The following is a 144,179-nucleotide window of genomic DNA, read 5'->3' as shown; positions in this document are numbered from 1 at the left end:
TCAGCAGCGCATACAGCAAGGTCCAGAAGCAGAGGCAGCCCAGGAGAGCCGGTGAACATCAGGAGAGCCCAAACTCCTCCCACATGGGATCTCTTGCAGGTAAGAGATGGACTGCTGCGAGGAGCAAACGCTCTAAATCTCAGCTCTGCACCCCTGAAAACGAAGGAGATCATTACAGATTTTGAAAATCAAATTGTTTTAACCGCTTAATTCACCTTTCACATCAAATTGATTGAATAGACCTAATGAAATGATGTGTAAGAGTTGCATCTCTGATTGGTGGAAGTTCTGACTGATTCCTGTCGGTCTTCATCTCTTACAAAAATGTCTGGAAGTAACTTCCTAATGTTTTTGCAGTGCAGGAACTTTTTCCCCTTAGAGTAACTTGTCCTTACTCCTCTACTAAAGCCTAAAACATCCGGTAGTTCAGAAGTATTACAGAGAGGAGGGGCATCATCAGAGCAGCTGAAACAAACCCACTGAGCGACCTGGTCGGTGAGGGTCTACACACATGTGGCGACCCGCTAGAACAGTTCTGCTGTGATTGCAGTCAGCAAGGCGGAGCTGCAGAGTTTGAGACGGCACGCTCAGGAGCTGGTGGACGAAAACGACGCCCTGAAACTGACAGTTCACCGCCTGAAAGTAGAGCTCAGCCGCCACCAAGCTGCCGCCAGACCGCCGTCCAAAGACGAGGTACGACAAAACCAACGCTGCAGTGGCTGCAATGCTTAATTGAAGCTTTAAATGATCAATCTTCTGCAGAATCCATTGTTTGCATTTCATATAATCTATTACCCGACTTTGATGCTGAACCACATACATCCATCTCTTTGTTCCTGCTTCCTTCTGACTGATGTCCTGTCGCAGCTCGTCCTCTCCAGTCCGCACAAGAAAGTCAACCTGTGGTTTTCATCATGGCCTTCTGATCACTCCAGGAGATTTTTCATGTCCTTGCTCTGGCATCTGACTTTCTCTGCCTCGGCGTGTGTCGGCTCACACTCATTACTGATAGTTGAGACGGCAAAGAAGAGGCGTTATGGCTGAATAGTGCTGCAACCCGACCATGCAGAGGGAGGTTATAGAGCACAAAGTTAGAAAATATTTAGTGACAGTTGTTCTAAATTCTTAATCCCAAATCCTGCAGATTACCATTAAAGTTTAAAGACCCACTCAGGGGTCTTTAAACCTTTTAGATGCAGAAACCAGGTTTGTGATTTACAAGCTGGACTGCCTCAACTTAAGGACCCATTCGGATAAAAATGTTGCTTTTGGGATTTTAACATGTTCTTGTGGCTTTTTTCCAATGATGGAAGACGTAAATGAAGAAAAATAAGATTAAAATTGTATTTTTTCTAGTATTTCTTGATTCAAATGACTGTGAATCAGGAACAGGAAAAATGCTGTTTGAATAAGAGTTCATTTGTGACATGGGAAATATGCTGGGCGGGCCACAAGCTCAGCTCCATTCTGATCCAAACCTGTAGATAAATAGATCCACGTTCGTCTTGGTTTTCCCTTATCTGAGCTGGCATCTGGCTTAAAAACTGTCCGGCTGGATGACTCCAATCCTGCTCACCGTTTCTGTCCTTGTCTGCAGCTCGACGTGAATCATTTCTGCGCTTCGCTGCCGGCTGAAGAAGACGGGATGAAGGTGACCAGTTTCTTTCAGTTAAAACTCCTGCTTCAAAACTAAACTCTACAAGAACTCTGCAAAGTTTAACAAACAAAGGAGGCCGAAGACTTAAAAAAAACACAGGAGACGGTCCAATGTTGGATGCTTAAAACACTTTAAGAGACATTTTTTATGTGAAAAAAAACTTAGCAGAGGAGAGATTTATACTAAACTTTATTCTTGGCTTCCCACATTTAAATAAATGGACTTATCACTCTTTAGGGATATATATTAAAAGGTTTGTTCTATTTACTAATAACCATAAATTATTAATAAAAAATATTTATATTAACAGTTGCATTTTGGATTTGCTACATTTCTAATAAACATTTTCTGACCTTGTAAAAAAAAGCATTTTATGACTCTAAATATGCAAATGAGTCTGCAGATTGAAAGGAATCGTTCCAAGGCAACAGTAAGAATTGTTCAGACCTTCCACAAAGATAACTGTGATTCAATGTGGCCCGAAATAGAACATTTACCTCAAAAGGGTGGAAACAGACGTCAATGTAGGAGATAATAAAGGAAGGGAATTGGATTAACGTCCGGAAATGTTAAATGTGATCTTTCTTTAAGAAAATAAGATTACAGTAGGAAGAAGAAAAGCAGAAAATGACAATTAAAGTGATGCACTGCCAGTTTGAATGAAAGAGTGAAGGAGCCGCCATTACCTCTATTACCTCTACAGCAGGTGAACAATAACATTCTAGGCTTTCTTTAGTCCTTTGGTCGGAAGATCCCAAGAGAAAATACATTACTTTATGATCGAAATCATAGGTAAATGTAAAAAAAAATCAATTAAAGCTTGTATTTTATATTAAATCCTTTAAGTATTTAATATTAGCTGTAAGTTTGGTGAATATGAATTACAGGTTAAAAACGCATAATATGATGTTTTTCGGATAACTTTAAAAAAGAAGGTGTCACAAACAAATCAGCTAAGTACTTTCAAATACCTGTAAAGGTTTTTTGAGCATTGAAATCCCCTGCGTCTGCTGCCTCAACTGCTGCCCGGAAGGCCGTCATCCACACCCTTCACAGGGAAGACGAGACCCAGAGTGTCCTGATTGTCCACAGGACGTGGAACCTGCACACACATGATCTTCCCAGGCTTGATTGAGCTACAAACTGAGCAGAACCCGATAGAAATTCTCTGATTTGTTGTCGAGAAGAAGAGTTTAGAACAATTAAGATGACCTGAAGGCAGATGTCACAGCAACCTGGGTTTTCTGTTACACCTGTGCAGTCTCACAGGCTGGTCACCTCCATGCCACAAAGCATGGATGCAGGAATACGTGCAGAAGAAGATCCATCCAAATAACCAGTGCCAAAAATGAACGCCGGAGACTTGTGATGAAAACATCCTGTTTAGAATCATTTGATGGGATATTCTAGTTTTCTGAGAAGCTGAATTTTGTGTCTTTTGAAGAAAAAAAAAAGGCCCCAAAAAATTAAGACTTGAAATATTTAAATAATAGTGCAATAAAACAAACCAGTTTCACTTTTTGAATGCTTTAAATTTTGGGATGTGCCTGTTTGTTACAGAACAAAAGCAAATAAAAAAGTTCCATAGTGATTAATACTACTGTATCTGTAAATGTACAGTAGAAATCAGTATAAAAAAAAGCTTACAAGAAGGATTTATTTTTTATTTATAGTGTAGTTTTATGTAGCTTTTATTCATTCTGGTTCACATATTTGGCTTAAACCCAACAAAATGGAGCAGCAAACCAAAACTGCAATGATCCAGAAGGTGATGTTTTGTTTGCTGCAGGAGGAGCTGAAGAAACTACGTCTTCGCGTTGAAGAATTGATCAGAGAAAACCAAAGACTTCACGCCGAAAGCGCCAGGATGAGCGAGCACAGCCAGGAGGACAGGTGAGAGGGTCAGACAAATGACCCAAACTTTATTTATAAAGCACTTTCAGACAACAACAGCTGTGTAGAAAAGAAAAATACAAGACAAAACAGGAGGAAACGCAACAAAATGTAACAAATAAAAGGCATAAACACTCAGTAGTAGTAAAGTCATATTTTAGGTTTGGATTTTAAACCGAGAAACTTTAAAGATGTGAGATTTTTATGCAGTTTTCTCTCTGAGCTTTTGTGAGTTTTTTTGTAGACGCAGTCATTAAGATCAAAACCTTTATGACCGAGGAGGAAAAAAATGGGTGCAGAAGTTTATAGGTATAACAGGGTTCGGCCATTCAAACATCTTCAAAGTAACAAATCAATTGTTTTATCATTCTCCGTGCCCTACCTATTTCTGACCTGTCCACAAATCTAAAACAACAAAACCAAAGTCGTAAAAGCTTTCTTCAGAGTCGGGCTTTTATTCTGGCGGGTGCATTTGCACACATTTACATTTAGAGTGTTTTGCGAGGGCTCTTATCAACAGCTGATCACCGAACAGCGAGCGGTAAATTACTGGCTGGTATTTGACAACTCCACCTCTCGAACCGAAGGCCGGCATTTACTGTTGATTATGAGAGCAAAGAGGAGGACATGTCGTCAGCTCCAGAACAGATATCGGATAAACAAGAGGGCCGTTCAGAATGTTAAACGCCTTTTTCCTTAAACCGCTTTGCAGTCAAGCTCTCGGTTAAGTGACTGTTTGTCCCACGCACGGACTAAAACCATAACATCTGTTATTTATCAGAATATCTGTTTGTTGGTGTGAAGTACCCAGACTTTTACCAATACTGGTGGACATTTCAAATACTAATATGATGCTTAAACACTCATTCGTGCAGTAAAACTATAAGCTACCTGTGAATTTCTGAATTCAGTTTGACATCATCCTTGTCACTCTGTTCCCAAAGAGTTTAAACTTTTCTCCTGCAGAAAATGCTGTTTTAAATGCTAACACCAACTGCTTTTCGTAGTCTCTTTGAAACAAAGGATAAAAAAGTAAGTACCGGTACACAGAAGCATTTCGAAGAGTAGAAAACCAAGAGAACGTTCAACATTTTTGTCAGTCATTTAAGAAAAGGGACATTTTACATAGAATCATCAACATTTTAGGCTTTTATAATTTGAAAACAGGCTAAAAGAAAAATAAAACCTGTTTTTTTTTGTGTCTCAGAAAATTAGAGCCCAAGCAGAAAGAAGAAAAAAAAGTCATCACTAAAGCAGCTTTTGTGGCCAGGTACCAAGTACAAAATAAAAGCAGCACCTGCTCATGACTTATGAGCAGAGGGGAACATGAAGTGCTCTAGAATTTCCTCATCGACTGTTGACCTCAGAAAACTAAGTGGACCAACAGCAGCAGACGACACAACCCAGAGTCACCCCAAAACATGGAGTCGTTTTACAAAAATTCTGGGATCCTTCTCAGGATCACGTGACTTTTGATTTTCTGGCTGCCCTGAACAAAATACATGGCTGACATTCGCTAATTCTTTGGTGGAAAATCCCACAAAATAACCTATTTTGTGGACTAATCTTTATTTTAATAACATACAGGGTTGGATGACATGGATCCTCCAACCATCACCAACTGTAGAAACTCTTTACTCTGAACTTCAAACATTCTCTTACCTCTGCACTCTTCCTCCAGACATCTTGAATGTTTGCATGAAATGCAAAATTTGGTTCCATCTGAACAATCTGGACCTTTGGTGGTGGAAGTCATATATTTTTAATCTTCTGTTTATATGTTTGGAAACAGTACTCTGTGTTCAGGAATGACCCTTTTGGGGCTCGTCCTCCTTGTGAAGGGTGTGGACGACTGTCTTTTGGACATCAGTCCTCCTCTTTCTTTTCTGACTTACCAAACTAAACTCAGAGCTCATTTAAAGGCTCCGGAAACCTCTGCAGGTGTTTTGACATTTTTAAATGTTTATTAAACTCCAAAAGTTTCTAACAATTCATTTTTTCACATTACTCTAAATTTCGGAGACACAGAAATTGTTGGGGTTTTTTTATTACCCAAAGGCTACAATTATCACAATTACTATAAATAAAACCTTGAACTAATTCACCCCATGCCTAATGGTTAAATATAAGTTTGTATAAGTCTTTACTTTTTGTGAAATACCTGTACTTTTCATTAATACTGATTGCTGAAAAATCACAGCCTTTCTCATTTATGAAACAGTTTAATACAAATTATAACAAATATTATTATTATTTTTTATTTTACATTGCCTGTTTTACATAGATTTTAGTATTTTTGTTTAAAAAAACGTTTCAATAAAATTAAAAGATGAGGTGAACAATAATGAAAAATGTGTTGATGATCTCTGTATATTTATATTTTCAATAATTAATTTAAGTTTCCTTTTTCTGAAAAATTTTCTGAAAAATAAATAATATTTACCTTTTTTAGGAAAGACTCCTGATAAATTGTGTCAGTGGAACAAACGGTTACATGTATCCATTTGAACCCACTCACCTGTTTGTCATTTTTAGAGTTTCTTATTTTGAAAGTCAATGAAATAATTTTCCCACCACGCTTTTGATTTTGCCAAACCTTGTAGTCAACCTTTTTTTTTCCTTCTGTTAAATTCTTGTCTTATAGCATTCAGCTGTTGCAATAAACCCTTTTTTTCCACAGTCAGCAAATCCAACAGCAGGCCCTCCTGGTCCTGCGGGAGAACCAGGATCTTCTCAATCAGATCGAAGCTCTGCATGTCGGGGCCAAAGCAAACCGAAGCAAACACCAGTCAGAAGGTGGCATAAAATAAAAGATTCAATCGGTTGAAAAAAAGGGTCTTTATGAGCTTTTCCTGGCTCGATTTGACTCTCTCGTCTCTGCAGTGACGAAGCTATCGAAGCAGCTGATGCTGCTGGAGGCGGAGAAGCAGAGCGTGGAGGAGGAGCTACAGGAGAGCAGGAGGGAGGCCGAGAAACGTGCAAAGGAGGTTCAGGTTCTGCAGAAATGCCTGAAGGACGCAGTTACCTGGGACGAACACTGCCACATGTCAGAGAAACTCAGAAGGTGGAAAACATTTCCATGTTTGTCATTTCCTCATTATTTACTTAAATACCGTAAATACATTTCTGACTGTCTCTTAGATTGTTGATGGGTTGTAACAAAGAAATTGTAGGAAAATGAAGTCAAAACCATTGGGAATCACTCGACAACCCACTTTTCTGCACATATCAAAGTTGCTTTTACCTCAAGTCCAAACAAGACCAAAACTCAGTTAAATATTTGCTTCTTAAAAACCGCTCCAATCATCTTTTGATGTTTCCACTGGTCTTTCAATTATGATTATGCTGTTTTTTTAGCCAAAATCAGACAACCTGTGCATTTTTTTGAATATGGTTCACTAGAAATTCGTCTCTGAATTGTGGGCGGGACCGTTGGTGCAGAGCAACCCCCCACTTCCCATCACCCACCTGTTTGCACTCTCCTCTGCTAGCTTACAGCCCCCCCCCTTAAACCTAACGCCGGCCTGCGTCCAAATTGGAGGCCTGCATCCTTCAATGGCTGCGACCTTCCCGGGCGACGTTGGTCGGGTCCTTCGGCGAGCTGCTTGGCCGGATATTAACGGCTGTGAAATTGGACGATTCTGGCCTTTGGATAATTCCAGTCGTTACATGAGCGCATGTCATGTTGCCTAGCAACCGTGAGTCCCGAACAGAGAGGAGTAGTGAACCAGGCATGGAGCTCAACATTTTCCTGGCTTACTTGATCCAACTTTTAATCTGGGAGATGTAAATATAAAAAGGTTTGATTGTTTCCAACTCCGGGTCCCGCTTCACCTTCAGCCATTGTTGTCAGAAAATCTCGGCTGCAATGCATGTTGTGATGTGGACAGCATGAAGGATACACCAGACCAATCCTTGAAATCGGGAAAAGGAAGGCCGTGTTCGTCGGCCGCATTTGAAGGAGTCCTTAAATTAGGACAGCTCGTGTCGCGGCGCCGTGACGTAAGCAGCCTACAAACGCAGCCCAGGAGGAACGCAGCCCTCCAATTTGGACACACCCATTACTGGTGCAACCGAAATGGCGAGCAATTTCGTAGCTATCCGGTCGTGGATTTTAGATCCAAACTCCTGCTCAGACGAGCAAAACAAAGACGTTAACGGATGCAGGAAGCCTCTATCATCAGTGAAGATCCCATAAGAACCTGTTAAAAACACCAACAGCACCGTTTTCATGGAAGTTGGGTCTTTAAGCTTCTTTTCTTTTGTCCAATAGCAGTAATTATAGCTCTAGACATTAAGGCCTCTGGGGCTTTGCTTTAAGGAATGTGCACTTTTCTCTGAGAGCTGTACACCATGTGACGCTCGGTAAACTTTGCTCTCGACCTGCAGACAGCTGGAGCAGCAGGAGAGCAGGAGCACGGAGGAGCTGCAGGAGTTGTTTCAGAGAGTCTCCAGGCTGCAGGAGGAGAAGAGGCGACTGGCGCAGGACAACCTCAGCTTGGCTGCCGACGTCAAGACGATGAGGGCTGAGCTGGATCTCTGCAGACAAGCTAATAGGTACAGAATCGGGAGGGTCCTCTCACTTCAGACAGGAAGCCAGGACAGGAGACCACATGGACTGTTCAACCGTCGCTTTAGAACAGTCCAATGAAAAGAATCCGATTGAATAGGATAGAAGAACCAGCAGTTTCCAGCACGCTCCTGCCCAACATGAACACAAACATCCAGGATTAATCCACGCCAGTTATTTATGTGCAACTTCAAAGTCTCTTCTTTTTTATCACACCTTCAGATTTAGGTTAATGACTTCTTCCCTGGGTTGGAAGGCTGAAATAATCACCCCTCTTCAGTATGTCAACCCAACCTTCCAGATATATTCTACGTTATCTTGGTGATTTTATTAAAAGAGGATCCTAAAACGTCCCTGTGGCTGACAGCGGACTCATTCTCACCGTAGAGCCTAAAAGCTGCTATGGCCTGGGACGTGGATCTGCTCCCAGTGGGCGTCTTCGGAGAATAAAAGCAAGTTTTTCATTTCAAAGTGTGAAGACTGTCAGGAGGTGTTGGGTTAGACAATGATGGCAGTCTCAAGATGACTCGCTCTGTTCTGTTCTCTCTCTTTCTTCCGCCTTCTCTTCCTTTTCTCTACGTATTTTCCTCCCTTGTTCTTTTCGAGATCATCCTTTCTTTCTTTTTCCTCCCCAGGAAGGCAGAAAGAAAGATGAGCGTCCTGAAAAAGCAGAAAGAAGAGTCCCTGTTAAAGGAGGAAAAGGTGCGGCTTCACCTGGAGGCTCTCATGTCTGTAGCAGAGCACATCTCCACGCAAAGAGACCAGCTGTTACACACGGTAAACCTGACATTACTAACAAGTTTCCACGATTATTGTCTGCTCTCAGAAAACCCCCCCTCACAGTTTTTGGCACTTCAAAATACTCAGCCCATTGTTTTATGGTGATACAGTTGAAGAAAAGAGACCCCTGAGCTAAAATGCTGGAGAAGATGCTCATCTTCATCAGCTTCTGTTTGCATTGATCGAAGCAGACAGGCGATTGGAGCACAGAGTGAGGGGTGGGTGTGGTTTAGGAGTTGCACCAGCAAAAACAACTTGTCACGCCGCGCTGTACCTCTTATCCCGAGGCACTAATAATAATAAAGAGCAGCTGTACCATTTGTTTGGCATAAAGAGAAATTGTTTTTTTTTCAGTTTTCTCCTGTGAACGATAAACGTTCTTCATGTCAGGAGCAGCAGCCATGGACTGAAGTCCTAAAGTGCAGGAGAGGTTTTTAACCGCGTACGTCTTAACAAAAAGGATATCATTAAATGAGAAAAAGGGTTTTGTTGATGAGACAAAAATGGTGGAAAGGTCAGTTTTTATACTAGAGAAACCATAATCGAAAGTTAATTTAAACACTTTTTGTCTAAATTAAAAAAAAACATTGTGAGCAGTTTGCATTTGTTGTTAAATATGGATTTTAATCATTATTGTTTGCAGAATTTCTGCAGAATATGAAACTGAAGTAAAAAAATTAAACTGTGGACAGACAGACAAATATTGATCCCTTATCCTTAAATTACCCCACTGAAAGTATCTTGAACATGGATCAGTTTGAAACGGAGTACGAGTGATTTATATTTACCAGGTTTGTAAGATTTCCTTCTTTGCTGCATCTTTTTGGGATTTCTCCCCTGAAAAAAACAAAGCAATAATGACTGAGCTTCAAACTCCTCCAATTAATCACTTAGTGCCCCCCCCACCCCCTCGTGTGTTATCCTCTGTTAGCTCAGTAACCCCCCGTCCTCCCTGTCTGCCCCTCCAGGCTTCAGCTCTTCACCAGGAAAAGCAGGGATTCATCGGCAGCCTCCTGAACAGCACGCTCCGATTTGGAAAGTTGCAAGACGACGCCAAAGTAAGTTCCTTAGTTTAGCACAGTTGTGGCTTCGCGTTAAAGACGCAGGTCATAAGAGGTTTGGTCTGGAAAACAGAATTGAGTTAAAACCCTCCTTCATCAGACTGAATGCACAGAGCCAACATTTCCACTCAGAGGCTTCCTGCAGTGCGTGCCGGCTAATTCAGTCCCACCAGCCAAGTCGCACATTTGGCTCAGCGGCGGCCATTGATCCGACTTGAGCACATTCCAGTTAATTTTGTTCGATATCACCCCCAAGTGTAGTCCCCATCGATCAGCACACTTTGTGTCCGTCGATAAACCGTCTGCTGTCGGCCTTTCATCGCCCGGAAGACCTCAGCGCGCGAGCGGTTGTGTTTGAGGGGGAGGCCTGCCAAGCTGAGTCTGCTGGACCCACCATGTCTTTAAAAGATGCACTGTTGACCGCGGGCCCTTCCAGCAGGTTATCTGTGGCTTTAACACCATCGGCACCACTATGGTGAGACGATGAGAGAGCTGGAATAGTCCCGGTATGGGTAAATAAGCAGCATCTGAATGAGCTTAACGTGAGACGTCTCTAAATGTAATTACAGCTGATTGGTAGAAGGCAGTCCTTCTGCTCATCCACTCTTTGACAAACTATTGTGTTGATAACACTATTAGGACACTACTAGGCTATTCTAAGTGAATCACCATGGCAACCTTTACTTTCCTGCAGGGCCGTTTTCCTTTGAATCTTACCTCTGACAGATGCTTGACGCTACAGCTTGATTCAGCTTTTGCTTTCCGGTTCCCTTGTTTATTTTGTGCTGCACACTGAAAGGCCCTGCAGCCTTCCTGCCCGGCCGCCCGCCTAACCCCGCTTTGGGGTTGTCGGCGCCTCTCGCCCTTCAAGCAACAGCAACATATAAGGATAAAGAAATTTCCGGAGTTCTGTTATTGGTGTAGCCATAGCAACAGCAAAGACTGAAGAGATCTTAAGTCACATGCTTTCGTTTACAAGCTCTGGTTCGTAACAGAATAGTCCGATTGACGGCAGACTGAATGCAGACCAAGCGCAAGGTTCAGGACTTGATCCGGACCAGATAAAGCAGACTTGGTTTGGACAAACAGACTTTTCCAGTCGGGAAACACCCAAAGAAACAGCTGAGAGCAAATGCTTCCATACACACTGCCTTTAAATCCTGAACAATTCCGTTTTTTATTTAATTTAGATAAAAAGGCAAGAAAGAAGGCTTTACTAAAGTCCACCAGTCAGCTGGGTCCTTCAGAAACCAGATGGTACCATCAAGTGAAGTAGACTTCAGCAGATATGTCTTTTTATTTTGACAAATCTTAGATTTTGATCATTTTTTATCACATTTGAACAATATTCTAGGCAAAGTTTTTTTTATGATTTTTTTCTATACTAATCCTTAAAAACAAATATGTCTAATATGTGATCAATATTTGTAAAAATAAAAAAAATGTTTTGCAACTGGACTGATGTAAAGCCCAAAGTAAGAAGGTCCAGAGAAAATATTGTGTCTTTAACCAGGAGGACATTCTGCTGAGAGCTTTAGTCCTACAGTAAAAAACAGGCAGTTTCAAAAGCATGGCACATTTTTTTTTACAAAAAGGGTTCCAGTGTGTTTGTATTGATTTTTGAAGTACAACACCCAGTCACCTCAAGCTTGATGCAACATGTCAGGTTAACCTGCGATGACGGCTGTTTCTGAGCCCCCTCCTTGCTGACATCGAATCATCACAAGCTGTGGACAGTAACGCTTGATAAAATGAAGACAAACGCGTAGTACAGAAAACATTTCTCCATTTATTTCATGTTCAGTAGCGTTGCTTTCCGTGATAATAAGCTGAGAGGTGCAGCTGGTGTCTGACAGTAGAACAAAGGGGGGGAACGTAGCTGGAAGAAAAAGCAACACTGCTGAAACGACGGACAGATGAGCGGAATAGCACTCCTCTTTATGTTTCAATGGAGTATTCAGGTGTTACAATGCCAGTCGAAAATGTTCAATTGCTGCAATCATCAGAAAATCTTCACAAAAATCTGAGCAAAGTGCATCGATCCCACAGGAAGTGGATCCTCAGGACCCCCCCACCCAAGGGATCCACATCAGGTTGGAGCCAGACTCTGCAGAACCCCTGAAAAACCTGTTTGCTGAGCTTCAGTTTGCAATAACAAACAGGAGTTTCATTTCATCATTCATGAAAGACTTCATCTCCATTTGTTCCAACATTTGCATTTTTTTAGCATTCAACTCATGAAATGCAATTCCACAACCCATGTTATCATGACTGCCCTAAAGGAACCTGCTTTGACTGGTGATTGGCTGTGTCTTCAGCAGGGACAACACGAATTTCTAAGTTCCAGGTTTTGACCATTGACTGTATATGAGAACAGGACCCAGTGAGTGTGATGTCACCCATCGAAAATGACCAAATGCAGTCCATTCGGTCGCCGTTTTTGACGCTGTTATGTTGGAGCCAGACATCGTCCGTAAGCAGGGATTCGTCCGAGTTTTGTGTAAGTCAACGTCTCTATGACAACCACTCTCACAGATCAGGAGTGAGCTTGAAGCAGCTTACAAGAAAACTGGCAATCAAACGATTTGATTGTTGGATGTGGGGGGCCAGCGGGCGCCACCTACTTTTATTGATTCATCTGATTGGCCAGTTAATAACTTAAATAACTTAAATAACTACAGAAAACGGAAAAAAAAGAGGATTATCAAGAACATGATAAAAAAAGCTACCTGAGCAAGAATGGTTATTCTGACCAATAGAATGACTTGGTAATAGCTGTTTATTTCTCTATATTAGCTTATGGGATTTTGGCTTTTGGATGCAGCAGCTACTTCTTGTTTGGAACGCCAGGGGGGGTCCAGCTCTAATATACAGTCAATGGCTTTGACTCTTGAGAGCACTAAATGATAGAAATCTGCTCAGTTTATCCGACATTAAGCAGATAAAGCTAAGACCCAGTTCATTGTGCTGTCACACAATGTCCTAAAGACACGTTTCTCAGGACTAAAGCTCTGCAGAAGCTGTACGAAATGCAGCTTTTGAGACAGAAGTTCAACCCCGAAGGAAACTGAACGAAAAGTGTCTCATAACAACCTGAGCTGCAAGGCTGCTGGTTTTCTCACACTTACAGTGAATTGCCTGTAAAACGACAAAACAACAATTGCCCCTTCTCCGCCTGCTGTGGCAGATTCAAGGTTTTGGCCAAATTCCAGTTCATATCTGTTCTCTATCATGAGAAAAATGCCACAAACATGTTAAAAACACCACTATTTATCGGATTAGGTCTTTAACGAACAGTGATTATTTTCTGTATGGACGTCAGATCAGTTTGTTACAGAAACATTTTTTTGCCAAATTGCAGATTAAAAAATGAGTGGATGAGGTTTTTTTGAGAGGTCAGGAAGGGTGGTAACGTAACTTGTCAGCTCTTTGCTTTGGTGAAATTCTAAGAGTCTTTGCTCAAAGACTACGATGGACCAGGTTATAGTCAAGACACACGACAAAAGTCACACATCACAGTATTGCAGAGATGCCGTGGAGGCCTCTGTCACTTCCCGGCCAAGCTGGTGCCACAGATGCTGCAGAGGCTGTAAAAAAAAAAAAAAGACAGAAAGCACACCGCTCTCGCTGCTCCTTCATTTTGCATGAGGACGGCTCGCCGCCAGGACTCTAAATGTGCCGTGGAGGAAATCACGGTTTATCTCTTCTCAAACCGTCAGCCTGTTTTCTGCAGCGGCTTGGTCCGTGTCACAGGAACAGCCGGTTGGCGCCGGTCAACCCCTGGAGGAGCAGTCGCACATGCCCTGACACAGGCACTGGCAGAAACCGTACACCAGGCAGACCGTTAGGCTGGACGGCACCAGGCTCACGCACACAATGCCCAGAGTCACTCTCTGGATCACCAGTAGGTAGATTCCTAGAGGCAGTGAACCAAAGTATAGGAAGCCCAGCAGCCAGACCAGGATTCGCGGCACGTGGTTGCAGAGCTTGGTCAGGGCGTCGTGATCAGCAGGTCCATTGGATCCAATGGAAACAGAGTCCAAACTCTGCTCAGCGTAGATATCGGAGCTACCGTTTTGGCTAGGGGAGTGCCCCGAGTCCCTCTGCACCTCCATTATGGTGATGACCAGGCAGTTGGAGGAGTCACGAGACGGACTGGAGGAGGAGAAACTTTGTGGAGTCAGGAGGACCTCCCTGTTCTGGTCTGAGCTGCTGGACTTCTCCAGGTGGGACATTATGTTGACATCATCGGGCAGGGCCGACACCTGGTACTCTGAGATCTCAGTCTGGTGTCTGCAGAAGGGGCAGGGAATGCTGCCCCCGCCGTCTGCCACATCCAGGATCTTCAGGAGGCAGCGGGCACAGACCCGATGCAGGCAGTCCAGGATTTTGGGCTTCCTGTTGTGTGCATTGTAGCGCTGGTAGCAGATCTTACACTCCAGTTCCTCAGGAGATGGACAGTCTTTGTCCCCCACCTCCTCCAACTGAGGACCAATCATCTTCAAGTCATGTTCTGGGGAAGCACACAGAGGCAAAAAGCGAGTCAGACATTGAACCAGCAGTCTTTCAGCCGGTATCACATGTAACTTCTAGAGATGAGAGTCAGACGGAGCTGGAGGATGTTCCTCATGTTTCTCTGCTGAGCAGGGAAAGGTCAGTGCTCTGCTTTCATGACAGCTCAGAGTCTGTGTACCTGCAGGTGATGAATGATTTATGGGTTGGGAGTTGGAACAGGGTGTCATCCCAGTGCCCTTTGTGGCAAAGCAAAAGCCAGTGGTATTGATTTTTTTTTTTTTTTGGGGAAGAATATGGGGAGAGCTGCTCCTTCAGTGTTTCTGTGTTTTTGTGTCGAGTACGGCATTGAAGTGGCTGTTTATGAAGTTAGCGCTGAGCTAAAGGCTTTAGGATCTAGCTTGTTTATTGCGTTTTTCCTGGACTATATAAAGTCTTTCATTTAGTTTAAGCATTAGACTTTTGTGAGTCTGACCAAACTGAATTTCAACTGATCTATTTATTTTAAGCGTGTTTTCAGAAATCAGAGTGAACGCCTGAATTTTAGGCAAGTTTCATTCAGTACATGGTGATAAAGTGAGTTCACAAATGTGTCTTGAAGATGATGGCAGTTTGAGCTCAGGATGATTCATGATTTTATACCAGATTGTTTGAACTTCAGTCATTTGAACACACGATACAAAGAAGCATTGACAAGCATTGACACGCAAATAAGAAGCATTGACTTTTTCCTTCTTGGATACTGTCAATCATCACTATTTGGTACAGGTGTGTATTTTTTCCTCTCACAATTCGATGCGCATGACCCACAAATCGATACATAAAAGATTCAACTAACTTTGAGGTGATACAATCCAGTCCCATTCTTTTACTTAAATGGGTACAGTGTGGACATGTATTAGTTAATAAAAATAGTAAATGAAAATGAAATCAAAAAAAAGAAATGAAATCACAAATACTCTTTATTTTTGACTGGCAAAAACAAAATGTCTTTGATAAAACCTGGCATTTTGGCTTGTTTGGTCGTTTTTGTTCTTTGAGGTTAAAATACGCGTGTCCTATTAATTGATTGAGGCATTGTTGGAGTGCTGTAAAAACAGGGTTATCATATGTTTAGTGAACACAACACGCATCCCTCACTGTGGTTCTAATTATTTGACCTGACCCAGTAGAAGCCAGCTTGTGACTGGATGTCTTTTTATTTGCCTCACATGCTCATAAAGCGGTGGAATTCACTAGATCAGTGTTTTTCAACCTTTTTTTGAGCCAAGGCACACTTTATCCTTGACAGAAATCCTGTGGCAAGCAATTATATGATCAGAAGATGTTTGATAAATTTTACACAAAAAGACTAACATTATTTTTGTTTTTTCTGTAGTTACACAAAAAGTGAACATGTTGAAGTTTATTAGTTGTTCTCGTCTTGATCAAAGATAAAGTCTTTGAAAACGTTAACAAAAACGTTTTTTTTTTTTTAGATGATTACATTGTTTTAATTTACTTTAATTGTGTCTGTTGGCCACTTCACCTTAATCCTGTCTCTTCAATGTTGTTATTACTTCTTCTTAAGTTTAACATATAAAATAATCCAGACGTTATTAGAAAAGTGTTTCAGTTAGAAAGATGACTTGGACCAAACTCTGGGATGTTTGGCTGTTAATAAACACAAACCTTGAAGGAGAACTAAACTGTTGACCTTTGATTTCATCAAGAAAATTTAAAAACTGTTTGATGAGTGTTCGTTGTGGTTTCAATACATTTAACTAGACTCATTTTACGCTAAGACGCTGTCACTTTGTCCCTATGCATCATGGGAGATGTTGTGCGAAAACTGCCGCAGATGGCAGACAGACTAGCGTCTCTGAGGTTCATTGTTTTGTTCACTTGTTCCACGGTCTGACACCGGATCCTGCGGAAAGCTACACCATTAAAGACGAGCTTTAGCTGGTATTTTGTTAGAACTGAGCGACTTTATGAGCAGAATCAGAACAAGGAAGTGAAGACTTTAACCACTTCTGATTGGTCAGACTGATGACATGTGATTACGCCTCCAAGACTGATTGTTGGAGACAGTTAAAGGGGCGGGACTTTTCCGAAAACAGAGCTGAAGCTACGGCTAAATCACTGTACCGCCATTCTTATCAAAGTGTCTTTAATAGAATCCAATATAATTTATTTTAGACTGACAACTGATTTTATTTTCTTGTCATTTTTCTTTTACTTGTGTTTGTTTTTGTTTATTTTGTTATGAGGGACTTATTTCATTTCATTTATTGCATGAGTTGGGAATGAATTTGCATGAATTTGAATTTGACTGATGAAGCCACTTGAATGACTGATTGCCAGCAACTGAGTCCAGTTGCTATGACTCCACTTCAAGACATTTGAGCCGTTCTAGACCAGCACCAACAGTCTGCCATTGGAATACAAATACTTAAAAGGCAAGAAATACATATTAACAGTAAATTTACTATCAGGCACAAATGACAATTCATAACAAGAAATCAAAACCATCAAAAAGAACAATTACAGCTACAGATTTAGTGAACAAGTCTGTTAGAATTGGTACCACGCATCATTGTTTAATCTAAAACAGCTTCCATAGCTATGCTGATGATACCCAGCTGTACATAGCTATGTCTCCTGATGATACAAGGCCAGTAGAAGCCTTTTTTAAACTGTATGTTAGATGTGAAATCATGGATAGCAAAGAATTTTATGCAGCTCAACCAGGAAAAAACTGAAATTGTAGTTATCGGTCCTGAAGCTAAAAGACCTTCCATTAAGCCATTCAGCAGCACCTTTTTAACCTGGCTTTTAGCTAATCTTACTACTAGCTGATGCTGAAATACCTTCTTAACTTTTGAAATATTGTGATAAAGGTGGAATCATAAATGAAATGTTATCATAGCAGTAATTTTTTGTTTGACTTTAGATGCAACAATGAATTTTTTCTGAAGTTTTGCTCATAAAGTGATTTGTATTTCTTTCTAAAGCAACAGTGACCCTTCTCTAATCTTCACATTCATCTTTTGTTTGAAAAAGTAATTTTGTTGGTTTGCAGGCTGAGCCTCCATTCACCTGAAAATCCGTCAACACATAAGTTTGAAGTTTGATTTGTTCAAGTTCAAAACATGATGGGAAATGTTCTCTGTGTGGTGAAGGCTGTGAACTATATTTGTTGCTGTCTGTGGGGGTTTGGATGGGTTTGCCGACGTTTTTAGGAAGATGGTGAACATCAAAGAATCCTTCACATGAAAGCTCAGTTCCCTCCAGGCTTCTCCTCCCAGTATTCCTGTGTCAGTAGATGATAAACACTTGATTCTCAGTAACCGTTTTGTTGGAGGTAATGAATGTTTGCACAAATATAAGGTTCATTTATTTTTCCACTTCCCACAACCAGAGTTCTACCATCCATTACTTAAGGTAATTTCTTCAGCAGGTTTTGTAAAGTGGTATAAAAACAGTCGCTGTTTTGGCGGCGGCGCCTTCCATTTGCGTCTGTCTAATAGTCATTACTCTGCTGGTGATGGACCCGCTTTCACATCTGTGACCAGCCGCTCCAGCTCTCAGAGGCAAAAACTGAGAATCAGGTCAGCAATATTCTCATTCAACAGAAACGTTTAAGGCTTAACTGACACTAAGGTGCTCAGTGCGCGACACATTCTGTCTCTTCATATTTTGCATTTTACAAATTTTACCAAAGAAGCTGTTTATAACATTCTCCTATAGACAATAGCTGCGTTTCCATTAAACGTATGCACAAAACTTGATTGAAATTCTTGAAATGTCGAGAAAACACAATTTTGCTGTGACACTGTTTCCATTAAATCCTAATTATGTGAATAAACATAAAACGCGATAAGTTGAGAAACAAAGCATTGATTTCCAGCAGAAACATTTCATTTCTGCCACGGCACCAGCGCTCATCATCATCTATCAAAGGACACGTCGGTGTCTTCTTCAGGCCGTGGAGGGCGAGCGGGCGAGCTCCTGACGCGTGGGAGTGGCTACGGATGAAGCCATTCTGGGAAATGGTGGTTGGTGATTAAAAACGTACTAGGGATAATTATTTTTCATCTTTGCTGTTGTTTATAGGAGCTTTAAGTCTAAAAAAGTTATGTTTTACAATAATATTGTATATTTTTTAGAATGTTTTTGTGCTCAGAGTAACTTTTTGTCATCCAATCGTGTGTGTGTGTTTTTTTTATATATTTGAATTTAAGCCAATATTTAAAAAAAGGAGAAGAAAAACATGTTTATGAACAAGAAAAACAAGCTTTAATATTTTTCAATAAATAACCAAAATCAGTAAATAAATAGTAACTAAAAGTGTTCTGTCAACTCTAACTCCTGGAGGGGAAATCTGCATCAAAATTGTTCTAAAATCAAATTTTAGAAAAAACAAAAATTGCAGCTTCTTGACTCTTAGGAAATTTATAAACCTTTTTCACATATTTTTGCACTTTGTTTATTGCTACCAGAAAGTGTGTAAATGGATTTCTAGCGTCACTTTCTCTTCTGTGTTTTTCTTTCCTTTAATAGTCAATCATAACTTGAATTAAAAAAGATGAGAAATTGTGTTTTTCAGAAGCAGAAGCAGCAGAAAGAGCTCCTCCTGCCTCCCATTTCACATCCATCCTTGAAAATTAAAGCCCTCCATCATCAAATATATATCAGATAGGTGGGTGTTGCTTTGGCAAATGCCCAGCAGGCCTCTCAGTGACTTGCTGACTGTTGAATATTTCAGCAACAGGTCTGCAGTCAAAATCTCTTCAAAAGATGACAGGGAAGTGTCGCAAAGAGGATCAGCCTCAGTCAAAGGGACACAGGGAAAAAAAAATAAAGCAATCATTAATAAAGATGTAAAATAGATTAAAAGATAAAGGTCATGGTCCTGTGACTGAGCACGGAGGAAGAACTGAAGCTCTTTCAGGAAGATGTTGCCTCCGAAGTTTTTCATTAACATCAGTTTAAATACAAATAACAGACTTTCAGAATTTCTTTAAGCACTCAAAACATTTGATTCTTTAATTTAAAAAAAACAACAAATTCTGCACACAGAATGTGTACAGAAAAGTTTAAGAAGTAAAAATAGATTACAAAAAACCCATAGGAAGTAAAAGTTAAAGTAATTGAAATGCTCAAAAAAGTGAAAAGACAGACGGTTTACATTTGGAAATCATGGACAGCCACTGCAGGTTTGCAAAAATAAGAAAACATTTTTGAGTTCATTCAATTATTCAAGGATTTCTCCAGAAATTAGATCCACAAAAACAAAGATAACAAGAATAAGAAAAGCAGGAATGAAACTGCAAAAGATGAGATAAATGGGAGAAAATACAAAGTTTTAGTTTTGAATGAATCTTTTGTTTAAAGAAGAAATATATGTGAGATAATGCTATAGAATAAACAGTTGTTTTAATCAAATCTCATCCTATCACACAACATTTACATCGACAATTTATCACTTCATTTTTTCAATGTATGGGTTAGCACTCTGTTCTATGAACTTAGTTCTAAAAATAACCCTTTTGTGACTTTCACTCCTTAAACAGTAGATGCAATAAAACCCATTTACAATTGATGAAACCTGTTTGAGACATGGCACTCCCTTTTAGATGAAATAGCAGCTCCTTCCTCTGGACTGATTTGAAAATCCACTTGTCATTTATTTCCTCTCCACTGGGCCTTCAAATCCTAAAAAAAAAAAAAAAAAAAAAAAAAAAAAAAGGGGGCGGAGCTTTTAACACAAACACGACAGGTGGGGGAAAAATTCAGTCAAGGATAACGCTGACTTTAAATCAAAGAATAAATTCACAAAGGAAGAAGAAAATGTCAAAACAAAATATCAGTAATGTGAATTTGAATTTGACCTGGAGGCCAAAACTGTGGTCCAAGATGGTAGTTCTCATCAAACTACCAAAAGTCGGCTGTTTGTCAAGTATTTTATTCTTTAAAAAGCAAAAGAAATAGACAAACAAAGAGAGCCACAGCTAATGCTAGTTATCAGATATCTACTTTCACGGGTTTTGTGTTGTTTTCTTTGTGAATAAGTACAACTTAAATCCAATTTTGTCAAAATGTCGGGTTATTTTAATGTAACACACTTTTCTTTGTTTTTCTATGAAAATCTTATCATCATAAAAACTTCTTTTTTTTTGGGGGGGTAAAATAAGAATAAATGAATATTCCCTCAAAAATCTTTTTAAAATACAAAACGACCCATGGGGCATTCCACTTCTCATGTGAGGTGATGTTTGATTTAATGGAAGTTGTTCTGCAGAGGAGAAGGTATTGATCAAACCGGCGGCCCTTCGATCGTTGGACGACCTTCACAACCGTCCGAGCTGTGCAAAGGCGCATCGCAAAAATCAGCAAATATTCGGATAAATGGCTACTTTAAATGTGCATTTCTGCATTTGACCAATGGGATGGAGCCCTTTTATGTTAGATGCTCGCCTCCTATGTAGATGAGGGTCATTTTCAGGGGCATTTAAGGTACTCTTATTTCAATTAAACTGTTGCAGTGAGATGTAAATGATTTTTTTGGTTGTTTTGCTATTTGTTCATGTCATCTCGTCATCGCAATATTGATGAAAAATATCACAAATGGCGAGTTTTCTTCATATAGCACATCCCTGGTAAACATCAAACCGGGTGTATACTAGTGCTGTGGATTTTGGGGGAACTCTGTTTTCCAGCGACATCTTCCAGAATTGAACAGATTTTATAGTCAAGGTTTTGGAAGACACACTTACGTTCAGGTTCGTCTGTCGAGAAGACGTGTCCGTGTCTTTTTCATTCCAACATTGAAGTCTCTTCCATCGAAAAATATCACGCCGAAGCTCCTGTTTCCCACATCAGAGCCAGTCACAGTTATGCGTCTTGAGGTAAACACTGTTTTAATCTGCAAGATTTAAGCGATTCCTGCGGTTCATCGTCACGAACAGAATCAAACGGGTCAATGCTCCTGACAGATTCTGGCAGCATTTAGCAGATTGACCCGCATTTACTGTGTTGGGCTGAGGTGAAGCCTCTGATCGATCAGTTTGACTGACTGCCATGTTTTTAACCGACTGACGTGATCATAAACGCGGCGTTTTCAGTGTGAGAAAGGCTTTGGCAGTTTGAGAGCGCCGCTGTTCTCTCTCTGTGAGGACCGTTAATGACGGCGTTGAACTTTGCTGTTAGAGCGTCGGCTCCGTGTGTCTTCTCTAAATTGATCCAAAAGGTTAAGCTTGTTCTGCCTTTGTCAGCCCCCAGACTCATTTTTAATGGTTTAAAGGTCCGCTATTTAGAAGTGTTTCAAAATGTGAAAAAGCAGATTTACTGCATGCTATAATGTTGTGCATCATTGGGTTTTTATTATATTCATATTTTGCATTTCCACTTACATTCTTGCAACCACTTTTCCTTAATATTTGGCCTTTTTTTACAATAAAAATAGGATTTAATTATTTGCATTTAAGGTTAGGTTACCAAACTAAAGATATTTGGTTTAAAATGGTGTTTTTGCCTTTTTTTGAAATGTTAATTTCACATTTTTCTGATGATGGAGGTCATACGACAAGACAATTAAGTTCAAAATTGCAGTTGTGTTGAGTGTTTTATTTATTCTAATGTTGAGAATCAGGTGCAGATGAAAAATTGACGTTTGAAATGGAGTTTATTTGGGACGTAGAAAATACGCTGGGGGGGGCACAACGTCCTTGCTGTGAGCTCTCAGGAATGGGGAAGGCAAGGTTCCCGTCCACAACTCTGAGGTGAATTTTTAATGAACTCCTGCCGCTTTGCAGAAACTATGTCCTAGAAAATCCCACAGGGTGTTTGAGTTTAGCTTAAAACGGCTTAATCGTCATGAAAAGACCACCAATTGATCAAAATATGATCAGAGTAAAACACATTTTTGCAAGTTCCCAGTAATCTGGACTGATATAAATTTTGAACAACTGTTTGAAATAACTTTGTGGCAAACGTTTTTTTGTGGTTTTGTGATCTTAACGGCCTCGCGCCTTCTTATTTATCCGATGTTTTAGTTAGGTATGAACCTTCACGGACCCTGAGATCCTCTGGCACTAGTCTGTTAACCATTCCGACTGTAAAAACCAAAACATACGGAGAAGTATCTTTTCGGCACTGTGGCCCCCGCATTTGGAACAGTCTGAGTACCTGAGGACCTGAGAGCCGCAGAGAGCGTTGAAGTTTTAAGGAAAAGGCTAAAGACCCATCTGTTTAACCTGGCTTTCAGCTAATTTTTTACTGCCTTTATTTATTTATTTTGATTTATTTATCCATTTTATCTTGTTTTATGAACTTACACTAGATTTTTAATGTGGTATTTTAATTTTAATTTACCTTATTTCAATGTTTTATTGCTTATTGCTTTTATCAAAATGTTTACTTTTTCATTTTCATTTTTATTTCCGGTGCTTCCTCAGTTGGGACCTCTCCCTCTGGGTTGGATGCTGTTCAGCCACTGCGGCTCTGGATGGGAACCTGCATCACCGCGTAGCTGTGGTGGAGCGGTCCCCGCCTGTGATGCTGCATTTGGCTGGTTATGCGGCTGTTCACAGAGAGGGAAGTTCCAATTAACAGCGTTTCCAACATCTTGTTTTTGTGCTCAGACAATTTCTCATTGTCTTTCCCCATCAGTTAGGGGGGTGGGAGGTGTGAAAGAAGTGGGTGTGTGTGTGGGGGGTGGGGGTTGTGTAGGTACGGGGAGGGGGCCCCCATTTTTAAATTTTTTTATTTTTGTGCTTGTTTATTTGAATTTTCCTGCTTGTTTTTATATTATTTATTTTGTTTTAATGTAAAGCACTTTGTGTTATACTTTTATATGAAAAGTGCTTCATAAATAAAGTTTGATTTGATTATGATCTTTGATACACAAATAATCCATGGATTAGGAATCATTCCGATTATTTTAATAAAAAGGAAACAATATTCCCATTGTAAATATTCCTAAAGGTAATAAAAAAAACTTCAGGAAAAAATTCTGCAGCGGCAGGATCTCTTGAAAACACAAAGCCAAAAACAGATCCTGTTTTAACTAAAGTTAGAAGGAAACGTAGACAGGAAGACAGGAGCTGAGCACCGCCTCCATAACTAAAGACAGTAAACCCAAAGAGCGCTGAGCTGCATTAACACACAGCCAAATGAAGACCTGAAAATGGCTTTGGTGGACATTATTATATACAATCACTTTGGAGTTAGGACAGCCAAACTACTGACCAAAATCCTAAAACTGTCCGATTTTCATTTTTTGTATTTTTCGTCAACAATTTGACTGATTTCCACCCCGTCACAAAGCTCTCAAAAACCTTTCACTGTGGGTTGATGACAAATGGCAGGAAACAAGGGAGAGTGATTCATTAGACTTTCAAAATAAAACAAATAACGAAAAAATATTGTGTGAAAAAAAGAATATATTAAGAAGAGTAAAAAAATTAAAGAAGCTAAAAAGAATGCCAACAAATCAATGGGAATTTATAAAAAAAAATTAAGACTTAAATGTTCTTTTAAATATTTTTAAAAATGCTTTCCTACTTTTACTTCTTTAAACCTCATAAGTTTAATTATTAAACCACTTTTACAAGAACCTTTTTCAGGTTGTTTTAATGAAACATTAGACTTCCACTTTCGGCTTCTCCCATCAGGGGTCGCCACAGCGAACAAGTCGCATGGTAAATTTGGCAATGTTTTACGCCGGATGCCCTTCCTGACGCAACCTTCTCAAACCGGGCTTGGAACCGGCAGAGGTAGAGAAGGGAACAGGGAGCAGCCCGGAGTCGAACCCGGGTTTCACGGACGGAAGGCGCCGCAAACCAGCACGAGCTAAACTGGCTCTAATGAAACATCTAATGAAACATTAGAAACAGTCTTATTTAAAAGACTTGAGTTCAGCCTCTCATGAAAACATTTGTGAATTCAAATAACCAAATGCTTTAAAAAAAGTAGGAATTCTCTAAAAGTTACTATTACTTCATTATTTTTACCCTTTTATAAATTCAAACACCAAATGTTTAACATGTTAAATTAAAACCCTTGCCTTAATATGATTGAAAAATATTTATCTACTATATAAAAACATATTTTAGTGTCCATGTTTTATTTAAATAACGTTTGTCAGAATGTGACCTATTTTAATGAAGGGGCAAAATCTACTGAATGTCATAGAAATCTCAATTCACCTTCGTTTAAGTCATCGGAGTATTGATTTAGTTGTTTGGCGTCCCAGCGGTTCTGAAAACCTGAACTTCTCTGCGGAAAGAATTTCAAGGACGCATTGACCTGCTATAAACTCTCCTACTTTTACCTGAAGCTCATCACTTTTTTTCTCCCCTTCGGTCTCTAAAGATGCCGCACAGTTCTCACAGTTCTGCATGTTTAGTGAGTCATTGTTGATGTTTGAAACATCGGTCATTTCTAGATCAAAACGTCACATTTGTGATGCAACTAACCCATTGGACGGCCTGCAGCTCCCGGCTAAAACAAATAGAAGTATTGACTCTTTTGAAGCTGCTGTGATGAAGACGCCGTTCTACAGGAATAGAGAGGTTGCTGTCAGTCATGCTGTTGTTTAAACAGCGACACAGGATTCTGTCTGCATTTTAAGGGTCTTCTAGCTTCTGGTGAAACTCATGGACACACCAAGCTGTTAATGAGACCCGGACAGCACACAGGCTGTTTGACCTTTTTCCACTCTGAGGCTTACCGCTCTGCAGATTTAAGCAGGAATCCTGATGATTCCTACAATGAACCTTGTTTTTAAAACCTCAAGTGTGTTCTCCAGTTCACAAGATGAGTAATGAAGAACTCCCGGGGGAGGTTTTTTGCTCCTCAATTTGTCTGAAAATGGGTGAAACAAATGCATTTGTGTGACATTCAGAACTTTTGTTCTGCATGGACGCGCCTGTTGTTGGGTGATTTATGCTTTCTGGAGGACGGCGTTCAGACAAAGGACAAGGCAACCTTGTTTTTGGGAAAGCAATGTTAAGATTCTGGAAGTGAAGCTCAGGCAGATGCAATAAATATGTATTCCTTAAAAAAGGTTAAATGTCATTTTAGGTTTTAAATCAAGTATTTTTTTCTCTTAACCCTGAAGTTGCTTTCAAGTATTTGCTAAATTAAGTTTGGAACAGAAGCGGTTTTTAATCAATTAATAAATTGATTTATACAGCAGCACATCTCATCAACATGCTTAAAACAGAAGGGGCTTGACATAAAAGACATAAACATAGTCTTAGTCACATGCACCCATACTGTGACCTGTACGGGTGCTGATGGTTTTTGGACTTGTCCGGGCCAAGGACAGTCGTAGAGAAGAGCGGCTGTAAATGCAGTCCCTTTGATGCTCGTACAACCACCTCAAGGGACGTCATAAAAATGGATTATTGTGTGTGTGGTCCGTGTATCGTAAAGTTTTTTTTAAGGAAGTTACATCCACTTATGCCGTACGGGAATGCTGTAGCCCGGCGCCCTTATGCTGCGCTAGTCGTTGGCATGGTCGGTACTGGTCCCTTACTGACCGTGCACAAGTGCTGCACCCACGGGTGTGCAGGCGACAGGTGCCACACAAACTACACTCTCGTTGTCTAATTTCCTCATTTCTAGCAGCCAGGCTTGAAAGGAAAATGCACTTATCTATTGAACAGCACTAACTGCATAGTGCACAGAGTTCAGGAGTTTCAGTGTTTGCTACGACCTGTCCAAAGCATGCCCACAGAAAAAATGAGCGTGAACATTTTCACTCTTCGGGCTCACCGACCCGGTCTACAACCTCCATATTTCCTGCGGACTGCCTGCATGTCTACCCGAAAGGGGAAGTAGTGACTAAGGCTAAACAAAAAGAAGTCTTAAAGCACAATAGACTAAAAACAACAACAGTCAGAGGAGAGGAACACAAGATGGTAGGAAACGTTTTGGCTAATGATAAATCATAAAGTAAAAAAATGATCTGAATGCTAAGTTAAAAAGATGCATTTAAAAATCCCAACAGATGCAGAGATTGTCAGATCCTCAGGTAGGTTTTTCCACTGATGTACTGAAAAGAGGCTTGCTCCCATAGTGGGTTTAGATAAGAGAACAGAACCTGAGGATCTAAGAGGCCTAGAGGATTTGTCAGGACTGAGGAGATCTGATGAAAAAGAAACGTTTAAAAAACTAGGAGAATCTTAAAATCAATGCTGAAGCAGACGGGTTTGATGCGTCTTTTGCATCAGCCTGCATCAAGGGGTTAAAAACAAGCTCATCCTCCCAGCTACCTCTTATTTTCCGAAGAGCTACGCTGTCCTTAAAGTTGATAATACCTTTCTTTTCCCAAATTGTGAATGCGAAGTCTGTCTGACCAGGGAGAAAAAGGTGATTTTTGCGTATAGGACTAGTGGTAAGCACTTGAGTGAGTCCGTACGTCTGTCTGAATTGAAATATAATTTTAAAGGTATTTGTAACGATTGGATTGTGTGTAATATAGTGTGAAATGACACAGGGAAGACTAGATCCAGTAAGGGCTGTCAGAGTTGTTGTTTTACAGGAGGAGGCTTCGAGTCGACACCAGTTAATATCAGAAGCCTGGAGCCAATGCATAATTTTTTGAATATTAGAGGCCCAGTAGTAGTGGCACAGGTTTGGTAGGCCTAAGCCACCTTGATGTTTAGGTCTTTGTAATAATTTTAAACAGACCCTTGGGTTCTTGCCGCTCCAGATGAATGAAGAAAAGCTTTTGTCGACTGATTTAAAGAAAGATTTAGGGATGTAGAGGGGGGTGCACTGGAACAGGTAAAGGAATCTGGGAAGTATATTCATTATTATACTGTTTACTTTCCCTGCAAGAGACAGGTTAAGAACTTCCCAGTTCTTCAGGTCTGTCTTAATCTTCTCCAGTAAGGCAAGGAAATTTTCTTGATACAGACTTTGCAAGTTTCTTATGATATTAATTCCCAAGTACTTAAAACCGTTTCTGGATAGCTGAAAAGGTAAGGCAGTGTCTTTTAATTGAAGCGCTAAGTTGTTGAGAGGAAAACACTGACTTTTACTGAAGTTTAATTTATATCCAGATATAGCCCCAAACTTCTGTAGGACATCAATGATGTGGGGAACAGTTGGGACAGGGTCAGAAATATACACCAAAAGGTCATCTGCGTAAGGGGTTAAAAACAGTCTATTTTGTAATCAAACTCTGCTTCCTAGGTTTATTTTTTTGGTTCACCTTGAAGTTGGTCTCTGAAATCAACTCGCATCCTTTGGGAGATGCAGAACGTGTTGTCACATTAAACCAACCAATACAAGCAGACAAAAGCGGTACCAGCCTCTGATAACAGCACAAATGGGACTGGAGTCATTCATAGTCTATTACTGGAAATGACCTACTACACCAATATCACCTTCTCCGCCTGTCTGCAGAGGATGAAACCGTTTTTCCTGCTGCTTAATTCCTGTTCTGGGTCTGATGTGGCCGTTAAACCGGAAAAAAACCCATTCTCTATCGACCCACTAATGTTCACAGCCTGTTGCGCACAATTATTGCTGCAGAGAATTTAAGAAGAATTTGATTTGGTAAATGAATTGCGGTTAAGGGACAAGATGTTGCTGCTGAGCTTGCAAGCTTGGTAAATTCAGCAGCAGCAGCAGCAGCGAGCTGACAGGCTAGAGGAGAGAGGAAGATGTTTACACTGCAGCCTCCAACTTCAGCTGCAGCTTTGCTCTGCTTTCAAAGACGAAGGAAGTTGCTGCTCGCAGCACAAATTATGTTAAGAAAAGGAAGAGAGCACCCGCAAACTGGCTGAAAAACCATACTTTTGTTGGGATTTAGAGCAAAGATTTAGGAAAAAAAAGAGGAAATTAAAGTTCAGTTGATGCTGTGAACAAGTTTTTTAGGCCCTTCTAACCCTTTTGTCGATATTCAATATCACAAAAATAGGAATAAATACAAAATACAGTTTCTGTTTGATCTATTTATTAAAGAGAAAAGGCTGCGCGGTCCTGTGTGACGTGCGATTCCTTCTTGGCTAAATAATAAAGGATTTATAACCACATTTAACCGCTGAGGTCAACATCCTCTGATCTGCCTGCTTTCAGAGCTTTTCAACTGAGGAATCACTTGCCTGTCAAAATAAAAGCGCCCTGAAAGATTTCAATCAGAAAGACACCACGCTGCCACATAAAAAAATCCAAGAACAGATGAGGAAATAAAGGCACGTGTCAGTCTAAACCAGTTAAAAAGACATTTCTAGGACTGTCAGACTCCAGAGAACCACAGTGAGACACAAAACAGGAGAGCTCAAGGACAAAGACTCTGTTGAGCAGAAGCAAAAGTCATCTCACATTTGACAGAAACATCCAGATTATCCACCCGTAAAGATATTCAGTATAAAAAGGAGAAAGAACATATATATTTTTTTCTGTGGAAAGTGTGCGTCGCATTACAATTGCAATGAATCACTAATAAAAGGCACATCATGGCAGCGGTGGTGGTAGTGTGATGGTCTGGTGCTGATTTGGAACTTTCAAGCCCGGATTGTTTACAGTTTGTAAAACTGTCGGGGCCTTGAATTCCAAGTTCTACCAAACAACCTTAAAGAAGGACGTCCTCCATCAGTTGGGTTTTGTCCCCCTCCAAACAGATCGGATATGTTTTTAGAAATATGACCAAGATGCTGTTTCATGACTTGAAACCATCGTTCATCCTGGAAAAACCTCCAATGGGGCAGAAATTCTAACAATTCTGCACAAAGACTGAAAATCTCACTGAGAAACTATTGCGGGCAAATAAAGGTACACAAATGTTGTGGCCATTCGATTAGGTCATTTAATTTCTTTTACTCATGTTTCTTTTCTAAAGTAAATGATGTATCTGTCAAAATACACAAAAAAGGCTACAAAAATCCTCACTACACACTTTATACACTTTTTTCAGACCGACATGAACATTTTCACACTTTTCTCTCTTATTAAAATCTCAAAGTTCAAATCTTAGAAATTAAGTCCAATATCATAGAATGATAACAAAGCCATAAAAATGTATGTAGATTTGGTTTTTTTCTATTCCACCTATTCTATTTATCTATTAATTTTGATTAACCCCGTCTGTGTTTCTCAATCTGCTGTGATCTGCTCTCTGTTTTCCTTTCTTTGTTGATTGAAATCGTCTTTTTGATTAGGGACCATCAACCTTTTTATAAGGACTAAAGTTGGAAATGGGCCTAAAAGGCTATAGAATCTTGTATCTTTGCATTTTTAAACGTCACATTAGTATTCGCTGTCCCTGTCTTAAAATATTCAAACAAATATGAGACATGACACAGAGGAGATTGATTGACAATGTCTATCAGCGCAGCCAATCAGGATGCAGAACATGGAGCTAAAAAAAAAACATCTGCAAAACAGTGAAAGGTGAACTGCAAAATAAGGATTGCAAACATACTTTTTTTTTAATCCCACCAGAAACTGCAGTACTTTACCATCTTCCCTACCAAACTACAGGAACAGAGAACAGTAACCTCTGGTGGCCCCTACTGCTGAGCAGAAACAGAACGGTCCCTCAAACAATCCAATCGCAAACTGAAAAAAATATATATATATTTCAGCAACTCATTCATTGTTTTAACCTGCATGATCCCGTTTGGGGGTTGTTGGAGTCCATCCCAGCCACTGTTGGTCAACCTTGGATGGTTTGCCAGTCCATCGCAGGGTCCTACATTAGTCCTTAAAAATTTGATTCTATCTGAAAACAAACGTTTTGTCTATTTGTACTTTGCCTATAAAAACATACAGCAGACCTGCTGGGGTCAGTCGGGTCAGTTTGTCAAGATGATCTGAGGAAATTCCACTCTTTGCCTTCTGAGACTTTTACCACTGGATTGACTGGTTCCTCGTGTCCTTTTTGTCCCCATCAGGAGACTGTAAACTCATCTATCTTTTGTCCTTTTCTGTCGTTTATTTTTATCTTTGACATGGTGGAGGTTCCTCTTGTCGGGGTGTTCCACAGGTCTGCACACACTCCTATGTTTGTCCTCCTGCACAGCTCTGGATTTCCATTTTCTGTTCGTGTTAGAACTGAAGTCTGCAGCTCTCTGAGTTACGTTTGTGTTGAGAGACATTAGGTTTCCTGTCAGTTTCCCGGACTAAATTGGCTCCGATCCGAATTCATTCTGTCCTTTTTTGAGCCTAAACTTGTGGAAAGACCACACTTCTTGATTATACTCACCTTCTAACAGCTCTCGCAAATATAAAACTGAGATTATTCTTTAAAAAAAAAATCTGAATATAAAAAATGTCATAGAAAATGCAAAGCTCAAGCCTTTCAGAGTCGCACAGAAACTATAATCAACATAGTCTGCATTTTAGGCAGCAGCCTCTCTGATGTCTGACAGCAGCAGTGCTGGAGCTGAACATGCCTTCTTCATGTCAGAGAATCACCAGACCTGCTGGTAATGAATCGTGCTCCTCGCACGCTGCAGCTACAGCACCCAGCTTTTGTCAAACTTCACGCCAGAGCTGTCAACAATCATTTGGTTTGTGTTTCTCTTGCTCTCAGCTGCTTTTGTCACGTTTTGAAAATGTATTTTAAAGATTTGTTTTTCAGTTTCTTGTTCGAGATTGAGATGTTAGCTTTGCAGACATTCTGCAGTCTTTAACAACTGAAGTTACATAATGATAGAAAAGAGTAGAGATTAATGCAGACGGTGTGTTCTATAGGCTTCCAGCCAAATGGCCAAAAGTGTTGGTCTTTGCTTTTGATGCTGTGAGGAGAAGGTCAACAGTCACTGGGCTGCAGCTGCAAAGGGGGAAGTAGGTGGTGGTGTGTGTATGTGTGGTGGTGGTGGTGGTGGTGGGGGGGGGGGGGGGGGGGGGGGGTGCGGCACTCAGCACAACTTGTTGTAAAAGCTAAATGTCACAGTTTCAGCTGGGATGATGGCGACCCTCTCCCGATTCCCTGGAAAGCATTTGGGACTCTTGAGTCTTTCTTGATGCGACTGCGCTCGCCAACCGAAATGTGACAGAGACGCAGGTTTTTCTCAATGCGCGACCATCGACGGTACATGAGAACTGGACCGAGGGAGTGTGATGTCACCCATAGAAAATGGTTTGGAAACTGAAGTCAATTCAGGCTCCATTTTTTCGCAATGCAGACACCGCCATGTTGGAGCCAAATGGCATCACTAAGCAGTGATTGGTCCAAATTCCCACCCTAATCCCTAACTACAAAAACACTATATAGTGCGGGACTATGTGAGGCCTTGGATTTTAAACGTTATTCAGAAACCACATGCTCACCACTTTTTAAAAAAATTTTTTTATGACGTCGTCGTTTTCACCAAGATAAAATCTAATTGATATGAGTGTTTTGGGACGATCATTTATGAATCCACTGTGTTCTGAAGATGAAAACGTTAATGGTTTATTTAAAAAATACATTTGAATACATTTTTTTGGCAAAACTTGTTCTGGCGCAATGCATTGTGGTCTATATTCACCAATATAGTGAGCATCGATGCACACTGGTTTTTCGCAGAGACTTGTGGGACATTTTTAGGGCACTTGGTTTTGGAATTGTAGATTCGGACAGATCTACAAAATGGCGAACGGACATGACCTTAGTCTGAATCATCATTTCTATGGCAACCACTCTCACCAATAGGGAGTGAGCTTGTTAGACGTCCTCACCCCTACAACTTCAAAGTGGGCTACACGACCAGCCCCTCCCAATCCATGAAAATGAGTGGGTTCGTACATTGTCTCGTACATAAGTGAGGAACATCCCCCTTTCCTAGAAGAGTCTACTCTGCCAGCACCGCCCCCAGGCTAGCAGGCACCCCCCCCCCCTTTGTTTTCGTGGGCGAGACGCGCTATTGAGGTCGGCTTTGGGTTGATGTCATAAAATGGGCGGCAGCCACAAAGAAAGGCGGAGCCTCAGAGATCGTTGTCTGGCTTCTGGGTTGGAAAATAATCTTGAGAAAATAACTAATATTTCATTTAAAAATTGTTCTTTAGTGTACTAAAGGTAATATGTGATCATGTATATAGTTGACTCAAAAGTGTGATATAGGCCCTTTAATAGCAAGTTAAGAAAATAATGGATCAGAGCAAACATGGTTACTCTGATAAATAGAATGAGGAATAGCTGTTTATTTCTATCTATGGGGGTTTCGCTTCTTGAACCAGCGGGTACTTCCTGTTTGGAACAAACTCAGTCCAGTTCTGGTATACTGTCAATGACCCCAAAATGCTGTCTGGGGGCACAAGTTTGGAAAAAATACATTTAATTGTTTCCTATCTATGTGGCTAACCAGACCATGAAACTCCCACCACTGTGCTTCACACTTTGAATTACGTTTTTGTTATTTTCATGTTTTTTCTGCCTGAATAAAGAAAAAAAAATCAATTCAAACTGTGAATCATTACTGGCTTTGGATTTCTCCCATCACTCAAATGTACTAGCTGATTTCAGGCCACAAGATAATAAAACTCAAGTCAGAATTTAATCAATCAAACACATCACTTGTGACTTTGATTGTTCTGTTCCCCGTCTGCATGCTTATTTGTCTCGCTGCTCTGATAAGGTTTGTAAAAAAAAAACACAACAGCCTGACCAGCATGGCTCACCATTAGTGAGACTAACTGCTGCTCTGGAGGCTTTTTAGAGAAAAATCACAGCTGGTGAAATGTTAAATGTTTGGACACACGAGCCTCGACTTGCAGCCACAAACGATGTAAATGTCAGATGGAAGATAAAAATGTGACACAATTAGGAAAAATATGCAAATGGAAATCCAGACGTAGAAAAGAGTTTTTAAAAAAAATTTTTTTTTGATGGATCATGACCTTTTAGATTTGATTAGACCCAGCCCACTCCACCACTTCAACCCACTATGATAAAAACGTTTTTTGTTTTTTTAACCATTTTCTTGTGGCGTTGTTCTGATTATGGACTTTTGACTGTAAAAGAGAACTGGACTGAGCGAGTCCAACAACTGTCACCAACCCGGAGTGAGCTCGTTCCTAATTCTACACCCCTAACATGTCTGAGGTGGGCTAGTGGGCACTACGTGCTTTAATTGAGGAATCTGGTGGAAGAGTTTATAACTTCAATACCATGCAATAAATAAAAAATATCAAGAAAAATTTGGATTACCAAGAAAATTTTAATAAATTATAAAAGGTAGCAGAGCAAGAATAATTATTCTGACCAATAGAGCGACTGTTATCTCTCCATAAAAATGTATGGGCTTTTGGATTCTTGGTCATTCAGTCCAGTTCTCATATGCAGTCAATGAGAAGGACATATGTAAAGAAAATTAAGCTTAAAATGGTATTTCTCTGTGTGTCTTTATTCAATTTGTTGTGAAAATAGGAGCAGACAAAAGCAAGTTTGAAAAAGGGACGTAGAAAATATGCTAGGCGGGAAGGGAAATGGGGGGGGGGGGGGTTGCTCCCTGTCATTGGCCTCGCGCACAACTCAGAAGTGAGTCTAATGAACTACCTATAGCTAAAAATGGCATAATCATAATTAAAAGATCACTGAAAATTCTTTTAGAATGGATCAAAAGAGGATTGGAGAGGGTCTTTCAGTAGTTTTTTATTTTTATTTTTTTTAGCACATTTGAATTTTTTTTTCCCAGCACCCTGCTCTCTTCCATTTTTCGGGGTAAAGTCAGCGTGCCCAACTCTCACAAAGCGCAGACGTTAAAATGGCGACTAGCAAAGAGGATCTTGTTCCCATAGAGGGAAGAGTTTCTTTGGTTCTTGGGAACTGGTTTGGTTTTGCAACTTCAAATTTGGAGCCATTGCTTTTTTTGAATGGTGAATGTGACGTCATCGATTTGACCAAGATAAAATCTAATTGATAAGAGCATTTTGGGACGATCATTTGTGAATTCACTGTGTTCTCTCTGCCAGTGCGTCTCTGTAATTTGATTTCAGCTCAACTCTGAGAGGAGATGTTAAAATAAAAGATTTTGTTAAAAATGTTCTGTCATTTGCCATGTTTGTTTGAAGAAAAAAATCTGATTTTATTTGTAGACTTTGTCACTTAACCCTGATTTGAACTTTTCTTTTCTTCACTCAAAATAAGAACCACACGTTTCTTCAACTGAAGTCATGTCTGATGTTTTAATCAATGGTGGTACATTCCTGAAGGCTTCAAGCTAGAGATGCTTTTATTTTGAAAAGAACATAAACCTACTTGTTATTTTCATTATTTTGGAGGTAAAATCAAACAAACTCAGCTCAAATCTGCAAGAAGATGTAGAGAAACAAAGAAGTTTTTTTCTTTACTTTTGGTCGCAGCTTTTATTAAAAGATTTTTTTGGAAAACTAAATTCACTTGACTTGCATAAAAGTATGAATGTCTTTCTCATTATCTTGGAGAAAGCAGCCTAGTTAATCCCTTATTCCAAGAAAACAGCCCTTATTATCTTTCCATTTGAAGATCATTTGCTTTTGATCTAAAAATAAGAGTATTTTTTCCCCCGACGTGGCCCTTGATGTTTTCAAACATAGATTTAGGAGGATTATAAATGATAATGACAGAGAGAGCAGAAATGCTGTCAATTGAATGTGTGTTTGGAGGTAATGATGTGACATTGAAGTTAAGTGTTTACAAAGCATTTTGGGGGAAAACATCACATGGTAATCAAACCTGTTTTTTTTTTTCCTTTTTTAAAACTGAACGATCAATTCAAGACTTTTAGCCTTAAATTGTCCAAGCAAGTTTATTATACTATTAATAAAATCTATTTAATTTAATGTCGTTTAACAGAAAAAGGACTTTAGGTTTTCAGAAAATTCTTTTGTCATTTATGTTGTTTTGGGTTTTTTTTTTTTTTTTGGGGGGGGGGGGGGGCATAATTTACCAGCTCTTAGTTGATTCTTTTCTGTTTTTGGTTCCCTTAATCCTCCATTTCTGAGCACATCGTTGACTTTTTGAAGGATTTCCTCTTTCTGGTTTGTTCTCATTAAAAAACCAAAGGGATGGTTACTAAAATAAGCAAATGTGCATCAGTTTTGACTTTTGAGTTCGCTCATCCGTTTTAAAGATCAACTCCAAAGACAATTGTGATTTTTGGTGTTTAAAACATATTTTTGTAGCATTTTTCTGATGAACGTATACTTAAAAATGCAATTTTTTTTAGTATTTCTTTATTCACAATATTGTGAATCAGGAGAAGATAAAAATATGTATTTGTGACGTAGAAAAATGCACTGAGTGGAGCCACCAGCTCCCCGCTCTGTTCCATTCTAATGCATCCTTGCAGACAAATAGATCCGCGTTTTTCCTCGTCTGAGGTGGAATCTGGATCAAAACTGTACGTCTGGATAGCTCCAATATTGCTCACTATTTTTGTTGCACCGATAATATTAGGTCCTTTGATTTTGGCTATAAACTCACACTTTTAAAATAGATCAAAATATGATTGGAGTGGGACTTAAAAGCATTTGACTGTAACCAGAAAGGATGCGGGTCCATGTAAAGGTATTGGGAAGAGCAGGAATTCTGTCTGTAGTTGGAGGACTTGTGCAGCTTCCTGTTGCTTTCCGCCTTCAGTCCGCTGAGCAACAGGGGGGGGGATCATCTCCCCATGAGTGACTCACGTCTGGATCCTTTCAACAAAGCAGTTTTTAGCTTCTGTAGTTTTAATAACGTCGGGGGGGGGGGAAAAGTCAAGTGAGCTAAAGGAAACTAGAAGGAGCTGCATTACCAGAAGAAATTACAGGGTTGAATGCTAAAATGCTGAAGGAAAATGAAACTTAAAGATTATTGATTGGCAAACACACAAAATAAATAAATGATCAAAGTTGACCATAAATAAAGTGAAAACAGCACAAAAACAAAAAATATATTTTTGTGGAAAAACACAAATGCTGGGTATCGAACCAGCGAGCCTCTGCACCAAGGATCCCCCATGTATTTCAATGGAGGCAGAAATCCTGGAATATCTTGAAAAGTTCTAGGATTTGAAGGACCAAAAGTCATAGCTGGAAAAAGCTGAAAGAGCTGGACATCTGAATAGTTGAATGGTTAAAATAGCTGAAAAATTGTAGAAGCGGAAAAAAATGGCGGAAAATACTATAATAAAGAAAGAGAAAGAGGAAAACAATGAGTTGAATACTTTATAGCATTCAACCAATGATGATAATGAAGAAGAACTATTTACTGTAGCAGTAGCAGTGAACAATCCATCTATAGAGAAGCCAACAACTGACTGATCCATTAAGGAACATGTGTCAAACTCAAGGCCCGCGGGTCAAATGTGGCACGCCATGTCTTTTTATGTGGCACGCAAGAGCATAAAAGTTTTTAATTTCTTAAAATAAAAAATGAAAATGTGTGTATTTTTATTCATATCTAGGGGGAATCTGACTTGAAATATCGGATTGGGCAACTATACATTATAACTTAAACACTGTCCATTTAACCTAACCTGACAGAATCAAATGTAAAAGGATTTATGCTAAAGTAACAAGCAAACATATGTTTTCTATGCAACTGTAATTGTCACTTTAAAAAGTTATTATAAATAAAGAATGAGTTATTTAACATTAAGGAGTAGTTACATTTATTTCTCATTACATTTAGTTACATGTATAAGTTATATCTGGCCCTTCGAGGACAACAACTGTGCTGATGTGGCCCTCAGTGAAAATGAGTTTGAGGAGTGAAAGAGTCGAAACAACCGGTTTGCTTTACGCTTTATGGAGATAAAGTCACACACAGAGGCTCCGGCTGACTGAAGGACGGCAAACACACCATCTGTGCGTGTTCACACCTTGTTGTTCTGTCTCCAACTGCACAGGCACACACACACACACACACAGCACTCCGCCTGCATCCTCTCCGTCTCGCCTGTTCCTCTTGACATTTCATTTTACTGAATCTCCACTTGTGTGAGTGTGTGAGTGAGTGAGTGAGTGAGTGAGTGAGTGAGTGAGTGAGTGAGTGAAGCACTTCTGCATCTGCTCTCTCGCCTGTGGAAGTCTGCCGATGACCCCCCCCCCCCCTTCCCCGCCACATGCATTCAAACGCCGGCGTGTCACGGCGGCCGAGCATCTGCAGGGGAGCGTGTCGGCGTGTGCTGTTGCTCCTCACCTTGTCCCGGCGCGTGTGACTCCCCCTCCTCCACCGCACCCGCCTCTGCTGCGCTGCCCTTCATTTAAATCCACTTCCCTCCTCATAGCAACGCTCCTTGTTGTCTCATTCGTCCCCGTGCGCTTGTGTGTGAACGCGCACGTGCAGGTGTACCGGAGGCACGCGGCGTCCAGGCTGGCACAGCTGGAGGAGTCACTGGAGGGGACGAAAGCCTCGCACCGGAGGGAGATCCTTCACCTGCAGAGGCTGCTGAGCGGAAGACAGGAGGCTGAGGAGAAACTGCTGCAGTCCAAACGGTAGGAGGGGGGGGGGACGGAGGGAGGGAACAGAGAGGAAGAAGCAGCCATGCAGGGAGAGCGAGGAGGATGGGGAGATAATGGGTGGAGGAGGAGGAGGAGTTGCGGTCTGTGTGCGAGTGAAGGAGGAACAAAACAATTACAGAAAACACCTACAAGTGAGGATGCTCTGGGAATCAGACAGAGCTGGGGGAGAGTTTGCCCCTTTTTTATTCACAAATCATGTAAAGTTTTCACATCCAAACATGTTTTCCTCTTAAACATAACTTTAAATGCAGTTTAATGCAGTTTTTTTAAGGAAAAATAACAGGAAGTTCTGAACCTGCTTTTGTCTTTGTAATAAAAAAATATAGTTGCACACTATTTTATTTTGAAATTGTGCAGGCAGTTTTTTTTTTTTTTTTGGACAGAACAACAATAGGGGACCTTTCTGTGTGGAGTTTGCATGTTCTCCCCGTGCATGCGTGGGTTTTCTCCGGGGACTCCGGGGACCACCGCCCAAAAAACATGCTTAATAGGTTAATTGGTTAATCTAAATTGTCCATAGGTGTGAATGTGAGTGTGCATGGGTGTATGTTATGTGTGGCCCTGCGACAGACTGGCGACCTGTCCAGGGTGTCCCTTGCCTTCCCCCATCAGTGGCCGGGATAGGCTCTTCATATCAGCTTTTCATATCAGCTTTGCACTGATATGCAACGTTCATATGTTGTTGCACAGGGTTAACCAGTTAAGGGTTAACCTGTAAGGGCTAACCAGTCGCCATAGACGCTAAAACAGGTCCATGGTCTGTAAGGGTTAACCAGTCGCCATAGACGCTGAGGCAGGTCCATGGTCTGTAAGGGCTAACCAGTTGCCATAGACGCTGAGGCAGGTCCATGGTCTGTAAGGGTTAACCAGTCGCCATAGACGCTGAGGCAGGTCCATAGTCTGTAAGGGCTAACCAGTCGCCATAGACGCTGAGGCAGGTCCATAGTCTGTAAGGGCTAACCAGTCGCCATAGACAGGTCCATGGTCTGTAAGGGTTAACCAGTCACCAATGATGCTTAGGCAGGTCCATAGTCTGTAAGGGCTAACCAGTCGCCATAGACGCTAAAGCAGGTCCATAGTCTGTAAGGGTTAACCAGTCACCATAGACGCTAAAGCAGGTCCATAGTCTGTAAGGGTTAACCAGTCACCATAGACGCTAGAGCAGGTCCATGGTCTGTAAGGGTTAACCAGTCACCATAGACGCTTAGGCAGGTCCATAGTCTGTAAGGGCTAACCAGTCGCCATAGACGCTAAAGCAGGTCCATAGTCTGTAAGGGCTAACCAGTCGCCATAGACGCTAAAACAGGTCCATAGTCTGTAAGGGCTAACCAGTTGCCATAGATGCTTAGGCAGGTCCATAAAAATTAACATAAATATATAAAAAATATTCATAAATAAATGGTCTTTAATTAAAATCAAAATAATAACTCAAAAGTTTCTAGATTCTACATACTTAGAATCTAGAAACTATAAACTAGGCTTATTTTTGGTGTAAAATCATTCTTTTTTATAAAGGTATTCAATAAAAAATTGCTTCTTGAGTTTTTCTGAGTGCAGCAAATGGTCCCGCCTGGGTTTTGTTGTTCAGGAACGAAGGGCGGAGCCTTTCCTCTGGCAGAGCCACACTCTTTTAATGGAGAGACATTAAACTATCAGGAATGATCCGTTTCTCAAGAATATATATTATAAAAAAATCTATCACAGCAGAACAATAAGCTTAAGCATGAAACTACCAACACAGTTTTTCACATAAACAAGCTCATCCGATGGTAAAATGCATTTTTCCAAAATACAACTGTAATACTTTTCATTTCCTTTCCCTATTCTATTAGTATTCTATTAATGCTTTAATTCTGCTCAAACCTGAGTTCATTTTCATCAGTTCTAATGCTAAAGTTACCATATTTTTAGTTTCAAACTTTCTATTTTGAGCTGGGGAACAAGGAGTCTGGCTCCTTGAACCACCAAAAAAACCTTCCCCTGCCAGTCTGTTTTTAGCTCAATGTCTGGGCCTGCTGCCTGCTGCTATCAAATGAAAGCCAGCTAATCAAATTGTTGGAAGATCCTGTCCTGCTCTGACCGGAGGGCAGCTAAGTGACGAGTCACACATATTGCCGCAAAAATCACCGCCCTTCTGGCTTTACCTGATCCCACCGAGGTCCTTCATGCTTCTGGCTAGATTTAATTTGATCATTTTAATTTATTCTATTGCGGTATGAGCCATTTAATTGGTTTGTGTCTGCCAGACTTTTAAATTACACATAAAAGAACTTTGTTAAGGTGACGGAAAACTCTTTGAAAATGAGCCTGTAAAAATGTAACCATCCGAGAACGTCCTTACATACAGAATGGAATTTTTTTGAGTAATCTCTGGTTACTTTTCCCTGTCTGATGCTTCAAATAGACTGTTAGCCTGTCAAACATCACAGAAAACAAAGTTTTTGACTGTTCAGGGTCAGTTCTGCACCAAGCGGCAATCTTTTATGGGTTTTTTTCCAACACTCATAAGATTAGCCTCTACTAAAACTATAGCTGAGTTGATAAAATCCAATAATCGATCTTAATCAATTAATCCATCTTACCATATCACTAATCGATCCATAAATGTAGAAAAGAATCTATTATGCCTTTTCTTTTCCGATGACCTAAAGCAAAACAGCAGTAACATCATATTGATATACATTACTGGATTGGCCTTTGCCTATTTGCTGCTGTGCACAGTGACGTGCACGAGCAGCCGCCATTGGTATGCAGTGAGTCACGTCATCAGAACCCTGTTGTTCCAGTTTAGGACAGGCAGGCATCAATCACAAAAGTCTCCTGGTGTGTTTTTCAATAACTGGACCTTCTAGCATTGCAGATAAAACACTGCTTTCAAATTAACAGCTTCTAAATATCCGTGATTCTGTATTTTGCAATATTGCTTGTAAATGATTGTCACTCAAGCCCAGGAAGGAATTGTTGAAGTTCAATAGCATGAATTGCTGAAAAACTGCCAGCGATTTAAATTATTAAATGTTCAGAAAAGCATATATATGTTCTCTTCCTCCTACTCCCTTTCAAGCAATCTTTTGAACACTTTCTGACAATGTTTTCCTTTGGCTTGTTTTTGAATTATTTCTGCTTTGATTTCATTTCAAATTTTACATCCAACTCTTCAACTGTTAAAGTAATTAACTTATTTCTTACTGATTCAAAACAAAGAAAAACATTTTTAAGCTGATATGCAACACAGTTGACATAAATCTTATGATTCTGACGGGAAGAAAAGTGGCTTTTCATATCAGCTTTGCACTGATATGCAACGTTCATATGTTGTTGCACAGGGTTAACCAGTTAAGGGTTAACCTGTAAGGGCTAACCAGTCGCCATAGACGCTTAGGCAGGTCCATAGTGTGTAAGGGCTAACCAGTCGCCACAGACGTTAAAACAAGTCCATGGTCTGTAAGGGTTAAACAGTCACCATAGATGCCAAAGCAGGTCCATAGTCTGTAAGGGCTAGCCAGTCCCCATAGACGCTAAAACAGGTCCATGGTCTGTAAGGGCTGACCAGTTGCCATAGACGCTAAAGCAGGTCCATGGTCTGTAAGGGCTGACCAGTTGCCATAGACGCTAAAGCAGGTCCATAGTCTGTAAGGGCTAACCAGTCGCCATAGGCGCTAAAGCAGGTCCATGGTCTGTAAGGGCTGACCAGTCGCCATAGATGCTAAAGCAGGTCCATAGTCTGTAAGGGCTAACCAGTCGCCATAGGCGCTAAAGCAGGTCCATGGTCTGTAAGGGCTAACCACTCGCCATAGACGCTAAAGCAGGTCCATGGTCTGTAAAGGTTAACCACTCGCCATAGACGCTAAAGCAGGTCCATGGTCTGTAAGGGCTAACCAGTCGCCATAGGCGCTAAAGCAGGTCCATGGTCTGTAAGGGCTAACCACTCGCCATAGACGCTAAAGCAGGTCCATGGTCTGTAAAGGTTAACCACTCGCCATAGACGCTAAAGCAGGTCCATGGTCTGTAAGGGTTAACCAGTCGCCATAGACGCTAAAGCGGGTCCATAGTCTGTAAGGGTTAACCAGTCGCAGACTGTATTTTGCCCTATTGCTTGTAAATGATTGTCACTCAAGCCCAGGAAGGAATTGTTGAAGTTCAATAGCATGAATTGCTGAAAAACTTGCCTTCACTCTGCGGTCCAGCTCACCCCAAACCATCTCCATTGGGTTCAGGTCCGGTGACTGTGGAGGCCAGCCCCCCATCACTCTCCTTCTTGGTCAAATAGCCCTTACACAACCTGGAGGTGTGTTTGGGGTCATTGTCCTGTTGAAAAATAAATGATGGTCCAACTAAACGCAAACCGGATGGAATAGCATGCTGCTGCAAGATGCTGTGGTAGCCATGCTGGTTCAGTATGCTTTCAATTTGGAATAAATCCCCAACAGCGTCACCAGCAAAGCACTCCCACACCATCACACCTCCTCCTCCATGCTTCACGGTGGATAAAGATATAGTGTACTCTAAAAGGATTAAGAAAATTATGATATAGGTCCTTTTAAAAGGAAAACTATGATTGTGATTGGCTGAGAAGAAAAGGCGTGCTGTTTAGCCATTGGTTCAGAGTAAAGGCCTGATTGATGAGTGGCGAGTAGAGTGATGTCACAACCCAGCGTAGCTGAAGGTGAGGTAGATCTAGCTTCATAAACTTCAATGCAGTAATGAAAGACAGCATCCAGAGCAGGAAAGGGCTACCAGTGAGGAAAAAGACCAGCTTCTCTCCCCTGAAACGACTGCATCTAAATGTTTTTATCCTCATGATAAAATATCAATCATGGGGATAATCCAGATGTTTTCTCTGCTAAGCAGTGGCAAATTACTTCTTTTTACCTAAAAGATAAAAAAATTTCCTTAAATGAAGCATTTTTTATTCAAATGTTAAAGGAGGTATTTAAAGTTGTCTTCAGACTGGAAAAAGCGTTTGGTCCGGGCCCAGTCCTGAACCTTGCGTTTGGTCTGTATTCAGACTGCATTCAAGCAGACTTTCCTGTTCCGGACTAAAGCTTGTAAACAAAACTACCTGGCTGAAAATCTCTTCACTCATTGGTTAGGAATTATGAGGGCGGGGCAAAGCAACTAGAGGCAGAAATTATGGAAGTCCTGCACGTTTAATGCATTCAAACTTTATATATATTTTTTCCAAACGTCCTTCTGGTCTGGTGGAGTCATGCTACAGGCCGGTTACTGGCAAGAAGACAGCTAAGAAGGTATACTGATAAGTGTTTATGCTATATCCACTACTTAGTGCCCTAAATTTTAAAGCACAACGCTTACTACTATCTAAAATCTAATTGACCTGAACGCTTTGCAACAATCATTTACGATCACGAACACTGTCTTCTGAAGATAAGAGCATTGATGGTTTATTAAAAAAAAACATTTAAATACATTTTTTGGGTAAAAATGGTTCCAACCCAATGCATTGTGGTCTATAGTCGCCTATCTAGTGAGCATCAATGCACACCGGTTTTTCACAAAAACTTCTGGTAAATTTCTAGGGCACTTGATTTTGGAATTGTAGATTCAGACAGCACTACAAAATGGCAAACGCACTATATAGTGCACTATGTAGGGGTTCGGGTTGGAATTGGAACACAACCTATGACATATATATAGATTGTCTGGAAAAAGGTGAGAAGCAATGTGTGTCACATTAAAAATTGTTTTAATGAGTCAGCATTCATCTGATCACATTTCAACCAGTTGCTGTGTTTCAATGTTCTGGTGTTATGGCATTGCTTTTAAGAGACGTGGTAATGAACCATATGGTAGCTTTTAAAATGATGTCACAGCAGCGTCTGGCGCGTGCCGCACAACAAGAAACAGAAAATCATTTAAGAAGCGTTTTAAGATGTTAAAATAAAAGTTCTAACAGATAAACAGTTGGACCCTCTTTGATAACACAAACATTTACATTTGTCCGCGGCTCATCTGTTGCTACTTTCCTACTCTGTTTACATCGGCTACGGTGGCCATTTTGGTTCAGAAGGAATCTCAGAGCGAACCGAAGCTCAGTCCGATTGGAAAAGAACCGATACCTCCTGGAAAGATGTGTCGCAGAGTGGTTCCTGGTCCACTTGGGTGTATGGGGTGAAAATTTGTTCCGGATAATTGGAGGAAACAAACTGCGGTTCACTTTAAGCGAACCAAATGTGTCCAGTTGGAAAACGCCCCAAGTGTTCTGATATTCAAGATTCAAGATTTATTTCAAATCAAATCAACATTTATATTAAATGAAAATATAACTTAACATGAAACAGAAAGAAGTGAAAACATCTCTGCAGACATTCTCCTGCCTTCAGAAATGTTTTTTTTTTTTTCAGAGGAAGTTGTTTTATTGCTGTAACTCCAGCAGAGATTGATGCAGAATTTCAGAGCTGGCCTGTTGCTTTTCCAACATCTCCTTCCGTTCTTTATCAGTGTTCTCACTGTTCCACCTTCTCATTATTCTGTCATTCAAGAAGCAAGCATAGGTTAGGACATCCGAGACAGTTTTTGGTTTTTAACAAGCTTTTTAACACCCGGCATGTCTGTTCTGTTCTGACAGCCGGCTCGACTTTTCCACATTATCTGTGGGCGAAAATGGGAAATGGTTTGGTGAGAACAGTTTAGCTTGTTCACAGGTGGAGCCTCAAAAGCAATCCACTCATCTGAAGACGAACTCGGCGCCTTCAAACTGCAGAAAAATTCTCTCCGAGTCATTCGGTTTCCCCTCTGATCTGCTGCTTTGAATTCCAGTCACGCCGCTGCAGCAAAGATGCTGATCGGTTCTGATCGCCGCCTGCCAGCTGAGTTCTGCCCAGCCTCCAGGGAAGCAGCACAGCCTGAGACTTTCAGGAGCTCTCTAAATACTTCCCCCATTACCCCAAAAAAAAGAGTTTGGGATCATGTCAAAGCAGCTGTATTTTAGCCAGTCTGCTGATTCCTGTGATCCGTTCTCATAACACAACTTTTCTTTGTTACTGCGTTCTCAAACCATTCTAGAATGGCATTCTGCCGTTTTCACACGAGCATAAATCGCTGACGGCCCTTTATTTTAATGGAGCTCATAAATAATAAATGTTAAAGCTAAGAAAGCAAATGAACACATTTAAGTGGGTTTATGCCTGCTTTTCAGTGAGGTTGTGTTTCTGGATCTGCTTTTTCCCAGAGAGAAGTGTCTGTGGAAGCCATGCAGTTAAACAAACCTGCCATAAATCACACGACTCTGCAGAGACGCAAAGAAACTTTAGAGAAAAAAAAGCGGTGAACAGAGATGGAGGAAGCTGCCTGGCTTCTGTCTTTGTTGTTTGACCAGCTCAGTGGCCTTGTGGTAGAGTGTCTGTCCTGAGACGTGGAAAGGTGGTGAGTTCTAATCCACAGTTGAGTCCTTTTAATCCAAATCCAACGCCTCCCTGCTTGACACTCAGCATTAAATTGGAAGGTTAAACCACCAAATGGTTCCCTGAGCTGTCTCTGCAGCCTGCCGCTCCCCCAGGGGACGGGTGAAATTCTCCCCCCCCAGGCTAGGGTCAAATGCGGACAGCTGACACACACCTAACTGTGAAATAACGAAGGTCCACCTTTTGTTCCCAATTTCTCTTGTTTCACTTACAAAGTGGCATTTAGGCCAGCACAGTAATAAAGAATATTCAGGCTATTTGACTGGAAGCTGTTTTTAAGGTGTGCATTATCAGTTTTTAATAGACACCCTGCAGCCCATCAGAATCGAGTATTCACCCAGACCACTCTAAAGAAAGGCCCCTAAAATGCTGAAGAGGAGTGGAAAGAGATTTAATCATCATGCTTAAAGTTCCTCTCCAGTCTTTTGATCTGTTTTCAAAGTGTTCCCAGTGGTCTTTTAGTTACGATCATGCAGTTTTAGCCAAAATCGAAAGATCGGTGCCGTTTTCTTGGACATTTTCTGCAGAGCGGCAGCAGTTCACTAAAAGTACACCTCTGATTGTAGGCCGGACTGTTGGCAAGGAGTAGGCCTGCGCTCATTTCGCATCATTCCTTTGTCTACGCTCTATCACGCAAGCTCAAAAGCCTTCACACCCCCAACCTAACGTTAGCGGGGACACAGAAATGGCGAGCAACATTGGAGCAGTCCAGCTGTACAGTTTGGAGGCAGATTCCAGCTCAGACGAGGAAAACAAAGACGTGCATGGATCTATATTTGGATCTATATTTGCATCAGAATGGAGCTTGTGGCCAACCGATTGTAATTTGAACGTTACAACTTCAAACTGCATTTTTTATCTGCCGGAATTTAATTAAACAAACACTCAGAAATACAAATTCAGTTTTCTTCATAAGTCATCTATCATGAGGAAAATGGTACAAGAGCCACTAAGAACACAGAAAACATCATTTCCGTTGGAGTTGGTTTTCAAGTAAACACAAAAATCGAGAGGAACAACAACAGGGACACAAATCCAAAAGGGAAAAATGGCTGAAAGCGAGACCCCATCCACCCACCAGGTTCACGTTCCAGCACGTCACCTTCATTAGCAGAGAAAAACAAATCTGTGAAAGACTCCACAGACAATCACGCTCCCACAGAATGGAATAAAAAGACATAATTGCTATGATTCACAAAATGTCAGCATGATGGATGACATCCAAAGACACAATAATAAATTCACAAAATGATGAATTGAACAAAGTCCCATTATCAGCAATATTCCTCTCTGTGGGGATTCATTGGTGAGGCTTCTCGCCTCAGCTTTTTTCAAAGAATTTAATGCTTAATCCTTTATTCTTATGCTTTTTATTTAATAGAAGCCAAAAAATTGTGCTTGTGAATCCAGATTTTTGTCTGTTATGAAGTTTCATTTTGTCATAGTGTTTCGGGACATCATTTATTTTGCAGAGCCCTGTTGCATCCCATAATGTATTGAGCTTTGTTACTGCCTATTGCGCTTTCTTTAACCTCAGTGACATTTTCAGGTCTCTGAAAGAGAATAGGATCATCAGTCTTATTGAAATTCATGACTGAGACCCAAAAGGACCAGGATGTTTACAGATCTTTTGGAAATTTTTCTGTACTGTAACTTCTGACAGACGCTGTTAGGAAACTTCCTTTGCTGGTTTTAGACCTTAAAGGAAGGTTAAAATGATAACTAAACGTTTAAATGAAGCTCATATTGAGTAATTATCTGTTTTTTATGACTAAAACGTCCTTTTGATTTAATATATTTTTCTGTTTTAGCATTTTTACCAACAAACCTTAAGTCTATGCTCAATTTTCCGATTTTCTTTTGTAAATTTGTCACAGGTGAAACGTTAGAGGCTGCAAGAGGTTAGAACTAATGAAGACATAATTAAGTGTCGGTGCAGTTAGAAGGCAATAATTGATCAATAATTAATAATGTCAGCATTTAAAAGAAGAGACGAGTCTCACGTGACGTCTGCATTTTCTGGAAAGTCCTGCGGGAAGAGCGGAACCACGGCAGAGTCGATGCCTCCGTTCGATCGTTCCACACGTGGGTGTGTCTGTGTGGCTTTGTGTTCATCCCCCACAGAAACACACGTGTGCCCTCGTCTATTGAATATTTCATCTTTCACAGCAGCAGTTGTTAATGGTCGCATCCTGCTTCAGGATGCAGCAGCGAGAGCGGTTGCCACGGGTTACGGTTCAGGTTGTTCCTCCAGGAGGACGAGGGACAAAGTGTGGCTTCAGTCACACACAAAAAAGACACATTTGGTTAGGAATGAGAACATTAGTGATTGTGTTTCTGCAGAGTTCATCGCATCCAATTCAGCGGAAAGAAAAGTGACATTTTGGAGATTTTCAGTATTAAGAAAGAGGATTAGGGCCAAGGAGAAAGGAAAAAAAAAAGCATAGAAAATTCTGAGAATTCTGAGATTAAAGTCAGAATTTTTTTATTTCTCCATGGCCATAATCCTCTTCCACACAGTCTAAAATCAACTTTTGCTGCTGAAAAGGTTCAGATGAACCTGCAGGAAACGGGGAATAAGAGATCAGACCAACAGACAGTTCAGCACAATCTGCTGACTTTATGATGCATTGCACTTAAACGCATCGCCAGTTTGATAAGGACGTTTTGATGCATCATCTTTTCTCACACTGTTAGCTGTTTCTCATCCCTAGTAATCCTACTCCTTTAAAGAAATATTACTAAGATTTATTTGCGGGATTTTTTTAATCCAATTACAGAAAATTTGGATTTAAAAAAAAGTGGTGTTTATGATCTATAAGATCTCTAGAACAAGCAACACAATCAGCTGAGATTGTTTTTCCTAACTTTAAATGTTATTTAATCAAGAAAGAGCAAAACATGTGAAACTCACTTCAGATTTACGGTGATGCATTTTTAAAAATGCTGAATTTTCATTTTTTTTTGTCAGGATTTTAAATTTCAACAGATTAAATTAAGATTAGGATCAACTTTAGGGAAATTCAGATGAGTTTTAGACTTTTGTTGGCTAATCCAACAAGCAGCAGCATGAAGGAAGATATTTAAACAGCAATTTATGGGGAAACTGTCTTCTGTGTTTGAAGAAACTTTAAAATATCTCCACCCTGTCTGTTTATTCTGTGGTACTTGGAGAAAAGGTGCATCCAGGGAGAAATTTAGATTTTCAAGGCTGTTTTAATCATTTACTTGTGGAATTTTGATCAAACATTTCAGGTATTTGATGATTATTTGCAGGAATCCAAATACTTCCTCATTTCATTTAAAAGAACCATCAGAGTTCTGAGTTGTTTTAAATCCTTCCTGTTTGTGGTCAGTCTGCTGGGTTTTTAAGCGATAGTTGCGTGAAAACTGTGTCAGAGGAAGGAAGGTTCTGTTTGTTTTTTTAAAATGTGAACCTCCAGAATAGTTACCTCAGTGGGAGTAACCGTGACTTATAAAGGTATCACTGAAGTTTCTCTCCTGGTTTTGTTTTGGATGCTGCTGACAAGCCGCCCTGCAGCGGCTCCTCCCTCATCTGAACACTCAAAGAAATGAAACGTTAGATTTAAATCAAAAAGTTTCGTCAACCGGTCCCACGAAACTGTTTTGTTTACATTGGAGAAAGAGGGGATGACTAAAACTGAACAAACTATCCTGAAAAAGTACTACAGTACACAGTTATGGTAAGTTTACATAGTGCTAGTATGTAAAATGTACTCAACATTCTTGCATTTAATTTATTAATCATTATGTTGAATTTACTCATTACTGCGTTAAATTTAAAAACAATATTGTGTTGATTTTTTTTTATCTATCACAGGGCCACAATCTCACACCTATAGGGACAGTAGCCAATAAACCTATGAAGCATGTTTTTGGACAGTGGGAGGAAGCCACGCATACACGGGGAGAACATGCTAACTCCACACAGAAAGGTCCTCCATTGATGTTCTGTGTCAGGTCCCCCAGCCGGGACTTGAACCTTATTGCTGTGAGGCAAGAGCGCCAACCACTGCACCACCATGCAGTTTTTGAATCATGTTGAACACCATGGAACACCTTTACTAAAATCCCCTAAAGTTAACAATACTAAACAATGTAATTGTAAAATTCATTCATCTTCTTAACCGTTTTTCCCTTTCGGGGTCACGGGGCTGCTGGAGCCTATCCCGGCCACTTGTGGGCGAAGGCAGGGTCTGTTGCAGGGTAGAATGTCCACAAACACACACCCGTTCACTCTCACACTCACACCTAGGGACAATTTAGTTGCCAATCAACCTATGTAGCATGTTTTTGGATGGTGGGAGGAAGCCGGAGACCCCAGAGAAAACCCACGCATGCACGGGGAGAACATGCAAACTCCACACAGAAAGGACCCCCGTTGATGTAGTTTTTCATGTCCCCCAGCCGGGACTTGAACCGGGGCCTTCTTGCTGTGTGAGGCAAGAGCACTAACCACTGCACCACCATGCCGTACCGTGTAAAATTCTTGCTAAAGTTTATTCCATCATGGGTCAGATGAACGGAAAGCTTGTTGGCACAAATGTCTTTGTTTAAATAGACTGTGTTAACTTAATTTTATTAAACGTTTTTAAATATTGCCCAAGTTGTTATTGTTATTTAAATGTAATGTAACCCTCTAGTTTTTTTTTTTTTACTGAAAGTGAATTGATTTAATATTTTCAGCATAATTACTTCCCACTACAAATGCTATAGGTCTTTTTCATTTAATTTGAGTGATAATGCAGAGACGTTCCTGCCAAAGTCCGCGCTCAATGATGGAGGGAAGCCGCCTGGCTCATCAGACGCTTTTTAAAAACTTTCTACGAAAAACAACACCTCATGGATGAATAAATCTTTGATATTGAATTCTCGCCGTTCTTTTCTCCAAACGTATCAGGGTTGTTCTCGTCTTGTAACCTTCAAGGCGACGCCCTCCTTCCTCTCCATCAGGATCAGCAGAAACCTTCCGGCTTTCTTAAAGGGGAAAGACTCCACCTGAAGGCCACACACCTCTCCTAAAATAGCAGCCAGACGACTGAGCGAGACTCTCAAAAGTGATTAATAATCAGTCATCTTTTCCTCTCCACCCTCTTCTTTTTTTTTTCCTCCAGGGAGGTGGAGGAGGAGCTGGAGATGCTGTGGCAGGCGGCAACAAGGGAGAACCGGGTGATGAGGGAGACCCTGGTGGAGTCAGAAACCACCAGGGATCTTCAGGGCTGGACGAGTGGGGACGGCGCCTCTCCTGGCTGCACATCCCCTGCTCCGGACGAGGCGCCTCCATCCTCCCAGCATCCACCCAAGCACGGTCTGGACTATTACTGCTGACAGACGCTCCGCCTCAAAATGTTTCCGTTCTGTGAGGAAGAACTTGGTTCTTAAATTAAAACTTTGGTAAAATCATTAACTTTGCGTTTGTATAAATTTGATCCACATGTAGTTAGAACTATGAGGAAATGTAATATTTAATCAGACAATTGTCCTGATGAGGAAATAGTGCCATCTACTGGACACTTGTGGTATGCACCCAATTAAGCATTGACTTTTGATGCACTTTAGTTTTGCCAAATAATTTAACAATATTGCAATGTTGATTTTGAAAAATAAATTATATATTTTTGCTTTGTGGTTTACACACAGACGTGTTAAAAAGCTGAATTATTTGTTGCCACGAGACTCGTTTTTGTTCCTTCAGTGCTTCTATGTTGAATTTCTGTTGCAACCAGAAGCTTCTGACTGCAACCAAGCATGCTCCTCAAACGTTGGTTCACTTGTGAAATCCTGAAACATCATGACTTAAAGTTTGTTTTTATGCAAACCTGCATCACTTCACTTCCCTTTTCTGAAAAGGAAAAGACGCACGTGAGTAAATACCTTTGTCTAAACTAAAAAGAATAAAGACGTTTTTTTCTGTATTTAAAAAGTTTTAAAATGTTTATTTTTAGGATAATGATGTGCAGATCAGTGCGAGATTTTACAGATCGTGGGGCACGTTCTTGTGTAACAATAAACGCAGGAAACGAGTTTAAACAAAAAGAAACACTACCTTCACTGCGCATGCGCACTTTGACTTGCAGTACCAAGGAGCGTCCGGCAGGTGGAGATCTTTTTTTTTTGGTGTAAGGGACCGCTGCTCTATTTTCCTTTTCATTCACATTTTTTCCCCCCAGCTTGAACAAAATATTAAATTACAAAAGACAACATCAAGGATTAAAATAGCTTAAAATATATTAAAAAAAAGATTACAAAAAAATTATATTTACAAAACAAAGTTTTCTTAGAGAAGGGGATTAATTATTAAACTAAAAAGTACAAATTGTTCCAGGGTTACTTGCCTTGGGTGTGTTAATCTTTTTAATGTAGTCATAAAATTGAAACATCTCTATCTTGAATACAGTAAAATTTGGAGGTGTTTTTTTTTAAATTTCCGCTTATGTATGTAAAATTTAGATTGGAAAAGTTACAAATGAATACTATTGTCTACTTTATCATCAGAATTGAAATATGTGAGGATTTGAAATGAATAAATCATCTTCATTTTTTACCATTAATCATCATGAAACCTCATCTGAATATAAAATGCTGTGTTGGTACCGTCGTTTCCTCCGGATTTATCTTCTACTTCTGCAGGTTTTCAAGAAAGTAACTTAAAAGTAATGATGATCAAAGTTGACCATAAAATGCCAGCGCCGGGCATCAAACCCGCGATCTTCTGCACCAAGGATTCCCCATGTATTTCAATGGAGGCAAAATGCTTGATACATTTTAGTTTGATGTGTTCTCCCTCCCATGACAAAGGTGGATAAAGGTGGAAAGATTTCATGTAATCCATGGACACCAGTGAGGATCACAAATCATTGAAGAAAAAAGGTTCAGCGCAGTGTCTGGTGGGTCTGGATGACCCAACTCCCAATGTTAAAGTGCCTAGGATAGCACAATGGTTACACGGTTCAAGGATTTAAAATACCAAAAGTCGTAGCTGGAAAAAGCTAAAATAGCCGAACATTTAAATAAATAAAAGGTTAAAATAGATTTTAAAAAATTGTAGAAGTTAAGCTGCAAAAAGTGGTGGAAGATACTAATGAAGAAAGAGGAACAGGAAAAGAATTGCTTGAAGGTTTTTTTATTTAGCATTTAACCCACAATCTGAGATGTATCACAGTTTGGAAGTAACCGGCAGGACGCTGGTCGGGGGGAAAAACATTCTAATAAACCAAGAAAACATGAATTTCAGATATTTCAGGCGATCTGCAGCCAGGTGAGCCGTCCTCTCAGAAAACTCTCCACTCTGGTCAGTGTGTTCAGATTCAGCTTGGTGATGAAGATGCTGCAAAACGGAAAGCCTCTTCGCCCATTTCCCTCCTGAATCCACAAAAGGTTCTGTTTTATGAAAAAAGGCAAAGGCTCCAGACCTGAACCGACTAGTTTGATTCTTCACGATCCCATCAGTCGTGGTTTTCTGGCTGGGTTTTTCCCCTGTGTGGGACGTCTTTCAGTGGAAGAGCGCCTGCCTGCCTGCCTGCCTGCCTGCACCATCCGGTTGTTGTTTCGGCCACACTGAGTCAGCGCTCACCTCTGCGCATGCAGGACGACCTTTGATCTCCATAAAAAGCCAGGCAGAGTCCGGAGCGGTTCCAGAGGAGTCGGCGGTGAGTCTGAGGAGCGCCGTGGCTGTCCTCCACACTGAGGTACCCATCTCTGCTTCCAGCTTCTCCTTCCTTCCGTTTGTTTGGTGTAAATCAGATCATTTCAATCGAGTTTGTGATTTTTTTTAAGATGATCAGAGCTGTGTTAAGGAAGCCAAAGAGTGTTTTTCAGACTTCATCTTCAGAAACAATCACCGTCCATAAATAAAGAGAGTAAGAAAATCCTCACAGGAGGCCTTTACGGCCTCCTGTGAGGATTTTCTTACTCTCTTTATTGATAAAGTGCTTTCTGTTAACAATAGTATTTGTTGTTTCTGGTGTGTTTGATCATTTGGATTCCAGCGCTTTCTCAAACTGCTGTCTTGATGTGATTTCTGCCAATAGTCTAAAGCAGGGGTGTCAAACTCATTTTGGTTCGGGGCCACATTTAACCCGTCTGATCTCTAGTGGACCGGACCAGTAACATAAAAGCAAAATAACAGCTTTGTTTTATTTTTTTTACTCAGTTGGAAAAAATGCCTCAACCAACATGTTAGCCTAATCACTTGGGGCCAATGGATCTCAAATAAAATTAATTTCAATTAAAGAAAAGTTGGTCTATTCAAATTACAGTTTTTCTCAGTCGCTTCAGTACAATCCTCAGATCAGAATTGAAGTTTGCAAATTCGTGTGTGCATTTTCTCAAAACAATTTGTACAAACAGCAAAAAACACTACGGATTTCTTGTAAAAGCCTGTAACTTGCTCAAAATCTTTAGTTCATCTCTCAAAACTAAGTCTTTATGTCATTGAACATGTCAGTGCCATCAGAATGTCAAGTCCTTGTGTCATTGTCTACGAACAAGACAGTCAAATTATTTAGTCATGTTGTCACGAGGGAGGTTCTGATGTAAACTGTGGCTAAAGTTTGGATGACAATTATTGTAAAATGTAAGTTAAACCTTTTCTGTTTGATTGCAAGAGACTGGACAAGATTCACATTTACACTTTTATTGTTCATATTGTAATTTGTTGACAGACCATGTCATACCAACATAGAAAAAACCCACTGCAAACAGTAACACAAAGGGAGAAAAAAGATAGGACAATATTCTGTCCAATAGTACAGGCAGTGCAGTAGGAATTGGTGTGGTCTTCCTACACCTCTTGTCGTTTCTGTATGTTAGGCCACAAATTCTCATCCACATCACAGCGAATATCCTCTCTTGCAATGCAGCAAAATATGTTTGTCACATTATGACAACTTGGTCAACCATTTTGCAGTCAATGACTTATACGATGAACTAATGACTAGGTGTTTTGAGGAGTAAGACTATTGCACAGTGAACTATATAATACATTTTGATCAACATGACATAAACAATTGATAATGTAGCAAAGAGCAGAGAATTGTACATAATCATTTGCATAGATGTACCAAAGCAATTGCAACTTGTTCAAAGAAGTGAGAAACGGCTTAAATGATGTGCACAAGTGACTTCATGATGTGAAGACTGAACAAATAGTTTTGGGAATTTCCTTCTGATCTGAGAATTGTACTAAAGCGACTGAGAAAAACTGTAATACAGACTGAATATTTTACATCTGACACTAAAGCAATCCAGAAACTTTTCTCTATGGTAAGTCTCTTAGTGGTGCTGAATGTCATATTCTTTGAGCACTGCGATGTTGATGACATACAAAGCATTTGGGTTTTAAACTCTGTCCATTTTTCCTGGAAAGCTCTTCACTCCACTTCACGTTTGACAACATTTTGGTCATTAGGGTGTCGCTAATGATCATTCTTATAGCAAGATAACAGCGGTAAGGCTCATAGGGAACCAAGGTGCATCCAACCCAGACGCAGAGCTGTCATGTTTCGCTTTTGGCTCGTGGAGAGATATGCTGTTTCAACTGTTTTTCCTTTCCTTTGCTCCCCCTAGTGGCGGAATTGCACATTTCGGTTATCTCTTTAAAAAATCATGACTCGCCACAGGAATGGACTAGAAACTTGCTTTCTTTTTTAATCATCCTTATGATTTTTACTCTTCATCTGTGGGCCGGAGTAAACCACCTGGCGGGCCGGATAAGCCCCGCGGGCCGTATTTTTGATACCCCTGGTCTAAAGGAAGCTTCTGAGATTGTAATTTTGATTTTTATTAACGTGTCCCATCTGCCGTTGAACATGCTTCTATAAAAAAAAAAAACTTGACAAGTCTGTTTTATCTCATTTTAGACCTGTTTCTCGTTTGTCATTAGAAAAAGTCTTTTTTTTTAGAACTAGAATTTTATTGTTGATAAGTCAGGTTTTAGGTCTGGACACGGCGCAGAACCCGCCCTACTACAATGACATCGCCAAACAGCCCGTTGCTCTGGTGTTATTGGACCTGACGGCAGCTTCGTCCTCCTGTCTCGACTGTGACATCACTGACTGGTTCAAATCTTATTTGTTTTTCAGTCAGCCGCCTCGTCTGTGGCTCCTCTGTCCTGTGGGGTACCACAAGGTTCTATCCGTGGTCCTGCTCTTTTTTTTTTGTTACATCTGCTGCCACTTCAATCAATCAATCAATAAATACTTTATTGTCCCGTGAGGGAAATTTGTCTTGGGCTTAGGAGCCCACAGCTACAACATAAAGAACACAATAGAATAAACATACACAATAAGACAACACATACACAAATAACAACTAGAGGCATATGCTCTAGACTATTTACAGTTTGTTCAGGAGTCTTACGGCTGATGGAACGAACGAGTTCTGTTGGTTTTGTATTTGCTGCTCTGAAGCGTCGTCCGGATGGTAATAATTCAAAGTCAGAAAACAAACCATGAGAAAACAAACAATGATGATTCTATGAGCTAGACGTGTCACAGAAATCTAGTAGATTTGCTGTAAAGATGGAATTTCACGTGTACCAATGACCTTCATAGCTGCTTTTACCAACCCTGTTTTTGTTTTGAACAGACACTTGGTTCTGTCATTGGCGGGTCTCATCTACGCCGATGATATGCAGATGTATCTACCCCTCAGTTTAAAAAAAAAACAACAGCTCAGAAAACATTCTAACAAAGTGTGTTGACGACGTAAAGCAGTGGTTGAGCCAGAATCTCAATCAAAAACCGAGAGAATTGTTTTTGGTGACACCTCTACAGCTGACTCCACTGCTGTTAGAAATCTGGGGGTAATTTGACAAACAGATTGACAAGGTTGTCAAAATGAGCTTTTATCACTTTAGCGAAAGCTAAGCCTTCCCTGAGTCGATTAGTCGTTTAGATTAATTATCTTTTATTGTCATTGTCCATTGTACAATGAAATTGAAGCATCGTCATTTCAGTGCAAAAACAACGAATATAATAAAATGTGAAATTAAAGAAATCAGTATGTACAACATGTACGCGTGTACAAATATAAACTGTAATATAGAATGTCCAAAATTTGTGTGCAAACGTCAGATGTGCAAGAGGTAGCAATGAGGTAGAGTGATGACGTTGGGTAGACACTTAAGAGGACAGAAGTGTGGATAAGCATATATACACATACATATATATGTAAACATGTACATATGAATGTGCTATTGCAGATTTTTTCTGTGCATTTTGGGATTGAGGATGGTTATTGTCTTGGGGAAGAAGCTGTTTTTGAGTCTGTTCGTTTTGCTTCTGATGCCTCCTATCCATCCTCCTAGAAGGCAACAGGTCTGAGCCGGGGTGTGAGCCGTCCTTCATGATGTTCTGGGCCCTAGTGATGCAGCGTGCGGAGTAGATGTCCGTCAGGGTGGGGAGAGGGCACCTAATGATCTTCTGAGCCGTGTCTACAACTCTCTGCTGTCTCTCCTTATCCACGACCGTGCAGCTGCCAAACCAAACTGTTATGTTATCTAAAATCAGCCGTTCACACCATGATTACCTCTTGCTGTAACTCTCTGTACTTTGGTGTCACCCAGCGATCACTGAACCGTCTCCGGTTGGTCCAGATCGCAGCAGAACGACTGTGAACTGGAACACCCAGACCCAGAACACATCACTCCAGTACTCGGTTCACTTCACTGGCTCCCTGTTCATTTTAGAATTCAGTTTAAACTTTTACCGTTTGTTTTTAGAGCTCTCCATGGTCTCGCACCAGTTTACTCAACTGAGGTTTTAACTGATCGCAGCCGTTCTAGTGTCTGAAGGTCTGATGATCAATATTGGCCTCGTGTGCCTGCAGGTCATGACAGAAACACTGGGGTGACCGCGCTTTTCCCTTCACTTATGGAGTGACATTCCTGCAGAACTGCGCATGTTATCTGACCTTAACCGCTTTAAACATCTATTGAAAACATACCTTTTTGGAATGGCTTTTAATGCTCAGTAGTTTGTGGCGTTTTTATTTTATTTTTTTATTGCATTCTTATTTATTTTTTATGTATTTTATTGCTGACTGCTTTTTGTATTAATGCGGTTTTTAATTTTGTTCTTAATTTGCCTGATTGGGAATATTTGGAGCACTTTAGTACTCCTAAAGGAGTTGTAAAGTGCTATAGAAATAAGGCTTCATTCATTCATTCATTCATTCATTCATTCATTCATTCATTCATTCATTCATTCATTCATTCATTCATTTTAAATAAGAATAAATAAATACTGGTCCATACATTTAGATTGTGTACAGATGAGCGTTTTTCAAAGTTTTTTGCGGGTTCACTTGTGTTATTGCTCCACACATCCCAGCAGCCTTGAGTTCAGGCTGTTTAGATGACCCAGAGAGGCATCAGTGCAGGTTTGGGATGAACTTCCTAACTCTTGACCTGCCGTGTCAGGGTTTGACTGTTTGCCTGTTCCAGAAAACACCCTCTGACCTAAATACTCTGGATAACTGTGGGGATTATTTACATTTGGATGAATTTTATTTCAAATTCAGCTATATTTCTATACCACTTTTCTTGCTTTACGTAATAAAATAGATTCTAGTGAGAGAAAAAGAAACATGAAAAACCCAACACACTTACACATTTCACAACTGCAACCAAAGTAATTGGAATGAATTACTAATAAAAAGCATGCAATTAAATTAAAACATGTAAAAATTATGTTCAAGCCCACATGATGATACTACCGCCAGCATGCTTGAATTTTGCAGTGAAGTTTTGAGGTCAGATTGTGGGTCAGAAGTTGCTCCTTTGATTTTGAGCAATAATCCAGATGCTTCTGAGTCTTTGTGTTGTTGTAGCTCAATAGTCTTCTTCTCCTGGATCTCTCATGGATAATTTATTGTCCAAAAGTCTCCTTCTGACTGTTGAAACACGAACTCTGAACTTCGCACGTGGGTCACTTGCACTTTTTAAAATCTTCCACTGCTAATTTCAGGAATTCCTGCAACAGTTCTTGTGTATTTGGAGTAATTTTGTCGCTTCAGGGAAGATTCTCAACTGAAGTGTTTTTATTTATTTATTTATTTATTTTTTGCATGATGGCTCTCAGTTTGGTTCTCTAAATTTTAAAGACCCACTCCAATCATCATTCGATCTGAAAAGCATCCCTAATGTTCTTTTAATCATGGTTATACCCTTTTTTTTAGCATCGAGTTGATTCAGATTTGTCGGCTGCACATGCATGATGCCGATCTCCTGATCCAAACCCAGTACCCAAAGGTACTGGGTTTGGATCTGGTGACTGTGGAGGCCACTAGAGTCCGGCCATTGTCATGTTCTAGAAACCAGTCTGAGACGATTCCAGCTTTATGACATGGCGCCTTATCCTGCTGGAAGTAGCCATCAGAAGATGATACACCGTGGTCATAAAGGGATGGACACGGCCAGTAGCAATACCCGGGTAGGCTGTGGCGTTGGAACCTTGCTCAGTTGGTACTAAGGGACCCAAAGTGTGCCAAGAAAATATCTCCTACACCATGACACCACCACCACCAGTCTGAACCCTTGATACAAGGCAGGATGGATCAATGCTTTCATGTTGCTGATGCCAAATTCTGACTCTACCGTCTGAATGTTGCAGTAGAAATAGAGACTCATCAGACAAGACAACATTTTTATGATCTTCTATTGGTGAGTCTGTATGAATTGTAGCCTCGGTTTCCTGCTCTTAGCTGACAGAAGTCACTCACAGCGTGGTCTTCTGCTGCTGTAGTCTATCTGCATCATGGTTGGACATGTTGTGCGTTCAGAGATGCTCCTCTGCAGACCTCGGTTGGAACCAGTGATTCTTTGAGTTCCTGTTGTCTTTCTATCAACTGGAACGAGTCAGGTCATTCTCCTCTGATCTCTGGCATCAACAAGGCATTTCCTCCCACAGAACTGCTGCTCCCTGGATATTTTCTCTTTTTCTGACCAAACCCTAGAGATGGTTGTGGGTGAAAATCCTAGTAGATCAGCAGTTTGTGAAACACTCAGACCAGCCCGGATGGCACAAACAACCATGCCACGTTCAGAGTCACTTCAATCACCTTTCCTCCTCATTCTGATGCTTGATTTGAGCTGCAGCAGATAATCTTCATCATTTCTACATGCTTTGAGCTGCTGCCATGTGATTGGCTGATAATAAATTTGCATTTACGAGCAGTTGAACAGGTGTACCTAATTAAGCGGCCAGTGAGTGTCGATGTCCTAAAAAAAAATGCAACAAGAATTTCAAACACCAAAAACACAATTTTCATTGGAGTGGGTCTTTGAATATTTTCAAATATGTCTTTTAGATCCATCGTACAAATAAATGTCGCTTCTCCTTAAATTCCTTCAGATGTTTCCTATCTAACAGGTTTGACGGTAATCTGTTCAGGTTAGGACAGATCGTTCCCTTCAGGAGTACAGTAGTCACATAAATTCCGTCTTTTTGTTGTAAATCTTGTTATCTGTGGGACACTTGGTACTGTGTCAGAGGTTCCCTATAAAACATGAACATAAAAATAAGCATCTTCATCATGGATTCTGCAGACTCATCATAGTGACTCTGCGTTCAGTCGGGCTGAAGGAACTTTGGCACAGTGTAAACAGGGATTGGGGGGGGGGGGGGTACTGTAACTCATTGACTTTGAATTTTCAGAGTGTTTGTTATGATGCAAGACACGTGAGGAATTTTACATGATCTCTGTGCACGGGTGCGTCACGTTCATCGCATTTTTAGCTGCTGATTGAAGCCTTGGTGTTCTAATGAATGACTTCAGGTGATTTTTTTTATTTTCCCCCCACAGGCCAAAATGAAGACAGAATACGCCTTAGAGAAGAGCAGCGGTCGACGAGCTTCATTTGTAAGTAAATCCAGAAAGCGCAAGCCGTGAGGAGAACGCTCCGGATGGGAGTTCGGCGTGTCTCTCCCTTTGCCATTGTTTCACCTCCATCCTGTGGTCTTCTGCTCTTTGATCCCCCCCCTGTTTGAACCCTCCAGACAGACGACGGTTTCCGGTGGAGAACTGGATCTGAGATCTCCCACCCAGAACAGACCCAGCATGCCGACAATGGGAGACCTCGCCACTCTTTGTTTGGGAAATACCACCAAAGCCTGCAGACTCTGAAGCCGTTCCGCTGGTACTCCTCACGGTCAGTGATGCTCATGACATCTGGAAAAACCTCACCAAGCATTTCTCAAAGTGTTGGCGATCATCACGTCCTGTGTCCAGATCAAACCCGGTGGACAACGCCGGCTTCCTGTCCTTTGTGACCTTTGCCTGGATGACCCCCATGATGTGGGCCATGTTCAGGAACAAGCTGGACTTCTCCTCGCTTGGTTTGTCTCAGTTTGACGTCGCGGACACCAGCGGAGAAAGGTGCCACAATCTGGTTTCCACCGCTTCTCCTTGCACTAAAGTGTTCATGGCTGCTGGTTTTTCTGCCCCTAACCTCAAGATAGTTGTTTGTTTGCGGGGAAAAATTGTTTTTCTTGAATGGCAGCTGAGTTTCTGTTGGCTTCCATATGAGAAAATAATGTTAAAGAGTGATGAAATGACTGCTGTGCAGACTGTGGAGGCTGTGGGAGCAGGAGGTGGAGAAGAAGGGCCTGCAGAAAGCCTCCCTGGTTTCGACGGCCCTTCGTTTTCAAAGAACCAGGCTGATCCTGTCGGTCTTCGTGGGGATCCTGGCCATGGCTGCAGCTTTTGTCGGCCCTGTGAGTTATCCTTTCATAAATCTTTCACCTCCTGGTATATCTGAATGTAGACTATTAACGCCCAAATATAGCAAATTCAAGCATAAAAACCACATTTTAATCATTTTTGACTATTATTTTGGAAGAACAAAAGCAACCGTCATAAATGCTCATGTTGTTGTAAAGGTAAAAGGTCAGATTACATAATCAAAATCAGAAACTGTAGAGTTAATCTTCAATGTAAAATCCTGAAGTGGTAACATATAACCACAGATTATTCCTGAATAATAAAACAAAGTCCTGACCACACAGGCGTGGAGCGATTTTAATGTAAACAGTTTCTGCTATTATTTAAAAAGATTTAGCAGTTTGGACACAGTTTCAATTCGTTTTCCTAAATTTTTATATAAAATTTAGCTTTTTTCCCTCTGAACAGAGTCAGAACTGAGTCCAGGGCTACTTTCCTCCCACAAACTGGGTTTTGATGTTACTGTAGATTATTATAATGCCAATCCAGTTTCACGAGGATCTACGCAGTTTTGGCTGAACCGAATGTTTGGATTTGGAATTGGTTTATATCAAACAATAAAAACAAAAGATACTAAAGAAGACAAACTGTAGAAATGCGTATCTCCATCCATGCATCCATCCATCCATCCATCCATCCATGCAAAGGGATCCAAAACTTACCTGAAGGGCCGGATCAGGAGCAGATAAGAGGCGTTTTTTGGTAGTCCACCTCATAAAAGAAATATATAACATGGAACCTGGACAAACACATGCTCTCATTTGGATTAAATATAGATATATGTATTTTAATCAAAAGATTTGGGAGTTTTTATTTCCAAACTGTGGCTTTTGTTCTCAATTTAGCATCAATTTCACCGATGGGTTGATGTTCCTCAGGCAAAAACTCTTAAGCTACGGCCCCAGGACTCGACTTGTGACTAAGGGTGACAGAGCCTTTTCAGTGGCTGCCCCTAAACTCTGGAACTGTCTCCTGTTGTCTGTGAGGTCTGCCAGGTCCTCATATGATTTTAAAAGTTTGCTAAAAACTCATCTTTTTTCATTGGCTTTTAACACCAGAGTAGATGACAATTAGGCCAGCTCTATTAGTGTTTCTATTAACGTTTATTTTACTGTCACTGTTGTATTTTATTATTTTTACTTGTAATTGTATTTTAACCTACCTGTGCAGCACTTTGGATCTCTAGTGGATGTTAAAGTGCTTTACAAATAAAGTTTTGATTGATTTTGATGTGACGCACTTCAAGAACGCATTACACCCATTGGCTAAACCTGCATTTAGCTCATGGGGCTCACACTGGACAAGCAGGGAGGGGCTTCCTCTTCTTTTTCTACTGCTTACTGGACATGGTTGCCCCCTACAGTTAAAAAAGGCTTGGGGTAAAATGTCAGACCGGTGCAAAACTCCCTAATCTTGCTCCTGGCTTTTCTTTTCCCCCCGGCTCTCCTCCGATACATAAAGGACTTGGTGTCATAGAATTCCAGTTGGGCACAAACCTTAATTATTCATTTCATGATCAATTTACAAACCGTTCCATGAAATTAAAGGACTCCATCTCCATGGTCGGTCCAGGACTCCATGGTTTAACTTTTAACACGTGTTCAATTGGCCGCACGTTTTGTACTTGCTGCCCAAAAAGGGATTTCAGAATGTGAGTAGCTACACGAGAATGTGAGAGTTGGGATCGTGGATGTCCAAGACGCACGTCTACATGGACTTTTCATTGGAAGTGGTCGCGTGTGAATGTAGCTTTAGAACCACAAATCAAAGTTCTGTTTCTGCTTGTCCTCAACATAGTTTTCCAAAACAACCTAGAAGTTTCATTTGTCAGTGGTCTGTGAGCATGAAACACAGAAACGGGTCTGAGTTGGTATTTGATCATCGGTCCGGCTCACCTGTGTCTTCTCTGCTCTTCAGGCTGTTCTGGTCAATGAAATCTTGAAGTACATCGAGAATCCGAGCAGCTCCTCTGTGGCGTACGGCGTTGGTTTGGCCGTCGCCCTGTTCACCTCAGAGTTCTTCAAAGCTTTCTTCATTTCTCTGCTGTGGGCGGTCAACCTGCGGACTGCAGTCCGGCTCAAAGGGGCGTTCTCCACCATGGCCTTTCAGAAAGCCATCTCTCTGCGGGTTCACAGCGGCGTTTCCATGGGGGAGGTAAACTCCACACACTGCACTCTCAGCTGCTCCCTGAAGGGGTTAACACCCTCATGTCCTCCTTCTCTACATCCATGAACCTCCTCTTTGGTCCTCCTCCGGACCTCAACATCCTTCCTGCCTCCGGTCTCTTTCTCACAGTCTAAACCTTCAACATGGCTGCTCTCACCACAGTCTTCTTCACCTGTCCTTTCATTCTTCCTCTCACTCTCCAAGATCTTGATGAAAAATCCAATTAAAAACCACATCTCCAAAACTCCTCTTTCCTCCTCTTTTCCCACCAACAGTAGTCCTATTTCCACCCTGTAGGTCAGCAGCACCGGTTGTGGTTGGTGTTGACCCGGACTACGGCTTATCTGATTCGGAAATGATAAATGATGTTTATTTGTATTATTGATTCTTCTTTTGGTTTCACGCCAGACTCCCTTCCTACAACCCTCTGTATTTACCCGGACTTGTAACCAGCACGCAAAAGCCCTGGATCGTGTCCCCTCATGGTTGCATTTCGGCATAGTCAGTATCAGTACCCACGATTCTTTTCTTCCTCTCACTCTCTCTTTAGATGATAAACGTCTTAACCAATGACGGCCACAGGCTGTTTGAGGCGGTGCTGTTTGGCAGCTTCACTCTGTCCTCGCCGGTGCTCTTCGTCGCGTGCATCATCTACGCCTGCTACATCCTCGGCTTCACCGCCCTGACCGGAGTCTGCATCTACCTCATCTTTGTGCCCGTCCAGGTGAGTTCAGACAACTAAACTTACGTTTTGTTGGGTTTCATCAGGTTAAAATCACAATTTGAGCCACAGTAGAACACAGAAAGCAAACATTTGACCAACTGTTATTATGAATAAAGTTTGGAGGATCAAATCAAGACTAAAAGAGAAACAGAGGAATACGACAGGGAGCAAAACATTTATTCAATAAAAAATAAATATACATGTAAAGTATGTATGATAAAAAATGACATGTTAACGATGTGGAATTCCACTCACTACTTTTTCTTTTTGCCTCTTAAATATAGTTTTGCTTTTGCTTTTTGAATTTCTTTTTCATATTTTTACTGTCAATTTTTTGCCAAAATTTTAAGTTGGACTGTCATCAGTGCAGATTTTATAGAATGGACTACAGCAATGATATGTGTAGTTATTATAGCAGAAACCACAGGAGGTCTTCACATAATATACAGATAGAAGAACATAAACATTTATCTATGAAGGTAAATGATTAGGCATAAGTATGAAAAATAATTTTAAACATGATTTTCGGATGAAAACACATCAGTCTATAATGAGCCTTAAGACAAACATAAAGAGGCCCACAACTGAGCTGTGAGGCACTCCACAAGAACAACCATCAGACTGATAAATTGGATTTCTAAAAACAAAAAACAACCCCACTACAAGCTTTTCTGAAAAAGCTCATAAAATTACAGATAAGTCTCTACTTTGGTTTATCTGAGGGTCATAAATGCTGAGGACAGTCATCAATAGAAATGATTGACCCTTCTTTTTATTAAAACCTTCCCACACACTGTAATATTTATGAAATCAGTTTAAACTCAAAGTTATCAGATGAGAATATTTTTTTAAAAAAGGTTCTCGCTTTGATAAAAAAAGAAAATAAATCTGAGATTAGAAGTAAGCATTTGATCCTGTAAGTCCTTTGGTCATATTGTGAATAAAATAAAGATTTTAGACCTGTTTTTTAAATATTGTGTTCGCTTAAATCGGGGGTGCATGAATCCAGGCCTTGAGGGCCGGCCTCCTTCTTTTTTTTCCAGAAATCCAGTCTCACCTGGATCAGGTGTATTCAGCCAATCAGGATCTTGATGGCAGCCTGGTTGGAAAACATGTAGGACATCGGCGCTCCAGGCCTGGATTAGGGCACCCAGGGCTGAGATAATCAATATTACTCCCATTTAAGAGAGGAAATCATAATTATCACTACATCTTAGATAATGGGTCTTTTTTATTTTATTTTTTAGACTGGTTTGGATTTGCAGTTTTGGGGCAACGGCGACAAAAAATACCCAGAACAAATCAGAAGTTTAGCCATTTAAATGTCCTCCAGTTTTTAACAAATTTATCTTAAGCGGAAAATTTGCTGCACAAAGCTGTGAGACTTATTTTGAAAAGGCACAACCTGGGAATGAGGGGGTGGGGCTGTTGCAAGTGACTGACTCCGCCTCCTAAAAGCAGTTTCTGAAGTGTTTTGACTAAACCAACACAGCAGGAGGGGATGCTTTTTTAATTATAACTTCCAAATCGCTTCTACAAACTTGTGACTTTTTGTTGTGTGAAAAGAAAGGGAACATAAAAAAGAAGGAAAATTGATCACATGTGAGAGGGAGGAGCTTCAGTCACATGGCTCGTTGGTTACAAAACTGGTATCAAAATAAAAGACACTAATCAAAATCAAAATGTTGGTTTGCAACAAATCATTAATGTTGTTTTTTTGGATGTAAAAATTATAATAAAATGTTTTGTTACATTTTCCATCAGTCTGTCAGCTAAGCATTTGAATTAGTCAAGTTCTTTGGCTTTAAACACATTTAAATGTACACATTTAAATGTGTACATTTAGTTTAAACAGAACGGTTTATTTTGCTCTCATTGCAGTTCATGTTGGCCAAACTTATTAATAAATTTCGCTGGAAAGCCATCCTCATCACAGACAACCGCGTTCGCACAATGAACGAGATTCTCAACAGCATCAAGCTCATCAAGATGTACGCCTGGGAGGAGTCCTTCGAGGAGAAGATCGCAGGTGAGAAAAAAAACAGAATTTTGAATTTTTATTTCTAAATAGCAGAAAAACTGCTCACATTTTTTGATATTTCTTACAGCTGAAATTTTTTTACTCTTTTAACTTAGAAAAGTTGATAATTTGTGCTGCTGAATGTAAATGAAAACCCCATGACAAAAACATCTAGAATGCTGCATTTCTTGATTGTTTTAATTCTTCCCTGTTGGGATCTATCTCTAAACATTATAGTAAACCCCCAGAAAAAACCTGATTCACCTCTGACCGCTCGAATCCGAAACACAATCTGAGACATACAAACTTCATTGTATTTTAGGGCATTCAAAATATTTTTATGTTAGCAGAATTTACCAGATTATTTTCATAAATGCTCAAAATAAAAAAAAATAAAAAACAATAAGAATCTTCACAGGAAGAAATACTCCCTTATTTTTTTAATTAAAGATATTAAAATTCCCAAATATGTTTTTATTTTTATTTTTTGGGTAGTAAAAACAATGTCAATCATGAAAAATAGAACATAAAGATGTTTACAAACCCATATTTACTTTTTAACATCACACAAATATGGCATTTTAAAATTAATGTATAAAAAGCATCGTAAATATTTACCTGATAATCTACAAAATACATTTGAAAAAAAGTAATTATCCCAAAAGATTATAATTAATTATCAAGAAACCTTCGGTTTTAAAACCAAAGTTAGAGAACGATGAGTTTCAATGAAGGGAATCAGGTTATGGATCATCCTTGACCATAGATCAAAGAGGCTAAATCAGGCTAAGCTTCTTATTTTGGCCCCCCAAACTGGAATAAATTACATTGATAGTCCAACACAGAAGTACGGAACAAACATTTAAGAAAATTGACCTTTTGTTTAGATGCCGTAAGTTACTTTTCATTCCTGGAAGATTTGTAGTTTTTCCTATTATTCAAACACCACACGAACGCAGCATTTCTCTAAATGTACGTTTTCTGTGAGGGGTAACAACCCATTGGTGCAGGTGGCTCTAGAATTAGAACAAAAGCCACAGCTTTGACACAAAAAACTCAAAATGTTTTGTTTTAATATATATATGAGTTTATTTATTTTCAATCAAAATGAAAGCGTGTTTTTGTCCGGATTCTGTGTTATTTCTGTCTCTAATGAGGTTAAAGACCAAAGCGCGAATCTGCTCCTCGTCCGGCCCTTCTATCCAGTTTTAGATCCCTTTGTGGCCCACGACTCCAAAAGTTTATAATAAATAAATTGACACAAAATGTAAAAAATGTTTTATTCTAAAAGTATGAACATTAAAGAAAGGGTATTTTATACTTGTGTTTAAAGCCCCACTATGATCAAAATTGTGTTTTTAACATGTTCTGTTGATGGAGGACATTTATAAAGAAAATCAAGCTTAAAATTGCATTTTGGATTTTTTTTTATATGAATATTTGTGAATTAGGACCAGATGGAAAAAGAAATGCAGTTTGATTTAACCTAAAAACGACATCATCCTAATTGAAAGACCACCGGGAACGCTTTAATAAAAGGAAGAAAAGATGATCAGACCCCCAAAAGATTTCAGAGGAGCACTGAAAAATAAAATAAAAACATTTATTTAGGCTAAACACATTACATGCAGATAAAAATAAAATCCTTATTGTAAATTAGACCCTAATGAATGTGGTATAAAGAGGTTTTGGAATGAACAGGAACTGGTGGTGTAGGGCTCAACATGCAATAGACCGGACTTGGTGGTAAAAACTTTATTTGTACTTTTGCTGCTACAAAGTATCCCAAAGTGCTTCGCATCATAAAATAGATATTAGTAACACAAAAAAATAGTAGTTAAAGTAATAAACTTAGTAAAAACAATACTAATAATAAAATAAAATAAAAACTCATAAAAACCCAACACATATAAATCCCACAAGTACAAGCAAATTAAATTAAACCAAACTAATTGTTAATAAAATGTATAAAATCAAATAAAAACATGTAGTAAAAATTACATAAAGGCTTTACTTTTACTATTAAGATGAGTTCACAGTGGCTGAAGCCCTCACGTCCTCAGGCGAGGCCCAAAGTCCTGAAATGAGGCCTCAATGTGGGTTTTTCTTCTGACCTCTGTGACCCCCAGCAGACCTGAGGGCTCTGGGAGGGTCCTAAAGTAAAAGGAAATCTGATCAAAATGAGGGGCCAGTTCCATTTAAACCTTTATAAACTAATAAAAGAACCTTAAAAATCGATGCTGACGCTGACTGGGAGCCATTTCAAAGATTTCAAAATTGGAGTAACGTGCTCCTTCTTTTTGGTTTTACAGTTAAAAGGCGTGCAGCCGCTTAAAAGCATCACCCAAACTTAAAACGTGATCATTTAAATGTTTAAATAAACGTAGGTGCGGTGTGTGACTGACAGGGACAACCCTAAAACAGAACACGATAAGAACTGAGGAAGGATCAAAAACAAAAACAAAAATCCAAATTAGCCATGTGACAATCCTCACAGAAGGGGTCTCCATGTTTGCAGCAGGGGCGGTAACTCCAGTTTAGGAAACATCCTAAAGTTGATTTTCTTGGCTCAAACCGGTTTCAGAAAGTTTCTCCTCTGTCCTCTAGACTTGAGGAAAACTGAAAAGAAGCAGATTTGGCTTTTCAGCTGCGTTCAGAACACAAACACCAGCCTCACCAGCATCGTCCCCACGCTCGCCACCGTCGCCACCTTCCTGGTGCACACGCTGATCGGCCTGGAGCTCAAAGCCTCTGACGTGAGTGACGGAGGCCGCCGCACCGGGCGGGTCTGGAACTCAGATGACAGAAGCTTCTCTCCATTCTCAGGCCTTCACCACCATCGCCATCTTTAACTCCATGAGGTTCTGCCTGGCTCTGATGCCCTTGTCGGTGAAGGCCCTGGCTGAGGCGGCCGTGTCCATCTCACGCCTGAGGGTACATCCTCACCCACATGCTCTCCTCCTGCTGGTCCACGTCAGTCACTCCAGCGCGTCCTTCTCGTCTTCCAGAAAATCCTCCTGATCCAGAACCCGGAGCCTTATCTGATGCAGAAGAGGAACAGCGACTCGGCTGTTGTGATGAAGAACGCCACGCTGTCCTGGACCAAACCGGACAGCCAGGCTGAGGGGGCGGAGCAGACAAGCAAAGAGGAAAGGATGGACGCCTCACCAACCCTGAGGAACATCTCCTTCACGCTGCCGAAGGTCTGCTTCCCCTGATTCCGTCAGAGTTCACTGCCGGAGTCTAACAGATGATCCGTCCATCTCCTGCAGGGAAACCTGCTCGGCGTCTGCGGGAACGTCGGGAGCGGAAAGACTTCCCTGATCTCCAGCATTCTGGAGCAGGTTTCTTCTTCTTCTTCTCTACATTCTCAGGTTCACGTCGTATCTGCAGCCCACCTTTCTCTGTTCTTTACATCGTCTGCTTGTCGTTGCATCTTCCAGATGCATCTCCTTCAGGGATCCATCTCAGTCGACGGGAAGTTCGCCTACGTTTCCCAGCAGGCCTGGATTTTCCACGGAACAGTTCAAGAAAATATCCTGATGGGGGAGGCTATGGACCAGACCAAGTAATTAAAGCATTATGGACACTGCAAAACTAGGCAGCCTAGCAATCATTTTACGCAACAACAAATCAAAAACTAGACACAAAGGCGTTCCACATGAGAATTCAAAAAGGGAAAAATAAACTAAAAAAGATCATTTTTAGATAGAATTACTTTAAACTGAATGTTACACAGCCCATTAAGAAGTATTTTTTTGCTGGTGATGTTTTTTTTTTAGTTTTGGCGTACGTAATTGTAGTTCTATTTGATTACAGTGATAAAAAAAAGAATTATAAATGGAAATGACTCATATTAGAATAGGTTTTTAGTGCATCCTAATAAATCCTCGTAAAATCTAAATGAGTACTTATTCTTACATTCTTAGAACATAAATCTAAACTTTTAATCCAAAATAAGGACAAATGCCAGTCTAACTTGTCAACATTTAGTGAACTTTTGAAAAACATCCTTGTTTTGGGTGTTTTTAACATCTTCATGTGGCCTTTTTCTGATGACTGAGTACTGAGTACACACACACACACACATATGTATATATACACACACACAAAATGAAGCTTAGAATTGCATTTCTGAGTGTTTCTTTATTTAAATCATTGTGAATCAGGAGCAGACAAAAAAAATGCAGTTTGAGAAAGATTGTATTTGTGATGTAGAAAATACGCTGGGCGGGGCCACAGACTCCCTGCTCCGATGCATCCACTTTGCTGACAAATTGATCCATGTTTGTGTTTATTTTTCTAGTCTGAACTGGAATCTGGCTCAAAACTGTACGGCTGGATAACTCCAATATTGCTCGCCGTGCACCGCTAATGTTAGGTTGGGGCTGTGAGGGGCTGGAGGCTAGTGGGAGAGGGTAAATAAAGGGATAATGGGAAATGAGGGCAGGCTTACACCGTGCCAAAGGTCCTGCCGACAACTTAGAGACAAATTTCTAAGGAGCTCCAGCTGCTCTGCAGAAACTACTTTCTAGAAAAATACTTTCTTTTTTTTTAGGCTAAAACCAGCATAATCATAATTAAAATATTTATTTTAATCTGATTAATAGGTCAAAAGATGATCGGAGTGGGACTTACACCAGACAAAAAAATTCTTGACTTGCTGATTTTGAATCACTGAAAAAAGAAACAGGAAGTACAAGTTTTCCCTTGTTTCTGCAGGTCCCACGTCAAGAGGGTTTGACCGTGAGACAGTGTCTCACATCTGCGCGGTCACATTTACCTCAGCAGTCAAACGGGGTCAGAGGTTGTCAGTGTTATCTTTGTTATCTCGCAGCTTCATCCTCGGAAGTCACTCAGACTGACTGCTGACCTCTCATAAAACCTCCAGGCCTGCAGATCAGAACGAAAGGATTTAAACGCTGTTGGAATCATAAAATCTGATCCCAGCGTGTCCATAAAACACATTCTTTTATCGGACGTCTAGGGACACAATCAGGAAAGTTCAAGTTTACGAGTTCATTCACCTGCAGCTGGAGACTCAGGAAACACAGAAAGGGAAAACTGCTGCAGCTGCTCTCTGAGTTAACAACCTTTTTAATTTTTAACTCCAATTAGCTGGAATAAACCCTTAAAATCGTTCATCCGTTAGAAACAAAACAGGAATAAAACAGGGAAACATAACATAAGAGCCTGCATCCAAGTTTATGACTGATTCATTTATAAATATTTGCTTTTTTTAAACATTTTATTTTATAGTTTCCTCCATCCATATCATCTTAACACAGTTGTTTTCAACTTTATTTGACAAGAAAACACAAATGTATAAAAGTAGAAACACATCAAGCTGCGTTCTACCAATAAATGTTTTGTTTGCGACAAATGATAGCTATTATAGAATAAGGTAAATAAGGTAAACACTCACATTTTCCACAAAAAAATATATGGAAACAGTGAGGTGTCTGTTTCACAGCTTTCATGGCCACGGCTCATTCACATCACCAGAAATCCTAAACAAACACTAAAAAGAGAATACCACTAGAAAAACAAACAAATGGGTTTTGTTAATTAAATGTATGCATTGTGGCTGCACTGCGGATGCTCTATGAACCAAGATTTAATTTGTTTATTAAATGTGGACAGTTAATTTAAATATTTTTATATCAATATGAACACTGGCCGATTTCAAAGAAAAAGGAATTGGAGCAAAAGAAACTGGACTTTACAGTCTCCACTTGTAGTTGCTCTTGTTGAGGGGGACGTTTCCTGTCTATTAACAAACTGAGAGAGCAGCTCTCCGTTCATTTTAATGTTTAGACTATTTGATGTTTGACCTATTTTCTATGTGAAAAACATAATTTTGTTTCAATTAAGAGTTACAGAGGAGCTGTTCTGCAGAGTCGACACTTTCTCAAGGCTTTTTGTCTGTGTGCTGCTGATAACATGTTGAACTAAACAAGCAAAGGATTGACTGTAAAAAAATAATCTCCTTATAGATTACTCAGGTACTAAAACATATTTTTGCTTTTGATTTATGGATTTAATCGATTCATTTTATTTGTTAATTTGTTAATTTCATTAAAAGGCTAATCCACAGCAAAACAATTTATATTTATTTAAGACTTTTCCTTTCCAAAGTTTGAAGCCCATGAGAATTATCTGAGAGTTAATTATAATAGAGAGAATGTGACTTCAAAAGTCTGTAATTCTCACTTTAAGTTGACCCTAAAGGTGACCCTAAATCACCTGACGGTTCATGTTTTAAACTGAAAAGCTAATCAAACCTTAAGAATATCACACAAAGCATCAAACATCATCCTGAAATAGTTTGAATGAACTCATTCCCCCCCAAAAAAATAACGAAAAAATGATATATGCATGTTTAAAATAATTGTTAATCATTATCTTTTACCAAAAAAACAAAAAGTATTTAAATTCTTTATTTCATTAAAAAAATAGTTATGAAAAGTGTTTTTTATGGAAAGAACAAACAAACAAAAAAATGGCGAGAGTATTATGATTATGGAGTTTCTGCTACTGTGTGATAAAACACACAAACTGACAACATATTCTCTAGTTTGGTGAATTCCAGAACATTTCTAAGCTTATTTTTACAGATTCAAACTTTTGCATGTTGAATTCAGTCGAAACATTGTTCATGTTTTTATTTTTTACCTAACGAGGCACCAATCCACAAAGAGAATGCGTCATGTCTTTACTTTTCCTTTGTTTTCTATAGCTGCTCTCTGTTTCTTGCATGAATTGGAGGCAGCGGGACCACGAATCTCCTCAGATTTCCTGACAGAGATCCAATTAGGCTCTGCGTTCTTCCCTGCAGGTACGACCGGGTTCTGGATGTGTGCAGCCTCAGAGCGGACCTGCAAATTCTGCCACATGGTGATCAGACCGAGGTAGAAGCACTCCAACATCCCTATGATTTTCTCTTTTAAATGGTGTTTTAATTGTGAATAATACGTTTTTAACCAAATTCCCACAACCTAAATGTCCTAAAAAGCCACATTTTATGTGTATCTGAAGCTTCAGTTTCCAAAACCTTCTCTATATGGGCGTGGCTGTTGGTGCTGAGCTTAATCTCCCCTTCCAGCAAGCTTTGTCTTGCGTTGCGTGAAGACCGTGACACAATGGGGGGGGGCACAGACGACACCGACTGACGGTCTCTATTCTCAAAAGTTCTCTTTGGTGATGAAGTAACAGTGAAAAGTGACATTTTTTGGTTCCAGTTCGACATTTTTTGAACAATGTGCGGAACGACAAAACAAAAGTGTGTACCAGACCCTGCTGTTCACTAAAATGACACACAAAAAATGAATTACATTATAATTTAGGCTACATTGCAGAACAGCGAGCAGATCTGGCTGTGGCGCAGAACTGATTTGCTGCTAGAAATGCCAGAAAAACAGTGACTATTCGCACATAAATTTCCAAATACGTGCAAATTTTGAACACTGCTGAACTGAGAGGAAGGGTTGAGTTTAGGATTAGAAGTTAGGGTTAAGCTGCGTTGACATCAAACGCGATCTGCGACCAGTTTCGATGTTAAGTCAATGGGACGGACGCGATATGAGCGATGGGGGCAGCGCAAAGGTCTGGCAGCTGCGCTATTTCAGCAGTGGGGCGCAGTTTGGTACCCGCCTGAACCGAATCGCCCCACAGTAGCCGGGGGGGGGGGGGGTACTGTTGGGGTAAGGCGGGAACCCCCCGGACTCTCTATTGCAAGGCAAAATGGGGCTGGAGCGAGCCGAGCTGGCGGCCAGACAGAGACCCACCGTGGGATGGGGAGCCAGGACTTTAACTTAAAGTTTAATATTAAATACGTGTGGCCAACAACAAAATCCAACCTTGGACGCACGTATCCCTTGTGCTATCCTATGGGGTCCAGATGACCCGATCCTTACTTTGATGTGTTATACCTACCATGACAAAGGTGGATAAAGGTGGAGAGGATTTCATGTAATCCATGGACACCAGTGAGGATCACAAATCATTGAAGAAAAAAGGTTCAGAGCACTGTCTAGTGGGTCCAGATGACCCAACTCCCAATGTTAAAGTGTCAAGGATAGCACAAGTGGAACGCAGAAATGTGCCATCTTCTCTTCTCCCGAGCTTTGTGATAATTTGATTGACAGCGATTTCAAAGGAGAAATACTCAGAAATGCACAAATAGAATGAGTTTTTATTACATTTGTTCTCTTTCATAAGAAAAATGCCATCAGTACATATAAAAAAAACAACCCACTCAGCTTTAATCTGATTTATCTGTTTTGACCACAACGCACACAACTTTTTAAATTCTACATGTGAAATACATTTCTGCCGATCTCCACATTTTAAAACCAGCTCATTTCTCTTCATGCTGCACTCTTTACTTCAGTGTTTTAGACAGAGTAAGATTTAATCTTTAATGATCTCTTTTTAACTAAATATGAATAACAAAAAGTTTTAAAAGAAAAGTAATTTGGTAAAAATAAGCTTCAGTTCTTTTTCCATCTCATGTATTTCTTTAATGACAAAAATGTTTCCTTTAAGCGTTTATTACAGCCTGAGTCAAATCTGATGCTCCTACTGACTTTTTGATGAATATACTAATCAAATATACTACTAATTTTGTCCTAAAATGTCAGGTTTCAAGATGAATGAAATGTGTTTTATCTTATTGGAAAAAATGTTATCATTTATTTTCTACACAGGACGATTTTTTTTATTTTGTTTCACACAAACTGAATGTTTAAACTTTATGTTCATATGTCTGAAACTCTAAAATTTTACCTACTAAAGAGCAGTTCTTTGTTTTAGAGGCTCAGTTTCTATTTCTTGCTGCACTTTACGCAAACGGCGAGCGTGGGTGGGATCTCTGTGAGAGCTTTCTTCTGGTTCTGCTGTCAGATTGGGGAGCGGGGGCTGAACCTGTCGGGGGGGCAGAAGCAGAGGATCAGCCTGGCCAGAGCCGTCTACTCCAATAAAGACATCTACCTCCTGGATGATCCGCTGTCTGCCGTCGATGCTCATGTGGGGAAGCACATCTTTGAGGAATGCATCAAAAAAGAGCTCCGAGGAAAATCCGTCATACTTGTGACACATCAGCTCCAGGTGATGCAAGCTGGAAAAAGGCTTTCATTCTGAACAAAACCTTTGCTTTTGTCTATTCAAAAACAAATCTCTAACAAATCTTAGTTGTGTGAAAACACAACAGCGTCATACTTCTGTTGCCTTTTCATTTTAGAATTGAAAACTCAGTAATTCAACTGCATCTTTACAATAAATCATTTCCTTTCCTGTAAAGACAGTAGGTCTCCCCGTGTTTGAGGGACAAATTGGACATATTCTCACCAACGTGGCTTCAACTCTTTGAGGTATGCACACTGTTGTGCATATTTTAAATATGAGGGATTATATTTAAAAGAAAAGTCGATTTTCATTCCACTCACCTACAAGAACAACGTCCCGGGTACCAGAGACTAAAATGAGCTCCCACCTTAGGGTGGCTGAGCCGCTGCTCCTCCACACCCGTAGGAGCCAATTACGGTGGCTCAGGTTTCTTTCCGGATGCCTTCTGGACATGTCCCTCTGGGAGAAGGCCACAGGGAAGACTCAGGACACGCGGGGGAGACTCGGCTGGCTTGGGAACGCCTCGGGGTACCCCCAGAGGAGCTGGAGGACGTGGCTGGGGAGAGGGAAGTCTGGGCATCTTTGCTCAGACTGCTGCCCCTGTGACCTGGTCAAGGAAGAAGATGGATGGTTGGATGGATGGATGGATAGATGGATAGATGGATATATAGATGGATGGATGGATGGATGAATGGTTGGATGGATGGATGGATGGATGGATGGATGTAATGAATTTATCTGCAAATCCAAAATCTCGCCCCTAATGACGCACAAGTTGGAGCTCTAAGTTCAGAAGAGCAAATCCAAAAAGTCCTTTGTGACGGCCTGTAGAACATCACTTCATTCAGAGGCTGACCACGGGATTATGATCTGAGAGCCTGCAGGATCATAATGAGAGGAACCTGACAAACCCCACAGATTTCTCTGCATCCTGGCCTTTGTCTGCAGGGGCGACTCAGCTTTCCTCTTGTTGATGCTTTCGTCTTCTAGTATCTGGAATTCTGCGACAACATCATGCTGCTGGAGGATGGAGAGGTCCAGGAGGCGGGGAACCACCAGAACCTGATGAAAGCCAACGGACGCTACACTCAGATGATCAGCAACTACCAAACGGAGAAGTCCAAAGTAAAGGTTCTTCTCGTCTCCCTTGACTCTTAGAAGCCAATGACCCGGTTTACCTTTAATAACAGGATGTGGAATCTGCTCGTTTTTGACAGACTCAGAAGGAAGAGGAGTCGTCAGATGATGCTGAGACGTTGAAGGAGGCTGAGCCGTGTGCAGACAGCGGGATCGTGAATCCAGGTAAAAAAACTGTAGTAGAGCGAATAAAGTGCTAAAGAAGACCACATGAGTAGAAACAACACATTTGATTGACTAAACACATCATTTAATGGAATTTCCTGCTTTAAGGTTTCGACATGTCAGATGAGACGGATCAGGACGTAGCTGCTGATCAGAAATGTAAGTGTACAGTTTAAATAAAATTTGATTTCCCCAGCATGATTTATGTTTTTCCACCTTTATTTCTAAACAGCTTTAGCTTCTCTGCATCGTGTGCTGAAACACTAATGTCCTTTATGGGACAAACAGATTTTTAATAAATTACTTTAAACATGTGCAAACCCTATTTTTTCATTAATTTTACTGGTGTAAATTTACAAAAACCTTGAATATTTGGTTTTATTTGATGCTAAAGACATTTTTTACCCAAAAGAAAATATTTTTTTACTTAAAAAACTAAGTGCAGATGGGATTTATTCAAACTTTTTTGAACCATCCTGGATGAAAAAGTATTTTTAATTCACAAAACAGTTCAATACTACGACGGAGTTTTAGGGCCACAAAAAAAAGAAAAAGAAAACTAAAATTACGAGATTTTATCCTGTAAATTTACGACTTAAAATTTCGTAAATTTACGAGAAAAAAAGTCGTAGATTAAGGAGAAAACACCGAAGTTGTCTGTTTATCGGAACCTATCTTGAAGATGAAGTATGTGGAGCCTTTTGTGAAGCTTTATTTCCGGATTATAGGTTTTCAAACAAAGAGATTTTGAACTTTTTGATTACTCAAAATAAGATTATTTATCGTGTAGCAGTGTTTTCGGGGTTCAGTGTCGGTAAAGCGGAGTTTCATATGTAAAATAAGGAGCTCAGAGACACGTTTTGATGCAAAGGATCGCTGCAGCCTTTATTCTCCTTTACATTTACATATCATGAAGTTCATTTGTCTCATTACGTCATGAACCTGTCATCCCAACACCAATGCGGAAGTAAATAGTGTTACATACGCCCCCTCCTCCAGATGTAATGTCCCGTTTCAGCATAAAACAATACAGAGGAATGAATAGATGGTCTTTTCCAATAGTCTTTTATGTTAGCATTATAACGTTGAAAATGCCAAAAAAGTGCTCCTCCTTTTGTTTGACGGAAGTGTCACACAGAGGTCTTTGGTGGAGGAAGAAAGGATTGAAGTGGAAAGCTGCAGGGATACCGACGACGGCTTCGGGCTGCAGAGATCCTGCAAACCAACCATCAATAAATCAAACTTTAATGAATCGTAAATCAAACAAATGAGCTTCCAGACATTTGGAACATTATCAATAAACATTCAGCTCACCTGTTCAACAAAGTTTAGTCGGTCTGATCTGCTGCTGCACGGCGTTCACCTGCCGCTCTGCATGCTCACTCTCACTGTAATTTCGTAAATTTACGAGTATTTTCTCATAAATTAACCAGTTTTTATCTCATAAATTTACGAGTTTTTATCTCATAAATTTATCTCGTAATTTTACTTTTTTTTTTTTTTGGTGGCCCTAAAACTCCGTCGTACAAAAAGACCCTGAAGAACTTTAAAATTTCACTTTTTACAAGAATAGTCATTTTCAAAAATTAATCTTTTTATTATGAGTGATGGAATTCCAAAGTTTTAATATTTGCATACATTATATTTGCTATTGAAGGTTCAAAATAATTTATTTTGATATAAAAAGCTAATTTATTCCAAAATAAAACACAACTTCTTAAATTTTTTTAATTAATTTTTTTATTTTAGCTTTTTTTTAATTATTATTATATATTTTAAAAAACTGTCAAGTTATTAAAGTAAATGACAGAAAGCTTTTTATATCTGATTACTTATTCTTTATTTTATTAATTTTTATTACTCAACAACTAATCTTATCTTTCTGTTTAGCAAAAGGTTTCAAGATTGAAATTGGAACTGAGGAACAGGAAACGGGCAACTGAGGCCACCTAGTGGGCAAAAATAGAAACACAAACAGGAAAACAGTTGTGCAGTTGTAAAGCAATAAAAATCAATAACAGCCTCAAAAGTAAAAAAAAAAAAACATTAAGAAACAAAAATATGAAATATAAAGTAAAATTAAAGAAAATTAAAGAAAAACCCCATAAAACCAAAGCTTGATGTTTACACAGTGAAGTCCTGACATTTCGACTTTCTGATCCCTGAACTCCGCTGCTTCACACTTTACAAATCCATTCTGTATATAATTGTGTAAGAACCCGGAAATAGGAGTGTTCTGATCAGTCCCACTGGTTCTGGTCCAAACTCTGTAGCGGTGAGCTGCAGCCAGAGGCGGTCCTGGCTAGTTTGACCCCCTGGGCGAAACACTGGATGCAAATGTGTCAAATGGGACCTGCTTAGAGCTAAAATCCCTTTATTTATACCTTTTTGTTTTATACCTGCTAAGCTGCCGTGAAGGATGGTGACCACCTGGTCAGTCAGGAGTTGTCCACAGAAGGATCCGTCTCCTGGAGGGTCTACCATCAGTACTGCCAGGCAGCCGGAGGTATCACACCATCATTTTTCCCCATTTCACCTCACCAGCTGAGATTGGCGTTACTGGGTTGCTGCAGGTTACTTCATGACCTTCCTGACCATCCTCATCATCGTGTTGATGATCGGCTCCACGGCCTTCAGTAACTGGTGGCTGAGCTACTGGCTGGGACAGGGCGACGGGGTGAGGAGCACGACCGAGTTGGCACATAACAATGATAACAGTCTGAGCTCATCGCTTTTAAGCCATTTGTCACAATTACATTAACTTCACTGCAGCAGGAGCCACATCAGGGTTTGATCATATCATGATTAGTGGTTGCCGATGCGATTCGTAGTCATTAAAATAAACCTACCATGTCTCAATCCAAATGGTATCTTCCAGTATTGATTATAATGAATAGATTTCATTTTACAACTATTTTATTATGGTATAGGTTGATTTGATTAACAGCTTGTATCAGACAGATAGATCTGGTTGGATCGCATAAATCAATCAATCAATCAATCAATCAATCGGTTAAATGGAATAATTGTTACGTCCCTACTCGTGACAGTATTTACAAATGCATTAACAGTTTAAATGAAAACCCAACCCGACATCCTGATTTTTCTATTTTTTTCTTCATCTTCTTAGTCTGCCTTTAACTCCACCTCAGACCAGAACAACGTCTCCTCCTCCTCAGACCAGGGCAACATCTCCAAAAACCCCAAACTGCACTTCTATCAGACGATTTACGGAGCAATGGTTGCTGTCATGGTGATACTTGCTGCCTTTAAATGCTTCATTTACACTCACGTCACTTTAAGAGCTGCATGCAAACTTCATAACTCCATGTTCAAGAAGGTACGTCCCTCACTGAAGCCTTTGCCATTTTTTTTCTTAAAAAAAAGAAAACCTTTGATGTTTAAGGAGCCCCTGGCTGGTATATTTCACAGATTATTGGGAGTCCAATGAGTTTTTTCGACACGACACCAACTGGTCGCATTTTGAACCGTTTTGCCAAAGACCAGGAAGAGGTGGATACCGTCCTTCCCATGCACATGGATCCATTTTTGCAGTTTTGTCTGCTTGTCACATTCACCATCATCATCATCTCAGCTGTCTTCCCGCTGATGCTGGTGGCCGTGGTCATTATAGGGGTTTTGTTCACCATCATCCTCTTGTGAGTTGTGTCTCAACATCCTTCTTCAGATTTGCTCGGGTTGACACCGTTTGACTGTTTTTTTTTGTTCATGCGCTGCAGCATCTTCCAAAAAAGCATTCGCCAAATGAAGAAGATGGAGAACATCAGTCGATCTCCCTGCATCTCCCTCACCACCTCCACCCTGCAGGGCCTCAGCACCATCCACGCCTACAACACCAAAGACAGTCACGTCAAAATGTACGACCACAAAGCTTGAGCAACTGTGTCATCCATCTCTATGCCTTCCATCCAGAATGTTTCACTGACTTGTCTTTGCCGTGATGCAGGTTCAAAGTCCTGAATGACATCAACTCAAATCACTACCTGCTGTTTTACGCTGGCACACGCTGGCTGTCCTTCTGGCTGGACTTCATGGCTTGCACCATGACCTTATTGGTGTCTCTGTTCGTGGTCCTTACTGACAACGAAGTCATTAATCCCACCTCAAAAGGCCTCGCAATCTCCTACACCATACAGGTTTGTACAGGGATGGGCAAACTACGGCCTGTGGGCTGTTTACAAAAACATTGACCTTTGTATGGGGGCAGAGAGTTATTCTGCCTCCATGTAGTTCTTAAAATATGTGTGTTTCCCAAGTTGAACAGTTTCGATCATTCCAACACCACCTTTTTACTAGTTTCCATTTTTCCTTGAGGGACATTAACCCATCGGTGCAAATGGGTGCAGTTTTGTAAAAGACAAAAAAAAAATCCAAAATATGCTGTTTCAAAAGACATAAATTAATTTTCAATCAAAATTAAAGCATATTTTTGTCCAGATTCCATGTTTTTTCTGTCTCTTATGAGTTGAGTTACCAAAACACTCCAGGATCTGATCCTGGTCCGGCCCTTCTGTCAAATTTTAGAAAGCTTTGTGGCCCATGAGTGAAAAAAAGTTTGCCCATCCCGGGGTTAGTATGAACTGCAGAGTTATAGCTGGAAGACAAGCTGTATGACCATCAATATAATAGTCACAGCTGCTCTTATGGGTAAATACGGACTGTCAATGGACAAAAAAATTAGCAAACCTGTATGGCCTACACATGAAATATCAAGGTTGTAGACCTATACGGTGAGTCCGTACACCAAGAAATGATCATACACATTTTTTCTAAGAGCATGCTGCAAGCGACAGGTCTTAGCGAACTCTTCCACAGCATGCAAGTGTATGTAATGCTATGTTTACACCTGACTCGCCAATGCCCATTCAAGTGCCCACTTGCATTGAATATCTACCAGTGAGGTGCGGTGAGGTTAATGGCTGGTGAGGCACTGACGTCATCAGTCAGATTTACAAACATATGAACCATACTGAGTAACTTATTCACCATTTGATTGACAACAGTTAACGTGTTTTGTTTAAAATATCATTTCAACATGTTTTTTTCATATACAAACTGCAGCATGGAAAAAGCACAAACGTTGTTATCCTCTTACCTTTACTTGTAAATAAAGTCCATACGCCGCTCCTTCTGAAGAAAATGACTTGCCGCTTGCTTTCATTTATTCTATTATTTTTTAGCGTCATAATCTCAGGGCTCACCGGCGCCCCCTAACATGAGACACGAGAACTTCAGGCCTCACCCAGCGGCTTTTTTGCCGGCGTTTAGCGCTCAGCACAAGAAACACGTCCCTCACATACAGTTATTTATAAAAACAAACACTGTACATCATATACATCTGCTAAATTATGTAAACTCAGCTCATATAGTACAAGTGATTGAACCGACATACAGAGAGACAGAAGTACCGTCTGACTGCATAGGTATTGCGCAATCCCAGGTGAGGCTCAGCGGGCTGGTGCCTCATCGCACGTCAATTTTTAGTATCTGAACGGCAGATGCGGGAATTCAGCGATTTTGAAAAGAAAAAACACCCAAAAATGGTACATTTAAATGGAAAATGACTGCAAAGCACAAATTACTGATTAAATATAATAATTGAATTTATTTTTTCTCTTTTCTTCCCATAATGACAGGTGAGGCACAGCCTCACCTGCCTCTCCCGACTGCACGTCACTGATATCTACATACTGGTAAACACGCATTTATGCGCTTTTGGGCTCCTGCGTTCAAAACTCAACAAGTTTTTAACCCCATTTTTGGGCTCCACATGCAGCCATTGAACGCTCGCTGATAGTCAAACCAGTTGAACTTTGACCAGTGTCTCGGATTTTGTAGTGATGTATTGGCAGTGTCCTTTTCATTCACGGAAGTATCAACTGCATGAAAATTAATCACGGAGAAGAAATTATTGATTGTGGTTTGTGCCTGGCCTGAATTCTATTACACCAAGTCTTTTATAAATCAGAATAAAGCTGAGAATGAAAAGGCCTGGAGCAAGATTCACCAGATTTGCACCACTTCAACAATTTACACCAAACCTCTTCCAACTGTAAAGCGGCTGAATGACACAGTTGGTTACGTGCAGGACTGACACATGGGAAATCCGGGTTTGAGTCCTAGGGGGTGCGGTGTGGGCATAAAACTCTCTGCCAAACCACCTGTGTGTTTGCTATGGCAACCCCTGAAGGGATAAGCCGAAAGGTGAACAACAACCTCTTCCAACTGTAGGTACAGTACATGCGCCAGTACGAGGTAGTGACTGTCCAGTGTGAACAGTGCATGTTAAAAACTTGTTGTCAGGGTTTTTGACAATTACTTTCTTCTCACTGAAAGACAGAACTGAGACACAATCATATTAGCGTGATAACTGCATGTGTGCGCAAATGATAACAACATGAACTCTATCACTTGTTCATGTTCATGCCCGGTGTGAAAGTAGCACAAGAGTGAAGTAGGTGAGACACAGGCTTGTCAGAGAGATGTTTCATTTTTTCAACCCCTCTAATAAAAAAATTGTAGTTTTTTTTGTCATGGCGTCGTAGACGTAGCAGACCCAGATGCTGAAACCCGGAAGAAAACTCACAGCAAGGATGACTTTAAATGGATTTATTTTACCAGAGGTAAATAAGTTTCTGAGGGGATGAGGACGTATTTCCTCCGTGGATTGAACTTGGTGTTTCCTTTGAGCTGATGCAGATGAAGGGGAGGGGGCGACACGAGGACGCGTCGAACTGTGGATCCAGATGGAGCGAGGCTTGGGCGCTGAGGACAGCGGGACCGGCTTGAGGTAAGGCGTGGACGCCGAGGACGGCGGAAACCAGCTTGGAACGAGGCGTGGATGCCGAGGACGGCAGGACCAGCGTGGAGGGGAGGAACCAGCGTGACCAAGGTAGGAACCTGAAGGTGAGCACAAGACGTGGTAAGTATGGAGACAAGATAAACTTAGCTGAGACTAAGAGGCCAGGCATAAGCACCGGAGTGAGTATAACAAACTGACGTAGAATTCTGGTGAGAGCTCCCTTATGAAGACCGGCAGGATGATGAGAAGATGAGGATCAGCTGGTTCCAATCAGCAAGGTGGTGAGAGCTGTAGGAGGGGGGGAGGTGAACTGACAGGCACCGTGACAGTACCCCCCCCTCAACGACCGCCTCCAGGCGGTCCAGGACGGCGGTCAGGGTGGGCCCTGAAAAAGTCGTCCAGGAGGGAACGGTCCAGGATCATGGAGCGGGAGATCCAGGAGCGCTCCTCCGGACCGTAACCCTCCCAGTCCACCAAGTGTTGGTGACCACGGCCCCGGCGGCGAATGTCCAGAATACGAGAGACCGTAAAGGCAGGCGCGCCGTCAATGAGCCGGGCGGGTGGTGGGGAAGCGGACGGCGGGCACAAGGAGCTTTCCTGAAAGGGCTTGATCTGGGAAACATGGAACGAGGGATGAATCTTTAAAGCAGCCGGGAGCCGTAGTTTAACACAGGAAGGATTGATGATTTCGTCAATGATGTAAGGACCAATGTAACGGGGTGCTAGCTTGCGTGAGGTGACCTGAAGGGGTATGTTCCTGGAGGAAAGCCAAACCTTTTGCCCAGGTTGGTAATTTGGGGCCGCTCTCCTACGACGGTTAGCCAGACGGCAGTTGCTCTCCCGAGTGCGCAGAAGGGCAGCTTTAGCTTGGCGCCAGATACGCTGGATACGTTGCAGATGATGCTGCACAGAGGGAACGGCCAAATCTAACTCCTGCGAGGGGAACAGCGGAGGTGAATAACCAAGGGATATTTCGAATGGTGACAAACCGGTGGCAGAGGAGGGATGGTTATTGTGAGCGTATTCAATCCATACTAGGAACTTGGACCAGGTGGAGGGATTCTGGGCAGCCAGGCAACGGAGGGCAGCTTCCAGCTCCTGATTAGCACGCTCCGCTTGGCCGTTAGACTGGGGGTGATAACCCGAGGAGAGGCTAACGGTAGCACCCAGGGCGGAGCAAAAGGTTCTCCAGACCTGGGACACAAATTGAGGTCCCCGGTCTGAAACTATGTCCTTGGGGATCCCGTGGTTTCTGAAAACCTGATGGACCAGGATGTCCGCCATTTCAGCGGCGGTGGGGAGTTTAGGTAATGGAATGAACTGAGCCGCTTTAGAGAAGCGATCAACGACTGTAAGGATGACAGTGTTGCCTTGTGACGGAGGCAACCCTGTGACGAAATCTAGGGCAATATGGGACCAAGGGCGAGTAGCTATGGGCAAAGGGTGAAGTAAACCAGCCGGAGGCAAATTGGAAGATTTGGATCTGGCGCAAATATCACAAGCGGCGATAAACTCCCTGACATCCCGTTCTAGGGTGGGCCAGAAAAACCTGCGCTTAATGAGACTGAGCGTTCTTTGGACACCCCCATGACAAGAAACACGAGAAGTGTGGCCCCAAACCAGAACGTCCGAACGCAGAGAGGAAGGCACGTATAGAGTGTTAGCGGGGGGAGGAGGATGATCGGGTTCCTCATCCTGAGCCTGCAGGACCCGCGTTTCGATATCCCACGTGAGATTACCGACCACGCAGGTGGGTGGAATAATGGGAGTTGCCTCCTCAAGGTCATGATTACTGTGGATGCGAGATAATGCATCGGGTTTGACGTTCCTACTTCCGGGTCGATAAGTAATGATGAATGAAAACCGATCAAAAAAGAGGCACCAGCGGGCCTGACGGGAGTTTAGGCGTTTGGCAGAACGGAGGTAAGCGAGATTTTTATGATCCGTCCAAACTATGAAAGGGTGCTCCGCCCCCTCGAGCCAATGACGCCATTCCTCCAGAGCTAACTTTATGGCAAGGAGTTCGCGGTTCCCAACGTCATAGTTCCGTTCCGCAGGTGACAGTTTACGTGAAAAGAAAGCGCAGGGTTTGAGTTTCCCTGAGGAAACCTCACGTTGGGAAAGGACGGCTCCCACTCCGGTATCGGAGGCGTCAACCTCTACGATAAACTGACGTTGGGGGTCAGGTTGGATCAGGATGGGAGCTGAGATAAACATCCCCTTGAGTTTATCGAAGGCGGCCTGGGCCTCTGGGCTCCAAACAAAAGGTGTATTAACAGACGTAAGTTGAGTGAGTGGGGCGGCGAGACTGCTGTAGTTGCGTATGAATCTACGGTAAAAATTGGCAAATCCGAGAAAACGTTGTAACTGTTTACGTGAATCGGGAGGTTCCCAGTTGGCGACAGCGGAAACCTTGGCTGGATCGGGGCGGATGTTGCCAGCCTCAATAATGAACCCAAGAAAAGACACGGTAGATACGTGAAAGTCGCACTTTTCAGCCTTTACAAAGAGTCGATTTTCAAGAAGACGCTCAAGGACCTGACGAACATGGTGGATGTGGAGATCGTGATTGGGTGAATAAATGAGAATATCGTCAAGATAGACGAAGACAAACCTATTAAGGAAGTCTCGGAGGACGTCATTAACTAGGTGTTGGAAGACTGCAGGGGCATTGGTGAGCCCAAAGGGCATCACCAGGTATTCAAAATGACCAAGGGGGGTGTTGAAAGCAGTCTTCCATTCGTCCCCCTCCTTCATACGGACTAGATGGTACGCATTACGGAGATCCAATTTGGTGAATACACGCGCTTCCTGAACGGTGTCCAAGGCGGAGCTGATGAGAGGCAAAGAATATTTATTCTTGACTGTGATCTGGTTTAATTCTCGGTAGTCGATGCATGGCCGAAGGGTCTTATCTTTCTTTTGGACAAAGAAAAAACCTGCACCAACGGGGGACGAAGAAGGACGAATGTGACCCGAGGAAAGAGATTCATGGATGTACTTTTCCATGGAGAGTTTTTCAGGACCTGACAGATTGAATAATCGTCCCTTGGGGAGAGTGGCCCCGTTTAATAGCTCGATGGAGCAATCATAAGGTCGGTGCGGAGGTAGAGCTCCTGCCTTGCTTTTACTGAAAACAGTCCTGAGATCATGATAACATGAGGGTACCTTGGAGAGGTCAATATCATCAGGTGCTGGCTCCAGATTGGGAGAAACTGATGGTACTGCGGAGCGGAGGCAGTTGGCAAGGCAATGGGTGCTCCAGTTAGTTATGTGAAGATTCACCCAATCGAACTGGGGATTGTGACTGCGGAGCCATGGGAAGCCTAAGATAACAGGAGATTGAAGCGTTTGAGTAATATAGAATTGCATGACTTCATGATGGTTACCAGAGGTGACAAGTTGCACGGGTCTGGTGCGGTGAGTGATTCGAGTGAGCAGCTGACCACCTAGTCCAGCTGCCTTGACAGGATGATCCAGCGGTTCTGTGGGGAGACTGAGTTTGGACACTAAGTGACTGTCAATAAAACTTTGTTCAGCTCCGGAGTCTATGAGGGCTTGGCATACATGAACATGAGACTGGTGACATAGCTTGACAGGTAAATAAAGAAAGTTATTTTCCTGAATAACAGTGGAGGAACCCTCCCGCGGCCTGTCTTCTAGCGGGGGGCTTTGGAGTTTAAACGTAAGGAGCACTGCTGCACATGGTGCCCAGAATGTCCACAATAGAAACAGGTACCTTCTACCTGGCGTCTGCGGCGTTCCTCCGGTGTGAGTTTAGAATGTCCGATCTGCATGGGTTCCTCAGAGGAGCAGGTGACGTGTTCAGGAGAGATGGAAGGAGATTCTGGCATGGGGGTTTTAGACACAGGGTTATTTACAGTTTTCCTCTCAGTATGTGCTCTTTCTACCTGACGCTCGCGGAGTCGTACGTCAGAGCGAAGAGCTGCAGTAACGAGCTCCTCGAACGTTCTGGCTTCAGACTGAGAACAGAGATGGTCTTTGATCTGGTTGTTAAGTGATCGATAGAAAACCCCTTTTAGGGCAACGTCCGGCCATCCAGCTTCCACAGCTAGTATTCGAAAGTCAATTAAATGTTCACTTACAGATCGGCTGCGTTGCCTTAATCCTAGAAGGTGGCGCGTCGCCTCCTCAGTCTTGCGGGGTTGATCAAAGACCAGCTGAAATTCACCTAAGAAACGCTCAAAAGAAATCTGAGAAATGGGGTTAGCAGTTAGAAAGGCCTGAGCCCATTTGAGCGCTTTGCCTCTGAGGGAGTTAACTATGAGGGTGATCTTGCTGTGGTCAGCTTGGTAATATCGCGGAGCCTGCTGAAAAATAAGTCTGCATTGAAGAAGGAAACCCCCACATGATTCAACGTCCCCCTGAAAAAACTCCGGTTGAAGCCGGAAATTTTCAGGAATCCCAGAGGCAGCGGATATGTCCAAGCTCCCGGCTGTAGGGGCTGCAATGTTGGTATTAGCATTAGCTGGATATTGTCCGATTGAATTCATCTGGGCTTGAGAAATTATTCTCAGGCGACGAGAAAGGTCCTCCTGAATAGCGGTGACCCGGGTGATGGTACTGTAGAGGAGGTCCAGAAACAGTCCGTGCTGGATGACGGTCTGACGTAGATCTTCCGGGTCAGCTGGGTCTGGGTATTGGCCAGTTTGTTCTGTCATGGCGTCGTAGACGTAGCAGACCCAGATGCTGAAACCCGGAAGAAAACTCACAGCAAGGATGACTTTAAATGGATTTATTTTACCAGAGGTAAATACGTTTCTGAGGGGATGAGGACGTATTTCCTCCGTGGATTGAACTTGGTGTTTCCTTTGAGCTGATGCAGATGAAGGGGAGGGGGCGACACGAGGACGCGTCGAACTGTGGATCCAGATGGAGCGAGGCTTGGGCGCTGAGGACAGCGGGACCGGCTTGAGGTAAGGCGTGGACGCCGAGGACGGCGGAAACCAGCTTGGAACGAGGCGTGGATGCCGAGGACGGCAGGACCAGCGTGGAGGGGAGGAACCAGCGTGACCAAGGTAGGAACCTGAAGGTGAGCACAAGACGTGGTAAGTATGGAGACAAGATAAACTTAGCTGAGACTAAGAGGCCAGGCATAAGCACCGGAGTGAGTATAACAAACTGGCGTAGAATTCTGGTGAGAGCTCCCTTATGAAGACCGGCAGGATGATGAGAAGATGAGGATCAGCTGGTTCCAATCAGCAAGGTGGTGAGAGCTGTAGGAGGGGGGGAGGTGAACTGACAGGCACCGTGACATTTTTTATTGATATTCATGTGATAAGTGTGCAGTCTTTGCATCGAGCTTGACTGTCAGAAATGAGGAAATTGGACAGTTCATCTGTGTCGGCAGGTGTTCTGTGGGTGTCCAGCACACACACCTTACTAATGACTAGAGTGTGGCAAAAAGGGCACAGTACAACAGCATCATAAGTGCATGCGACTTACATTGACCTTACCAATACTTCATGATATACTTACCACATGCACGACACTCGTATGTTCCATTTTCATGACGACCATTATGGTGGCCGTGTGACTCTCAAAAGGACCTGCTAGACACACTGGGCTCCCCTTAGGATGCGTCTGCTACTATCAACGACCCTCCATGGTTTCGAACAACCCAAAAACTTGCAGCACCTGTACTGGTGCATGTGAATGAGCCTAAAGCTTTAGTGTGAACGTCACGGTTGAGCCCATCAGGTTGTGGTTGTGAGGATAATCCTAAAATCTTGTCCCTTTGTGTTTCACCCTTGGACTTTTCTGGAACTACCAATAAAGTACAATAAATTAAACATGTTAAGAGGGTTTAGTGAGTGTTACAGTCGTACCCAATACACTTCCTCAAGTGTGTGTTTTTGTGCTTCAGTTAACAGGTTTGCTTCAGTATGTTGTGAGACAGTCAACAGAGGTGGAAGCCCGGTTCAACTCAGTGGAGCGGCTCCTCGAATACATCACGGTCAGACTTCCTGCAGCCCATAGCACTGAAGCCACACGACCCCTGACCTCCTTATCTACATGGTTTTATACAATGTGTTTTCAGGACTGCAAGTCTGAGGCTCCCAGGCACGTACGGGACGCTCAGATCCCAGAGGATTGGCCCAAAAGTGGTTCTGTCACCTTCCAAGACTACAAGATGAAGTACAGAGAAAACACTCCCATTGTTCTCAATGGGCTCAATTTCAACATCCAACCTGGGGAGAAACTTGGCATTGTGGGGCGAACAGGCTCAGGTAAGGTGGAATTTCTCAACACATCTCAAACAAAGTGCTGTCAAATCTATTAACTTTGTACACTTGACATAAAATACATGACGGAACAGATATCATTTCATAGCAAAACAGAGCAAAAACGATATCTGCCAAAAAAATAAATCGATATTTTGACTTCTTAACTTCAGTGTCTGTGTTTGACTGCAGTTCTGTCCTGATACATGGTTACGAAGAAGCAATACTCAAAGTGTTTAACATCTTTTTCTTTTTACATGTTCTCCTTCAGTGCAAAAACACAACTTTTTAATCTAGATTCTAGTTTAAAAAATCACATTACACTTTATATTAGGCAAAACTAATCTGCTAGTGACTTCCCAGAGAGTCAATTAACATAATATTTTTAAGCAGAAGTTTTATTAGTGACCAGGAAGTAGTTTTGTCCCTAGAAACACTCTTGTTTCAGGGGAAAACTGGAACATTTTATTTTAATCACAACACATTGTACAATGTGTAGCAATAATTTCTGGTTTAATGTTATCATGTGTTCTAATGATAATCAATTATTATTACATATCAGTAACATTACTGTTCACTGAAATCATGAATGAATGTTTTCTGAAGATCATCAATCATTACTAGGCACTGGATTTTGTTACTTCAAGAGAATCTACCTGATCAGAACCGGATTTAAAAACACTGTTAAACTATCAAATGAATGAACTCAGTAGGGGTGGGATTATTTAAGCTTGCTTCTTCCCACTCCTTTTCAAGCAATAAATCAAACTCTACTTATACTTCAGTTAATGATCACTGTATTTAATTAAGAAAATGTGATTTAAGTGACATTTTTGTTTTGTTTTCTGTCTTTTTAATCTATGCATTTCATCATTTCTGTAATGAGTTTGATAAGTATGTGTAAATTCTTTATTGCTTTGACTACAATGCTTGAAATAAATCAATAAAATCAAATCAAACATTACAAATGCATTAGACATCGAAAAGACAGAAGTTTGACAGTAAACATAGATTTCCATGTAGTTTTTGGGACACTTTTATTTGAGAATGTTACTTTTAAGACATTTATAACATAGCTGGACTGTGTGCGTTTGGGGGATAAAGTGTATAAATAGACCTACTTTAACTACATAAGCTTTTAGCGATACACAACATAACATTACCAATTACCAGAACAATATTCTTAAATGTGAGTTGTTGATTGTTATTCTCATACTCTGCTGCAATATCACACGTCATTCATAGACTGACTTTTGTTTTATTAATTTACATCTTGTAGTTTTGACAAAAACTAGATGTTTCACTGGGACTGCTTTCATTTGATAAATGAACAACATTTTCCAGACTTCCAGATAGACTTTTTTCCAGAATTGTGGACACAAACTTCTATGATGATGGTCTTCTCTTTCCATGCTCTGTCTGTAGGAAAGTCCTCTTTAGGCGTCGCTCTGTTCAGAATGGTGGAGCCAGCAGCAGGAACCATAGTGATCGATGGCGTGGACATCTCAGGTATCGGCCTGAAGGACCTGCGCAGCAAACTGTCCATCATCCCGCAGGACCCTGTGCTGTTTATTGGCACAGTCAGGTAACACTGCTGACACACAAACACGCACAAACACGGCAGAGCCATCATGAACTGGACGTGCTCACAGATACAACCTGGACCCCTTCGATAACTACTCTGACGAGGAGATCTGGAAGGCTCTGGAGAAGACCTACATGAAGGACTCGGTACGTCAACGATGTGATTCTCGGACTGGGTTTGCTTTACTTGCTTTTATAAATAATTTTTAATACTCTTTGACTCTTTAGTTACTAAAATCTAAAATCTGTCTGAGGATTACGTGAAGATAATTTAATTGGAAACAAGTAAAACAGATGTTTCAGGACTTTACGGTTCATTTCAGCAATTCAGCTTTTTTTTTTTTTCCTAAACACGTATTCAGAGTTCAGCAGTGACCTCTGTGTTAACGATGGATGTACTGCTCCCTCAGATCTCCATGCTGGAGGATAAACTGCAGGCCAAAGTGTTGGAGAACGGAGAGAACTTCTCTGTAGGCGAGAGGCAGCTGATCTGCATGGCCAGAGCACTTCTGCGCAACTCCAAGGTCTGCCCACCACCAAAGATGGATGGATGGATGGATGAATAAATTGATGGATGAATGGATAGATAGATAGATAGATAGATAGATAGATAGATAGATAGATAGATAGATAGATAGATAGATGGATGGATGGATGGATGGATGGATGGATGGATGGATGGATGGATGGATGGATGGATGGATGGATGGATGGATGGATGGATGGATGGATGGATGGATGGATGGATGGATGGATGGATGGATGGATGGATGGATGGATGGATGGATGGATGGATGGATGGATGGATGGATGGATGGATGGATGGATGGATGGATGGATGGATGGATGGATGGATGGATGGATAGATAGATAGATAGATAGATAGATAGATAGATAGATAGATAGATAGATAGATAGATAGATAGATAGATAGATAGATAGATAGATAGATAGATAGATAGATAGATAGATAGATAGATAGATAGATAGATAGATAGATAGATAGATAGATAGATAGATAGATAGATAGATAGATAGATAGATAGATAGATAGATAGATAGATAGATAGATAGATAGATAGATAGATAGATAGATAGATAGATAGATAGATAGATAGATAGATAGATAGATAGATAGATAGATAGATAGATAGATAGATAGATAGATAGATAGATAGATAGATAGATAGATAGATAGATAGATAGATAGATAGATAGATAGATAGATAGATAGATAGATAGATAACAGCCATGTGGCTGCACAAAGCCCAAATCATGAATCCCCCGCCACCATGCTTGAAACAGACATGGTTACTTCCACTTAAATATTTTTACTTTTACTTTTACAGAAGTCTGCACATCAGTGTATGATATTTTTATCAAGGAGCATGTCATGTTTTTCATTTTAAATTAAAAAGAAAACTGCTTCTGTGAGAAAAACATTAAGTGGATCCAATAACTTTTCCTCTGTTTTTACCAAACACATTTCTGCTATTTCCTTCATCCATCAGATCATCCTTCTGGATGAGGCAACAGCCTCAATCGACGCAGAAACAGATACTCTGATCCAAAACACCATCAAGGAGGCCTTCCACCACTGCACCATGCTCACCATCGCGCACCGCATCAACACGGTCATGCACTCGGATCGGATCCTGGTCATGGACAGAGGCGAGGTAACCGGCTTCACGCCACAGGCTGACAGTTTGAGCGATCCTGAACCGGGAATGACTCCGCCTTCTGGTCAACAGGCAGCAGAACTGGACCGTCCAGAGGTGCTGAGGCAAAGACCCAACTCCCTGTTCTCCTCACTCCTGGCTGCAGCTAACACTGTTAACACATGATGCATCACGCCCGACCCAAGAAGCCCTAAACCTCCAACCCTTTGCGGCTTCATCAGGGACCAAAGTTACTGTAATCTGGACTGATAATCTTGTTTCTGATGTAAACAGATACAAGGGATCAGATTTTATTCCCTCTTTGTGCACAAAGATTGGTTCAAATCGACAATCTGTGGTCAAAAACAGGCAAGCAATCTTGTTTTTATTAGGTTTTCACCTCCTGCAGGATCTTCATTGCATATTTAAATATTTATTTTGCATGGCTTCCTGGACGGCAGGTGCAAAACGTTTGAAGAAACCGCTGGATTACCTTACACAAAAAAAAATCTGTGGACAAAACACATGCAGTACTGCATTTTCTGATAGAAATAAATGTTGAATTCATTACATTTTAAAAAACATGTCAACTTTGGGGTTTATTGGAAAACTCTTGCTGATTTGGGGCACATTTCTTCCTGAAACCTTTTTTGCTAAACAGATTGTAGGGAATCGGAGAGGAACATTTGCAGAAGTTGTGTCTCTTGTTAGAAATGTTTTTTTATGCGTTTAACCCAGTCAGGTTGTTTGGAGGCTAAGCTTTTTCGAAATTGCATTAAACTTGTGTTATTGTCTTACCGTTAGAGGCCCCGTCCTCTGCCACCTACTTCAGCTCTCCGCCCTTTCTGTTCTCTCCTGTCACACCTCATTTAAATCCCCGTGGATAAACCACAACCAGATATTCATTGTCTGTTAAGGATAAAGACAGAGCGATCACTCGCTTTAAGAAAAAATCCTGTTAGGAGCTGAACTCATGGATTTTCTGCCTCTCTTTGTTGCTGAGAAGCTCAGCTGCAGAGGAAGCACCAACAACAAATGGCTTTAGGATAAAGATGAAGGCCAATTTTGGAAACTGTAAACAGTTTCATGTTTTTTGTTGGTTAAAATATCTGAAGCTAAGCTGCACATGACATAAAAATCTTATGAGAGGAGCAAACATGCAGTGGTTTGACCTGGAGCAGCTTAAAAAGTGTTGAAGGCGGGAAAAAATCTTCTTTTTTGGATGTTTGTATCCAAAAAGCTGGAGTCCAAAAACAAATGGAAAAACTTTCTTACAAATTCAAACATATTCTGTTGATTATTTTTTTTGTAATACATTAAACTCTTAAAGTGAGAAACTTTCTTTGTAAATAAAATCACCTGATTAAGACGTCTGGTCTGAATAAACTGTCCAAAACTTCGTCTAGCTGCTACTTTGATCCATCACAACAGAAAGTTACGTTGACTTATTGAGCCCCTTGGACCTTTCTATTATGCTTAAAGTTTGTTACATCTCAAGCAAAATTTCAGTTTTCACTCAAATTTGAAAAAAGATCCTTCATATTTCTACAACAAATGTTTATATGTTATTTCTCTCAAATGATGTCAAATATCCTCTATATTTTTATTTAAAAAGCTCAAAAGCAAAAATCTTCATTTTTACCCAAAACTACATTCATAAACCATTTTTTAAACCATTTATTGAAGAATTTGTTCGTTTTAAAAAACAAAAGGGGGAAAAATACATATAATATATTTAATCTATTTGACACAATAGAGAACTGCATGACGTGCAGATTTAAAAACAGTCAGGATCACGTAAAATAGCAACTGGTTTGATATTTGTCTTTGATTATGAGTATAATGTGAAATTTCTAGGACAGTTTGCAATGAACAACGACCTCTTTACAGTATGTGTGTAGAGAAAAAAGTGATTCCCAGCAGTTTAGGTCTGCAGAAATATGGAGGCTCAGCACAGCTCTGTCAAAACGGCATCACATATTCTTCTGAAACAAGTTCAGGGCACTTTAGAAAAGCAAGTCATTATATTTTTTCTCATTTTAGATATTTAATTAACTCCTTTTTTTCCTTTATTTTTTTAAATTGCAACCATGCAGATGCAAATAAATGCAATGTGTGTCTCTGCATTGATTATTTAGATGCTTGACGCCTATTGATGTAAATAGGCATTAACACGGTCAAACCTTGATTTAGTATCCACATTAAGGTTAAACCATAGGTGAAAATTGTTTTTTTTAAAGCTGGAAAGAAATGTATGCATCTGTTGTTTCATACTTTTTTTTTTTCAATTTTAAGCACGTTATTTATGATGTCAGGCAACATGTTCATAGACGGTCTGAACGGGATCAACGTTTGCGTTCAGTTGTTTTAAGCTCCCGGTTTCTGAAAAAAACTATTTTTCAAATTGAAATGCTAATACAAGAAATTTACTTTGAAAAAAATCTGAAAACCTAAGTCGATTTTTTTCTAAATAATTTGATATAAATTCTGTCATGAGGGGGTTAAAACATCCCGCCTGTGGTCGCAACTGTGAAAATGGATGAAAAATTCATTTGAAAGCATTTCCAACAACAACAAAAAGCACATTAATGAATAAACAAAAGCTATAATGTTTTCAATAAAGTGTATTCCTTTTTTCAGGAGCTCCTGAATTCAGAAGCAACATTGAAAGTTTCATTTATCTGTTTTCACAAAACTTTTTATTTTAAAGTAGAAATCTTTCTAAGGCATTAATCTTTCCTGTGGAATTGCAAATGGTTTTCAATGGGGATTTAATGCTGTTTTAGTACCTTTTTTTTGCTCATGTTTAAGTGTCGAGTAAATAAAGTGAGTTGAGGATGTATGTGTCAGTGAAACCTGCCCCCCATAACCACGGGAACAGACAGGGGGGGGCTTCACTGATGAACTCCGTTTGCACGGAGGCCCGCTCCGAGCAGATCTCCTCAGCTGCTCTGCGGATTTGAACCAGTGTCCTCTGAGTCACAAGCTTTCCCCTCTGCCTTCAGGCAGAGGCTGAGGAGAACATCAATGGATCAGTTATTTATGCTGCGTCAGTGACGGGGATGAAGGCAGCTCACATGCTGCAAATTCATCTGAAAAACCCTAATTTACTTCATTACATAATCCCTGCTCTGTGAGCTCCATCTGGTATCACTGATCATGTTCCAGCCCAGAACCATCACAGACTCTGTTGTTGTTTCCCATCAGGGGAACGAGTCGCACGGTAAACTTGACAATGTTTTACGCCGGATGCCCTTCCTGACGCAACCCTCTCAAAGCAACCGGGCTTGTAGAGGAGGGAACAGGGAGCAGCCCGGAGTCGAACCCTGGTTTCACGGACGGAAGGCGCCGCAAACCAGCACGAGCTAAACCGGCTCCCAGAACCATCACAGACTCTAATGTGGGAAAAATGGTGAATGATAAACCCACAATAGACACTAAAATAACAAAAGTGCAAAAAAAATCCACCAGTAAACATTAAATTGTTGCCCAATGACGAGAAACTCCTAAAATTAAACATGTTAAACTGAGGTGTGTCCTTAGCCCTTGTGGTTTCCTATGACCCCACCCTCACATTGACGTGTTCTCCCTACCATGACAAAGGTGGAGAGGATTTCATGTAATCTATGGACACCAGTAAAGATCACAAATCATTAAAGAAAAAACGTTCAGCACACTGTCTAGTGGGGTCTAGATGACCCAACTCCCAATGTTAACATGCCTAGGATAACACAAGGGTTACAATAGCATCACAGGTTTCTTCAGGCTTTTGTTGTAAGTGTGGAAACTTTTACTTTCATGCCGCAACACAAAAGTTTAACGTAAAAAGCAGATTTTAAATTTAAATATTTTGCATTTTTCTACACATGCAAGACAGAGCGTCAACAGAAATGTTACAGGTATGTAGGTAAGTAGACATGTAGTAATTAGTATTTTTGTTTCCATAGCCGTATTTGCAGAATCTCTTTGTAACGAAAAAAAACAATAATCAATCCACATTTTCCAAGATTAATTTGAACAAGGTTTAAAAGTTCTGGTTTTAATCTAATTGTGGTTTGGCTAAGTGGAAGGCAACACACTGAACATCTAAATTTAGAACAAAAAATAAGGAAATGTGTGATTGGTTAATTATTTTTGTTACTTTTTAACAAAAAAAAAGAAATATCTTAGAGTCCTGGAAAGCGTCTTTTACTATGGTCCAAGTGAATACTTGATCCTGATTGGGTGGACTAAAAAGTGATAATCCACAGGGATAACGCACAACTAAAAAGGAAGTTCTGGTCACAAAGCTTAAATGTTCTGTATCACTGCGCTGGCTTCTTAAGAACAAACCTTAACTTCATTATCTGGACAAAAACAAGCGGTCAGAGGTGAACTTTCTGAGGCTTTTTCAGCATATATCGCTTTTCTTTGGTCGCTGCAGTCGCGGTCGGTGCCGGCAACGCCGTTCCCATGAGAATGGACTGTAGGAGGCATCTAGTAGTCCGCTGCATTTTTGTGAAAAAGCGATTTAAACCAAAACAATAACGAGGAGAAAGTACTAAAAATTGATTGAATATTTATTTCTTCTGAAAGAGGCCGTGGTTCAGGAGGAGGGTTCAGGCTAATTCCTGACGACGGATACCTCGTCGGGCATTATCCCTGACTTCTAAACCTTCCACATTTGACAGGAACCTGATAAATGAGCAGCAGAGCTGAGTATGTTGAGTATGTTGTTTGTTGTTTGTTATGTTGTTTGTGCCATGTAAACATTCAGCACGTCTTTTGTTGGGTCCACACACCCGTCAATCCAAAATATTGTCCATATTGTTTGAAAAGATCAAAACTGTTGATTTCTCAATACATTACAAGCGACGTAGAATAGCTTCGGGTACTCCCCATCCTCGCCATCACATTTTTGACCCCCCCCCACTGGCTGAGCAGCTGACTTCCCCCTTCTGGCCCTGCCACCCTGGTCAGAGCTCCACATGAGTTATTTACACTTTTTCCAATTTTTCTGTTGGTTTTATCTCCATGGTAACCATTTTATTTATTGGTCGCCTGCACTGACGAACAGGTCAGTGTCATTTTTAGAGGAATAAATATCTCAGATTTCCTCGGCAACCGAGGTTTTCCTTGTTAACCGCGCCCACATTCCCTAATATGCTCATTTCCGACCTTATATTAGTTCATTTTGTGAGCAACAGGGAAACGCCACTGTTGGCGTTCAAAATCTACAAACTTTATTTCCAAGTAGCTTAGGAGTTAGGAGGCGATTGATCGAAACCTCTGGAAGGAGTTTTAATTAGTAGAAGGTACTAAAGGTGATTTATTGTTTTAGGGCAAAATTCAAGATGGCAGCCTCTTTTTACGGTCAACAAAACTTTGGTTGTGGCTGTAGACTAAACCACATGGCGCATGTGTAAGGTTGTGTGACAATCGCTCAGAGGTTTTTCAATATTGTGTAAAAATCTGGAAATCATCAAATTTCACCCTTTGCTACAAAACGGCCACCAAGCTGTACAGTGTTAGTTTTTTTTATATTGAACTCCATTGAAGAGTATTTTGTTTTTAAATCTTTTACTGACAAAATTTAAAATAACACAACATTGTTCCATAAGGAACATAGAAATTCAATACAATATATAACATCTCACAAATAAGTAGGCTAAAAAAAAGTCTTTAAGCAGAGGAAAAGAGGAAAATAATGATGATAATAATACCAAACTAAAATTAAAAATAAAATAATTTTTTTAAATAAATTTGAAGAGAAACAAAGACATTAATCTGGATAAACCGATAACCAATTCAAATGTTTCATAGCTTTTTATTGGGCTTTGTTTTTTAGGGAAATACCAAAAAGAATACGATTATTTTAAAAATACCAACAATTAGGTTTCTCCTTCAGAAAAAACAAAAACAAAAAATATAAATAAAATTACCTAAAATAACAATAATCTAGACATTTTCTTCTTTTTTTAACGCAACCAGCGTTAGTATGGGATTGTCATGAGTGCTAGTGCGCAGGCGCACCCCGGTGGGAGGAGCCTAGCCTCGGTCTGTGTCAGGCAGCGGAGCGACCCTCTCAGCAGCAGAGTGGAGTCTGCGGGACACAAGCTGCCCGGATCTGTGGAGCAGGCGGCGGATAGAGGAGGTGAGTGGATGGAGGCTCTGTCCGCAAGTTTTCTGGGTTGCAGCTGCTGCTTCTCGTGCGTCGCTTCAGTGCGCATGACAGCCGGATCAGGGAGTTTAACTCCGCCGGGCTTTGATTATGTTCTTTTTTTTTTTTTATTGCGCTCGTGAGTCCGTGTGCGCGCGTGAGAGACCGGCTGGAGTCGAACTGTCTGCGCCGTTACTTTCAGCCGAGATTGAAGACAACGTTTTTTCCTGAATTGATGAAGTTTTTGGAGAGTTTTCCCTGAAATATGTCAACATCTTTATGTTACTCAGGAGCCCGGAGGCGAGTAAAACATGCAATGATCTTTAATACTCATCTATATAAGGAGTTGATATTAAAAAGTAGACAAACGTACCTATAAGTTGTGGGGGGGGGGGGGGCAACAACCCCCCCCCCCTTACCCTCCTGGCAGCTGAGAGCTGTCTGTTTACACTCTCTCATTACAATATATCGGAGCTGTCCAGCCGTAGAGTTACATGCTAAATGCTAAATGAGACGAGGAAAAACAAAGACGTTAACGGATCTATTTGTTTTCTACGTCACAAATACAATCTGTGACGTGTTTTTGATTTGAACACAAAAACACTTCCTGTGTTTTCCTACATGTATGTGTCCTCCATCACCAGAAAAAGCCACAAAAACACGTTAAAAACAGAATTTTCATTAGAGTGGGTCTTGAAGGTCTCCTAACCCTTGCGCTATCTTGTGGGGTCCAGATGACCCCACCCTCACATTGACGCGTTATTCCAACCATGATAAAGGTGGAAAGATTTCACGTAATCCATGGACACCAGTGAAGATCACAATTCATGGAAGAAAAAAGGTTCAGCGCACTGTCTAGTGGGTCTAGATGACCCCATTCCCAGGAGGCACGTTGACGTTGGGAGTGGGGTCATCTGGACCCCACAAGATGGCACAAGGGAGAAAGAGGACAAATGGACTTCGAAGACCACCCTGTGTGGGTTTTCTCTAGCATGATGCCTGAGCATTGACTACAGCTGATCTCCATGATCGTGTGAATGTGTTTCTGCTGCTGTTCTGCCTGAAGTTTGGTCTGAATGTCTGATCCAACTTCGCAAAAAGTCACGACAATAAATTAAAATATATATGTTTTAGTTAATTTTAAATGAACCTTCATTTGAATTTACTTATAATACCGTATTTTCTGGACTAGAAGTCGCCCTTTTTTTCATAGTTTGGCAAGGGGTGCGACTTATACTCCGCAGCGACTTATATTAGAAGTAAAGTGAAATAAATACATTGTTAACCCTCCTGTTATGTTCATTTGTGAGGAACAGAGATGATGTTTCTGGGTCAATTTGATGTATGAGGTATGTTAAGTGTTAAGAGTATGTTTAGTGACTCAGAGAATCAGCAAACTTTTTTTTACAATAAGATCTTGAAGGCTAACAACATAATATTCTATTTTCCAATGATTTCATAGATTCAGAAATGCAATAAAAATGACTACATTCTACAAATATAGGATGAAAACAGAGTATTAGTTGGCCAATGTTGCTTCATGAAAGGAATAAATAAATAAGTATGCATGAGAAAGAATTACTGTGAAATCATGAGATAAACAGTCTGCTATGATTGTGTCATATGAGGTTGTGGAACTTATTAGTTCTTGGTCTCAGATTTTGTCAAATAAATTTCCCGTCAAAATGCGACTTATAGTCCAGTGCGACTTATCTGTGTTTTTTTCTACTTTATAATGCATTTTTGGGCTGGTGCGACTTATACTCCGGAGCGAATTACAGTCCGGAAAATACGGTAGATTCTAGGAAATTCTGTAGAAGACACTGCAGGTTTCGTCCCTCTTAAATCCTTTTAAAAAAAAAAAAAAAGAAAATCAGAAGTTTTGTAGAAATAAATCGAATTGTTCTTCGTGTTGTTTTATGTGGCTGGACTGTATTTTCAGAGATGAGGGGGTCTGCAGCAGCACAAAAACTTTTAGTCTTTGAAATGAAGTAGAAAAACAGGAAGACAAATGTTTTTTTTAAAAACATTTTTTGTGTTTTTTTAAATCTTTCGGTTGCAGGAGTCGCCTCATCAAACCGTCGACTCATTTTTGTTCTGTGCATAAGTTAAAGTAAAATCTGTGTTTTACAGGAAATCTAGGCTTTGTTGTGGATGCATTTGCGGTTCGTCTGCCCCATCCGTGCCTTTTGTTTTCATATTTCATTAGAGGGGCTTGCAGCTTGTACCATCAGCTTCAATTATCCTCTTTGCCAGAGGACCAACATTGCCTGTCTGCTGGCTTTAGTGATTACAGGCTTCAGGGGACAGGTAATCAGGTCATGGTTACACTGACACCCTGTCGGTCTGCTGAGACCACAAGGAGCATATGGCATGAAGAACTCGCCCGTCTTCAGCCAGTTTTCTCTCCCTGAGGCCAAAAAAACCCTGGATCCCTGCTCTGTTTTGACGGTTTCGTTAACTATCGCTAATTATAGGGTGTCATCAGTAAAGAAAAAAACGACCTTAATGAACAATATTTGCAACAATCGCTTTATTTAGCATTCAGGGTTTTTTTTAATTAGATTTCGATATGAATGACTGTCAGTTAACGCAGATTCTTAAAATATCTTATGGCAGCTTGAAGTATTTAACGAATCAAATGAGTCCATTTATGCATTTGAGCTCTTTTATTTATTTTATGCTAGATGTTTGCCTTCTATGTAGACGAGGGTCATTTGGAGTGTAATTTAAGTTATGTTGACTCTTTAAATGAAATTGTTGCAGTGAAATGGAAATTATGTTTTCGGTTGTTTTGTCCAAGTTATATCCTCATTGCAATATCGATCCCTAATATCACAAATCGTGAGTTTTCCTCATATCGTGCAGCCCTTTTGTATATTCAGTATATATTCATAATTTCATGTGACAAGCTGATAAAAACAATTCTATTTACTCTTACATGTAAATTAAAGTATATTAAAATAAACAGTACTGCACCATAATGCAGCATCAATCAGAAACTTTAATTTAATCCACTTTTTTTTTTGCATGGTATTTGTTTTTAAATAATTGTCACTTGTCACTACAGTTTAGCAGATATGTCCGTGTTTCTGAGCCTTTTTGTTGAAGAATGACATTTCCTTTCAGAACCTTCCTGTCTCTTGATCCCCCACTCTAGTGTTTCTGTTTCCTTTAAACCAACGGTGAACTCCTCCGGGGTTAGGTGCCTTGCTCATGGACGTACTGGCGTGTGGCAAAAGCAGCGATCGGACGTTTTCAACTCATTTTGGAAACTTTGTCACGAGTTCTCCCTTTATTGTCAGAAGGTGAACTCTGAGGTCATCGCAGGATTGGGGTCCTCATCTGAGATCTTCTTTTGCTCTAACTGCTGTTTCATCTCAGTAATGCGGGGGGAAGAATTACATTAATGGAGGTCATGTGATCAGGTGCAAATGTCAGTGATGTGGTCCGTATCAGAATGGTCAGCATGTGTCAGCATACGTGGCGGGAGCGTTGACTGTTTATGGCCGGGTGTCGGCAACCCAAAATGTTGAAAGAGCCATTTTGGACCAAAAAAACAAATACGTCTGGAGCCGCAAAGTATTAAAAGCCCTATTTAAGCCTCATAATGAAGGCAACACATGCAATATGTATCTACATTAGCAAAATGACTAAGTTGCTACAAATACATAATGAGCATTATTAACGTTTAAATGTTTATTTGCCCTGCAGTGCATTCTGTGGAGAACGACGCGTCACGTGACTGCTCTGTTGTGCAAGTTTAACTTCATTACAATATTAATGAATTATATTTCATTGCTTTCATAAAATTAAAGAAATGCAATAAAGAAATTCGATTTTTTTATGTCATTTTTATTTTGAGGATTCGAACTAAAAAACGACAACAAAATGCAAAGTGCGTGACGACGTGCCGCTTCTCTGGGAACTAAACAGAGTGCAATAAAATGCAGCCTGCGTTAATAAAAAATCAAACAGCAGCCTTTGGAAAAGGTCAAATATACAAAATCAAATTAATACAGTTGAGTTTGATTTCTGTGCAAATGCCAAGCAAGTCAGTGCAAAGGTAAAACACAGCAGCATCTTCTTTCGCTGTACATCTCTGGTACAGACAGTCAGCTTGCGCTCGAATGACAGAACAGCTTCAAGCATTTGTGGCGCCTGCAGACTTTCATTCAGCTCGTTTAGGTGGCTTGTCACTGTCATATCCACCAAAAAGTCCCGCTTTTTGAGCCACTCAGTGTCTTCCAGTTGCGGGTAGTTCAGGTCTTTATTTTTCAGGAATGTTTTCACGTGTTCGAAACAGACGACAGAGTGACGCAAAACGTCCCCCCTGGACAGCCATCGGACTGTGCTGTGGAGCAGGAGATCAGAATATTCAACTGTCATCAAGCAATGAACTGACAGTGGTTCCATTTCCATCAGCCACCTGCCTTTAGCGGTCCAGGGAGCCGGTTTAGCTCGTGCTGGTTTGCGGCGCCTTCCGTCCGTGAAACCAGGGTTCAACTCCGGGCTGCTCCCTGTTCCCTTCTCTACTTCTGTGCCGGTCCCAAGCCCGGTTGCTTTGAGAGGGTTGCGTGAGGAAGGGCATCCGGCGTAAAACATTGCCAAGTTTACCATGCGACTCGTTCGCTGTGGCTTTTCCCTGATGGGAAAAGCCGAAAGAGAAACAACAACAACCTGCCTTTGGCGGTCCGCTGCCCTGCCGGTAGAAACGTGTGATGCAGGCTATGACATAAATCTTCTTTGACAGAAATGTTGAAATTAAATATTTATTCTACACATTCTTACAGCATTGGAAAACTTTAAGAATGTTTGTGTCTTGTTTTTCCTCCTCCAGAAACCATTTTAAAACATAAAATATATTTCTCTCCCCAATCTTTTTACATTTTCAAACATTTTTGAAAATGCCCCAGGGAGCCACTATGACAACGCTTTGGGCTTTAGATTAAAGTAGAAAAGCGCGAAATAAGACTTTTTCATTTTAATTTGACAAATTTTAATTTTCTGGCTTTTAATACCGCATGAATTGTTTCGTCCTCTGTGTTTTTATTTTATTTTTCGTCATTTTATTGTTGTATTTTGCTTGTTTTTATTTTGTTGAATAATTTTTATCTAATTTTAATCTCTGCACAGCACTTTGGAAACTGTTTGTTTGAGAAATGTGCTCTATAAATAAAGTGGATTGGATATATAAAGTTTATAGCAGACAGTTCTTTTTAAAAAAAAATAATTTTCATCCATTTTCTACAAGTAAGATGCATTTCTGAGTCTTCCAGCCATAAAAATAGCTGTGGTTACTCTGAGGTTAAAATAATCCTGTGTGGATCCCTGGAGTCTGCATGATCCCCACCTTTATCCCACCTTCTCTTAAGGTGGAATGTTCCGGACTGTGGTTTGACAAAAGTGACCGCGGCTCTGACATTTTCTGTTTGCGCTGAGACATAGAGGCGGCTCTGTGTGTTTTTATTGAAGGACGTTTTGCAGTCATCCATGAGTGACTGCGTTTTTCTGGTCAATTTCCCGCTTTAGCGGGTTCAAGCGAACACAGAGAGGACTCCAGCCTTCTCAGTTTGATTGTCTAAATGTCCAAAGTCAGATCAGCTGAAAAGACAGGATCTGATTCACCTCCGGAACCTGGTAACCCTTTCCAATGATGGTGGTAGAACAACAAACTGTTCTCAACTCATTTGAAGAAGTTCTTAAGCAGAGGAATTCTCGGGTCCCTCGGTTCATTTCAGGACATTTTACCAGCGGCTCGTCCTTTTCTTTACTCTGTAAACAAAGCAGTCTGTCTGCGTTTTCTTCTTTTCCAGAATCTTTTGAGGACCTGACCCGTTTCTCTGCCTCTATGGTCCCAACTGAAGCCAAGGTAACTAACATCTTTTCATTACGATGTAATGTTTTGCTTTGACCTCGAGGTTGATGTTTGGAAAAGATCTGAAGACCACAAGTGTCAATTTTCACAGAGTCTACAATAAAAAGAGCAACACAAAAAACCCTGTTTCAGCTCAGTATATTTGATCAGTTTTACCAAAAAAATGTATTTTCTTTTAAGTTGCCGGATTCAGCTTTATAAAAAAACCAAAAACACAGCTTGTAGAAACTATTACTCATCTAAAAGAGCCATCAACTGTTTTTTTCTGTCTTTTTGTTTATCCTAAGCCTAAAAACTTACAGGCCTTTCTCATCTTTTTAAGGGGGAGAACTTGCACAGTTGGTGGCTGACTAAATACTTTTGCTCCACTGTAGGTGGACTGGGTCTGGACCAGCAGATTTTTCAGATCTTTATACTCCTATCGGACCAAACATTGCTTACTGACAACATCTGGCTCCAACATGGCGGCGTTCAAGTTGTTAAAACAAAAAGGCTGAATTGAGTTCTTTTGGAGCCGGAAGTACAGTAAACCCTTGTTTTTCGCGGGGGTTACTTTCCAGAAAGAACCCGTGATAGGCAAAATCCGTGAAGTAGAAACTTCTATTTTTTTTCCAATTATTATACAATTAAATACTCTATTATACATTGAAAAGAAAGAACAAACCATTTTACAGGCTCAAGCATTTGTTTCACAAATAAAAGTACTTTAGAAACGTTTTTTTCAACAAATAACTTCTGTACTGTACTGTCAAATAATAATTTTAATCATCGATGTACAGATGATGTACGTGAACAGAAGGCTTCAAATCACGGAGATTAGCCCCGCCCACCGTGACCCGAGTAATTGGATTAAACGGGAGAAAATTTAAAATGATTATGAAAAAAATGCAAAGTACAGTCGGAAGTAGCGAAACCGTGAAAAGTAAACCGCGTTATAGCGAGGGATCACTGTACACCTTTTTCCCCCTGTATATGACATCAGTCACTCCGTCCAGCTCCCGTATACAGTCCGTGGACCCAACCAGACCCTTGAGTCCCCTCCTTTAATCTGCACCAGAGTTAACCTGACATTTATCAAAAAAAACTCTGATGTACCATCATAGTGTGAAAGGCACCCCTATTTTTTTTAGCTTTGGGGTATATTTGGACTGTACCATAAGTCCACTGCAGGAGTGTGTGAGCTCTGTGTGGCCCTGTGGTGGAGCGGTTAAATGCAATGAATGCACCATTTCAGCCTGGAGTACAGCCGTCCTGCTACATTCACCTTTTAGCACATACAGAAAACAGCATGGATAAAAGACAGATGGGTCTCTCGTTCCCACCAAAGTTCATTTTCCTGCGCAATGAGAGCTCCTGCGAAAACAAAATGTTGGCTCTCACAATGCGGCCCAGCATGAGGGACGTGAGGAAAGCCAGCCCCGGCTGGTGGAAAAAAAACCTAAAAGTAATGAGCACTCCGAACACAACAAACCCCTGAATGGAGAGCGTGGAAGCTGCCGTTATAAACCGGTCCTGGGTTTTAATGCTCTGTTAATGAAGTGTTGGCACCATTAACACCCCCATCAGGACCCAGAATGACCCCAAACTGTTTTCTGATCTGGACCCGCAGAGTTTCACCGAGCAAAGACCCAGCTACCGGAGCAGAGGCGGGTACACACCACTGCAGGATGTCTTGGGTTGATATTTGGAAATAGCACAATTAATGTAACTAGCATCGATGTATCTGTAGGTATTTAGGAATACAATTTTATATTGCATTGGGGTGTGTTTATATATCAGTGTTTATACATGACAAATGTGTCGTATGTGTGTTTCTTTCTAGCTATTGTGTATTTCCATGTGTGCATATGGGTATGTGTGTACTCATTAGAGAGGGAACATAAGTGGGACATGGGGGTGAGAATTTATGAGATATTTCATATATTTTTTTATTTATCTTGTCCCATCTTTCCCTTTAAAGGGCCTACATCATGCGAAATCAACCTTTTGGAGCTTTTAAGTGTATCATAATAGATTAGATTAGATTAGATTTGCTTTATTGTCCTTGTCCGTTGTACAATGAAATTGAAGCAGCACTATTTCAGTGCAAGAATAGCATGGAATAACGATATATAATATTAAATAATCAGTATATACAATTGTACAGATATATACTGTAGTAAATAACAAGATCAAAGTTAGTGTTGCCTTTCTTCCCTGTAAGTCATATCTGACTTTATTTCTTATATAAAATCAGATAGATGGCTTTATTAATCCCACAATGGGGAAATTTCATTTATTTTTGGCAGCAAAAACGACATTCAGAAATAATCTATATAATATAACATCAAAATAGGGCATCACAAATGACATTCATATTAAATTATTAAAAACTATTATGAAAATTATTATTAAAATTATTATCAAAAATGAGATTCGTATTAAATAAATATTAAATAGTAAATAAATAAATACAGCTGCACAAGTGTAAAAAATGTGGTCAACTGCAAAACATGTGACCAACTGTAAAAAACTTCATTTTTTTCCAAATACAGAAATAAGTAAGTACACACCAAAACAAACAACAGATGTACTGCTTCCTTATATTAGCCATTCTGGAAAAAAAAATGTAGTCTGCATCCCAAATCGATGTGACCTCAACAAAAACGGTGAATAAATATTGTATTGTACGGAGCCCCTAAAGGGCCACTAAAAAACACAAAAAAAACAATTGAAGTAAAAAGTTATTAACTGGTTAGCACCAGTTCATTTTTTTTTCTATGGCCCTTTAGGGGCTCCGTAGTATTGGGTTGTTTCTTTTAAAAAACAAAAACTTTTTCAAGATTTGCTGTAAGAAAACTGTTGCTGAAATGGTCCTTTTTAAATGAAATTTAAAAAATGTGTAACTGAAGAAAAATCAACTTTAAATGATTGTTCATTCCCTCGGACTCTTAAACAGATTCATCCAACATGCGTGTGTGTCTGCCTCCAAACTGCATTTGTCTTTTATGTAAACCAGCTAAAAACAAGCTCTGTTTATCTTATAATTTCTAAGAGAGAGATGCTCTTGCTGGAGTATGTGGGGGATGCAACAGTGATGGGAATAGGAGATTAGCTCCAGGATTCAGGGCCGTCTTCTTCACCCAAAGGAGGATGGAGCTTTTGCTGAAATCACAGAGATCAGTGACAAAGGAAAAAGCAAAAGACTTGATTCTCAGTTCTGGTGCTTCTGAAACTTTTTCATAAAAGTTTGTGGTCCTATTTTCGGCGCTGCGTAAAACCGCTTGATGCTATTAAAACTTTCATCTGCAATAGGACTCTGATGGGTTCATGCGAGACGTTGGCCTGGCAGGTGAACAGTAACATTTAGCAGCTGTTTTCCCACAAATTTTATTTTCAATTCCGTCACTGATTGGAGAAAAAAAACTAGAGGAAGTCAGCTGCCGCTCTCTCTCCTGCTGTGTGAACAGGAAGGCAAAAGTAGAAGCAACTCCTCAATAGATCTTCAATGACATCTTGAAGTCACCCCCCCCCCCCCCCCATATGTTTCCTGCAAACATTGCAACGCTGACGGCCGCAGTGTCAGCTTTTTTAATGTGGGAACGAATATGTTTGCTAAAATATACATCTAGTAGCTGCTGTTCTACGTTCTACAGTTAAGAAAACTGTGGTTTTCTCGAAAACACAACTCTACTCTGTGACTTCCATCTCTAGTATTTTATCTACACATGCTTAGATTAAAATCTATCAAATATAGTGGGGGAAAAATCTGCTTTTTGGGGGAAAATTATCAGGAAACTCCTGTTATGGGATGAAGAACCCTGACTGTTACTTAATAAAAATCTTGAGAAATTAACTGGATTTTTGGCAATATCTTACATTACACAGTGTTGATTGTTTTAAATAATCAATATATAATATAATTTTTTTTTTTTACATATCTGTCAAAACTCATTTATTCAGGTTCCATAAGAGAAAAGTTCTGTTTTTTTTTAAGTTGGTAACATTTCACCTCTTATTCAAAATTAACTCTAAATGTGTTTTTTTTTTCCAATATATTCTGTTTTTAAGCCCTTGACACCTGAACTTATTTCCAGCCACACAAAATAATCACTAATGTTTTTGCTTTTCTGGAGATGCTAAAATGAAGATAAGTGGTTTGATGAATATTTGCATCAATAGGCGCTGGAGGGTTCAGAACATGCTCTTTTCGTGCAGTGTTGCCAAAATAAAAAGGGGTGACCACAAATAAAAGCAAGAAGAGCTTCAGGATTTACAGTTAGTTTGGAAAACTCCTTGTTGTTTCACTTTTTTTCTGAACATAATTGAAGCAGAAGTTTATTTTATAGACCGGCTTTTGTTTCAGTCTGTGTTGCAGGAATGACATCAGTGTCTCTGCGTTGAGACAGGAAAATCTTAGCCCACTCCTGCTCCCATAAAAGCAGCACAATAATGAAATGACTTCACAGCGGGTCTCTAATTAAACCAACAGACCTCTGCCGTGGAGCTAGGAGCAACACTGCATGGAGGTCGGAGTCCTCAGTCTCTCAGTTAACGGGGAAACTCTGCGTCTCCATGGAAGTGTCGTGATGTGGCAGAAGCTCCATGCGGATGAAGGAGTTTAATTATTGCTTTTCAGGCAGGAAAGTCGTCGTCTCGGTCAAAACGCCAAAGGCCACCGCTGGTCCTAGACGCTTGTCGGACTGGGTGATGCGTTAATCACAGAGCGTGTTCCTGCCTCAGGAGCCTGCAGAAACCAGCATCACTTCCCTTCTCCTTGAATCCCTGCTCTGTGGTTTAATCAGAGAACTAGAGCACCGCAGGCTGTCGGGTCTTCAGATTCACGCCAACGTTCTTCTCGTTTCTCAATGCGACTCGACATCAGGAAGATGCAAATTAAAGTCCCACTCTGATGATCTATGTTCAAAGCGTTCCCAATGGTCTTTCAGTTAGGATTATGCCGTTTAACAAATAAAAACAAAACTGTGTTGTAGACATAGCTTCTGCAGAGCGGCAGGAGTTTATTAGAAGCTACATTCACTTTCAAGGAAAAGTCTATGTAAACGCCCGTCAACCCGAATTTCGGGCGTCCGCATTCAGAATGCTGGCTTCGTGCCCGGTCGCAGGCCCTACGTACAAAGCCGTTCTTTGATCGCATGCTGGACGGTTAACCAGTTGAACGTCTTGGCTGCTAAATCGCGACATCGCTGAACCGAGACCAATGAGGGGCTGAGATAGGGGAGTGACGTGTCGCTAGCGTCCCTTTTAAAACACAGAAGTGCCAACCGTTGTAAGGATGGCCATGAAGGAGAAGTTAATAACTGCACTTCTTAGGCCCCACTGGAATTCTATGACACCAAGGTCGTGGGATATGGGAATAGAGCCGTGAAAGACAAAGATTGGAGTCAGATTAGCTGTATTTGCACTGCTTCGGCTTTCCACATCAAGCCTCATCCCACTGTAGGAAGAGGACGAGCGCTAGTAAACAGCAAAAAAACACCACCGGCTGGATGAACGTTCATGAAACCGGTGTGCTGGAACCTTCAGTTGTGGGCGGAGCTGTTGCCGCCAGTAAGTCCACCCCCAATTACCATCACTCCTTAGAGTGAAGACAACCTCAAGCTAAGACAATGGGTGCAAAAAAAATGTCGAGAAATATTGGGCCTGTCCAGCCGTTTTGCTAATAGTTAATAGAAATGCAATGTTTAGCTTGATTTTCTTAATAAATGTCCTCCATCATGAGAAAAAGGCCACGATAAGATGTTAAAAAAACTCCATTTTCACTTTAATTGCTGCTTCTTTTATGTAGCTCCACCGCGTTGAACACAACTCGCCATCGCCTCTCCATGCATCAAAGGAGGTCCTGATTCAGGAGCTGGCATGTGAGGAGGATGGCAGCATAAACAGGGAAGTATTTAACACTTCAACTAGTAAACAAGCGCGATCGCTCTCCTCCTCCCTCGGGGAGCAGGTCCACCTCACAGCCTGCCTGTTTGCCATGCATATGTTCCCCCAAGAAGTTTCACAAAACCTCTATTTACAGGAACTTCAAAGAATGTCCAGATTTGCCAAAGGGAGGAAAACTATCTTCTATCATCCTGCCTAATTGCGCCGGCAGCAAACAAGCTTCTCTTTCCCTGATGATGGATACCATGCAAATAAAGTGCTGGAAGGAGGGAGGACGATGCAGCAAAGGGAGGGAAACAGACAGAAAGGGGAAAAAGTGAAGCTAGAGGGAAGGTAGAGCTTCAAAAATGGGGCGTTAATGTCTGTCATCACTTTGAACGTTTTCAGCAATGAGACAGAAACTCTTTCATCTTGCAGGAAATCATCAATTTCAGGATGGCCGTTTCTGCGGCGACGGGATCAAAACATCGTTCTCTCCCTCCCACCGGAGACAGTGGTGTCTTTATTCGGCCGAGGTTGATGGGTGGGGCGGGTGGGCCAGTGGTCCGTGCACGGTGGCAGCAGCAGCTTGAGGCCTCATTGATTCGCTGTTGGGCTGGCTGGCGCTGGGATCGTGGTGGGGTCACTCCAATTAGAGATGGAGCCGGGGTCTTTAATGAGCAGGGAGGGGAGGGGGGGATGAAAGGGTTGCCAATTACTCTGGGCTGCTTTGTACTGATAACGACCTGGTGCTGTAAAGAGCCAGGCTGATTAACCTTCAACAACTCTACCATTGTTCATTCTGTCCATGAAGAAAAAACTCTTAGCGGGGGGAGGTTGAGAAGAATTGTCCTCGACGTCCGAGCTGTTTTTCAAAATTGGCTGTTTTTGCACTTTAAGTGTTGGCCTCTTAATTGGGGTTTTTTTGGGGTCGGCGGTGCGGCGTTAAAGGGGACGTGCATGCAGATGGCCTTCTGACTTCACCAGCTTTTGGAGCGGGAGGCGCCAAGAGTGGAGAGGCTGCCCTCACTCTGCAGATAGATGGGAGGAGGGTTGGGTGGCACGCCGGTCACATCAACAAATTAGATCTGTGGCTTTTCGCCATTGACCGTATGTCAAAACTGGATGGAGTGACCCCTCCCTCTTGGCGTTCCAAACAGAAAGTACCTGCTGTCTCTAAGAAGTCAAATTCCCATAGACTTCTTGGAGAAATAAACAGCTCTTACTCAGTCCATTTATCAGAAAAAAACTTTTTGTATGGCTAAAAATATTTTTTTCATATTTTTTCTTTATCAGTAGTTACTTCAGTTATAAAATGGCCAATCAGATGCCTCGATAAAAGTAGGTGGTGCCTGCTGTCCCCCATGTCCAAGATTACAACGTTGATTGACAGATTCTCCCACTTGTAAGTGGACTGTCAATAAGCTCACTCCTGACTGGCGAGAGTTGTTGCCATAGAAACGACGGCCCAGACCGGCTCGGACCAATCGCTTCTTAATGATAGCCGTCTAGCTTCAACATGGCGGCATCCGTATTGCGTGGCCAGAAGTGACAGAAATACACTTTTTTTTTTAATGGATAATGTCACACTCACTCGGTCCACTTCTTGGTTACAGTCAATGAAAGTCACCTATAGAAAATGACTTAGTTCTGGCTCCAATGACATTGAGTCAGTTCAGTCGCAAAATAAGCAGTAATTGGACCAAGTCGATCTGGGTCCTCATTTCTATGGCAACCACTCTCACCAATCAGGAGTGAGTTTGGTGGAAGTCTACGCCCCTACCACCCTACCACTTGAACGTGCGCCAGCAAGATGTGGAAAAAAATGTGGATTATCTAGAACATGTTTAAAAAAAAGGTATCAGAGAAATAATGGTTATTCTGACCAATAGAATGACTGAGTAACAGCTGTTTATTTGTCTATAGAAGTCTATGGGATTTTGCAGGTGATTCCTGTTTGAAACGCAAGGAGGGAGGGGTCCCTCAGTCCACTTCTCATTTACAGTCGATGCTTCTCACACCCTTTGTTTCTGAAGTTTCACCCAATGTTATCACATATGTGGTCTTAAATGTGTATTATGATGCTGTTCTGACCACAACTTGTGCTTCTTATTCTGGAAAAAGCTGTTACTCATCAACACGAGCAGGCCTTTATTGGATCTTTATTCTGCTTCATTTATTTCCAAACCTTGAATCTGTTGATGATTACAAATCAAGAGCTTGAATGTTTTTTTTTGTGGCTTTATTGCCCCTAACGTGAACTGTTTTTATTTATTTATTTTTGCATAGTTTCTTAGATATAATTGATCTCTGCGGTGTTTCGGAAACATGTCTGGTTTCACGCATGTGTTCAATCACAGAAAACGCTGAAAAAACAGTTTCATTTTTATAAATAAATAGATAAAATAGCTTCAGGGTTTTATCTCTTTGCTGCAACTGCTGCCAGAAATTTACAGTGCAAACCCAAGAGGGAGTTTCCTGAATGACTCTCCGTTTCCTCAAATGAGTTTCTGAGTCCAATTCTGTGCAGCAATCTTTTCTTGTAATTTTACGTCATTGCAGCAGAATTATACTCATCTGAGAGCGTTCTCTGTTTGGCTTCATTTAGGTGAAAATGTTAGAAATGTGGGCTGTGGGTAAAGAGTTCTTCACGGTCACAAGAACCATGAACGTGACCCTGAATGAATTTATGTGGAGCTCCAGTCACAATTGACAATAATCAATTTAATGAGATTAACCCTTGTGCTATCCAAGGCACTTTAACGTTGGGAGTTGGGTCATCTAGACCCACTAGACAGTGGTCTGAACCTTTTTTCATCAATGATTTGTGATCTTCACTGGTGTCCATGGGTTACATGAAATCTTTCCACCTTTATCCACCTTTGTCATGGTAGGGAGAACACGTCAATGTAAGGTTGGGGTCATCTGGACCCCACAAGATAGCACAAGGGTTAAGTGACATTTTGTTCATTTTTGCAAATTCCAACACTTCACTTTTTTTTCTTAAACTGATACAAATCAGGAAGTATCAAACATTGTAGTTCCTCTAAAGACCACCGGGGGCTGGTGTGGGAAACATTTCCCTTTGACTCCCACGCTAAAAGTATGGAGAGAAATTAGACTCAGATGGATTTGTGCGTGCGTAATTCTTGATTTGTGCGTAAATTAGGATTTGTGTATGCATATTCTTGCTTTGTGCGTGCGTAAATTAGGATTTGTGCATAAACTTCAGGGTCTTGTGACCCTGAAGAAGGGAAGGCTGATAGGAAAATTCTAATGACCGAGCATTCCACTGGTATTTAAACGCAGCACTTACGGAAGAATTTGTGAGACGTGAAAACAGTCTCACGGTAGATCCGTGCGTAACTTTGGCTTCGTGTGTGCGTAAGAAGGGATTCGTGCGTGTTTTTTAAAGATGTGTGTGTGTAAGTAGTTTCAAGCTTTTGTAATCTTAATTTGTGCATACGTAAATTGCATTTTGTATTTTTTTCATTTTATATTTTTTAATTTATACACAAAACGTATTATGTGAGTAACAAATCACGCACAAATCCAAATTTACGCACAAATCCTAATTTACGCACAAAGCAAGAATATGCATACACAAATCCTAATTTACGCACAAATCAAGAATTACGCACGCACAAATCCGACTGAGTCTAATTTCTCTCCATATAAAAGGCACTGAAAATGTTTTTTGTACAATTACCGGTGTAAACGGTGTAAAGCTTGTTGAGACAACCTAGTAGGGATGTTGGGCTGTACAGATCCTACTTAGATAAATGGAAAAGAAATGTACATTTTACATCTTGGTGGCCCAAAACTCTCACTTTTTTTACTCTTTCAGCCATTTTTGGTCTGTTGTTGAGGAGGGCGGAGCAAATCCAATCGGTGACAACAGAGATCGTCTATCTATATGTCGATGTTTTCCTATAAATATTTGTCTCTGGGAAGTTTTCACTGGTTTTATGGGTCACAGGTTTTTTCATGATTGTATTTACAGAATTTTAAAAGGCAGAGTTAAAAGGCAGAGTTATTGTCCGTCTGTTTTATTCATTCGCAGTTGGACAGAAGAAGCTGAAAGAGTTTTCTTCATCCTGAAGACAAATCCAGCTCTGCTTTAGATGGATGGATGGATGGATAAACTTAATTGTCTTTTCAATAAACAGAAATTCATCCTTCAACATGGCAAAACACATTCAAATTAAATTGAATGAATGAAATTTGTAATAAAATTATTCAAATAGCTGGATAACTGCAGCTACATACAGTTTAAAACAAGCGCTATGGGCTGCATAAAGGATTTTGTTGGTAGATGTTTTTGTTTATGGTGATTTCAGCTGAAATGATCAAAATACTTTTCATATAATTTTTGTGTGTGATCCAAAGCACAACAAATAGTTGTTCATCATCCAGCGTGCAGATTAACATTTTTTATTCACAGAAAATGACATTTATTTCTATTTTTATAAAAGGTAAAGTTTGAGTTCCTTGAGTCGGTCCGAAGGCGGCCAAAGTCAAAGCGGCTTTTTCATGAACCTCGTTTTGCGGTTACACCAACGACACGAAGACACAAAGTGGTCCGTGTTTATCACTGACAGTGATAAAACTTTCGCTTTCATCAAGTCAGACGTGGAAATGGGAGTCCGCCAGCATGCACACAGAAATCCAGAGGAATTGGTTTTTATGGATGAGGGGGGAGGTGGGGGGTATTTACGCCTCCTGATGAAGATTAAAGGTCAAATAAAAATACATTACTATTTACTTTTTATACACAAAGCTTCGTGTCGTTTTAATAAATCTAGAAAAGTTCAAATGGTGAAACTGAAAGGATCTAGATACATGTTATGAATGTAAACTTTTTTTTATTTGATGACTAAAAAAGTGCTTTTGGATTCGTGACGGCTCCTTCATGCTGCTGTACTAAAACAAAAACCAATAATTGATTTGACTTTTCAGGATAAACGATTGCAAATGTGCAGCACTTCTTTTGTTTGTTTATTAATTCTGAACGGTGCAAAAGCTCGGCCAGGGATTTTGCATGCCGTCAGTTTTGCATGTTGAAATGACGAAACAGATCTCGCACAAATGCAGGAGGATTTGCATCGCGAGCAATATGCAAAATGTGTTTGTTTGTATCCTTTTTAGTGTGGAAGTTCATCATCAGGAAAAGCAAATTTTAGTTTACTCTTTGCTGTTTCATGCATGGAGTAAAGGCTTACCGAACTACAATAAGTCAGAAACTAAATTTTTTGATTTTGTTACCATTTAAAAAAAAAAAAGTTAAATTTACTAAATTCAATAGCATTTTACCAGAGGTAGAGTAGAATTGGTCAGTAATCACAGTATGCTGCAATTGTTTTAACATTTTTAACTTTTCTGCAAAATAAAAAAAACTGTTAAAAATTGCCCCCAAATTATTCAAATGCCATGAATATTTCTAAAGAAGTCCATCACAGTTTGTAGAGTATTTTAATTCTGTTTAAACATTGTTTTTAATCTATCAGTTGATGCTAAATCTTGTTAGTTTTGTTCCGTTCCTGCATCGATATCGACCAGAGGCGGTCCTGACCGAAACACTGGACTCCCCCAGCCCCCCTTTGGGGCCGCCCACATGTCCATTGGTTTAACTGCCTCTGACATCGACACAAACCTTGCTGTTATTGCCCTTAATGCCCACTTTTCTTACAGTCCCGCCTAGATCATCTTTTGATCTGTTGTCAGACCGTTCCTAGTGGTCTTTTTATCGTGATCATGACGTTTTTTGTCCAAAAGCTGTGTGATTTTTTTAGGGCATAGTTTCTGCATAGTAGCAGGAGTTCATTAGAATTAGCTATCACGCCGTACAGTTTGGAGCCAGATAAACGCTCAGAAAGAGGGAAACAAAGACGTTTATGGATCTATTTGTCTGCAAAGATGCATCAGAATGGGGCAGAGGGCGGGGGGGGGGGGGGGGTGGCTAGTTTCTACGATCTTTTTCAGACTGCATTTTTTGTCTGCTCCTGATTCCCAATGATTTGAATACGGCTTAATTATTAATATAAAGCTTAACTTCCCAATGTACTTCTTCGATCATCGGAAAAACGAGACGTTAAAGAAACACCCAAACCAGCCTCTGTCATCCCCTAGGCAACCACCAGCCTCTGTCATCCCCTAGGCAACCACTAGACAGCCTGGGTTTTTGATCACAGAGGGGTAGAAAGTTTTTTTTTTTGTTTTTTTTTACCTCCCCTCCCTTAAAATATTTAGCCTTGCCATCAAATCATCCACAGTGCTGAACGTACCAGCCGCTGTGACTCCAAATCCCACATGTCAGAAGTCTCTCTCCACGACGGAGGAAGGTCTGACCTGACCTGACATTTTCCTCTGAGACCTGCTCAGAAGACGGCAAAGCAGGAATTAATTATACATGCAGGGCAAAATGGATGATAGGAAATCTCGGCTTTTAAATAATCGCTTGAATGGAACAAGATCTTAACAAGCTAAGGAGAGCCTCGGGGTGAAAGCAGAAGGGCTTTAGATGCATTTGAAATCAAAAGAGGATTTTATTTTTCTCCCATTCAATTTTATTGATGCGACAGTCTCTCAACTGTATTACGCTTTAAAGAAGATAGAATTCCTGTAAATCAGCAGAAGGGGCCAATAATGTTCATTTGATGGGGAGAAATGCTGGAAATAATCCAGAGAGGGTTGGGATAAACTCAGGCTCCGTCTCACCCGCTGCCTCCTCCCAGGTCAGACCAGATTAGGATCGTGCTAAGGAGCTCAGGGGGGGGCAGAAGCAGTGAGGAGGCAGCGGGGCAGGTGGGCACTTCTGCAGACGAGGAGGAACTCCGGATTGCACTGGCTCCTGCTCTGATGTAACTCTACTGGTCAGACTTTTCTTTAGTTTACGTTGTCTTTCTGAAACTGTCAGAACCCTAAAGCTTTTTGTAGTTGGGTCAAGCTGGAATGTGGGGGCCTTCAGGAGAAATAGGTCAAGTTCAGTTTTTGATCTCTGGTTTGCCTTGAAAGAAACATCTGTGACCCTGAATCGCTGACAGGAGACCTTAGCAGACGCCAGACGATCAGATGGTTTCGGCCAGTTTGCAGGTTTCTGTTCAAATCTGTCGTTTGACGGACAATTTCTTCACGTTGGCAGACTCACGTCAGTGAAAGAGGACAGAATTGAGTTCAGATTATTCCATATTGTTACTAAAATCTTTTTAATGGGCCTACAAACACAAGCAGTTGATGTCAGTGATCGGATACCTTCCAGCTTTTGAAAGAAAACGTTTTATTTGACGATTTCTGGGAAAACACTGTGACGTTTTTCTCAGTTTTCTCTGTATTTGAATACATCAGGCAGTGATTTCTGTGTCGATGCTGATGTATGTGTTAAATAATCACGGAGGGATTTGGTTTCTCTTCGTTTCAGGGCGCCATGGCGAGCTGATGCCAGAGGAGCAGCGGCTGATAGCGGGGAGATGTGTTAAGGATCGTCTCTTCAGCTCTTTTGCTGCCTTGAATCCACTCCAACTCCTTCATCAGCTGTTAGAGAAGCGTGTCTGTGGCGATGGGGAGGAAGAAGATTCAGATCACGCGGATTGTAGACGAGAGGAACCGACAGGTCAGTGTCTCCTCCTCCGAGCGCCTCGTCTTCACCTTTGAGACTCCATTGTTTTAGACTCGTGTTGCGTCTCGCTGGGTTTCGACGGTTGGTTTAGCAAAAGAAGATTTCTCCAGGAAGTTTCCAGAATTTTTGTCGACTCCTTAGTCACACAAGTTCCTGAATTGCAGGAATTTTGATGATCAAATTGAAACTTCTTTTGAAAATCGTGAGTTTTTTTCTCATTCAGTCAGAGTCCTACCCATAATATTCGTCACATTTCTTGTTATTATAGGTCAGGTTAAGCTTAAGATACCAATTTACTGAGATAAAATGACCTTTTTCTTTGAAAATACAACTACTCCGCACGTGTAATAAGAAAATAAATCATGAGTTATCATATATACCGTATTTCCACGACCAGAGGGCGCACCGGGTTAAAGGGCGCGGTCTCAGTTATTGGTCATTTTTCAGTATTTGACACATACAACGGTTGCGGCGGTGGTTAAGGCGCGGGCACGTTAACGCAACATATCTGTAAAACATGCATGCTAGTGCAAAGAACCAGTCTCTGTTTTTTTTGGAGGGAAACCTTTTTTTTAAATTAGTGTTCTCCCTAACTGAGTAACACAAACTAAATGTGGGCTCACACACTCACTTAGCGGAGTGTCTACCCCCTCATTTGGCAAACAGGGGAGCGCGACACACGGGAACTGAGCGCACACACATACACACTCACTGTGGAAAAAAGCAGAGTTGGTTCTCATGCCGTCTTCTACTACTCCTCTGCCCAAGTCCCACAACTACACATTAGGCGCACCGCCTCATAGGGCGCCCCCTACAGTTTGGAGAAAATTTGACTTTTAAGTGCGCCTTATGGTCGTGAAAATACGGTAATGTGTTTACAGAAGTCCTTCTAACCCACTGATAATCTGCCGGTTATCTTGTATATTTTGTGAGGAAAATCTTGTCTTTGTGGTTGGTGTTTTATAAAACTAGATGGTGATTTCTTCGAAACACTGGTGTCCATGGATTACACGAAATCCTCTTCACCTTTGTCATGGTAGGAATAACACGTCAATGTAAGGGTGGGGTCATCTGGACCCCACAAGATGGCACAAGGGATAAACAAATCATTTTAATAATAATAATAATGGATTAGATTTATCCGCGCTTTTCCAGACGCTCAAAGCGCTGCCGACTTGCTGGTTTTGGGCCGTGGCTGTAGGACTCATCTTGCGGGTTTTGGTGTTTGTGGACCGCTGGTTCTGGGGCTGAGCCTCCCTCAGCATGTAGCACTTTCACAGAGCGGCTGCTGTCCTGCTGGACACGTCTGGAGGTTTATTACAGCTCTGCAGAAGTCCGCTGAAGTTCTGCCGAAGAGCCCAGCAGAACATGCCGGTTCCGTTGCCTCTGGAGCGGGTCTCTGCAGACGGCTTCTCCCGGCCTGTTTGGCCGTTCAGAGTTGACCGAGCAGAACCGCTGCACAGGCAGTAATTTGGGCTTGGCTGGGCTCGGACAGCACCCTGTGATTAGCAGGGTGGGTCAGCGTTGGGGACACACAGTGGCCTTCTCTCCTCGTTCAGCCACACTGCTGCCCGCTGGAATCCCGCGCTGTCTGTGTCTCCTCTAAATATACCCCCCCCCCCCCCCCCCCCCCCCCAACAGCACGACAAATACCAGCCTGTCTGGAAGGAAAGGCGCACGCTCTGGAACTAGGGATGTGGCTGGAAAGCAAAAATATCTGGGAAAGTGTTTGTATTTGATGTTTGGTTCAGATAGACACTGCTTCAGCTGTCCGGTGTGGTATTTATAGAGTCACAGACTCTATTTTTGGAAGTTGGTTTGTGGTTTTGTTTCATCTGTCAAACTCACTGACTGTTTTTTAGCTGTTTCTTTTTATTTTTTTTAAAATGATTCTGCAAAATATACAAAAGAGCAGAGAAGCGATTGCAAAGCAGGGAACAGAAAAGGTGGATTTACAGAAACAAATGGTGCTCCTGAAGCTCCGGTCAGCACGACCCACTCTGATGAAAATGATGTTTTTATTATCCTCTTATGGCATTTTCCTGATGATGGAGGACATTTATCAAGAAAAGTGAGCCTGAAGATGCATTTCTGAGAGGGTTTATTAGTTCAAATCGTTGTGAATCAGGGGCAGGCGAAAAAATAAGGAAAAAGATGTGACGCAGAAAATCCGCTGGACGGGCCTGGAGCTCCCAGCTCCGCTCATTTCTGATTCTGATCCACGTATAGATCCGTGTACGTCTTTGTTTTCCTCATCTGAGCTGATCTAAACTATACGGCTGGAAAGCTCCAATATTGCTCACCATTTTTGTTGCAACGGTAATGATAGGTTGGGGGGGTGTGAGGGGCTGTAAGCTAGCTGGAGAGCTCTCAGTTATGGGTGACGGGAAAGGGGGAGCGTGGTTGCTCTATGCCAACATTCCTACCTAAAAGTCAGAGGAGAATAATTAATGAGCTGCTGCCGCTCTGCAAAAACTATGGCTGTGTCCAAATTCCTTCAGTACTCACTATATAGTGCGTTTCCCATTTTTTAGTGCTGTCCAAATCTACAATTCCAAAACAGAGAAATTTCCTCTGCGAAAAACCCGTATGCATCTATGCTCACTAGATTGGCGAATATAGACCACAATGCATTGCGTTTGCGGAACAATTTGTATTTAGATGTAGAGTTTAAATGAGCCATCAACGTTTTCATCTTCAGAACTCAGTGGATTCAAAAATGGTCGTTGCAAAACGCTCACATCAAGTAGATTTTCACTTTGTGAAATCGACGACGTCATATTCGCCGTTTAAAAAAAAAAAAAAAAAGAAAAAGTAGCGAGCATGGTGTCTGAATTGCTTTTAAAATCCAGGGCACTAGATAGTTTTTTAGTAGTTAAGGGTTAGGGTGGTTTTAACACAGCTGTTGTCCTAGAAAACAACTTTTTTTTCTTTTCTTTTTATTCATTCATTCATTTTCTTAACCATTTTATCCCTTTCGGGGTCACGGGGCTGCCGGAGCCTATCCCGGCCACTTGTGGGCGAAGGCAGGGGACACCCTGAACAAGTCGCCAGTTTGTTGCAGGGTAGAATGTCCTCACTCACACACCCATTCACTCCCGCACTCACACCTATGGTCAATTTACAGTTGCCAATTAACCTATGAAGTATGTTTTTGGATGGTGAGAGGAAGCCGGAGACCCCGGAGAGAAACCACGCATGCACGGGGAGAACATGCAAACTCCACACAGTTTTAATTAAGCCTAAAATAATTATATATAAAAGAGCACTGGGGACTCTTTTACAATAGTATTTAGGTTAAAACACTGAAAAAAACAGACTTTTTTTATTAAAAGAACATCTATATAAAAAAACAAGCGTTGGCTTTGAATCTTCTCATTATGCATTTTTATGAGTAGCCTCGTCATTTTTATCATTAAAACATGACTTCTGATGATCTAGTCGTTCTGTGTTTATGTTTTATTTACTGATCAAAATCAACAGCTTTGACAAATGTCAGGAATCTCTGAGGTTAATACAGTCAAATAAGTTTAAATTGTGTCTGTCTGTCGCTCAACTTTTTATTGCTTTATTGTTTTTTACTAAAGTTAGTGCAAAATCCTGGCTGTTGGCCCCTATACAAAGAAATCAGTCAGAGAGTTTTAAAAATGGATTGTTCCTCCATTTCGGCGCTTTAGCATCAGCCTAGCCGTAATATTATGCTGCTCTTAATCTTTGTTTTAGTTTGTTTTTATTTTTTTCTCCATGTGTGCAGCACTTTGGTCCTTCTTGACATGTGATGGAAGGTGCTTCATACATAAAGAAATGATGAGGATGATGATGAAGATGACGATGAATTTTGAAATCCAGCTGCAGTTTCTGATCTCAGCGCCTGTGCAATTTGTCAATTGTTTTTATTTTTACTCTGCCGTTGCGTCTAATTAACTTCTATTATGACTTTATGCTTATCGTGCTGGCTGGATCGAGCAGCTGCTTCAGCCAAACTGCTCCCTGAACAAGAGAGCTGCTGCAGGGAATCCTGCAAAACCCGTGAAATCCTGAACACCTGACGCGCCGAAGGCAAACTCTGGACCGATTCTGCAGAACAGGAGGATGCAGATGATTCACTGCGGGGAGTTTGAGAGCGTGTGATCGGCGGTGTGTGGGCGGACGCTTCCACAGAGTCCATGGAAGTTTTACAGGAACATGCCGGCGTCAGGAATGACTGAGATCTGTGTAATGCTGTGGTGGAGTGACCGCACACGCCATGGGCATTGTTTGATTCCTACAAATCGCCCTCCCTGAATACTTAAAAGCTGAACGTCTTGAACTTGTAATGCTTGAGGGAGGAAGGAGACGTTACTCACATCACAGGTCCCCCTCCCTGTTCATCAGATACTATAGAGCCGTGAGAGAATTTCAAGTCAGACAAAAATAAATGATAATGTCACACACAAGTTTATTCTCAAAATGTCAGAGGAATATTTGACCTTCAATAAAAGTCAAAAAGCCGCTGATTCTTCATGTTGCTTTGAAAAACTGTCAAGCGACTGAACGGATTGCACTTTATTTCTAAGTTTTATTTCTGATAAAATTCTGTATTTTATGGTCTAAAATGAGTCCTGTTTGGTTGTGAAAAGGTGTTTTCACATATTTCAGCTCAACATAAATCAGTGGTCATTCCCTCCTCTATCACTGCTCTGCCCTCTCTGCAATCAACTATATCAAAAGCTGCATTTCCGAGACACAGACAAGCAAAACTTGATCGAACAAAACTTAGATTCACAGCAGATATGCATTCAGATTTCTGCCTTGGCGCCCATCATCATCCGTCAAAGGACACGTCGGCGTCTTCTTCAGGCCGTGGAGCGGGGAGCGGATGAAACCATTTTGGGAAATGCCGTTTGGTGATTTTCACAGGAGCTGTGGATCCAACATTTCCACATGACACGCCCAACTTTTGATGAGCTGTGTGACGCTGTGGGACCTCTGGTGGCGCCCGCCATTCAGCGCCCAAGTTCGCCAATGATGTCTGGTTGTTGGTTGCTGACTCGTTTCTCCTCCTCCTCCAAGTGCGAAAACGTTTTCGATAAAGTTTTTTCTAAATTGATGAGTTTCTTTTAGTCTAATTTGTTATCGGACATGCAATGTGCGCAATTTCACAGTCAATGGAAACGCAGCTGTTGAGACCTGTTAAACCTCCCTTTTATTTGACCCTGCTTACCATTCTGATCCTGATCCTGATCCCGCCAAGTCTCTTCCTGAAGGACTTCCTTCCCTTCCAGTTCTTCCTGAAAGCTGTGACCAGCCTCAGGATCCAGTCAACTCTGCCCCTTTAGTGAGGATTTTCCTGACCCGTTCCTTCCCACCCAACTTCTATTCATTGCCACTTTTATCAGAATAAACCTGTTCTCTTCCTATTTGGGGTCTCCTTTCTCTAACTCTCACAGCAAAGGTCAAATCTCCTACAGCAGAAGCGACTTGGATGGCTGAAACGTTTCAATAAAAGAAGGCTTTGGCCGAATACGAATTCTCCCCCCCAGGCGGAAAGTTATGGGAAAGTAGTGTCTTCAAGTTCAGACAACACTAAGCATAGATGACATCATCAATAGTTGTCAACGCTCGGAAAATACATAACAAGATCAGTCTTACATTTAAATGTAAACTCCTGTGCTTTTGGTTGATCTTGAACCCTTTTACAGATGAACTGTTAAAAAATATGAACACCCTAACAAATCAGCACTGGGCCTACACCTGAACTCTAATCCAAAACTGCTAGATCCAGTCTAAATCCCCGACCCCAATACACTTTAAAGATGTGAATCGATTTGGCTTAAACAGGACAAAAAAGATTTTCTGAAAGATGTTGACGTTGTCTTGAAGTTGAATCTTGGTATAGACTTAAAGCCCAAATCCCCCACCCTTCCATTTGTTGGGACTTTGGAGCTTTGATGGTGTTCAAACTTGTATTTAGTCCAGTGGTTTAGACTGGATGGTTGTGGAGGTGTAGTCCCAGTCCTGATGTGTTAGGGTGTTCATATTTAACACTTCATTGGTAAAAGGGTTCAAGATCAACCAAAACAGTCTCCGGTATCATTTGCTTTATAGAATTCATTCTGGTGAAAAAATAAAAAAGGTTTAGCAGGTGGTCAAACATTTTTCTTTGCTTTTTGCAGGTGACCTTCATGAAGAGGAAGTTCGGCCTGATGAAGAAGGCGTACGAGCTGAGCGTGCTGTGCGACTGTGAAATCGCTCTCATCATCTTCAACGGCTCCAACAAGCTGTTCCAGTACGCCAGTACGGACATGGACAAGGTGCTGCTGAAGTACACCGAGTACAACGAGCCGCACGAGAGCCGGACCAACTCTGACATCGTAGAGGTGAGACCGCGAGGCGGCTGCGCCGGCTTTGACGTGGAAAACATCACCGAAACCCGCATTCCTGTCGGCGGAAGTCATTTGTGTGTCACGGGGAAGGAAGTAAGGAGCTTGTTTTAACTATGGTGATTTCCTAGAAAGCAGAAGTGGTGTCTCTTCATGCAGCGTAAAGATGTGAACTACACTGACCGCTAGACTGAAACCCCCACACTAACAAAACTAACCAAACAAAAAACCTAAATTTGGAAACAGAAGAAGACTTCAAAATAAAAACCAGCAGTCTTTACTCCAAGTATGGATTTACTGTGACCGTTGCACCCACAGACAAAGAATAATAATGCAGAATAATGTTTTTTTTTTACCATCCCTCCTTAAGTTGGCCCCTTTTTTTTTGTTCTTCCACTTTGACGGTAATGGGTTAAGAGAAAATTCACATTTTTATGCTTCCTACATGAACTCTAGTGTGTAAATAATGTTTAAAGTAGTTGCAGATACTGTACAGAGGGTGTAATAAACGTATTATCTGACATTAAAGCGGTCCACGGGACCACTGCTATGACTAACTTCTTCTGCTGGATGTCAGATCTTCAGCATTCCCAAACAAATCTTTACCCTCACACAAAAAAAGGAAAAACATCAGCTACAACTGCCAAACTGAATAGCTGAGGTTCAGGCTGTTAGATGAGTGTCATTAAAAAGCCTGCGTCGCCGCTAAAGAGTCTGCCTCCAGAAACCACAAGCAGACACCTGTGTCAGCGCTGCCATCATGCAGGCTTCATTTGTTTATGTCCACAGACGGGAGGAGGGCAGACCGGACGGCTGCCATGCACCCTGTTTGCATGTTGGTCTGTCCGCCGGCAACATGAGAGCGCTCGGTTTGAATATGTTTGTGGAGCCAAAGCCCCGGCTCCAACAGACACTTCAGGAGGCATCTCACCTTTTGTGTTGTTGTTGATTGATCATATTACTGTTGGAGCTAAATATCCCGATATAAACCAAATAACTATATTTGTCAAATTTAGACAAACGTGAAATCATCAGCAGGTTGTTTAATTTACAGTTTGATCTTCTCCACGGTTACTCACATCATGACCACAAACATAAATATAGTTTATTGGAATTATTTGTGAAAGGCCGACACAAAGTGGGACACAATTGGGGAAGTAGAAAGAAAATTATGCTAGAGTTGTTTGTTATTTTTTTTATCAGCCCTCTTTTCTCTGACTGCATCCAATTGACTTCAGAAGTTGCCTGATGATTGATGACTGATCAAATGTTGAATTTAGTGGCTACATAGAGTCCACTTGTGTGTCATTTCACCTCGGTACAAATGAAGCTGTTTTGTGACGGTCTCTGTGGTTTGTCAAGAGAAAAGTGGGGAGAAAACAGCATCATGGAGTCCAAGAAACACACCAGACCAGGTCAGGGCTAAAGTCGTGGAGCTTCGAACATCTCATGAACTACTGTTCAGTCCATCATCCGCAAATGCAAAGAGTATGGCACGACTGCAAACCTTCCTAGACACGGCCGTCCACCTAAACTAAGTAGAGCACCGGTCAGAGATGCAGCCAAGAGGCCCGTGGTGACTCAGGTGAGGGAATCTGTCCAGAGGACAACAATCAGTCATGCACTGCACAAATCTCGACTTTACAGAGGAGTGGCAAGAAGAAAGCCATTGTTTGCAGTGTGCCATAAGCCATGTGAGTGACCCGGCAAACGTGGAAGAAGGTGCTCCGGTCAGATGAGACCGAAATTGAACATTTTGGCCTGAATGCAAAGCGCTATGTGTGGCGGAGGTACAGGCAACCTGGTTGGTTGGTTTAAATTATTCATTTATTATGAAAACTATGCCCAAACCATCAGCCTACCACTACCGTGTTTGACTGCTTTTCTCTTTTTGAAATGCAGTTTTAGTTTGACTTGTACATCTTCTGAAAAAATTCATCTTTTGTCTCATGAGTCCACAGAATGTTTGGCTGAAAGTTTGGATGATAATCCAGAATATTTGGTTCAATGTGAGACGAGTCTTTGTGTTGGTTTTCTACTTGAACTTTCACTTTTTTCATTTCCTGAAGCTTTTGGTCCAGTGAGGCGTCCCCCTCTTTCCATCTTCTTCTTTTTCTTTTTTGACTTCCTGGATGAGACACCATTTTCATAAAAACATTATAATTTGCAACGATGCTTTTCTCTGTACCACCTAAAGCAGCCAAAGCCGCTCTCGTCTGAACCGTTGCTCTAACCTGAAACAAACGACACCTCGCCATCTAAAACGGCTCCAAAAAAGCAGACCGCTCAGCGCGTCCTGCTGACACCGATGACTTCTGTCGTAACACCGAGAAAAGCTTTTGCCCCGCCGAGTTGGGTAACAGCACCAACAGAGCACGCAGGTCAGGAGCAGCGATCTCAGCCGGCCAGTCAGATGTTTGGAGGCCGTTGCTGCTTTTGTGTTACTGGTTGGGCATCTGTTCTCCATTTCCGCAAAGCAAACGCTTAAAGGCCCGTACACACCGGGACGAATATTCGCCAGGCGTTATTCGCCAGCGTTTTTCGCCACGTTTTTTGTGTTCACACCCAGGCGATTTTCGCTGACGATGAGTGGAGTGAACATGCAATTTCATTCCCTGACATTAGATGGCGCTTAATGTAAAACAGAAATACTCCTGTACACAAGGTGGCGCTGCGCAACTTTACGCTTCTGAAAGTCGCTTTTCACTCAGAAGAAGAGAGCAAGTATTTACACGCTTGTCAGAATCAAACAAAGAAAACATGAATATTTCAAGCACCAGTAGCTCCAACTGGTGCTTGGTTCGGGGATATTTTAGAATGTCCGTCATTATTGCTTCAGGGCTGTGTGTAGACGCTAATTGGCGTCTATCTTCTTCGCTGGTATGTGTGCTCAGCAAGGCAGTTTTGTGTTTGAGCGCCCCCAAGTTGTGTTTTACTGTAACTTCAGAAGCTCCAGACACGTGAGCAAAAGCGCCATTCTCATTGGTCGAGTAGATTTCGACGCGACGCGTCGAAAAAAAAAAACGAACCCGAGGCGTTTTTTTTTTTTGACGCTTTAACGCCTGGCGTTTTTTCGCGTCGGTGTGCACACTCTCATTGGTGCCCTTTGTTTAGTCACGAGGCGTTAAACGTCGGCGAAAATCGCCGGCGAAATTCGTCCCGGTGTGAACAGGCCTTAAACCTGGCTTTATCACAAATCCCAGTTCACACAAAATCCCACAATCCTGTGTTTTTATACTAAATTATACCGTGGTCCAAGTGAATACTCGACTCTGATTGGCTGCAGGGTGTCCATTAAAAAGTGATCCAATCATTGCGCTGGCCTAAACGCCAGTCGGTAGCTGGAACAACAGACATTTGGAACATCGACGTTGTTTCACAGTTGATCCCAACGGTCAGACACTAGAACAGATGTCCGTCCTTCGGATGTCTTTATGACACAACAGGATCCCAATTTACCATCAACGGCAATGTCCACTTTATTTTGAAAGAGTTCCCTGTCTTTCTTTCTTTCTGTCTTGCTTACCTATTTAATTAATAAAGAGGGAATACACGTTTTTAAATAATTGTGTTATTCATTTTTTTATTGTGGTATTTATATCAACAGGGTACATTAAGGAACATTTCTGGTAATTTGTGTTGGCTGCTAATTGGTTGTATGCTATAAAGTATTCAACTCATTGTTTTCCTGTTTTTCTTTCTTTATTATAGTATTTTCTGCCTTTTTTTGCCGTTTCTACAATTTTTTGGCTTTTTTAACCATTCAAGTATTCAAATGTTCAGCTCTTTCAGCTTTTTCCAGCTGTGACTTTTGGTCCTTCAAATCCTAGAACTTTTCAAGATATTCCAGGATTTCCAGGATTTCTGCCTCCATTGAAATACATGGGGGATCCTTGGTGCAGAGGCTCGCTGGTTTGATACCCAGCGTTTGCATTTTTCACAAAAATATATTTTTTGTTAATGTGCCGTTTTCACTTTATTTATAACTTTGATCATTTATTTATTTTTGCCAATTATTACCCTTTAAGTTTCATTTTCATTCAGCTATCTAGCATTCATCCCAGCAATTTCTTCTGGAAATGCAGCTCCTTCTCATTTTCAAATGTTGTTCCTGGGCAAGTTGAGGGTTTGCCTCAACAAAAACACAAAAATAATTGACAATAATAATGACTAATAATAGAAAGTTTAGTAAGAGTGTGAGGGTTAAAATAGAGTGGTCTCTACACAATTCAACACAAAAAGTTACATGTTGATAAATTATCATTTTTTCCAAATCCACTTATACTATGATATAAGGTATATAAGCCATTTCATTACAGTCAAAATGTGATTTGCATCCAACACTTATATACAATATTTACATTTGCAAGTTCATGTTTGAGTGACAGAAATAGTTAAAACACATGTAAAGATCAGTTAACGGTGGATATTTCTTCAATCAAAGCGATCTAGGAAACTACCGGCAGACTTTGTCTTCTTTGAAACAAACTTTAGCTTCATCATATGGACAAAAAATGAGCAAGAAGAAGGGAATGATGCTTAAGTTTAGCACATAAACCACCAACTTTCCTCACACACCAGCCGCAGCAGAGCGAGCTGCAGGCTCTGTGGCCGTTGCCACGACAACGCATTACACCGCATATTAAAAAGTCCGCTTAGGACGATTTCAGTTAGGCCTGCGCTCTAAATCGCAAATTTATCGATATCGCGATATCCAGCCGTGCAACATAAACTTTGTGAAAATTCCGATAAATGTTGACCATAAATGTGCTAAAACAATCTTATGGTAGCTTGAAGTATCTGTCCAATCAAATAAATGCATTTATGTGTTTGATCAATTTTGATCTTAGATGCTCCGCCTCCTATGTAGATGAGGGTCATTTGGAGTGTAACTTAAGTTATGTTGACTTTTATTTAAATGAAACTGTTGCAGTGAAATGGAAATGATGTTTTGCTGTTTCTTCATGTATCGCAAGTTATACTGTCATTGTAATATTGATCACTAATATCGCCCCTCTAATCGCAATTTAAATGTTAAAAAACCCAAAAGATTGAAGCACTAATAGTTGGATTGATATTTATTTCTATCACCATGGTAGAAGCGGAATAATCCCCTTTGTTGTGTCCGTTATCAGAAGCGTCTGTCCTTCGCGTTATCTATTAATTTCTAATAATCCACACTTTATCCCTCACTTGAAATCCTTTCCTGCAGATTCTTGGCCGAAGCTCAAGCTGGCCTTTCTGTCTTCAGTATTTCAGGGTTAAAATATAACTTTTGCAGCTTAAGACAATCGAGCAAAGATCACAGATGAGCTCACCGTAGATCAGAACATGTTAATGGTGCCAAATACTTGTTTCTGAACTGAAAATGTTGGATTGCTAGCATGATCCTGTTTTTCTTTGTCCTTTTGTGATCAGAGCGTGACCTTTGGCCGTTTGGAACGGCTTTTCCACCACTTTACTGAAAACAAACGGACATGTGTGCGACACTTTTCACCTCGTCGTTTCTTTACAGTTTTATATTGGTCGTAAAAAAAAGTCCCACAAAAGAAGGAGACAGACGGGATCAGAGAAAGAGGGAGACGCTCTAGTGCTCTCCGTTTCAGATGGAGGTTTACAGGACAGCAGAAATGAGCAGAGCGTGTCTGAAGCGTGGCATGTGAAGTGGTCACTGCGGTGAAAATAGACTTGTTAGAGTGTTTAAAGCTTGGAGTAACTACTAGTGTCTGGGAATGCAGAGGACATGTGGACAGTCAGGAAGTGCAGAGATGTGGATGCCAGAGGGATGAGCGTCTGACTCAACGAGATGTTTGTCTTTAAGACAATGTGGGGGGGTTATCGCAAAGATGTAGAGATTGACTTTCTCCCCAACTTTGCAATCATGAATGCTCACTGTTTTAAGCAATTTTCCCGGGATGTTCTTCTTCTTTGAAACCTCCTAGATGGGTCCTCGTTGCTTAGTTGGAGTCATTTTAATTTTTATATATCCCACAATGGGGAAATTCTTCTCCGCATTTGACCCCATCCCCTGGGGGGAACGGTGAGCGCTCGGGGGGCGACAGCTGGCTGGAGAGAGCGGGAATCGATCCAGCCAGTCATATTCTTTCACTGCTCACCACATAGTGCACCATATAGGGCGTTACCCATTTTGTAGTGCTGCCTGAATCTACAATTCCAAAATTCAGTGCCCCAGAAATTTCCCAGAAGTCTCTGCGAAAAACCAGTGTGCATTGATGCTCACTAGATCGGCAAATATAGACCACAATGCTTTGCATTCTAACAATTTTTCATGTGAAAAAGATGTATTTTAATGTATTTTTTTAATAAACCATCAAAGTTTTAATCTTCAGAAGACAGTGTACTTATATATAAGCGTTGAACAACACTTTTAACTTTGTGAAATCAATGACGTCATATCCGCCATTTAAAAAACAAAAAAAAGTAGTGAGCATGGTGTCCGAATTGGTTTTAAAATCCAGGAAATTACATAGTTCCACTCTATAGAGTGTTCTAGTAGTTAGGGGTTAGGGTGGGAATTCGGACAGAGCCTACAATTCCAAAATCCAGCGCCCTAGAAATTTCCCAGAAGTCTCTGCTACAAAACCAGTGTGCATCGATGCTCACTGGATTGGCGAATATAGACAACAATGTATTGCATTTGAATAATTGTTGCAAAGGAAATGTATTTTTTTAATAAACCATCAACGTTTTCGTCTTCAGAGCACAGTGGATTCATTAATGGTTCGTAAAATTGATGATGTCATATTCGTTGTTTAAAAAATAAAGAAAAAGTAGTGAGCACGGTGTTTTAAAATCCAGGGCCCTAAATAGTCCCGCACTCTTTAGCTTTTGTGTCGTTTGGGAATATGGTGGGAATTTTGACACAGTGTGGACAACTGTGGTCCTCTGGACTCCAGGAATGTTTTTTTGCTGAAACTTGTCTGACTCGGAGAAGCCGGTAACCACACATAAACCAGTTTTCTTGCTCTGCCCGCTTTCCTCCGCAGGCTCTGAACAAGAAGGAGCATCGGGGCTGCGAAAGCCCAGACGGAGAGGCCTCGTACGTCCTCACCCCCACCACGGAGGAGAAATACAAAAAGATCAACGAGGAGTTTGACAACATGATGAAGAGTCATAAAATTGTGAGTTCCTAAAGTTTTCATCTGTCGTTTTGACAAAAAGGGCTCCACAACTCCATGCAGGTTCCGGCGGCTTTAAGCTCAAATCATCGCGCCTTTTATCCCTTGTGCTATCTTGTGGGGTCCAGATGACCCCACCCTCACATTGACGTGTTCTCCCTACCACAACAAAGGTGGATAAAGGTGGAAAGATTTCATGTAATCCATGGACACCAGTGAAGATCACAAATCATTGAAGAAAAAAGGTTCAGCGCACTGTCTAGTGGGGTCCAGATGGTCATCTGGACCCCACTAGACAGTACGCTGAACAAGCCGATAAAAACACGTTTCCTTGGACGGAGACGAAATGTCATCTGGGAGACGGTTTCCCAACTCGTAGACTGATCCGGAGAGATCTAATCCCTGTGCTTTTGCCAATTCCCCTCCAGTCGGCGGGTCAGCCGCCGCCGCCGCAGCACTTCCTGCATGCCTCCCCTGGTGGTGCGGCTTACTGTCCAGGAGGAGGAGGAGCCACTTCGCAGGCTCTGGCGGCGGCCACGGCGGTCCTGGCCGACAGCGGGATCCTGGCGCTGCCTCCCCACAGAAACATAAACCCTTCACACAGACCCGCCAGCGCTGGACACACAGGTGTGTGTTTGTGTGATCCTTAATCCAACTTTTTAGGAACCGTGACGAAAAATGAAACGTTGACAGAAAAAATGGCCATCAGAGTTCACCTGTTCTTCATGTGGTCTCTCTCTGAATTTAATTCTGGCGACCCTTTGAATGTAAACGCGCCACTTTATGAACATCTGTTTAAGTGAATAAAGGTCGACAAATGATCATGACTGCTCTGTGTGCCACCTGGTACTGTGAGCATCTTCAGTTTAATTCCTTCAGGTGGGCTTAAAATCCTCTTCATAGATGTTGGAACAAGAAACAAAGCTTGAAAGGCGAAGAACGTAAAGAAGACATCAAAGTGACATTAGCCCGAGTGACTTTTTCCTCAGGTGTACACCTGTCAGACCGAGTTCAGGTAAAAATCTTGCAGAAGAAGTCACGGAAAAATAACTTACGTAGTCCTCGTCTTTTATTAATGTGCAGCATCTTCGTTCATTTCTTTGATTTGACTTCTTATAGGAATTAATTAATGAGGAGTTGCCGGTCTGCAGGGAAAAAAAGAAAGCACAGCCTACCTTTTTTTTTTTTTACATTCTATTTATAAGGAAGTTTAATTTTTGGAAAACGACTGGATTCTCTCCACCTCATTCTTGACTGATGTCCAAAATCGAAACCCTCAAACTAGCAAGGTTCACAAAAAACAATGTTTTTTTTACAGAGAGGAAACAAAAGAAGAGCTTTTGACTTCATAACAAAAGGAAGCTGCATTGAACAGACAAAAACCAGGAGTCTCAATGCAACAATTGCTCTCACAGACCATAATATTAATAAAGAATATTTAGCACGCGGCTGTCTAATAAGGCTGCTAATAAAGTTGCTTAAACGGTGGATTCACTTTTAAGAACCCATTTTATTTATTTTCTTGTTTTTATCCGTCGCACTTTGAAAGCCTGACGAGGCTGAAGTTGGCGTCTGATTTTTTCACCTTGACAGTTATGGGTTGAGAGAAAATCTAGATCATATTTGAATGGTTCCTGCATGAAGTCTAGAGTGCAATTAAAGTTTAAAGCTGCAGATATTTTACAGAAGCTAAAGGTAAACTTTACCCTTAAAAGTTAAGGAAACTGGAGGCTTAAAGAAAAGTAAAGGGCACTGAACGCTCACCTCAGCCTCTTCCAGGCCGGTCCATGAGAATATTTCTGGACTTTGGGGTTCACTGCTGTAAATAAAGCCTTTAGAAGACCTAAAAAGGTGTGTGTCTGTGTCTTCAGGAGGTCTGCAGGAGAACTCTGATCTGGTTCAGCAAAACGGATCTGGAGGTATGCATGTTGTTTTCATTCTTTGATGTGGATGCAGAAACAAAAACACGGCTGCTTTCATGAAGCGAAAGGATCCTGGATCAGCAGCGTCAAAGAAAAACTCATCAAAGAGAGGAAATTTGAACATTTTCTGATTATTAATTAGATCACAGTTTCTATGTTTTTAAATGAAGTTCATTAAGTTAATGTGCACCTTATGATGTTCACATTGGACAAGCAGGGAGGGGCTTCTTCTTCTTTCTTTTTTTTTTCTACAGTTTACTAGTGCATGTAAGCCCCTACAGTCGGAAGCGGCAGAGGTCTCGCAGATCTCGCACCAGACTTTTTTTTATTACATTTTTTTTTACATTTCGATTCCAACATTTGGTCTGCACTTGCATGAATAAAAAATCCATGCGTCACTACCAAATCCAAGTCCCTGATTAGTACGGAGTGGTTTTGGTGCCATTATTCCAATCGCACCAAGCACTGACTTGAACGTAAAATGTTACAAATTATTATTTTAAAAAATTCTCATAATATAAAAAATAATTTTGCACTTGAAACTCAAAAATACATGCCAGCCAATCACAGACATGTGACCTTCGTGTCCGTGTCTGTGATTGGCCGGTTTGTAACGCATTCCTCTGCTCTGTTTCCAGCACAGAAGAGAGAGAAAATAGTTTGGATTGCGCGTCTTTTTGAGGTTCAAGTGCAAAACGATTTGATGTTTGAGCACAGAGAGTTTTAAGCTTAAAACAGTGACTGTTGCGTTTGGAATGATGGCACCAAAATCCTTCCAAAGATCAGTTAAAGCTGGTTTAACTTTCATCATGAGTTCAACGGCTGCACGTTTTGTATGGAGAGCCCGAAAACGGTCGTAAAAAAGTTTAACGCAGAAGCCCGGCATGTGCATTTACGCGCGTCTACATAACGTGAGTTACGAAGTGAGCGTAGCTAGAGGCTAATGTCTCACATCACCACATTTGTGAGAAATGTTGGAACTGATGTTTATTTCTATGGATGCTAAGCTAAATGCCCGTTTGGTGTAGTCTGTTTAGTTAAAGTTTAGTGTTATCCTATTGAATTCTATGCATTTATGATCCTTTTTGATTGTATGTTTACCTCACAATTACCGGTACGAAGCCCTCTGAGACGACTGTAGTTGGGAATTTGGGCTAGATAAATAAAATTGTTTAACGAAGCAGTAATTTGATAGGAAATAGACAGATTGGATGCATCAAATGGTGTCGTTTTAGTTGAGATTACTGCTAAAACGTTCAAATATCTTAATCCAAATTTCTTAAACTTTAATTAGAGTAACACATTCACAGGTTACTAAACAACCAAGACACTAAATGTGTTTTCAGTTAGATATTTTTTAAAATATCGTCACAAAGAATTACAAATAAACAGAGGAGTGTTTCCTGGTGCCTTCATAAAAATATCCTTTTCAGATTTAAAGGATCTTTATCCTCTAGAGCTGATGGTAAATGTTTCTGTCCGTATGTTTACGGTACCTGTCCCTGTCTATCCTGTCATCTTTGGGTCTGTCTGACACCGTTATGTAATGACAGGTGGGTGGGCAGCATGAATTATTCAACATTTACTCCTGTATGATTTATAGGCTCCCTGTCTCGGCTCTGCTGTCAGAACTCCTTGATGGACAGGCGGATCTGTTGGATCTAAACGCTTTTTCTTTGTGATTCTGACGTCGCCGCTCTGCGAACAGAAATCCTGACCCGCTTCTCCCGTTTCCTCTTTTCTGTGTGCAGTGAATGGCTTTGTGGGTTCCTGCGGTGGAAGCGGTTTGGGTAAAGTCGCTGCACCAAAATCGCCTCCTCCTCCTCCTCCTCCTCCTCAGGGGAACAGTCTGGTCCTCAGCGGCCGCAAAGCCGACCTTCGAGTGGTCATCCCTCACTCCAAAGCAGCCATGTTGGTATGTGTCCCGTTTTGGGATCGGAGAAAAGTCTTTTTTTTTCTTCTTAAAGTCCCACTCCGAGCATCTTTTGATGTCTTTTCAAAGTGTTCCCAGTGGTCTTTTAAATATGGTTATGCTGTTTTTAAATAAAAAAAAACTGTAGTTTTTTTTTAGAAATTCACCTGAGTTGTGTAGAGCAACCCCGCCCCCCTTCCTCTTCCCGTTGCTGAGAGGTGCGAGCTTGTGGCCCGCCCATCGTGTTTTCTACGCTCTTTTTTTTTTTTCCTTAAACAACATTTTTGCATCTCCTCATCAATTTGAATCAAGAAATACTCAGAGATGCGATTTTAAGATGAATTTCTCTAAATATGTACTTCAGCATGAAAAAAATGCCACAAGAACACGTTAAAAACACCAAAATCATCAGATTAGGTCTTTAAAACCTCACTTACTGTAAAGGCTGATTAAACAGACTGTGACAGAACATCACAGTCTAACAGTTTAAAGCTCACTTCAACAGCAGAAGTGACTTTTTTTTTCATATCCTGTTTTTGTCAGAGGTCAGGAATCGTGTCCAGGTTTTTTTTTTTTTTTTTTCAATCTTAACAATCGGAAGAGCTTCCCAAAACGATCAGGGGTCCAAAGAGGGGAGGGCAGGGTGTCAAAAGAGCGTTAAATTCCTGCTTTATGGACTTGCTCTGGCGTGAAGCTGTGATGTTAAACCAAACAGAACCAGCGGCGTCTCCGCCCCGCTTGAGGGAGCAGGAGGTCCCGGGCTGCTCAGACGGCTGCTCCGCGGTTCCATCGCCCCGAAAACTGCCCTTCACCTCTTTTTCTGGGCAAAAACAGCTTCACCACACACCAGGGGAAGACGTGGGTCGACCCGTAATCACAGGGCGGGTCGGCTCAGCATTAGGTGATGAACAGATGAACACAGTGTTCAGGGAACCCCACAGGGACGGCTTTGATAACATGTTAGCCTCAGACATGTACCGGTGGTTTAAGCCTCCGTATGTGTGTGTTTTTGTGTGTCAGTGCTGACATTGTGAGGCTTTAATATGTCGTTGAAGCTCCTCGGTCATCCAGACCGTCCGTTCTTCCTCTCTCTGCTCATCCAAGCCTCCTCTTCCGTTCAAATCCACGTTATTTTTTGGGCCGAGGGCTTCAGAATGTCGCCAAGAAGTTCAAAAACCAAATGTCCTTCATGATGGAGCACGTTGCTCCGCTTCTCCTGCTTTTTAGTCCTCGATCAGATATTGTCCCGTTGTGTTGCTGAAGTCGAGAGATGAAGGTCCTTCTGGGTTTCTCAGACACATGTGAAGGGACCGCAGGAGCCGCTACGCCGGTAAAAGCCCCGTAAAAAGGACAACCTGCAAGACTAAACCCAGGAAAAAAATTGAGGAAAACCTCACTCAAAAAATGTTGTATTCTCCGTCTGCAGTCAGAACTGAACAACAGTCTGTTCTACTGTTTTATGAGTCAAAAAGTCATGTTTATCATTGTGCCGTTTGGTTTTGAATGACCAGAATCAGACTTTTTTTGGTTTCTTTCTGTGTAACAGAGAAAACGATTCCCAACATCAATTCTAATTTAATTTTAGTTTTGTTACTGATAACTAATATATCTAGAATCTCCTAAATATTATTTTTTCTCATGCTGCTTATAACTTTTCCACCTTTTGTCTGACTGTTTACATTTATTGGATTTGATCCCTTTACTGCACCGTAACTTTAAATTTTATATTGTAAAAACTCTATGATCATTGTTTTTTGTATTAATGTGCTGCTTAGATCTGGATCCCAGTGGGTTTTACTTTGTTAAATCAAGGTTGAATAAAAAAAGTAAAAATAAACGTAAAGAAAAAAATGTAAATGTAAAGAAAACTTGTAAAGATCTTTGCTGAATTTTATTTTATTTTACTCCAAAAGCCAACAAGTTCAGGTGCTCTTTTTTTTAGATTTTAAGACTTTATTCGGAACATATTTGCAAAACAAGTAAGAAAAGTAAATCCCAAAAATCTATTAAAAAACACAAGTCTCTACTGACATCTTGTGGGGAAACTGAGTATTACATCTCCGCAGAAGCACCAACCAAACCTCACATTTGTTCTTTTTGCGTTTGTTTTCAGAACAACCAGAGGCTGAGCAGCAGTCAGTCGGGTCAGCCTCTGACCACGCCGGTGGTCTCCATCAACACCCCCAGCCTGCCCCACCACAGTCTGGTCTACTCTGGCGTCGGCTACAGTGGCGGTAACTCCTCGTGGATTTTCTCTGCTTCTTCTGATCGAACATTTCGATTTAAAATAGTTGAAATCGCTTTTTTACTGGGTCAAATGACTTTATTAAGACCGACATAAAGCAATAATAAATACAATAAATGAAAGGATTCATAGTTTAACAGAATAATTTCATTCAGACATGTTACATTTTCATTCAATGCAGGAGAAGGTTTTGTTCCTCTTTCTCTGCTGTTTTCTAACAAACATGTGACTCAGAAGCCAACCTGATGCTCCAAAAAACTGTTGGGCTAACAAAAAAAACAACAACCCAAGCGTGAGTGCTGCCGTCTGTCTCCTCGCCAGATTACGCCCTGAGCAGCGCGGAGCTGTGCGGCTTCGGCTCCGCCGCCGGCCCCTCCCTGGGCTCCATGGCGGCGTGGGGGCAGCACCAGCTGAGCTCCTTAGGGTGAGTGAACCGAACGCTTGACCTCCTCGCTGCTGACCGCTGCCCGTGTCTGCACTTGTGTTATTTTTAAGGAAGTCGGGGTGTTCATTTAGATTTGAAAGATGAGCTCAACAAGAAAATAGGAAGGAAACTGTGGCTTTACATCCTCAGTGTTGCTGCTACGACCTTTTTGCTTCATATTTCCTTAAAATACAAAACATTCAAACCTTTTGCAACAAAATGTACAATAATAATTTATAATATTTAAGAGCAGCTGTTCTTTTAGTGATGAAACTGCTGGCATCACACAAGACAGGAAGAAGAGAATCAACATTTTGCAATAAATGCCGTCAGAGCCAATGATCTTAGCTTACTCAAGTCTGGTTCACGTTTTTTTTTTTTTTTTGGTTTACATTTTTTTTCCGCCATTGTTGCCTATATTTCATTCTGCCGTGGTAGAATCTGTATCTTCTGGTCGTATTTTATTCTTTAAGTGAAAATTAACATACAAACACATTTTGTACACACCTAGTACTCGGTGAAAATGAGAGACTGCCCCGCCTACTTCTTCAACCCCTCCTTTTTATCTTTCCCCCTTTCTTTAACATCCCCCTCTCTCCTTCTCTCCCCTTTTTTCTGTCCGCTCAAAGAAAATGTACAAAAACCTAATTATTATGAATAAAGTTTACCCTCAAATGCAAAAGGGGTTTATACAAATAAACCCCTCGTGTGTCCGAAGATTCCTAAACCCCCTATTGTAGCAGCAACACGGGAGGCCTTCAGCTCCCATCTGTTTGCTCAGCTATTGGACAGGACAAGTTAGAAAAATAAGAAACTCAACAAAATTTGTACACACCTATTACTCAGTGAAATGGACGAAGTGAACCCCCCCCCCCCCCCCCCAGACACACAAACACACACACACACCCCAAAAAAAAAAGATGACATCACATCAGGAGAAACAATCAAAAACAGGAATGGGGTGATAGTCTCTTATGGGGCTCAAAAAAATCTTGTTGGCGATATCCAAAAGGTAGTTTTTTAAATTATTATGGGATGGCCACAGGTCATGAGCCCTAGCAACTCACGGCTGGTTCTTCCTCCATCGTTAACGCGCTTGTGACACGAAAGACGAACGCATTTGAGTTTTCCTTTGACATGTATTTTCTGAGCGCTGGCAGCTATGCTCTCCAGATCTGAAGACAGTATTTTTTCAGAACTCTTCGCTCAGACGGCTAAATGTCGGGTTAGGGCGGGAATAAATTCAGATTCAGCCTAAAACTCCAACCGAAGTTTCTTAAAGAAACCAGCCACAAATTTAAACTCTCCCTATAACTCCTGGAGCATCATTGAGAAGCTAAAGCGTTGGTTTTAAAGTTTGTAAATTTTGAACGGGGTGAGCATGGCGAGCTCGCAAAAGTGGCATTCCCATGTTGCTAATTTTTTATTGTGATGATTTATATGGAATGATTTTCATGCCACCATGCTGCACACAAAGCTTTCGAAGTTGCAAATAAAAATATTAAATATTTGCTTTTAAATACTTTTTCTTTGCTGTAAAATTTGTTTTTGCTTTACATTTTTTTTCTTTTCCTTTCAAAAATTTTTTTTGCTTTCAATCCTTTTTTCTTTGTAAATATTTTGGCGTTTGCCACACTAATGTTTTCGCATGCGTTGTGTCTCCTTTTGCCTTTTTCCGATCTTTGATTTTGCTGTCATAAGTTTTGGTTTAGCGTGACAGAGCTGCCATCAAAAACATTTGCAAAGCAAAGAAAAAAAAGAAAAAAAATTGATAACAGAGAAAAATAATTTTAAAGCAAAGAAAAAAAATTGAAAGCAAAGAAAAAAAGAATTTGAAAGCAAATATTTAAGATTTTCATTTGCAACTTAGAAGGTTTTGTGTGCAACATGGTGGCATAAATATCACTCCATAGATTTAATACATGAATCTTTCTCTGTAGCCAAACAAAACGCATTTTCTATATGGCATGCAATATAACCATATCAGGAATGTGGGCGTAGTTAATTAAAAAAACACCAAAAAAAGAAGAAAACCTCAGTTGCCAAGAAAATTAACAAATTTACTTTTGCTGATTCTTCTTGAATTTTCATAGAGCTGGTTGTCACCTCCAGGCAACCAAAAAGTTAAACTGTTGCTATGGAGATAAAACCACCACATTGAAAAAGTGCAGCTCTGACCAGGGTGGCAGAGGCAAGAAGGAGAGTGGGGGCCGTGTATCAGCCGCACAGGGGGGCACCAGGGCAGGTAGGGCCGTCATACGACGCCGCTCACAGCTTTGATTTAGTTGAATTCTCACGTCGGTGGTGGGCCTGCTGCAGAACCCAAGTGCTCTTGAGCGTTACGTCATGATCCGTGAGAGGAGATTCTCCTTTACAGGTGTGATTGTTTTGATCAAAAAGGTCAAGTTGGTCTGCCCCCAATCAAACCCCACACCATTACACTTCCACCGCCACGTCTTTTTTTTTTTTTTCTTTAACTTGTCCTGTTCAACAGCTGGGCAGACAGATGAAAGCTGAGGGGCTCTTGTGTTGGACATATTTTACTTTAACAATAGGGGTTATGAATCTATGAATCTTCTGACAAACCAGAGGTATGTCTGAATAAACCCCTTTAGTAATCGAGGCCAAACTTTATTCATTTTTATCATAGGAGGGTGATGGGGGGGGGGGGGGTAAAACCATGAAGCAGCATAAAGCAACAAATTACTGGATGCTCATGACACCGCCGCCATGTCTGACTCTTGCTTTGAGGCACGTATGAAGTTCCTGTTAGAACTTCCAGAAAGTTCTTGTTTTGTCTTATAAGTCCAAAAGGTTTTGGTGACGTGAATCCGCCCAGTCAGCGAGGGGGGGTGAAAAAGGGGTCTGCAGATAGTTTTTTTATGGCTTCATTGATTCTTCTATTTACATCGTTGTCATCAAAAAATAACGTAAGAGCCAAAATGTAGTTTTGCGTGCACATTTCCTGGTTTACCTTGTAGTTTTACACGTTTCAACTGTTTAATTTGGGAATTAGCAACACCTGGGAGAAAGATTTGGAAAGCGCCAGCTCACCTGCACTGGGAATCGAGGAGAAGAGGAGAGATTGGAGTGTTTGTGTTCACCGCTATATTTGTCTATTGGGATTCCCCTTTGTTGCCGTCTACTTTATTAATCAGGTTCATCAACTCATACAAATGAAAACAAGACAAAAAAATGGACTGCAGCGTTTTTATAAGACTCTTTGGGAGGCTTTAAAACACAAACGTTCTATTTTTAGGAGACGCTAACTTAAGACTTCTTAATGGTAAATAAATTTTAGTTGTTAAAAGTTTGTTTTTCTTATTCTATTTTAACTTTAGCACATGAAAAATCTAATTTAAATTCTTTAAAGGTGTAATTATTTCTAGAAATGACTGCTTGGGAACATGAGCGACTGAATAGTTCATTTATTTGTCATTTTTTTAACTTCTCTGTTTTCATATTTCAGCCTCTTTTGCTGTGTTAAGTCCTTCTGCTTTTAGTTTGTTTGGAAACTGACATGCAAATTGTATTTGAGTGACTGGCACTTTTGTTTATGCTTCCTCTGAGGGAAAATGTGATAAATATTTCCTTTTTTTTCCCCGTTTCTTCATCCTGTTCAAGCTTTATATTTTAAAAAAACATGCCCATTTGCTATAAGGGCACCTCGTCTCTAAATGTGTTGAGTTATTGCGGAGCCGTTTGATTGCAAATATTTCCCTTTTGGTTCTAAGATCATGTCAGTTGGGCTTTGTCATCTGAGTTTGAAATGTCCTGCTCCACTAGGTGGCGCTGCCACTCCACAGCCTCTCAGTGTCTCTGTGTTTGCAGGTCAGGAAGCTCCAGCTTCTCCGTCGGCACAAACCACAACATTAACATCAAAGCGGAGCCCCTCTCCCCACCCCGCGACCTCCTCAGCCAGCCCGGATACGTGGCCCATCCTCTTCCTCACTCCTCTTCGTCCGCTCAAGCGGAGGTGGGGAGGTCTCCTGCAGACAGCGTAAGCTCGTCCTGCAGCTCCCACGAGGGCGGCAGCGAGCGCGAGGAGCAGCCGCCGAGGCCGGACTTCCACTCCCTCCCCGAGGGGCGGGCGGAGGGCGGCGAGAGCCCGACCTCCAAGCGAATGCGTCTGGACGGCTGGGTGACATAAACCCAGAAGTCACATGACCTCGCAACATCAGGACACATAGGAAGGACACCGTAAGGCAGAGATATAAATGTTTTAACGACACGTCAGGACTTTTTTCGGCCTTCGTCGCGGGACAATCAGTCTTTTTCTTCGCCAATAAAAAAAAGCTGGACTCTGAAGAGCGCCACTGCCAGTCATGTGCAGTCCCAACCAGGTGTCAATGCTGACTTACTCAGGGGTTTTGAAGCATGAAGGCCACACTCCCGTCATCGTCTGTTACCGAACAATATTTAAATCAGCCAAAGCAGTATGCTGTTTTTGTAACGTGTACAGATCTTAGGTTCAAAGCTTCAAGCTTGTACAATGGAAATGTGTCTTTATTATTTCATACATTGTATCCTTAATATATGTGCATCACACATTATTGTTGTCACTGTGTTTTACTTTTGGTTTTAACATAACTGCCATGTCTGCAGGCACCTTAAGTTATGTTAGGACTGTCACCGAACTGTCCGTTCCAGAAAGGAGATCGCCAAATTTGAACAAAAAGTCCAAAAGAAAAAAGTGTTGAATTCAAATGAAGAAATTGATTTTTTTTTATTTTATAAAAGGGATCCATCTGTACTAAAACAGTTTAAAAAAAAAAAAGAAATCAAATAATGATTGAAAGCTGCATGAGTGAGAGGAGCTTTGCTATTACACACCCAGAAAGAAATCAACAGTAGTAGGACTGGTTTGCGTGAAGTCATCTGTATTCCTACAGTAGAAGCAGACCGGAACACCTGAGGCAGAGCTACCAACAACTGAAGGTGCGAAACCGAAAGGCCCGTTGTGAATGGCGCAACAAATCGACAGACGAGCAACCAGCATCTGACAGGAAAACATCAGCCATGTGTTTGTATACGTCTGAAGAGGAAAATTGAAGTTTAAAACTGAGCTTTGACATCACTCTGTGAAGCAAAGACACAAACTATCTGATGAAATCTGATCAGAACAACGAAGTCTGGATATGAAACAAACTGCAGACAAATGGTTCTGTTTTTGTGTTGTGGTGATCATTTGTATAGAATAGCCTGTCTTAAACAGGAACTATGTCATTTGATGGCATTCTTTTGTTCCGGACCTGGGTTTAAAATTAACCAGAGCTAATGACGTGACATGAAAACAAAAAAATTATCTGTTTGAGTAAAGTTAGCTGGAGAAATGCTGGGACAGCAGATATTTATTAATTAATTAACCCTTATTGTTTTGCCCTTAAGTATTCAGTAATATAAAGGAACCTCTCAAAGGCTAAATGTTAGGTTTAAATGTAAACATAGATCGCTGCACAGCGTCAAGGAGAGTCTGGACTAAGTTTGCCAACATTTACAGCAGGGCAAAAAGGTATTTAGTCAGACTCCAGTTGTGCAAGTTCTCCCACATAAAAAGATAAGAGAGGCCTGTAATTTTCATCATAGATAAACCTCAACTATGAGAGACTAAATGAGAAAAGAAATCCAGAAAATCACATTGTCTGATTTTTAAAGAATTTATTTTAATTTGTTTGGTCATCTACAAACAAGCAAGATTTCTGGCTCTCACAGACCTGTAATTGTTTCTTTAAGAGGATCCTCTGTCCTCCACTGGTTACCTGTATTAATGACACTTGTTTGAACTGGTTATCTATAGTAAAGACACCTGTCCACAACCTTAAACAGTAACACCAAACTCCACTATGGCCAAGACCAAAGAGCTGTCTAAGGACACCAGAAACCAAATTGTTGACCTGCACTTGGCTGTGAATACTGAATCTGCAATAGGTAAGCAGCTCGGTGTGAAGAAATCAACTGTGGGAGCAATTATTAGGAA

The 144,179-nt window shown here is 41.0% G+C and overlaps 4 protein-coding genes and 1 long non-coding RNA gene across 9 annotated transcripts in view; 3 read left to right on the top strand and 2 right to left on the bottom strand.

Moving 5' to 3' along the window:
* cep89 (centrosomal protein 89) overlaps nucleotides 1–50,971 on the top strand; it is a 61,971-nt gene extending 11,000 nt beyond the window's left edge. For 2 of the 3 annotated variants that reach the window (XM_020700748.2, XM_011494064.3), the window contains 11 exons: nucleotides 1–99; nucleotides 551–693; nucleotides 1,598–1,651; nucleotides 3,447–3,550; nucleotides 6,231–6,346; nucleotides 6,434–6,614; nucleotides 7,940–8,107; nucleotides 8,756–8,897; nucleotides 9,869–9,958; nucleotides 37,710–37,858; nucleotides 50,445–50,971. The exon at nucleotides 1–99 is cut by the window's left edge and continues 69 nt beyond it. In XM_020700748.2, coding sequence (XP_020556407.1) covers nucleotides 1–99; nucleotides 551–693; nucleotides 1,598–1,651; nucleotides 3,447–3,550; nucleotides 6,231–6,346; nucleotides 6,434–6,614; nucleotides 7,940–8,107; nucleotides 8,756–8,897; nucleotides 9,869–9,958; nucleotides 37,710–37,858; nucleotides 50,445–50,658 — 1,460 coding nt within the window. In that variant the 3' untranslated portion in view covers nucleotides 50,659–50,971. The remainder of the gene's footprint in view (nucleotides 100–550; nucleotides 694–1,597; nucleotides 1,652–3,446; nucleotides 3,551–6,230; nucleotides 6,347–6,433; nucleotides 6,615–7,939; nucleotides 8,108–8,755; nucleotides 8,898–9,868; nucleotides 9,959–37,709; nucleotides 37,859–50,444) is intronic. The other variant, XM_020700744.2, reaches the window with a different exon arrangement.
* LOC110014078 lies at nucleotides 8,115–12,678 on the bottom strand. The gene is made up of 3 exons (XR_002872997.1): nucleotides 10,679–12,678; nucleotides 9,689–9,737; nucleotides 8,115–8,780 (listed from the first exon to the last, which is right to left on the bottom strand). It is a non-coding gene; the product is annotated as an uncharacterized LOC110014078 (long non-coding RNA).
* On the bottom strand, nucleotides 12,745–37,716 carry LOC105358424 (E3 ubiquitin-protein ligase RNF182-like). Its single transcript, XM_011494076.3, has 2 exons — nucleotides 37,563–37,716; nucleotides 12,745–14,474 (listed from the first exon to the last, which is right to left on the bottom strand). The coding sequence occupies exons 1-2, from the start codon at nucleotides 37,624–37,626 to the stop codon at nucleotides 13,735–13,737; spliced, it is 804 nt and encodes a 267-aa protein (XP_011492378.2). The 5' UTR covers nucleotides 37,627–37,716; the 3' UTR covers nucleotides 12,745–13,734.
* Nucleotides 50,972–52,362: 1,391 nt separating the features above from the next.
* On the top strand, nucleotides 52,363–94,101 carry abcc12 (ATP binding cassette subfamily C member 12). 2 transcript variants are annotated; one of them, XM_023953691.1, is made up of 31 exons: nucleotides 52,363–53,018; nucleotides 60,136–60,192; nucleotides 60,330–60,481; nucleotides 60,562–60,708; nucleotides 60,899–61,046; nucleotides 62,971–63,207; nucleotides 63,770–63,943; nucleotides 65,825–65,972; nucleotides 68,571–68,719; nucleotides 68,790–68,897; nucleotides 68,972–69,166; nucleotides 69,236–69,307; nucleotides 69,407–69,531; nucleotides 72,802–72,874; nucleotides 74,868–75,071; nucleotides 76,080–76,220; nucleotides 76,307–76,391; nucleotides 76,500–76,550; nucleotides 78,799–78,897; nucleotides 78,965–79,068; nucleotides 79,522–79,731; nucleotides 79,824–80,050; nucleotides 80,132–80,269; nucleotides 80,359–80,548; nucleotides 89,102–89,191; nucleotides 89,276–89,465; nucleotides 90,885–91,044; nucleotides 91,112–91,190; nucleotides 91,454–91,567; nucleotides 92,555–92,719; nucleotides 92,795–94,101. In XM_023953691.1, exons 2-31 carry the CDS (start codon nucleotides 60,142–60,144, stop codon nucleotides 92,885–92,887), a joined length of 4,119 nt encoding a protein of 1,372 aa, XP_023809459.1. In that variant the 5' UTR covers nucleotides 52,363–53,018; nucleotides 60,136–60,141; the 3' UTR covers nucleotides 92,888–94,101. The 2 variants fall into 2 exon arrangements, with proteins under 2 accessions (XP_023809459.1, XP_023809460.1); XM_023953692.1 differs by having other exon boundaries at nucleotides 52,364–53,018; nucleotides 76,080–76,214.
* A 4,606-nt stretch (nucleotides 94,102–98,707) lies between these two features.
* On the top strand, nucleotides 98,708–142,755 carry LOC101165294 (myocyte-specific enhancer factor 2A-like). 2 transcript variants are annotated; one of them, XM_004067525.4, is made up of 11 exons: nucleotides 98,708–98,834; nucleotides 104,657–104,712; nucleotides 118,001–118,192; nucleotides 124,354–124,557; nucleotides 131,568–131,702; nucleotides 132,128–132,326; nucleotides 133,571–133,618; nucleotides 135,373–135,536; nucleotides 137,647–137,767; nucleotides 138,100–138,202; nucleotides 142,034–142,755. In XM_004067525.4, the coding sequence occupies exons 3-11, from the start codon at nucleotides 118,139–118,141 to the stop codon at nucleotides 142,350–142,352; spliced, it is 1,347 nt and encodes a 448-aa protein (XP_004067573.1). In that variant the 5' UTR covers nucleotides 98,708–98,834; nucleotides 104,657–104,712; nucleotides 118,001–118,138; the 3' UTR covers nucleotides 142,353–142,755. The 2 variants fall into 2 exon arrangements, with proteins under 2 accessions (XP_004067573.1, XP_020556387.1); XM_020700728.2 differs by lacking the exon at nucleotides 133,571–133,618.
* Nucleotides 142,756–144,179: the final 1,424 nt, after the last annotated feature.

The sequence above is a fragment of the Oryzias latipes genome, chromosome 3, assembly GCF_002234675.1.
Source record: "Oryzias latipes chromosome 3, ASM223467v1".
Classification (NCBI taxonomy): domain Eukaryota; kingdom Metazoa; phylum Chordata; class Actinopteri; order Beloniformes; family Adrianichthyidae; genus Oryzias; species Oryzias latipes.
Note: the sequence above shows the minus strand (reverse complement) of the source record. Positions and strands in the feature narration are given on the sequence as shown.

Coding starts and splice junctions, on each gene's coding strand:
- LOC101165294 (XM_004067525.4), top strand. CDS start 118,139: ATGGGGAGGAAGAAGATTCAGATCACGCGGATTGTAGACGAGAGGAAC. Junction 133,619..135,372: donor TCAGCAAAACGGATCTGGAG/GTATGCATGTTG, acceptor TTCTGTGTGCAG/TGAATGGCTTTGTGGGTTCC. Junction 137,768..138,099: donor TGGCGTCGGCTACAGTGGCG/GTAACTCCTCGT, acceptor TCTCCTCGCCAG/ATTACGCCCTGAGCAGCGCG.
- LOC105358424 (XM_011494076.3), bottom strand. CDS start 37,626: ATGAAGGGCAGCGCAGCAGAGGCGGGTGCGGTGGAGGAGGGGGAGTCA. Junction 14,475..37,562: donor GTCACACGCGCCGGGACAAG/GTGAGGAGCAAC, acceptor GTGCTTCCCCAG/AACATGACTTGAAGATGATT.
- abcc12 (XM_023953691.1), top strand. CDS start 60,142: ATGAAGACAGAATACGCCTTAGAGAAGAGCAGCGGTCGACGAGCTTCA. Junction 63,208..63,769: donor GCGGCGTTTCCATGGGGGAG/GTAAACTCCACA, acceptor CTCTCTCTTTAG/ATGATAAACGTCTTAACCAA. Junction 72,875..74,867: donor CACATGGTGATCAGACCGAG/GTAGAAGCACTC, acceptor TTCTGCTGTCAG/ATTGGGGAGCGGGGGCTGAA.